Source organism: Phodopus roborovskii, unplaced genomic scaffold (genome assembly GCF_943737965.1).
Source record: "Phodopus roborovskii unplaced genomic scaffold, PHOROB, whole genome shotgun sequence".
NCBI lineage: Eukaryota > Metazoa > Chordata > Mammalia > Rodentia > Cricetidae > Phodopus > Phodopus roborovskii.
Genome location: NW_026126407.1, coordinates 12,875,430 through 13,019,237, shown reverse-complemented (window position 1 = coordinate 13,019,237; position 143,808 = coordinate 12,875,430). Strand labels below are relative to the sequence as shown.

The 143,808-nt window shown below is 46.9% G+C and overlaps 2 protein-coding genes and 1 long non-coding RNA gene across 5 annotated transcripts in view; 1 reads left to right on the top strand and 2 right to left on the bottom strand.

Moving 5' to 3' along the window:
* The window catches only part of Ntn1 (netrin 1), a 180,579-nt gene extending 138,261 nt beyond the window's left edge, over positions 1–42,318 (bottom strand). Inside the window, exons 1-2 of one of the 2 annotated variants that reach the window (XM_051180346.1) lie at positions 42,165–42,318; positions 26,675–27,756 (exon numbers count right to left, since the gene is read on the bottom strand). In XM_051180346.1, coding sequence (XP_051036303.1) covers positions 26,675–27,692 — 1,018 coding nt within the window. In that variant the 5' untranslated portion in view covers positions 27,693–27,756; positions 42,165–42,318. Of the gene's footprint in view, positions 1–26,674; positions 27,757–28,186; positions 28,715–42,164 lie in introns of those variants that run through there. The other variant, XM_051180345.1, reaches the window with a different exon arrangement.
* A 32,011-nt stretch (positions 42,319–74,329) lies between these two features.
* On the bottom strand, positions 74,330–76,477 carry LOC127219745 (uncharacterized). Its single transcript, XR_007834285.1, has 2 exons — positions 76,345–76,477; positions 74,330–75,347 (listed from the first exon to the last, which is right to left on the bottom strand). It is a non-coding gene; the product is annotated as an uncharacterized LOC127219745 (long non-coding RNA).
* Positions 76,478–76,652: 175 nt separating this feature from the next.
* Positions 76,653–136,264, top strand: Pik3r5 (phosphoinositide-3-kinase regulatory subunit 5). Of its 2 annotated transcripts, none has more exons than XM_051180343.1 (19): positions 76,653–76,721; positions 117,165–117,280; positions 119,704–119,804; positions 120,659–120,727; positions 121,475–121,613; positions 124,859–124,928; positions 128,505–128,679; positions 129,406–129,559; positions 130,553–130,636; positions 130,871–131,573; positions 131,700–131,862; positions 132,175–132,300; positions 132,786–132,914; positions 133,085–133,178; positions 133,418–133,494; positions 133,620–133,713; positions 133,803–133,885; positions 134,369–134,481; positions 134,598–136,264. In XM_051180343.1, exons 2-19 carry the CDS (start codon positions 117,178–117,180, stop codon positions 134,737–134,739), a joined length of 2,619 nt encoding a protein of 872 aa, XP_051036300.1. In that variant the 5' UTR covers positions 76,653–76,721; positions 117,165–117,177; the 3' UTR covers positions 134,740–136,264. The 2 variants fall into 2 exon arrangements, with proteins under 2 accessions (XP_051036300.1, XP_051036301.1); XM_051180344.1 differs by lacking the exon at positions 76,653–76,721 and adding an exon at positions 112,789–113,040.
* The last annotated feature ends 7,544 nt before the right edge of the window (positions 136,265–143,808 follow it).

The window sequence follows — 143,808 nt, the reverse complement described above, 5'->3', positions numbered from 1 at the left end:
CAAGCCACAGCAAACCTTCTGGGCTCCCAAAGAGGAGAGATGCTTCTGAGTCCCCCACCTCGGTGTTTCATTTCTCCTGGTCCCTGCCATATCTGGTTAAACCCAAGTCACAAACTGAGACTTCACCTGTTGCTCCTATTGCTTCCAAGCCATATAGGAGGTATCCTGTAGGGTAGGGTGATTCCTGATTTAGTGTGGACACACCCAGAGGAAAGGAAAGGTATAGGGCTAGAGCTAGCTGCCAGGGGTGTGAACACCCTTCCAATCACCTTCAGCAAAAGGCGTGTCTTCCCTATGGGCTCTGGGCCATCCGTCCTCAACACATCTCATAGCGTAGGGTAGGGCTTGGATAGGCTGAGCCAAATGCTCACATGTTGCATGCACTCCAGGGCCACAAACATGTACCCAGTGAGCTGCGGTAATGCCCGTGTTCATCCTGAACCACTAGAGGCCCACACCATAGCAGTGCCTGGGCTTGCTCTGAGCCATCCTCAGCTCAGCATCACACACTCCCTGGGGGTAGTGAATGTGAACAAAAGTTCCTGGAAGGCTGGTTAGTTGATTAGAACTGCAATGATTGTCGAGAGTAGGAATGCTGCAGGTCCAGAACCTGATCATCATTTATCTTGAGCTATCTTTAGCCCCCTTATTAACCAGCCATTCCTTGTTCCCCTCTATGCCTGACCTAACTTTAGACAAAACTTTTAGAGTGTCTGAACTTAATAGACCACTGGCTGCCACCAGCCAACAGGCTCAGAGAGTCATCAAACAGCATCTGTGACCTATAGCAAGATTTCTCTGCTTTACTATATAGCCTACCTACCTGATGTTCCCACCAGTGTATTTGAAAAAACTCTAAACAATCTCTTACCCTTTCGGGTGAGAGCTGTACTTTGGCTTTGGCACCAGCTTCCAGGTATAGCCAGTAGCACTGAGCCAGACCTGCAGGGCAGGACTGCAGATCATCCAACCCAGGGATCTTTCCCTGCTTTTCCTTGGTTCCCATTATCTTTCGGCCACCATATCATCTGAAAACATCCAACAATTCTCTGCAGTCCTCAGAATCAAATCTTAGCTCCTCCTGGTGCCCCCAGGAGCCTTCCTGTCTCCATCTCCCCCTTCCTCCCCACTCTACTGTTTATCAGTGGCAGGAAGCTACTTCCTACCTCTGGGCTACCACACTTGTTCTTCTGACCTGGAATGTTCTTGTCTGCAATATCTGTGGCTGTGGCCTCAAGGGCAAGACCATCTCTACCGTCCTCTGATTACTGACATGAGCTCCCTCCCTCCCTCCCTCCCTCCCTCCATCCTTCCCTCCCTCCTTTCACATCTGTTCTCTACATGGAGCATAAACTCCATGATAATGGAGACCCTGCTTGTCCTGATTGTGTTTGTACCTTCTGGAACCTCCAGGACATAGTAACTAAAGGTTGAGCAGATGAATGAATGAGTCAATGAATGAATGAGTTAATGAACGAATGAATGATGAACGAATGAATGCAGCAAAGGGAGCAGAGTGGCTCCTATCACAAGGACACCAGCAGGGGTCCTCAGGTCAACTGTCCACCCTTAACCCCATGGTTAAGGCCTGAACCCAAGCTGACTGATCCACCCTGGTAGCCATTTAACCCCACCAGGAAGCTGTCAAGGCAGCAAGTGCGCCCTTTATCACAACAGATAAAAACTACACTGTCCATTTAAATCACCATTGTCTGGCCTTCCCCTAAGGAAACTTCAGAACCAAAATTCCTTTCTGGCCCTCATTTCTCCCCTTTGTGGTAACAGAAGTGCTCCATTCAGCATCCCCAAAGATCCATTAGCATCCCAAAGCCCTGGTTGTGCTGCCCTGCTGGAGGCTTATGTTCCTGATGGACAGCTGGGCTCTGCAGAGACATGGGGAGCTGAACCCATCCCCTCCATGCCCCTGACACTTGGCATGGTGGCCTGCCTAGCTGGCCAAACGAGCTGCCCCCTCACTGCAGACACTTAGTATGTGTTCTCCTTCTTCAACTCTTGTTCTTGTAAAGCCCACCATCACCTCCTATGGGCACCTGTCAATAAACGTTGCATGGGAGGAAGCTTTTCATCCCAAAGAAAGGCTCCCACCCCTCAACAAGACTAGATGGGCATCCCCATTACTCAACAGAGAAGTTAATACTTCCCTCACATCCCTTTCCCTTCACCCTCTTTATCTCTGTTCAGCAAGCAATCAGAAGCCCTAATCCCAATGAAACAGGTTGGGCAAACCTGGGCAGGCAAGCTGGTCACATCTTTGGCTCTAATGCCTCAGGAAGACTTAAGTGACTATCCTGAAAGATAACACCTCAGCTCATCAGGAATCCACTCTGCATGAACCATGGGTCTTGACCAGTGCTTCTCAACCTGTGGGTCACGACCCCTTTGGGATCACTTATCACATATTTTCATTATGATTCATAACTGTAGTAAAACTTCAGTTATGATGTAGCAATGAAAATAATCTTGTGGTTGGGTCAACACAACTGTATTAAAAGGCCGCAGCATTAGGAAGGTTGAGAACCACTGATCTAAACGACCGTCTCGCAGCCATCATCAGCTATAGTGAGACAGAAAACTCCCTCTGGGAATACTGGCACTGTTGTTAAAGCTCTTTTTCTGGGAGAAGCAATTCCACTTACTGTCCACCCTTCATTCCCAACACACTGTGGTGTCCTCTTTTTTCATGGCAACCTAACATGCTGCATATAACCTAAAACAGCATGTGCCAGGATCCCACCAAGCTAACATGAGGCTACCCTGTCATTGGCTCTTCATACATCTGGTGATTTCCCTGGTTAATAGCCTTCCTTCGGGAAAAATAAAAGTTAACTATCTATGTTGCCTTATTTGAAAATGCTCAGTAACATACGGAGGCTAGCGATGGATCACATTGGCAAAGCACTTGCCTTGTGTGAGGCCTGACTTTGCAGAAATAGTAATGATGATATTTAGAATACTCGAAAACCACTATGAGCCAGGTATGGCTGTGCACACTTTTAATCCCAGCACTCAGGAGGCAGAGGCAGCGGATGTCTCTGAGTTCAAGGTCAGTCTGGTCTACATGGTGAGTTCCAGCACAGCCAGAGGTACATAGTAAGACCCTGTCAGAAAGGGGAAAAAAAAAATGAAAACTTCTATGACAGAAGACCTTAAATGTTCTTACCACATACAAAAACAACGATGTAAGGTCATTGATATGCTAATTACCTAGGCTGTGGTAATAATCACTGCACAATATATTTATCTTTCAAAATAACATTTTTATGTCTTAAATATATACAATTTTTATATTAGTTTTATCTCAGTGAAGCTTGGGAAAACAAATATAATGGATCCCCCAGTACTCCTGAGGCACTAGGTTTGTGATTCCCTTGGGTACCCCTCAGATGTACACATGCCTCGTGCAGAATGGTAAAACATGCGGGCGGGCGTGCGTGCGTGCGTGCGTGCGTGCGTGCGTGTGTGTGTGTGTGTGTGTGTGTGTGTGTGTACTTGAAATCATAAGTAACTAGATTACATAGACCTAACAATATAAAACCTGAGCATAGATGTTTCGTATACTGTGTGGTTTAGGGGACAATGGCAAAAGAAAACGCATCTCTGCGTGCCCATTCATCTTAAGTACAAAAGAAGGGAGAGGCTGTATCTAGGACAGGTGCAAGGACCACCACCCTGGGCCTACAGCCCAGGCTCTGTGGCCAGCAAAATCTGCACCCCAGGTGCTGGCTCCAATCTACCTCTGATGAAAGAGATCCAGGTCAGCCATGGAGCAGGTTTCTGGCAATCCTGAGTGGAGGCAGGAGAGCTCCCAGGATGGCCTGGGCTGTCTGTAAGCTCTGACAAGTTGGATTTCTGAACTCAAATGCCAAGCCAGGCCTGGCAGTGGCCAGGTTGAGCCTTCCTTTGTGTCTAAAAACTCTTTTTGTTTGGAAGCTGGTGTAACATTAAGCGTCCTGCCAAGCACAGCCTGTGAGAAAGCCTCTAGACCAGGCTGCTTTCCCGAGACCCCCATGGTTCCCTCTGCCCTTGCCAGGGCCACTGCACCATCTCAACCCCAGGCAAAATCCCACCTTTCCCAGGATGCACCTTTTGTCAGATACCAGGCCAGGATGTTGGGTGGGCTCCTTGCCAGGCTGAAATAGCACCAACAAGTGAATTTGCCCTCCCTCTCCATGGAGAAGGGTAACTGGGAACTGAGGCCATCAATCTCCCTGAGTTCCTGGATGGCTTGGAAATGCTGGAAGTTATTTTCCAAACAACTGTAATGCAGGTACTGAGCTGCATTCAAATCACACCCCCACACTTCTACCCCGCGATGCCCTGACACAGGCCTAATTTATTTTTATTTCTTTCTCGTGTGTGTGTGCGTGTGCGAGCACGCGCGCGTGTACACACAACTGTATGCCATGTTCAAGAGTACCTATGGAGTCCCAAAGAAAGTCTCATGAGATCTCCTGGAGCTGGCATCATGGGAAATTGTGCCAAGCCTAACATGGGTGCTGGGAACCAAACTCCAGTCCTCTGGCAGAGCAGCAAGTGCTCTTAATCATTGAGCCAGCTCAGCAGCCCTTTGTCTGTCCTTTTTACTTTAGTCAGGGTGTTTCCTCTTTGTATTTCTCTGATGGACTATGGTGTTGGACATCTTTTCATGTACCTATTTGGCATTTATATATCTTCTTTGGTGAACTATATAGGGTTTTTGTCTATTTATAAATTCGAGTATCTTTTTAAGGACAGATCTAAATTTCATTTACATAGTCCTTCATCTGAGTTGCAGCTACTTTAGCCCGTTCTGCAGGCTGTCTTGCATGTTCTTGACACTGTCCTTTAAAATACAAATATGGAATTTCAACAAAGTCTGTTATGGTGGCACATGGCTTTAATCCTAGCAATCCAGAGGCACAGGAAGGTTTCTATGAGCTCGGGGACAGGTTGGTTTACAAGCAAGTTCCAACAGCCAGGTCTGCATAAAGAGACCCTGTCATTAATATGTATATAATAGCATAAAGTAGCTCATGACATTATCTTACTTTTGAAGATGTTCTGGGACTAGAACCTAGGCCTTGTGTGTGCTAGGTGAGTATTCTACCAGCAGCTTAAGCCTGATTTTTTTTTTTTTAAATTCTGTGCCAGCTCTGTACTTAGGCCTTCTTTTCATTCCAAATGGTATTTATTTTTCTCTTCTTTTTTTTTTTTTCTTTGACTACTCTTCCCAGATATTTGTTTATTTTTATTACTCTTTCCAAACCACCCTCTTTTGGCTTTGGTTGGCCCTCTCTGTTGAATAGTTGTTTTCTAGTTCATTGACTTCTGCTCTTATTTGTATCTCTTCCTTTCCCCTCCCCCTTTTTTCTGCCTTATTCTGTTCGATTTTTTTTCTAATTTTGTAAATTAGACACTCAGCTCATTAATTTTCAGCCATTTTCTTGCTTGTGCTTGGTGAAGCACACCCCTCTCTTTCGCAGCCCATCTTTCCTCCCATGAATTAATCACCCCTTGGCAAGAGGATGAGGAGAAATAGAGGCAAGCATGGAATCTGCTCGTTCTGCAGGAAGCTGTCTATGGACAGACACACTTTTCCGTAGAGCTGAGAGCCCCAGGGACTAGCAAAACTATTGGGGGACATATTTCACTCCAGGAGGTGACATCCCAGGACAGTGAGTCCTGGTGGCTTAGCTATCCTGTCCTTTGCAGACCGACTTCTAGTTGCCAGGCCAAAAGACAACGGGGGCAGATACTCATGTAAAGTCAGAAGCAAGCCAAAGCAGTGAACTCAGCCAGCTGTCGGTTCAGATGGCCCCAGCTTCGGCTTCAGCCTGGGAATCATCTTATCTTTCTTCTTTGCTTCCAACCCTCACTCCCAGTTCACTGCAGCACTGGAAGCATGTAGCAGTCAATCTGAAAACCATAATGGTAGAATGAAAGAGCTAAAGGGGGCTGAGGAACCATCTGCCCAACTCCACCTCATTGATCAGGCTACATGGAAGCTCAAGACAAACCACATTTTCATGGTGTGGGCAGGAAACAACCAGCTTTGGGCTGGGGTGAAAGTCAGTGGTGGAGTACGTACACACACACACACACACACACACACACACACACACACACACACACACGAGTGTGAGTCCCAGGGTTCAATATCCAGCATCCTAGCCAGGTTTGCACGGGAGACGGGAGGCATTGTGCTTTGAATTCTCCCTTCTGGCACTACTCTGTGCTTTCCCTTTGTGGTAGGTAAATGTCTTTTACACAGCTCTGCATTTTTCAGAGGTCAAAGGATTCTGTCAAGTAATTTGTTAAATATTGTAAGTTAGTATATGTCACAGTCTTCCACTACAATTGTTTTGGCCCTTGGCCACAAAGAGAAAAGTTATAGAGTGTGTGAAGAATACATCACAGTGTGACTGATTTAATCTGAACTACTACCATACCAAATAAATCCAGTTTTTTGGTTCCCCTGGACAAAGTGATCATATATACTCATGAGATTATTCTGAGGGTGGGAACCTCCAAGAGGCAGGAGAGGTGGCTCAGTGATTAAGAGCACTCGCTGCCCTTACTGGGGCCCAGGATCAGTTCCCAGCACATGGTGACTTAGTTTTGGGGATCTTATACCTCTTCTAAGCTCCATGGGCACCAGCACAAACACGATCCACACACACATGCAGGCAAAATACCCGTGCACATAAAATATAAAAATTAAATCTAAGAGGAACCCTGTCCAAATAAAAGTAAACAAGGGGCTAAGATACAGCTCAACATATAACGCTTGTCTGGCATGTGTTTGGTCCTGTGTTCAAAACTCAGTTCCTCAAAAACAAAAATATCTCTACCAGCTTCAATAAAACAATTTGGAACTGGGCATAGTGATACACACTTATAATTCCAGCAGAAACAGGAGAATTGGGAAGTCAAGGCCAGACTAGAATACAGAGGCCCTATTTGAAAAAGAAATAAAAAATCATATATATATATATATATATATATATATATATATATATCCAGAAACAAAAAGAATATCAAGACCACAATGACATCATCTTTGAAAAAAAAAAGCATCAATAAGAATTACATGAACCAAAATGTATATATCTAAAGTGGTCACCACCATGGTAGAGAGAAACAGGCACTGCTTTAAATGGTTTACTGACAGACACAAGTAAGAAAATAATATTAACTGAGCTGAGAGTTAAACATAAATTAGGAGGACCACAAGTAGTCTAAGTAACAAATTAGCAAAGATCAAAGAGAATTAGAAAACAAAAAACTGCCTTCAAAAGTTAAGTGGCAGGGCTGACGAGATGGCTCAACAGGAAAAGGCACTTGCTGCCTGACGACCTGAGTTCCCACCCTATCGCGTACATGGTGAAAGGTCAGAACCTGCTCCCCTACACTGTTCTCTGACATTCACAAGCACACAGGGACCTGCGTGTGTGCACACCCACAAACAAAACACAATCAATCACTAACTGTAGCAATTTTTTGAAAAATAACAAGCAGCAGCCTAGAATAGTAAGCTTAAGGACATGGGCTCTGGAAACAAGACAGTCCTATTGGAATTCCAGACCTAGGCTTTGTAGTTGTGTGACTTCAGACAAATTCCATGTCTTGACTACCCAACCATCTGTAACATGGGAAACACCACTGATTGTCAAGAGTCGTAAAGAGTTGTTGAATGGTGCGTTCACAGTACTTAATTAGCACGGGCACCCAGTATGTATTCCTATACATACTCAAGAGTGTGACCTGATGCCACCATTACTACTCTCCCAAACTGTAAACCCAGGCAAAGAGTGAGAGTAAACGTTTCTATTTGACATTACACAGATGACAGAGCCACATATGGAAATTTTTAATATATTTTTGTGATTACTATATATAACTTCGCTTTTTTAAAAAATGAAAATCTGGGTAGGGATTATTTTCTTGGAAAATAAATGGCTAGATTTGACTCAAAGGGCTGTTGAAAATTCCTGAATCAACACTGAAGTATGGAATAAATTGAAATGGTTATCAAATAACTACTTCCAAAAATGGAAGGGCCCAGATGGGCTCACTCTACCAAACCGACCAGGACCAGCTGTTTCTGTGCCACTCACACCGTCAAAGGGCAGGGAACTCCCCACTTTGTTTCATAAAGTTAGACCAGCCTTGATAAAAAGGCTGACTAAAGGAAAGCTCAGCTATATCTCACTTTCAAACGTAAATCTAAAAATACAAAACAAAATATTAGCAAAGAATAACGCAACTTCAACTGGAATAACTCAAACTCGGGCAATCACAAAACCACAATGTCACTTCACGTCACCAGGATGGCTATGAAAAGATACATGCTGAGTAATGAGGAACCAGCATCCTCTATGATGCGGGTGGGGATCTGGACTCATGCAGCTGTGGAGAAATAGATTTGGCTGTTTTTCAAAAAGTTGTGTTTCTTTATGACCCAGAAATTCCACTCTTGGGTACATAAAGAAATAAATACACATGTGCTAGTTACCTGCTGCTGTGAATATCCTGGCAAAAGCACCTTTGGGAAGAAAGGGTTAAATCAAGCTTGCAGTTTCAGATGAGACACACTTGGCAAGAAAGCACGGATGCAGCCTGGTAATCACGGAGCAATTGATCACATTTCATCCATACACAGGAAGCTCAAAAACTCAAGATCCTCCCTCAAGTTTCCACCTCCTAAAGCATCTACAATGTCCCCCAAAAGTGTTCCCTACAGGACTTTGTATTTCTCTGGTGGACTATGGTGTTGAACATCTTTTCATGTACCTATTTGGCATTTATATATCTTCTTTGGTGAACTATATAGGGTTTTTTGTCTATTTATAAATTCGAGTATCTTTTTAAGGACAGATCTAAATTTTATTTACTCTCCCAAAACACAAATCCACCCAAAAAGCTTCATACCAGTGTTCCCAGCAGCCGGCAACATTCCTCATTACAACTCAAATCTGAAAAAAAATAACTCAATGAATAAATAAGATTCTGTATGTTATTTAGCCATAAAAAGCAGTGAAACACAGACATATGCTAAAACACAGGTGAACTGTGAAAATAATGCTAATTGAAAGGAGACACTTATAAGCCTACATATGAAATATGAATTATATCTCAGAAGTTAATTATTCCCATCCCAAGGGTACCTCTGGATGCTATCTCTCTCTACCAGGAAGCAAGAGAGCCTGGGCAGGAGGACGGGGAGTCCCCAGTCTCAGACCTAGTTCTCCCAGGTCACATCCTCACCTGTCCCCACCCCCAGTGGGCACGGTCAGCCAAACAGGTACAGCCAGGGTGAATATCTCACTACAATCAACAGCTTTCTATACATAATTACATCATTAATATCCTGTAAGTTGAATGAGAAAGAAAATTTTCTTTCTTAATCAAAAACAAATATATTACTAGAAGGGAGCAAGGTTTTTTTGGATTTTAGGGGAGGATTGTTTTCAAGACAGGGTTTTGCTGTGTAGCCCTGGATAGCCTTACTGGCTAGGATGCTGGTTGACCAGACTGGCCTTGAACTCATAGAGACCCACCTTCCTCTGCTTCCAAAGTACTGGGATTAAAGACTAATGCTACTGTTATATGCCTTCCCTGCCAGCCTGGTCTCATAGCCACGCCAGCCCCAAATAACACACAGAGATGCTATATTTGATATAATGCTGTTACTAGCATTTCTCACTGGCTTGCTGTCTTCAATATTAACCCATTTCTATTAATCTAAGTATTTCCACGTGGTCTCATCTTACCGGAGAGAGGGCCCAGACCTCTGTTCTCTTAACTGTCTCCATATTGACTCCTCCCTACTACTTCCTCGAATCCTCCTTGTCTCTTAGTCCCACCTATCTTGCTTTCCTATTGGCCAACAGTGCTTTATTCATTAACCAACACAAGAAACATATTTACAGAATGACATCTCCCATCACTTTTTTAAATGTATGATTCTAATATAAAGAAATTTACCAACACTACTGAGAGATATGTAAAAGACACAAATAAATGTCTTTGTTCCATGCTTCTGTTTTAAGACAAAACTGTAAAGCCATCTACTGCACAACTATAGGAATGACAACAATTAACAGAACTGGTCGTTACATATACTGTTAAAAAATGGGAGTGAAGGAATTAGAACTCTCACAGACTGCTGGTTTAGCATCTAGAAAGTAGTCTGGCAACTTCTTTGTAAAAAGTTGAACATACTGTTGCATCAGTTTGCCATCCCATCCTTGGGCATTTACCCCAAAGAGATGAAAGCGTACATCCACAGAACAATTTGTACGGGAATGTCCACAGCCACTTTATTCACAGAAATAGCCCCAAACTGCAAACACCTTAAATGCCTGTTGGGAGGTCAGCAGGCAGACTGTGGTATAACCATAGTCTGTATTATCAATGCACGGATGCCAGCAATGAAGAAGTAACCAAATAACCACATGAGGTGAAAGAACAGTCCAAAAATATAAAGTAGGGCTGGAGATGGCACAAGCACAAAGACCTGAGTACGAGCAGCCAACATCCACATCAAAAACCAGGTCTGGCTGACCACATGCTGGGAGTACAGGTGCAGAAGTAAGGGAGGGAGGAGGGGAAGATGGAAGAGAGTTATCAACACACACACACACACACACACACACACACACACACACACACTCCCCTGTGAAATATATCATTTCATTTATGTAAATCTTAAGAATTGGGCCAGCAAGATGGCTCTCTGGGTTAAAGGGCTCACCAGCAAACCTAGGGATCCAAGTTAAATCCCAGAACCCACGTAAAGAGAGAAGAGAACCAAATCCTTGGAGTCCGCCTCTGGCCCCCACACATGTGCCATGCCGTGAGCACCCCACCGCCACACACACAGTATGAACACAAACACTTCCTTTAACTTTTAAGAAAAGACAAATGCAACAAAACACAATCGTAGGGAAGGTAAGGGCACACCAGCAAATGTTTTGGGCTGACTGATTCCTTTGTCTCGATTATGGTGGTTGCAGTATACACACAGGCCAAACTTATCAAATTACACACTCTAAATATTGTGTGACTCACTGAACACCAGTTACATCTCAGTAAATCTGTTTTAAAAATTCACCTGGAATTTAAAAAGCGCGCGCTCGTGCGCGGAAGGAAGGGGGATATCCAAGCAGCAGCTTGTGATTTTCCTTAAAACCTAACTCTACCCCTTTTGAAACTCTAACAACCCCAATGGAGACATTCAAGTGATTGAATAATTGTATACAACTGTTCTTTGAATGCAGTGACAGCTTAAAAACTATAAAGTTATGGACTATAACCAAATTCACTTTAGCAACACCATCGTCAAATTAGCAGTGGTGCTTGCAATGAAACTTGACAGTCTCGTCAAGCCAGCAAAGTCAAATAAGAACAGCAGCTAAAAAATAAAAAACGACAAACTCATCTATGTAGCCCTGGCCTCAAACTCATAGAGACCCACCTGCCTCCGTTTCCTATGTGCTGATAGTAAAGGGATGCGCCACGATTCCTGGCTTTTTGGAAGGGGCCTTTTTTTTTTTTTTTTTTTTTTTTTTTTTAATTTTTTAAGACAAGGTTTCTCTGTGCAACTTTGGAGCCTGTCCTGGAACTCACTCTCTAGACCAGATTGTCCTCGAACTCACAGAGACCCACATGTCTCTGCCTCCTGAGTGCTGGGATTGAAGGTGTGTGCCACCACCACCAGGCTGATAATTTGTTTTTAATACATTGTTTTTTGTTTTTGTTTTAAGCCAAGCAAGAAGCAAGAGATTCAAGATGATTTAGTGGGAGTAAAAGCACTTGCTGATAAATCTGAGAACTCAAGTCTGGTCCCAGAGACCCACATGGTAGAAGGAAAGATCCAACTCTCTGTCATTCAGTGTCCTTCAACCACTGGAAAGGAGAACCAGGGATGCAACATCACTTCCATGGGATTTTTGCTAAAAACACATTATTTGAATCTGATCATGAAGAAACATCAGACAATCCAAGAGAGAGACGCTCTAGGAAGTAACTAGCCAGTATATTCTCTTTAAAGGATATGAAGGACTTTAAGGGCTGAAAGCTGCCCTAGCTGAAGAAGTCTGAGAATACAGGAGCCCTGTGTACAGCTGGTCTGGGTGGGCTCCACCATGGACCAAAAGAGGACATGAAAAGAAAGGTCACTGAGAGCCAGAGAAGGACTGCAGGTTAGATGCCAGTGTCAACACCAACGTTCTTGGTTTTGATCAGTGTGGAATGGAAACATAAGATAATTAACATTTGGGAAACTGAGTAAATTTGTCTGACTTCCACACACCCACTGAGACGTGCACTCATGCACATGCATGAACATACAAATAAATAAATAAATGAATGCAAAACAGTTTAATAGTAACAATGAGAACAACTGGAAAAGAACAAATGAACACCGAGCCAGATAGTGAAATGCATTGTCCAGATAGGAAGTGACAGGAAAATAGATAGAGCTGTCAAACAAAATGGAAAGTCCGGAAAACAGATCCAAGTTTATATAATACTTCAGCATTTAATAAATGCAGCATCTCCAGTCAGTGACAAAGAACGTTTTTCAAGAGCTGTCACGGAACAGCTGGCTAAATATCTGACGAAAACAATAGACATCCTTACCTCACACCGCATGTCATAAATAACTCCAGATGCAGAAGAGATGAAAATATATGATCTTAGACTCTGGCAACAAAGTAGACTGAGGTAATCCAGAACCCCAACCACTGCAAGCATCTAGAAATACTAAACGGAATGTAATTTCAAAATACATGTGATGCATGGCAGATCTCATAAGAATAAAATAAGAGGAAATCCTTAGAGGGTAGAGGCAAAGAGAATCTGAACGCCTAAATATTCAGAGAATCACTGACTCCCCAGAGGTCAGGAGGTGCGGATGAGGACAAAGGGAGACTTAGGAAAGAACAGGTTATCAGACAGGCCTTAATGCTTTGGGACTTGGGCTTTAGCATGCAAACAAGCCAGGAGAGGCAGCCTTGCAAATGAGAAAGGCCCTGCATATTTCTCTCTCTCTCTCTTTGTGTGTGTGTGTGTGTGTGTGTGTGTGAGACAGACAGACAGACAGACAGACAGACAGACAGACAGACAGACAGACTCTGAAACCCAGACTACCCTGAAACTCACTATGTTGCCCAGATTGGCCTCCAACTTGCAGCAATCCTCCTGCCTCACCTTCCCGAGTGCTAGAATCACCCGGTGAACACCGCCAGGCCCCTCATAAATTAAATGGTCAAGGATTTCTCATCTCACGTAAATTTACACTCAAGTGTTAGGATGGAGAGACTGGTGGTCTGGAGATCCAGCTTGGCAGTTAAGAGCACTCACTGTTCTTCCAGAGGACATGAGTTCAGTTCCCAGTACCTGTACAGGGGCTCACAAATGCCTATAACTCCAGTTCCAGGGACTCCAGTACCATTGGCCTCTACAGGTGCCTGCAATCACATGCACAAAACCACATAGAAACATACAAATACATACATTAGTTAAAAATAAAATAAATCTTCCCAAAGTGGTGGCACATTCCTTTAGTCCCAGCACTCAGGAGGCAGAGGCAGGATGATCTACTATGAGTTCAAGGCCAACCTGGCCTACACAAGTTCCAGGCTATCCTCGGCTTTATAGTGAGAATCTACCTCAAAAACAGGTAGGCAGAAGGCATAAGTAAGGGATGGGTGAGGGGGCTAAAGAGTGCTTACTGCACGATCATCACAACTTGAGTTCAATCCTAGCACCACATAGCAAGCCAGGCACCCAGAAAATGTTTATAGAATCCCTGGGGCTCACTGGCCCCCAAATCAGCCAAGAAAATGTGAGACCCAGATTCAGGGAGAGATTCTGCCTCAAGAGAACAGGCAGTATGGAGGATGCCTGATGCCTTCTGGCTTCTGTGTGCAAGCTGTCCCTGTGTGGTGTGTACATATGCCTACACATACACCTGTGCATACGCTCACACAGACACGTGCAGACATACATACATACATGCGTCTTTAAAGAAAGAGTAAATGGAAGGATGGGAATACAGCTAATGGTGAGTAAATTAACGTATATGTTAGAAGGCGATATAAGCATTGTAGGAAAAAGGAGAGGAGGATAAAAGTGATATGGGGGTCAGGGAAAAACAGACAGCAATGGATGGATGGCAATACTAAGATGGGGAATGTCACCAAAAGGTCCTGGTTGACTGAAGATACGATCTTGCGTACACCTAACAATACCCACTGAAGTGTGCCAGTGGCGGGAATGTAAGGGGCGCATCTGGCTAGCACAGTAGGAGTCTGGCTGGAAGAGAACAGAAGAATGGGCAAGAAACAAGGGGCAAAGCAGGTCGGACTCTACAGCCACTGCCAGCGCTCCTGATTCTCCTCAGAACGGGCAGGCAACTGACATGCAGGCAAAAGCTACCGTTGGCTGGGATTGGGACTAGGGTAGAGTGGTGGTGGATGGGCAACACTAGCAATAACCCAGGTGACAAACACCAGGACCTTCCAAATACACTCTGAGTATGTGATGCTTAAAGTCCTTACCCCTCAAAAGTGTCTGTGTTGCCAAAGCTCTTCTTTCAGAAAGGCAGAAATGAAACAGCAGGCCTAAGCAGGTTTAGAGATTACATGCATACTCTTCCCTGTTTGAAATAATAATTTCCATGGTGATTAATTAATGAATGAATGAAAAATTTGGTTCCAGTCTAGTTTTGGGCAGAATCAATGCAAAAAAAAAAAAAAAAAACCACTGGATCATTTTCATAACTGAGACCAGAGGGATTTCCACAAAATCTGAAATAAAAATAAGCTCACAGTCAGAAAGTACAAAACACATAAGGAAATCATTCACCATGAGCAAAGGTCAGCAGACAAAACGAGGAGGAGAATCCGTGCTCCTAAGAACCTGAGATCATCCATCAAACTAACCAGGACCATAGGAGAAGCCATGCTGGAGGCATTTGCAGGAAAAATGCTGAGCAAAAGGCATCACTATTAAAGAGAACACACAGTATGATTTCATTTATATTAAGTTCAAAAGCAGGCAAAACTCAAGAACGTGGGCATGGCAGTGCATGCCTGTAGTTCCAGCACTGGAAAAGCTAAGGCAAGAAGATCTGGAGTTTGAGGAGAGCCTGGGCTGCCTACCAAGTGAGACACTACGGTGTGAGAAGTCAAAGCTCTGGCCACCCTGAGGTATCCGTGGTCGGGAGGGAACTAAGGGCCTTTTGGAAATATCTTATTTCCTGATTTCGGCACAGATACTCAGGTGTGTTCACTTAGAGACAATTAAGTCAGCTGAACACACAGGATCTGGAGAGATGTCAAGCAGGCCAACACATGGGAGGGCAAAGAAGGAAACAGGCCCATGTCATCGCCAACGAGAAATGGGAGGCGCTTGGGGGTGAATCTCAGGGAAGGAAGCTACCTTGGAGGGAGGGCCAGAGGAGATCCTGCCCATGGGACTGCAACAGTCTTTTGAGGGAACCCCAGCGGGAGTGGACAGAAAATGCATTGCAATGCAGAGCTACTGCTGGTGGGATAGGCAAGGCAGGCTGCAAACGCTAGAGAGGCAGGTGGTGTGGCTCAGAGCGCTGTACCCACCACATATGCAGTGTCAGAGCTAAATAGGGTCTCAGCAGCCCAACAGCACAGTCCACAAGACAGGGAATCGAGGCCCAGCAATAGGAGAGCCCTAGCAAGTTTCCGACACTTCCCAAATGTGAATATTTTCTCCTACCAGGTTGGACCCAGAATAAAGATGAGGGGCCTTGACGCACAGTCAGGGAAAGTAAGACTCCAGGGCCATGAGGCCTGGTTTCTAAATCTCATAAGCTGTATAACCTTGGCCTCGGTGTCTTCTCCTGGGAAATGGCTGTAGAAACATAAAGCAGTCCAGCTGCTCTCCGCCAAATGCACCGCCACTGTCTACCAAAGCTGGCCAGGCACACACACTCTAGCGCCCAGCAGTCCCAAGTTTTCACAGATCCCAGGGAGAAGTTCATTCCTACATGTTTCAAAAGACACGGAGAAGTATGGTCACAGCTGTGCATTGTTTTTAAGGGGCCGAACTTGGAGAAACAAACACACACAGTTCTATGTAGAGTGGAGAGACACACCCTGATATCCTTACATCACAGAACTCTGGGAAGAAGCTCAAGAATCATTGCCACGCATGGATAACCACCTCAATGGCCATTATCAATTAAAAATCCAGGAAGCAATCCTATCTACACAAAGTTACAAACTAAAACCCAATCTTGGGGGACTTCGAGGGGCAAGGTGCCCTGCAGGGATTGTAGACCAGCTCCCAGTGTGTGTGTATGTTCCCGATGGGAGCACTGGTTATGCAAGTGCGAGCATGGGCGCGACAGGGTCACTGAGCTGAGCACTGAGGGGTCATGTGCTATACCGCCACAAAGGAGATTACTTATTAATTACAGAGCCAAACTCATAGGGTTGGTATAGCACTCACTGAGGTGATTATTTACAAAGTGCTTTAAACAGGTCATTGTGACCCTGCCCCAAGTCTACAATCAGCACCCACCTCGATTTTAACCCCTCCTCTGAGCCCCTCTAAAGGCTCAGCATGCAGTGGTCTCCAGCTGGAGTTCCAAGCTACCAGGCAATCCACTAGGGGAGCTGCAGGTCCTAGTGCTGGCTGGGATCTGGATCCAAATACCCAAAGCCAGAAAGGGGTTCCTTTATCACAATCCCCACATCTATCTCAGACCTCGTACATTATTAAACGGGACACTGTGTTCCCTGACCTTGGTTCAGAACAGGAAAGTTCTTTGGATCACCAAAGGACAGAGCTTTGCTTTTCCAGCACCTATCTTACATTTAAAACAAAAACAGCTCTCTACCCTTGATTCAGACAGTAAACTAAGCTAAGAAGCATAGGAGGAACACTCAGCCTTGCTCTTCCCTAGCATATCTGGGTACCATGACAGCCAATCTGCCTGAAACTGTGGTTTGCAAAGGGCTGATTTTTGCGGCTTGGAAAGAGGTGCAATTTCCTTCCTCGTGGCAGCTTGAGAGGCTGAGCTCTTTCTTACAGTGAGTTTTTCTCCAGGACTGAGCCATGGAGCTAGACAGGGTTGTGTCTGGGAAGAAGGAGCTGGCTATCAATTTGCCCACCTCTGAGGGCTGGCTTCCGGGAGAAAACGTTGGCCACAGAGCTGTGGGCAGGGGTCCTGTGTCCAACAGCCCTGCCCGGAGGCTGCCCAACCCCAAGGTACTTTCATGCTTCCGATGCCAAATTCTGTATCTGTAAACACAATGTGTTTCCTTTTTCATGCTGGGTTTGGAGCTTTATTGTTGAGTGCTTTCTGTGCCAGCCTGACTGTGAGCAAAAAGCGGAGACAGGAGCTCCTCGAGAGTCCTTGCATCATGCAGACTTGGTCCTGACTAGTGGGAACAACTTCCAGGAGATGCTCCTGAAGGCCCTAGCCACCTGGATATAACCAGGCTGAGCAGTCACTTGTCACCACAAGCTTTTGTCCTAAAACATCTTCCACAGCGTGGAGCACCTGCTTGGTATTGACATTCTTGGAAGACCACCCTTTCAGGGAACTGTGGTTTCTCAAATTCTTGGCATGATAAAAAATAAAAACACTCCAACAGAACAAATTCAGGAGGAAAACATTACTCGGACATACATCCGATCTTTTCCTGGTAGGGGAGCCAAACCTGAACTCCACTTCCTCTCAAGACCCTCAGCAGCTCCCCTGTGCCCTGGGCAGGGCAGAGCGCCTCACTCTGAGGGGGCCCATCCATGTGGACGAGTGTTTCCCTCTCCATGTACACAGTCTTGATAATGAAAGGAACGTCTTACTTTACATTCCCTTAGATGCCCAGACCCAACAGACCCACCTCAACAGTAAATGCTCCCCAAACACCAACTTATGAAATTTGTCTCAGTGGGTGAGGTGGGGGGTGGAAAAAAATATTCTATGATGGAAAATGACAAGTAGTTTTTGTCATCTCATGTAGTTCTGGTTCTATAAGATCATTTCTGGACTCAGAGGAGAGCATGCTGTAATTAATTAGTAATGCCTGCACTGGCTCCAGTTAGGTTGCAGGGGATGGGGGTGGGTGGTTGGGGGGGGCGGGTTTGCATTTGCTAGATACAGTTATGACCCATCACCCAGGATTCACTTCCTGGAGTTTCCAAATAAGCAACTGTTACATTTGCACCAGGTACTATGGTGAGAGGACAAGCTGTCCTGCCCCATACTGCTGAGAACGTACGTAAGCATGAACCAGACCTTTATTGGTGCACCCAGGCTGTACATTCCACCCCATGTTGGTCACTTGGCCATATCTCAGTTATCAGGTCCGCCGTCAATACCACAGTGTGCAGGTTCAAGTACTTGTTCTACTTCTTCTACAGGAAGTGGTAGTCACAACCCAGATAAGTCCAAATGTCTGCAAATACGTCCTTTACATTAAAAGAAGAGAAGTTTCTCGAATGTAGGAGGAAAAAAATGTACATGATGAGGATGCTGAGACCCACGGTATAATATTTTGATGGTGAGAGAGCCTATTTTAGTTGTGTTATATTGTTATAAATGCACGCTACTTCTCATGCCGAGTTTATACATGAACTTCAGAATAGGCGTGGTAGGTATATAAAAAGAAAACATTATACATGGGGTCCACTACTATCTACAATTGCAGACATCCAAAATGGGTACCTTTGGAACATATTCCCTGTGGATACAGGAGACAACCATTACTCACCGCAGGCTCTCCAAATGTGAAAAGGGAAACCAGAAGCCTGACGATGGCAATCTAGCATGCAGAAGTGTTCATCACTTGGGGACTTCAAATATGGAATACCTCACAACACATGGGGCCTCAGGAAATTATGAGATCTGTCTCATTTCCTTATTTAGAACTCAGTTATCCAAAGCCAGCCCCTTTCAAGATGCCTGTGGTCCTACAGATTGTCTAACTTAAGTGTGGAGCCTCTGGAATGTGTGAAAATCAAACGTGACAACTAATAATCTCTCTTATCTGTGGCAGGAAAAAAAAACTAAAAACTTCATCAGCATCTAGGAGGGGGCAGAAATGGACAACCCCCAACTAAAATTTGGCCTATATACACAAAGAGCTGAGAGCTCATACAGGCTGATTCTGTACCCTCTACAGACAGACTGGCAGAGCATCCTTCCCAGCCAGGCTCTGCCTATGTTAAAAAGTTTCTCACCCAACAAATCTACTTTGACCTCTGAAAAATCAACCCTCTGTGAAACCTAGATGCAGCCTCTATTTAGGAGTCTTCTCCCTCTTGGTTTTTCATTACAAGCCTATGTACACTGCAAGGTGAATTCACTTCAACCTACCTAACTAGTGTATACACACAAAAGGGAGATGACCCAGCGAATTCCAGGGAGGATTTCACACAGGTCATGGCAAAAGACCATTTTCCACTACTTGGTTGTATTCCTGTCCCCTTGCATGGCATTTCCTTTTATGCTTGAAGTGCCAGCAGCCACCTCAAAATGAATATCCATCATGAAGGCTGCTTAGGGTAGTAGTTTATATAGAGAGAAAAAGGCTCCAACAAGAGTCATCCTACATCTCATCAATCCATGGCCATGGGCCTTCCCTCCATCAGAAGACAGAACTGACGAAAGTAATGTGTGCAGGTTTGAACCGACACCCAGCCAGCACCTCCCAGGAGCTAAAAATGAGGAAGGATTGGTATTTCCTTGTGAGAGAGAGAGAGAGAGAGAGAGAGAGAGAGAGAGAGAGAGAGAGAGAGAAACAGAATCCAAAAAGAACAGAAAGAAATTAAAATCCACTTCTGATCCAGGTATGGCTTGTTCATGCCTATAATCCCAGCACTCAGAAGGGACATACACAGAAGTTTCAGGCTACCCAGACTACCTAGGGTGACCTTGTCTCAAAACACCAAAAGTAATAAATGAAACGAAAAAATAAAAACCTAGTTGTGAGTCTACACATGTTTGGAGTAAGAATAAGAACAATAAGAACATGGGAGTACTAAAGTCACTCCAACCCAGCAGTCCAATCTCATGACAGCTGACAACTTTGAGGGGAATGCCCCTGTCCAGCAGACTGGCCTGGGCAGCACACTTATTCCAAGCTCCATTCACAGCAACAGTCCCTGGGAGTCAGTTATAATAGGACACGGCTTTTATGCGATCAGCCTCAGAAACAAATGCCTCTGATACCCCCTGCTCTCTCCGATGTGCCCTGCAGCAGAGTCCCCACTTGGTCCCTGTGTATACAAACTGCCCTTTGGTGGCAGCAACATCTGTTTTTGAAAGGCTTCTGTTCCTTGTGGCAATCTGATTAATTGAACAAAGCACACAGAGAGTACCTCATACAATGCCTGGTTCTTGGTGGGGGTTTGTGGTCTGTCTTCGGGACTCAACCTGACAACCACCTGTGAATGGGTCTAAACTGTGGTTCCCGGGCCACCCAAACCAATGCTTGCCTTCCAAGTCTTCTAGATGACAGGCAGAATGCTGTGTGCTACTCTCTTAAGTATAAGGCTTAAGTCCTGAACATTTCAAAAGCCCCCCCCCCAAGACCTCGTCTCCCCATAATGAAAGGCACTACAGAAACCCAAGGCATGGTAGTCGCTTCTGAAAGGAAGGGGGAAAAAATACTGGCCCACTTTAAAATATCCATCCTTGTGCGTCCACAGATAAGGCCCTTTTATAATCCAGTTCCCCAGAGAGCCGTTTATTTTGGTGCAGCCAGTGTGCATAGCAGACGCTGTAGAAGCCATCAAGATAACACGAATAACAACCCAGTGGACTTTTGAAGTGTAAACATAAAAGTCTATTAAGAATACAATGTTGGTTTAATCCCAGGACAAAAAATTTACTTAATGAAAAGCACAACTCATCTCAAGAAGGAATTATCGATACCAGCTGTGGGCAGCAAACAAGGGGATTCCTTCCAGGGAACATCTGAATTGCAACCCACTGCCTTTCCAATATTTACTCTGGACATAAAGTCTCAAATACCTTTCCGAGGATCTCATTTTTCTCCAGGAGGAGGAGGAGGTCAGAGAGGAGTCTGGGCAGGGCTAAAAGGAGAGCTTGGCAGAGCCTGAAAATGCAGGCCTGCTGGCCCCAGAGGGTTGGTCCTGACTTCTTGCCTCCCTTCCCAGCACAGAGCTGGGAGCAGCCCCCTCTCTCTCAGGCGCTAATGAGGACCCCAGCTGAGACCTCACTCCAGTGCCTCAGGCCTAGAGAGATCAGTGACAGTGACAGCCTTGTGCTGCTGACCGTCCTAACAGTATCTAACTGACAACTGGAACACTGAATTCTCCAACAAACTCCATTTTTTTAGCAACACCTTCAGCCACTTCCTAGATTTTTTGGGTTTTTTTTTTGTTTGTTTGTTTGTTTTGTTTTGTTTTTGTTTTTGTTTTCTTCTGTTTTTACTGTGTTACAGAGAGGCAATAGGGTGATGAGCCCTGGGGTATGAAAAGAACAGCTTTTTAAAGAGAATTTTTAGACTTCCAGCTCAGCTTCACCTGAAATTTTGAGAACCACTATAGGCAGGAGGCCGAGACTTGACCATCTGCGGGCGGGCATGGTGACACACAAGTTGTGGCATCCCAGCTATCTGGGAGGCTGGGGCAGAGAAATGAAAAGTTCTGGGCCATGGCGTTGAGAAACAGCTCGGTGGTTAAGAGCACTTATTCCTGCAGAGGACAAGGGTTCGATTCCCAGCACCTAGGTGGTCCAAAAGCATCTGTAAACATGCAAGCAAGACACTCAAAGACATAAAAATAAAACATTTTTAAGATTTGTTTGTTTATTTGGTTGGTTTGGTTTGTTTTAAGTCTAAAGTCAACTTGAACAATTTTAGTAAGACTTTGTCTCCAAAAAAAAAATTATTTTTAAGTCCAGACATAGTGGCAGGCAGATGCCTTTCTCAGAGTTTGGGAGGCAGAGGCAGGCAGATCTCCAAGTTAAGAGGCCAGCCTGATCTGCAGAGCGAGTTCCAATATATCAATAGCTACAAAGAGGGACCTTGTCCAAAAAAAAAAAACAAAACAAAACAAAAAACAAAAACAAAAACAAAAAAACAAAAAACACAACACCAAAAAATTAGTGCCAGCCAGGACATGACTAAGAGAATAGAGGATACTGGCCACCTATCCTGACAATCTTGAAGGAAACCAACCAACCAACCAACCAACCAACCAGGAAACACATAATAGGAAGAAAAGAGTCAACTCAGCAAGTTGTTCCCTGACCTCCACACTAATTGACATAAGCTGATGAAGGTGTTTATCCAGCATGAACCAAAACACAAAAAAACCTCTTCAATTATAATTTTCCCTGTTCCCACCAGGCCTACTGGTGATGACAGAGAAGTCACCTGCAACTTCATGTTTAAGTATGCATTAGTATAACAACATACCTAAGGAAGCTATCTCCCGTTCTAGCGAGAAGTAACAGGCCGCTCCACCTTTCCGCCTGTGTATAAACAAAACGCGCACTTGCATTTATTCACTCTTTCAATCATCCGGCCACTCTGTGGGAGCAGCACGGCATGTGCAATAAAAAGAAGGGAGATCAGGGGCCTGGAGGCCCAGCTTTGCCACCTACCAGCTCCAGGCTTTGAGTAAACCACACAATGTCTCTAGGCCATGGTTTCCTCATCTCTGAAATAAGGACAATAATAGTGCCCATTATTCGCAGAGTCACAACGATTAAATAACTAAATTAATGTGAGCGCTTGGCAAAGAATAAGCCCTCAAGAGTTAATCATCATAATGACAGTAATTATAATAATTACTATGAGTATTAAAAACATACACTCATTCACACATAGGTGCCAGGCTCTGGACGAGCCAGCAAATATTTCTGGCCTTCTGATAGAGCAAGTATCTTCGGGGCGCTGGATTGTTTTTCATGGCAACTCCTCCAACGTATCTTCCCTTGCTTGACAAAAGATAAGGGTGCCCCAAGCACCAGGGATACTTGCAGCATTTGGACTGCACCCCCCCCAAAGCCACGTTTAAACAATTATGAGCATTATGTTGCAGGTACCCATGACCATAGGAGGCCAGCCCAGCACAGTGCTCATCTTGCAGAGGTGCCTTTTGTGTGGGTTTAGGGTTACAGTTGGGCAATGCAAACCCATAGAGTGAGTCGCAAAACGAGTTTTCATAATCTCAACCTGTCACAAACCAAGCAGGGGTTCACGCTGACATCCCCACAGTAAGATTAAACATCATGCTTCAGCAGGCACTAAATACTAACACAGCTCCCACGTCAGGGGGACACTGATTAAAACTGATGTCAATAACTTATGAAACACAATATGGTCTTCAGATGCTCTTTTGAAAAACAAAAAAAGAGGAAGAGGGGGAAGGAGGGCCCAGCAATCCAGGTGGTTTAAAACTGTTGGGGCATTTTCCCTCCAGTGTACATCCCTCCCACACACCATGCATGGGTGCTTCTTTACACAGTCAATGCAAACGCACATGTGTAGAAAAGCATGTGAACGCTGCTGATACATATGGTGGGAAGAAAGAATTTGGTTATTCCACTGAGAGATCTCCAAGATGGAAGGGTAGACACAGTCTTCTCTTTCATATTACTTCAAGAGATCTTTCTGTCCAGAAGAAACCAAAAGGTTCATTGAAAACATTGGCCTTCACGACAGTTCACATTTGCTCTGTAGAGAAACTTGCCTTGAAGCAATACTGAGATGAAAGCCCCACCTAAGAAAACATATGCGCTTGCTATCTTCACTGCCTAGGAATCTCTAAGTGCCTGGTCCTCCTTGCAAGGATATTCAGTAGTCTAAATTCTTAGGGATTTTGTTGAGGAGGGAGTGGAGGCTAATCTAGGGAACTGTCCCATTTAGGCCTATTATAAATCACATCTTATTACTTCTTAAAGAAATAACAAGAATGGCATGGTGAGGCTGCTTGATTTTTGTCAAAACATATATATATATATGTATATATATATATATATATATATATATATTTAATTTAAAAAATGTAATCCTTTACCTTAGTTGTAAATAGTCTAATAGTCAGGGCAGCTTCATTTCATCTGTCAACAGTGTGAAATTCACAAAATGGGATTATGTTGGGGGGGGGGTCTGAGTTGCTGAAGGTATAAAGTTAGTATCTGAAGGATTTATTAATGTTTCTCCCAGCACAGTGCCTCTCAGGGTCTCAGAGCACCTGTCAAATACTAATTCATCCACATATCTCCACTACAGGGCCTTTTCATAAAAAGCTGGACCTTTAATAGTAAATCACTCCTAAATTGTCCTTGTTGGCTTTCTTTCTAACAGAATGATGGAAAAATCGCTAAGACTTCAATTAAGATTTTATGGGAACTTCAATCTGATGTTCCCAGTCCTATCTACAAGGTATCAGAACATCTATTCAAAAAGGAAACTATAAATAACTTCAGCAGAGTTGAGTCGGCTTGACTTTTATGAAATGACTGAATAATTGGCAAGATTTAAAGATGCTTTAACTACGAAGAATTAAAATAACTTCAGTAAAACCCTGAAAAAAATATTGTTAGCCGATCATTTGTCATGTAGATTATGTACTTACTAGGCCTAATTAAACTTTTTGAACAAAAACCACTTGCTAATTACATTAGTTAATATGTTGATTGCTCAACTTGGCACAAAAAAAGGAGGGGGGGGTCAATCCAATTTGTGTGTAGTTAGTGCTTTGGTAGAAAGAGAAAAATCCCAAACTGGAGAGATTATTTTATGTCTAGGACCGCCATTACAACAAATACCACGTTGTGTCTTCACAGCCTAAGTGACAGAGAGAGGCGGTGAGTAAGGGCAGGAGGAACCGTCAAGCTAGTAATATTTCTGCCACAAATCTTTATTGTTCACTTCAATGTATCCTCTCAGGTTTGTACAATTAAACCCCCAATGGTGACCATACAAAGTCACCGTTCATATGCACACACAAACTTAAACTGATAGCAAAACCCTGGGAATCCCTTTAAATGCCAATAAAGGGCTTTTCCACACAAAAGGAAGAAAAGAAAAGAGGAGAGGCAAAGAGGAGAAGGATGGGGAAAACTAACATTTCCCAGGGACCTGAACAGATCAAAGGCACTTTATTCTCCAAGACGACTAAGTCTGGGTGCCGACTACTTTACAGAGGCCTGAAAAGTCTCACACTGGAAGCTAGTTCTTCTGTCTCTTGAAGGTTAGGGGATGCTCAATTAGGTCTGCCGAAGCTGGGACGCACTGCCTTTTTAAATGGGAGGCCCTGCAGAGCAACAGGAGGCGCAGGCGTCTGCAGACCAGGGCTCCTGCCTGGGCCTCTCTGTGCGCCGACCCTCCGAGACATGTTTTCCATTCGCTTGCTCAAAACTCTGCATCCACAGTCATGAGGCACAAACTATTCGACAACAACATGACACAATTAATCAGAACCAGACTTCAAAACGTGTGTTTGTGGGGACGGGCAAACTGCAATGCCTCCAAGGGCGAAGCTATTGAAGAGGCTTGCACTGGCTCTCTGGGGTTGGGAGGGAGAGAGGGGAGAAATCTGTATGTTCACAAAAGATGCACACCAAATGGCATATTATGGACTAAATGATTTTCATAAATGGTTTAGGCATTTACAGCTAAACCTGAAAAAACTAACTCTCTCTCTCTCTCTCTCTCTCTCTCTCTCTCTCTCTCTCTCTCTCTCTCAAAACTGATGCCTGGGAGTTTCTGCACCAACAAAGTTGTACAGTTCAGAAGTAGAACATACCCTTTCTTAGCTTCCTTTCTGACCCAAGCGTATTCACCAGCACCTGGTTTGTTAGATTCCTCTTTCAGGAATTGAAACTCCATTAAAAATCGAGACGAAGGGCCCTTAGTTAATTCAAAACTGTTCAATTTCATCAAACCCCGGAGCTAACAAAAAAATCTGGTAGACTTCTTTTTTTGGACCAGGATTGAATTAGTTTAAAATAGTTACTGAGGCCTCCTTTGTAATCTGTAGATAGTAATTAATTGAAATCACATCACCCCCCTTTTGCTAACATGAACACGCTGTTCAAAAGGGGGGGGGAGAAAAAGATCAAACCATAAAAGACAAATGCAGGGTGCAAAAGTGACATTTGCAGGGAACCCAACTGGTCCCAAGCTGCAAAGAGTTCATCTTTGCCATCTCCCAAGGGATTCGCAATTGCGGCTCTGGAACGTCCCGGATCCCCAACCGCGCGCCCAGCTGCAACCTTAGGAAGTGTGTGGGGGGTGGGGAGTGAACCCCAGGCACTGAGCAAACTGAGAGGAAGGGAGTGAATGTGTTTCTGTTTGGATCTGGGATTAGACCGACCTGTTGGCAAATTTTCTCCAAACCACTCCCTTCACCCCCGACCTCCGGTGGCACTTCACCAGCTGCTTCTTGGTTTAGAAGTGGGTACGAAGACACACACTAGGGCACCCACACCCAGTGCTGCCGGAGTAGACATACCACTCTGTTCTCAATCCTCCCAGGTCTTGTGCATCACACAGCAATTGTAACGACCCCTCAACCCACAATCCCACGATGCTCGAACGCTTGGCGCCCGCGCTCCGGAAAACCCGCGGCTACGAGGTCCAGCAGCCCCCGCCCGCGTCTCCACCCACCGCCCGCGGCGCCGCGGCGCCCCACTCACCCACGCACTCGTTGGCCTCGCGGGCCGTGGCGCGCTGCCAGGGCCGGTCGTAGTGGAAGGGCTTGCAACGGTCGCATTCGGGGCCGGCTGTGTTGTGCCTGCAGTCACACACCAGGCTGTCGTCTCGGTCGCGCACGCAACGTGCCGCGTGGCCGTTGCACTTGCAGCGGCCGCCAACCTGCAGGTCAGACACTGCATAGAAATAGGAGTCGCGCGCCAGCTCCGAGTCATCTTCGTTCTCGTCGCCAAACGTGTGCAGGCGGCTGAAGGCCACGCGGATGTCGGTGGCCGTAACCCAGTCCTGCAGCACTGGCGAGTTGTCGAAGTCGTGCGCCGAGGGCCGCCCGTCCAGCGTGCTGAAGGCGATCAGGCCGCCTGAGAGCGGGCGCATGTCGGTGTGCGAGTCGGTGCACACGGCCTCCTGCTCATTCTGCTTGGTGATGGGCGCGCGGTGCGGCCGGTTGTACATCTTTCGGCACTGCGTGGAGTAGAACTGGAAGGGCACCCACGTGCGCCCATAGTCCATGGACTTGTAGATGGCCATGGACTCCGGCCGCGGCGAGCAGAACTGCAGGCTCACGTAGGTCACCTCAAACTTCTTGCCGAGCGACAGCGTGAGCGTCACGTTGTGCGGGAACTGCAGGTAGTTCTCGGACTGCCAGCACGTCAGGTTGTGCGGGTTGTTGAGGTCGGTGAGGAAGGCAGGCGGGTGCGCTTTCTTAGGGTCGGATGAGTTGCAGAGGTGGCACGAGCGCAGCCGCTCCTCGCCACGCTCGCTCACCACGCAGTAGCGCGCCGGGGGCCGGCCACAGGTGCTGGACACGCGCACGTCCTTGCCGAAGGCCGCGTTGACAAAGTCTGGGATGCAGCGGCGAGGGTGCCCGTTCTCATCCGAGCAGGGATCGGGCTGCGCCGCCTGACCCGCGAACATGCTGAGCCCGGGCCCGCCGCGCACCGCGCCCACCAGGCACGCCAGCGCCGCCAGCGCCGCCAGCGCCTCCCACACAGCGCGCATCATGCCGTGGCCAGCTTGCCCCGGCCCCGCTGCACCGAGGAGTCGGTCTGCCCGCCGCACCAGGCGCCTGCGGAGAGAGGGAGCCGCGCTCAGCCAGCCAGCAACCAGCCTGCCCCGCGCCCTACAGCCCTCGGCCGAGTGGCGGGCGACTGCCCGGCTCCCCGGGGCACCAACCCCGGAGCTGCCTGCTTTACTCCTCCGAAGTCCCAGGAGCCCCCGAGCACCGGGGCCTCCAAGCTTGAACAGCCCGCTCCCCTTCCTCCCGGTTACCCCGGCCTCCCCACAGCCTCCCCGCCAAACGAGGGGCATGCCCCGCGCCCGTCTGCCCATCCGCAGCCTTACCCGCCTTGCACCCTAAATCTCTCGGGCGCAGCAGTGCTCCGGGTCCCCCAATACCGCAGAGCTAACGTCCCTTTCCTCCCGCCACCTGGGGTCCCTTCTCAAATGCCCCCTCCCGGTCGCGTCCCCAGTGAGGGACTCCGCTTAGGGGACTTTACCTCTAAGTGACGGCAAAAGAGAAAGAAAAGTTTGCCTGGCCCCAGCCGGGGAGCCCGCGCGCCGGACCGCAGAGAGCCTCTCGCTGGCGGCTAGCAGGAGCGTCCTGTCTCAGCGCGGGCTTGCCAGCTCCATGCCCAGCGCGGCCGCCGCTGCCCCAGCCCCAGCCCCGGCCCCGGCCCCCGGCCGCCGCCGCCTCTTCCTCCCGAGTGACTACGCGGCTGGCCGGCTCCCGCTGCGGTCGGAGTGCTGCCCTGCCCGCGCCCGGGGCGCACACACACACTCAGGCTTGCTGGCGCGCACTCACACACGCACGCACGCCCCCGAAGGCTCCTCCGCCACCGCCGCCGCCGCCGCCGCCACTCGCGCTGGGAGTGGGGGGCGGAGGGGAGCGCGGGGGCGGGGCCGCCGGGCGGGGCGCCGGCCAATAACGTCGGCAAGCAGCCGCCCGCTCGGGAGCAAAGTTTTAACCCCGGGAAAGAAGAAAGTTAAAGCCAACCGGCCCGGGATGCTCCAGAGGGCGAGAGCGAGCGGGTGGGAACCTGGGAGCCCGAGAAAGAACAGCAGAGACAAAGAGAAAGCGAGAGGAGCGCCCGGGGAAACCCCGGAGAGGGGGCAGGGCCCGCGCGCACCCTGTGGGGGTGGGGTGGGGGCGAGGACGGCTTTCTCCCTCCGAATCCCAGCCAAACACATCTGTGTTTGTTTTCTTTTCTGCGCGGAGGTCCGGCCTTCCTCCAACCCAGCCTGGTGGCCCCGGGTGGCACCGTGCACAGGGCCGTGCCCCTATGGGCACTCAGCCCCAGAGGCGTGAGGGAGGGGAACAGGAAGGGGACGTAAGCTCTACCTGCTCTTTACTCCTGCCCCGAGACCCTAGGGTTTGGCGACGTCGAGGGACAGCACCTAAACCTCCCAGAGTTGTCACTGCCTTAGGCCCGTCTGTAAAGAATGAAATTTCCTTTCAGGCCTGGAAGCTGTGGTGGACTGGAGGCTAGGGCGAAGAAGCTAGGATGCACCTGGATGGTGGCCTATTCAGGTCTGTCCAGAGCCTCAGAGGTGGGGCCAGGTCAGTCCTCCCAAGGTCCCCTGAAGCTGCCTTCTGGGCACTTCCTTGCTGCTGTTTTTTTTTTTTTTTTTTTTTTTTTTAAAGTGTCCCTGTGGAGATTCCCACAATAGATTTGCAGAGTAACAATTGACTCCATTTTTCAGCTGGAGGTGTTGAGGTCTCAGAGGTTAGGGATAATTTGCCCCAAGTCTCCAGGCTAGTAAAAATCAAACCTGGATACAGTAACCTGGGCTCATCTGCTTGGGACGGTGGTGTTCTTGTCATTCCAGCTACTCTGGAGGCTGAAGCTTCAGAAATGCTTAAGCCCAAGGGTTCAAGGCCAGCCTGGGCAACATACCCCATCTCAAACAATCTTGAGCTTTCTCTCCACATTTGTCAAGTGGATAATCTCACCCAATTATAGTCTTGTGAGGTGTCCTCAGGCCACCCAGCTTCTCGCCTAATTCTCTGACACCTTAACAAAGGGACTGTGGACAAGAATGGTAACCTTTGACTGCCTTACAGCCACAGCCAACAAGTTCAGGGGTGAGACTACAGGGCTGTGAATTTGAAACATGATTTCGGTTATGTTTATTTCTCATTAAAAAGTGTGTTCCAGTAACAGACCTGGATGAAAAACTCCAGCCCTGTTTCTAGCCCAAGGGCTTCCTTGCTCTATACATTTGCCCTATTGTCTGCTTCATTTTTGAACTGTCATTTTCATAAACTCTGAGAATCTAAGAAAAGGGCCTCAAGGCTGGCCTGGCCCCATTCATTCTCCTGGTCCTTCTGAGAGCTGGCCACCCAAGCCAGATCTTCCAGGGAGGGGAGCTAGCCACAGCCCAAGGAAATAAATCCATGTCATCGCAGGGACAGCCTGGACTCACCCGGAGTCTCTGGGGTTGTGTTTAGCTTTGTCTGCTTATGTCATTTACCACTTTGTGCTGTTTATTTATGCCTTGCCTTGTGGTAGAAAGGACCGCAGGTGACTTACAAGGGTACTTAAAACTTGGCAAAATAACATAAATTAGAAATGGAGTGAAAGGAAATAAAAGAAATGTTTAACCATAGTGGACTTTGAAACCTCAGTGGTTGCTGGAAGGCGACAGAGCACTTGGGAGAACAGAGTTTGGAGCCAGAGTGCCTGGATCCAACTCCACCTCTGCTGTATGGCTCTGGCAAGTCTTTGCATCTTTCTCAGCCTTGGGCTCCTCACCTACAAAAGAGGAATACAATACCAATGTCTCTATCTCAGGAGCACCAAGTAAGCTGACACACACATGCAGTTTGTAATACAAATGCATACATAGTGTAATTACATAACACACAAACTGTCACACATATGCCTATGTAAATATACATAAAAACCAGGGCTACACATGAAGCTTGCTAGGTAGAATGCTTGCCTAGCATGCAGAAGGTCCTTGATTCAGTCACTCATACTGCAACTAGGAGAATAAATAAGTACAGGTACAGAAAGCTAGCCATATAGCAGACAAAGGGATATGAGTTATCAGTATTAAATTGCTGAAGCTATACAGAAAATTTTAATTATTTCAAAAACATTTAATTATGTCAAGTTTCATGACATTGGAAAAAAGAAAATTGGAAAAACGTGCATAATGTAGTGTCATTTCTATTTTTCAAAAGTGTCCATTAGAAGACATTGTTAATAGTAATTATGCCCTGAAAGGGAAATGGCCAGTGATTTTGACTTATCCTTGCTGATACGTTCTCAATTTTCTATAATACAATAGGAAAGAAAGCTAAGAAAGAAAAAGCAAAGGGAAGACAAAGTAGATGTGGGAATAATGCCAACATGCACTCTGGGATGGCCTGTTCGCCTCCTGTGGGTGGGCTACCAATTTGTTCCTAAGCTTTCCCGCAGCCAAAGTGAAAAGGAGACCACGTCCCTTACACAATTCTCAGTGTCCATGAGATAAAAACAGACCTATTGCTCAAGAGAATTACAACTCTTCTTGGTACTAAAATCAGACAGGAATTTCTCCTGGGGGTGGGGGCCTCATAAAGGGAACACGGTGTGAGGTAATGAGCAAACATCCCATAATAGTCACAACAGTGAGCTCCATGGGGCAGGCACTATGACCAGCCCTCCACACAGGGGATGGCATCTCAGCAGAACAAGTCAGGAAAACACGTTTCTGTCAAAGGGGGGTCTAAAAGAGACAAATTGGGGTGCTCAGCTCCCTGACCTCGGGACATCTTGGAGTAGTTAAAAGACAGGACTGCACAGTGCTTGCCATGCTGCTTCTGCTGGGAGCTTTCAATGCATCTTATGTGACAAGTTTGAGAGACAGTGAGTTTGAAAGTGCTCTCCATGGCTTGTGGTTTTTCTGCACTGCTACCAATGGGCTTCAGCAGGGAATGGGAAGACAGCACTTTCTATTTTGATTACCATGGTTTAAGGTCTAACTTGATCTCCTTCAGCTCATCCTGTTAGGCAGGACAGTCTCACCTTGCACTCTAAGAAGTCTGAGTCTTCTGGAATATGCTAGAACTTCTCTGCCTCCACTCAAAATCCATCTTTTACATTTGGTTCATTTTGACCCTGCCCAGGTCTCTCACCTGTCTCTTTGGAGTTTGGAAATGAACCTCTCTCTCTCTCTCTCTCTCTCTCTCTCTCCCTCTCTTCTAGGCAAAATGGTACCATTTCTTCCTTTTGGTGGCCTTTATGGAACCTGGGTTTGTGACCAGCCTGCAGTCTCTCCCAGTGACACTTTTCAGTTGTCATTGCCCCTTCAGAAAGCCTGCTGCCTTCTGAGCAGACAAATGAACAAAACAGATGTCCGAGTGTTTCTTCTCAAAGTGGGGGTTATAAATACACCCCGTGAAGGCATGTTGGTCTCTGAGCAGTGGGATCCAGGGTACAAATGAGTTCAAAACAACAGTAGAGTTCTTGGGTGAGAAAGCAAATTCCCAGGTGTTTATGCAAGGAATGCATTGGGAGGGAGGAGCCATCATTCTGGGCTTACAGCCCTTCTTACCTGCAAAGCTCAAAAACATAACATGCTAGGGAGAGGAGAATGGGCAGTGTGAAGACTTGGGAGTGGCCCGAAGAGAAGAATCTGGGGCCCCGGGTGTCCTAGCAACTGATGAGCAAGACTGTTTCAAAGGCAATGATCATGGGCACATGCCTTAAAAGTCAAGATAAGATCTGAAGGGAGAAAGCCATTGGTGACCTTGACAGGCCATTGCTGTAGAGTGGTGGGGGACACAAGCCAGTCTGTCTGCCTTAGGTTGTGGAGTGAAAGCGAGGTGAGAAAGTAAAGATAGCAAGTGCAGACAGCTTCCAGTAAGTGCGATGACAAGCGGGAGGAAAGAGAGCAGGGCCTAAGCAGGAAGGTGATATGGGAGGGCCCCCGCTTTCCATTGTTTATAAGATAAGGCTATTTGAACATGCCTTATGCGATAGGAAGGAGCCTGCAAGACAGAGAGGTGGCAATGTGATCGGTCAGGTAGCCCGAAAGCGTCCCAGGTTTCAATGAAATAGGAAGTGACACGATCAGCTGAGAGTGGGGGAAGGGCTGTTACACTGGAGGTTTGAGGGCACCACAGCTGCAAATGTCCCTGAGATAAAGGCAATGTCTGCTGGGAAGAATAAAGGCGAAAGACAGTATATAATAGCCCCCTCAGTCATGGGACAACCACGTAAACACAGAACCTCTGCAGCCCCCAGAAGCTGTGCTGCACAATAATTTGACCAGGAACCATATGCAGTTGTTTTAATTGCAGCATCAAGAAATTCAAATCAATGACATCTAAAGCTCAGTTACCTCAGGTTTGGACGATGCTGGTAAGGTGCATTTCTATCCTCTCTGAAACTTCTTCCAGACAGACCTCATGAGAGAATCCAGGAGGACCAAAGAAGAAACAAAGAAGTTACTGAGGAGGCTGTGACCCAAAACTGGATGCCAGAGATCAGGGTTCCACAGGTGGAGCAGTGCCCCTTCCCCCCCTGGGGTGGGGGGGGGACAAAGCCCATGGGGACCAGTGGAGAGGGAGGAACAAAGGCTTAAAGGAGGCCAAGGTGCTGTTTATATTGTTGGCCAGCATCAGACTGAGGGAGAAGAATCTCAGATCAGACCCAAGCATCTGCAAAGCAGGGAAGGAGTGGGGCAGCCCTAGAACAGCTGGGGGTGGGGGGTTTAGGAGGCAGAGAAGCCTTGTGATGCTGGTCTTACAGAAGCAGAACTCTTTGGGGCTTGTCCCTGCTGTTGCTTTAATAAAGATGGAAGGGTTACAATAACATCTATTAAGTATACACCAAATCGCCTATGTTAATTCATTTTAAGATCTTTTCTTCTGGAACACTTTAATATTTTATTCAACTTTAATTTAGCATATATTGTCAACAAACTTTTATTTTAAAGAGCTATATAATAATTACTTCATACTTTTCAGGCCAGGTGGTTCACTGCAATGACTCATCAACGTATTGTCTTGCAATACAAAAGCAACCATAGGTAGTAATATAAACTAGCGGGTAGAGCTATGACTGGATAAAACTTTATGGACTCTGAAAAATAAATAAGTAAAAATCAAGATGGAGGGAATGTGGTTGGGCTGGAGAGGGTGGCGGGCCCTGCCTTGAGCATCAGACATATGTAGTATGGAGCAGAAAAAGCACTGTAGGAGGAGTGGGGTCCCCCAGGGAGGATGGGCTGTGTGGCAGCATGAGGTAGGCAGGAGCAGTCAATGGGGAGGATGAGGATTCAAAGTAGGGTGTGGCCAAGAGATGGGGCCTAGAGGGCCAGGGCTAAGAGCTTGGGGGGAAGAGGACAAGAAGACAGTAAGGACCTGAGGGAAATAAGGTGGGTGGCATCCATCTCATGGATAACCAAGAGCCCTCTCTACCTATGTATCCATTGGTTTTAGTTTTTATTTTTATACATTTTTTATTTATTTTTTTATAGTTTTTTTTTAGATTTGATTTAATTTTACTTTATATGCATTGGTGTTTTGTCTGCATTCCTGTCTGGAGCTGAATTTACAGACGTTTGTGAGCCACGTGGGTGTAGGGAATTGAACCTGGGTCCTCTGGAAGAACAGCCAGTGCTCTTAACCACTGAGCCATCTCTCCAGGCCCTGATTTTAGTTTTTATTTCAGTGTTTGGGATAGAACCCAGTGTCTTGTTCATGCTAAGTATGTGCCCTACCACTGAGCTATATGCCTCAGCACACAGGTCATACTGTTTTGGTTTGTGAGACAAGGTCTCACTGTTATAGCCCAGGCTGACCTTGAACTTGAAATCGTCCTCCTCCTCAGCTTTCCAAGTAATGGGATGGCAGTTATCTGTCACTACTGCCAGTATGGGTTTTACTTTTGAAACCAAGCATGTGTTGTGCCTACTGGGTGCATAGTCCTCTTGTGATCACTCTAACAGTCACGAGCTTGTTGTCTTCATAAGATTGAGTTAGGATTTTATTTCTATTTTACAGAAAGATCATTAACCCATTGCTGCTAAGAAGAACAGATGTTGGAACTGAAATAGTTTTATGGGGACTAGAGAAATGGCTCAGTGGTTAGGAGCACTTGATAGTCTCCCAGAGAACCCAGGTTCGAGTCCAAGCACCCACATGATAGCTTACAACCATCAGTAACTCCAACTCCAGGAGAGTCAACTCCCTCTCCTGGACTCCATTAGGCACCAGGCACACACAAGGTACATCGACAGACATGTAGGCAAACCCCTCATACACATAAAATGAAGTCAATCAATCTTAACTTTTAAAAAGAAGTCTGACCCATAAACGAGGTGGACGTGGTGAGGCTCAGTCCTCTAAGGAAACAGGAGTTTGAGGTCAGCCACAAATGTGAGCTGTGGCCTGAACCTGTTCCACTTCTCAGCATCTCTCTGCTGCAGTTAAAGAGACAGGCTGAAAGGACTTGGTTCCTAGGACTCTGACATGGACTAGCAACTGTAACCAGAGGTGATGTGCAGTCATCTGGCCTCCCTCAATTGATCATGTTCCCTTGAGAAATAGAAAGAAGTTTGCTTAGGCTAAGCCTTAATGCCTGTACTCTGCTTGCACTTGCTGTGGCTTTAAACACATTACTCTTCCCATTGGAGAATCACTTTAGTCGTTTTTGAAATGGTAGTAACCACACCCACTTTATAGGCCTGCTACCAAGATTTGAAAGGCATATATGATAGGGTTTTGTTTGGGGTGTGTGTGTGGGGGGGGGAGCTAGGGATCTAATGTAGGGAGTCACACATGCTAGGATAGTGCTGTGCCACTGAGCTGCATCCCAAGCCCCAGCCTGTTTTGTTTTTAATAATTACAGTCCTCAGATCTACTTGCCAGATCTCTCAGCCTAGAAGAATTGGGGGTGTCCTTTCATTTCAAGCCTTCTAGAGTCTGGCTCGCCAGACTGGCTACATGGGGCACTGCTCAAGGGACTTGCAGGTGCCTGGAGGGTTCTGGAAAGGAAATTAGAACATAAGGAGCAGGCCTGTCCTCTGTCCTGTGTTCAGGGTTTCTAGAGATTACTCCTTTACTCCAGACCGGGCCATTCATTTGGATCTTCAGGTCAGGCCTCTTCTGGTGCAGGCTTCTTGGTTGAGGATTCCTGAGTGGAATTGAGCATAGACATTGACACAAATCCCAAATCTACCCAGGCCTTTCATCTACCAGGGCTCTTTGAAGGAAGGAAAGTGCATGTGGATAAGAGAAGCCAGCAGATGTAATTTATTTTCATTTGCAAAAGCACTTTTGACAAGATCCCACCCTAAATACTCTTAAAATAAAGAAACTGGGTCGCAGTGGGGGAGGCTTTGTCATGGATGGAAGATCCTCCCCGAGGAAGGAAACAAAGGGTGCAAATGAAGAAAGGATGGATCTCCGGATAGAGAAACTTGGAGGGGGACCTGAGCACAGGGCTGGGATTCCACTCATTAACATTTACAACAGAAGGAGAGGATGCCCTGACTGAAACTGGTTAGCTTAGAGAGGACCCTGGAGTGATGCCACCTCACAGAGGATGCCTAGAAAAACATCTTGTGTGGGTGGACACAGAACACAGGCAGGTGTATCTGGGCAGAAAGAATTTGAAAAAGAACGGAAGGTTCTTAGCCAAGATTGGGAAATCATTCCTTTAAGACACAATACAACGTGCCCCTTGGCATCATCCCGCCCTGAGCAGCACAGCCCTGCCCTCTACAGAACGCCGAGTGTCTCTGACCCATGGCCTCCAAACACCAGGTGGTTCCCTCCACACATGCACACATACATAGTACATAGCTACTCACATTTATGAGTAGCCACTCCCATCCCTATTCTCATCCATTTGAAATTTAGATCAATGTGATGTAAGCACCACCCCTCAATTTAAAAAGAAAAGAAAGCAAGGTTTCTGGTGGAATGTAAGAAACAAAGAGAAACCAGTAACACTCAGGTCTTAACAAGTTACTCAAGTTCTCCTTAGGGTCCTCATTTTATAGGCAGTGACACACACACACACACACACACACACACACACACACTGTTCCTTACCTCTTCACAATGCCAAGTTCTGAGCTTTTGAAGTGTTGCTGTTTATGTTTAGGTATTGTAAACCCCTTGGCTAGAGTCCAGTTGGAAGCACCCTTCATGATCCAGAACCCAGTCCCAAGTGAATAATGAATTTGGCATGAGAAAGAACTACAGGTTCTCAACCTGTGGGTCACGACCCCTTTCGGGGAGTTACCACAACATGAGGTAGGTAGCAGCATTAGGAAGACTGAGAACCACTGCTATAAGGGAGCTCTGGTCAAGAGGGACCTTGAGAGTTCTTCCCTCACAGGTGTTTATAACCCAAGGTCAGAAATCTTCCAGATGAGGCTCCATGGTGGATTGGGGATACAGCGAGCAAGGGATGCAGGTCAGTAAATGTCCAGTGGCAGGCCTGAGTACCCCATCTAGTGTCCCCTCAGACTGCAAAGAAGGAAACTAAGGCAACAGAAAAAGAAAAACTGCTTCGACACTGAATGGCTTGGGGGTCATCCATCAACTCCACCTAGAGCATACCTGCTACATTCTACTCTGCTAATTTGGGGGGTGGTGGTCATGATTTTGATGGGGGAAAATAGTTTTTTTTATTGAAAAATGATGTATTAGAAAGTTTCTATGCTTAAAGACGTGAGCTCCTGTTAACCACAAAATTCAATTATATGGAACAGCTTAGTTTCCTCGAATGTCAGTAAAATAAGGTATTACAGGTTTATATGTCACATGGAGAAAATCTAGAGACTTGACTCCAAGAGGCAGTACAGGAGAACAGACACGGATCACTGATTCCAAACAGATTGGGTAAGTGCATGGACATTTCAACCATAATAAGGTGTCAAAGGAAACTAGGATTTGGGAGGCAGGAGGGAGCCCTTTCCTCACCACAGAAGCTGACATCAGTTAGTAGGGCCACCATGCCAGCCCCAGAATCATGCCAGAGACTACATACAGCTGATGTATATAGTTCAGCCTAGGGGGCCACTGCCATGCCTGAGGCTGAGCACCTGGCTTATGAGGTCTCACGGGGAACTCCTTGGGTGGTCAGCAGGCCCAAAATTGTACACCTGCATTAACATCCTATGATTCTAGGCAAAGCACTTCACCTCCTTGAGCACAGACTTCCTCTTGTGAAAAAATGGACAGAAATCTTCTCTTCCTTCCTCCCAACTCAGTAACTAAGTTCTGGCCTAGAATGACTAATCACAATTGTTAGCTTGATAAGAACTAAAATCACCCAGGGAAGGGATTCTGGGCATGGTATGTGAGGGATTGTCTTGATAAACGAAGGTGGAAAGACTTGCCCACTGTGAGTGGCACCATTCCCTAAGCTAAGATCCTGCCTGGCCTGTATTTTCAAAAGTGAGCTGAGCACAAGCATTTGTCTCTCTCTCTGTTTCTTGACTATGCGAGGTGACCAGCTTCTTCAAGCTCCTGCTGTTGTGACATCCCCCAAACTCTGATGGATTTTGAGCCAAAATAAAGCTTTTCTCCCTTAAATTGTTTTTGTTAGGGTATTTTGTCACAGCAACAGGGGATGAAACTAAGATGCCTAGCAAGCCAAAAGCCACTGGCCTCGATCCCGAACCTATAAAGCAAAATCATATTCAAAAGACCTTGAAGCACTTAACCAATTTTAATTCATGAAGAACCAGTTAGCCAGGCACTACTACTACTATCCACCAGGAAACCACTCTCCCAAGAGGGATTCATCCTGCCCTGGACAATTGGAGATCATGTGTGGGGAAGTGGTAGCAGACATCACAGACATATTGGACCACATTATTAATAAAATGTTATTAATTAATAAGACAGTGAGCCTACATTATAACAAGAATAAAAATGTCCCCTTCAGCTGGCAACTGGTGAAGTCATGCAGTCACGAACATCAACTACAATGGCAGCTAACACCTTCGGAACACTTTCCTGCTCACAGTCGAAGGACCTGGGTGCTTGGAAGGCCCTGGTGGTGGAGAACTCAGCTGTGAAATTGTCTTAGGGAAAAGACAGAGGTGGAGACCATAAATTGGACTTGGATGAGCAGCTCCAGGAATGGTTGCTGTATCCTCAACACCTAGCACAGAACTTTGCAGAGTGGCCACCAGAAACACTATTTGGTAAGTGAACCAAGAAGGGCCTGGCTAGAACGTCTAAGCATATTTAGCAATGTATGGAACAAGGACTTTTTGGTGTCCAGTACCATGTCTGGGGTCAAGATTATTGGGTCTAATTCAGTTCTTCCTCTAGGAGCCACTTTCCCATCAGCCCTTCACTCACAGGGTAAGTCTTGGGTCTGCCCTAGAACCTGGATGATCTTTGGCAATCTCATCATCTGTGATGGGCACAGATGTCCCCAGTGTCCTCTGGCTCCAGAGTAGGATCCAAGTCTTTTCACTAGGAGCCAAGGCCCCTTCTTGTACTGGGTAGCATCACCCAGCATACCAAGGGCTCAGGAGGCCACTGCCTCCTGCCTGGGCCCCCTCCCCTAAGATCTGATTTTCTCATCATCTGGTTAGTCTCAGCAACTCACAGCAAAGGGATGAACCAAGCTGACCTTTCTGGAGGTTTGTTTAAAGCAGAACAATGTTTGTCTTGTCCAAACACTATGAATTACTCCTGAGGATCCTGCCCGGTTTTACAATCCACAGCTACAAATGGCTTACATAAATAGGGACTTGTCCCTCCCCTGGCCCCTCTCCACTTCTAATGGGTCTCTCCCCCCACCCTCCCAGTCCACTGTCTCCCACTCCTTCAGTTCTTCCTTCTGTCACTTCACACTTTCTCCTAGTCTGTGTCTCTCTAGCCCAGTGGTAAAGGGTAAGGTACTCACACCTGGGTTATTGCTGGCACATGACCCACTATGGCTGGCTGCCCTGTCCTTGCTATGGACAGGTTTCCCTGGCTATGGGAGCCTCTGAATGCTATTCTACCATTTGTGCAGTGCTGGCAATGTGCATGGTTAGGTCCAACTATGGAAATGCCAGGGTGTGTCCCGGAGATGGAATTCCGGGTTTGGGGGACTCAGTGTCCAGTCAGCCTTCCGCCATCCTTTATCTGACTGGATGCTGAACTCACCTACACTGCTCTGATTGGCTGAAAATTCTTGGGACTTGATTGTAGTTCCTAGAAATAGGCTCCACTCATTATGTTACCAGTCTGCTTGTCTGCTTTTGCTGACCCAGTAAGCACTATGGAGAACACTCAGAGGTTGTGAGTCTGGGAGACAGGGGTCTTCTGGGAAATGTGGGCTGCATTTCTTTAATATGGTCCCTACAGCACTGGCATCAATGTTTGGGGAAGTTCATTTAAAATGTCTTGTCCTGGACCAGTGAGATGGTTCAGTGGATAAAAATACTTGCCACCACCAACCCCGATGACATAAATTTGATTCCCAGGACCCACATTGTGGAGAGAACTGACTACCACAAGTTGTCCTCTAAATCCACATGCACTGTGTCATGGGCGTTTGGAGTACACAGTAAAATAAACAAAAATTTTGTTAAAACATAAATGTGTGAAACTGAAATAATGTGGTGTTCTGACTGTGCTCACCCCCATATCTAGAGACACTTGGAAGCAATTTCTAGTCAAGTACCCAGTTGCAGCAAGGGGTGGGTGGAGCCACCCTGAGAGAAAATGCGGGGTTGCTAACACTTCAAGGAGGTGAAGATTTGGGAAGATGCCAGGGGTGTGTGCTCTCAGGGCTGGTGGCTGGAGGTGTGAGTAGTGTGTGGGATCCTTCTACCCAGAGCCTCCAGCACTTGGGGCCAAATGTGATCTCATTTTACCCTTGTTTTGCAAACGAGGAAACTGAGCCTCAGAAGGGAGGAGTGACTTCCAGTCAGAAGTTGGTGAGTGGCATGGAATTCCATCTCCGGGACACACCCTGGCATTTCCAGAACCGCCCCTTCCTTCCAGCGCTGTCTTTGCAGGTCCAACTTCTGAAGGAGCCAGGACCTCAGAGCCAAATCTGCCCAGCCAGGTGGACACACAACGAGCCCTGTCCTCGGGAAGTCGTCCCAGGAGCGTCCCTCTGGATAGTGCGAAGCCAGCTCTGCCCACTCGCCCTCTCCAGAGCCATGCTGTGGGCATTAGGGCTGCGGCTGGAGCGCAGGGGGCGCCACCAGGGAAGGGCTCCAACATTCAGACCAGTAGGCTTTGGGGGGTCAAAGTGGGGGCTGTTCTAAGTTAAGAAACCATTTAAGGAAAAAGCCCCCAGCCCCGAAAGGACTCTGTGGTTCGGGCAGAAGTGACGAGCAGTACAGAAGCCACGTGAATTCCTGAGTCCCCCCCCCCCGCGACGAAGGACAGGATATTGCAAAGACCCCAAAATAAAGTCTGACTCTGCTCGGGGTTGCACCAGCCTGGCACTCGCAATTTAGGACACCTAGGATCTCGCGGTGTGAGCTCGGGTACCCACCGATGCTTTTGCGAACGGGTTTTAGGCCGGTGATCCTAGAGCCCCGGCTTTAACATCTTTGTGTTAAACTAGCGGCTCCTCCTTCCTGCTCGACACTTGGATTTTTCTAATCTAGTTCTTTGTCCCCGGTGCCCTTAACCCCGGCTTCCTGTTTTCCGAGCCACCTCGGCCTGCGCCTGGGTCCAGCTCTCGCTCGACTTTCCCGTCGAAGGCCCTCGGCGAGTGATTCCCGGGCGCGCAGGCGGAGGCCTGCGGGTCCGAGGCGCGGGCCGGGGATGTATGGAAATGGGTAAAGGAGCCGGCGGGCGCGGCGGCGATTTATTCTGGGAGTGACAGCCCCTTTGAGCGCTCCGCGAATGGCATTTTCTGTCTGTGAAAGCCTTTCTTCCCACCTCTGTTCAGATTAGCTCGGGGTATGAATGCGCCCATTATCCAGCCCGCTGACCATTCTGAAACGCCAAATTAATTACTAAGCACTGAATCAGGCGCCCAGGCCGGGCCACTGGGAGGTGTGAAAATAGCGAGCGGCCAGAGATGGGGACTGCGAGGGGCGCAGCGCGGAGAGGGCCGGGCGGGGTGGCCCGAGGGGCGGGCGGGCGCGGCGGGACTCAGGCAGGCTTGGCCAGACGCCGAGCGCGACCTGCCGGCGTGACCGTGAGCGACCGCGGGGCGAGCGGGCGGGCGGACAGGCGTAGAGCCGGGGTCGCGGCCCGGAGCAGGCTGAGGCTGGTGGGCATCGCTGCTGCCAGGACGCACGAAGTGCACCGGGCCGTGGCCGTGGCGTGCTTCCTGCTGCGGGCGGGCGGCTGAATCCCTGCACCGCCCCGGGTGGCCGCCTCCAGACGGCCCCAGCCCGGGGCCACCCCCTCCAACCCCGCGCCAGCAGGCAGTGCGTACCGAAGCTGCCCTCCGAGGCCTTCCAAAACTTGGGCGCCACCCTCCGACCGCAGCCCCAGCCAGAGCTATCCAGCGCGGGGCAGTCGTTAAACTGCTCCCACTGCCGATCACTTACCTGCGGGGAGCAGAGGCAGTGGGGGACCGGCACACGCTGGGCAGTGGAGGGAAGCGAATTCTCGGTGGATCCTGCTGGATTGCGCCGGGAGCAGAGGAGCGCCCTCTTTTAAGACTCTTCCCCCAGGTTCCGCCAGGTGGTGTCACGCCTGCCCGGCCCTAGCGGCTCCTCACTCACGGGGTCACGCTGTTACCGGGTGAGTGCTGCCAGAATCTCAATGACTCGCTCGCGTCCTGCGGCCTGCCGCGTTGGCTTCGGAGACTCTGGGGGCTATGGAGGAAGTCGGACACTCAAGGAGGACAGGATGAATGCAATTAGAGATAACGCTAATTACCCAAGAGAAAGCCAGCCATTCACCTTAACATCGAGTAGGTCTGAGAATTGAACTGGAGAAATCTGGTGTCTGGCCAGAAGCTGGGGATGAGCATGGGCTGGCAGACAGGTTTGTCCAAGGACGTGCGATTTGCGTCCCCAGCCCTCGCTTCAAATCAAGCGAGCTGTACCTTTGATGCAAGGTGGCTAGCTGGTCTGCCTTCAGTAATTGCCATTTAAATGATTAAAGAGTTGGAGAATTGCCGCCATGGACTCTTGGAAATGGGTCATTTACACCTCTGAAAGAGAGGAATTTTAGATCACCTGAGGGGAGGAGGAAGGCGCTCCACCTTGCTCTGGGGAGCACTACACCTTTCTACTGATCATTCTAAAAGCCTTGTGTACTTTAGGTGGTTCACACCGGACACTAGCACATGAAAAACAGTGGCCGGAGCTCAACTAGAATTTGACTTTCAGGCCATTATTAAAATTTTACACTTTAGGCCTTCTATGTCAATAATTATTCCTGAGACTTCGAACTGCGTTATTAACTTTTCTTTTTGTCTTGGCTATTTACTGACATTCTTTCTGCATACCAGCTTTCCTCGTCCCGAGTTCTGTATTGTGGTTAGTTTCTTGTGGCTCCTGTGATAACCTTCACAGAGGGGAGTTAGCATAGTGAATTTTCTGTTGTTTGAGACAGGGGTGCACTATGTAACCTGCCTGGCTTGGATCTCCCTAAGTATGTAACTCAAGCTGGCCGCAGACTCATGGAGATCCACTTGCCTCTGCTTCCCGTAGTGCTGGGATTAAAGGTGTGCATCCCAGGGAACAAAAAATGGGTCTTGCCATGTAGCTCTGCTCTGACCTGTAGCCTCCTTCCCCAGAGTGCAGGAATTAGAGGTGTGCACCACTAAACTTCTGCCAACCTTTTGAGTCTTTGAACTTCTCTGTTAACAGGTCCCTAGTTAGATAAGAGGTAGAGAGAGTCTTGGCCTTTCACTCACTGTAAAACAGGGACAATGCTAGCAATGAATCAGAAAGAAATTGAAGCCCTTGCTTTCCGAAATTACTAAAACACAGCAGAGGACCAGGAAGCTTAACGAGGCATGATTGTATGTTACTAGTTGCTGAATTACGATCTTCGGCTTCTAGTTGTAAACATTTCTTTCAGGTGTCAGATTAGACTCTTAAATTTTGGGATAGAGTCTTGCTATGGAACCCTGGTTAGCCTTAAATTCACTATGTAGTCCAGGCTGGCCTCAAATTTGTGGCTTGTCTTGACACTGTCTCTCAAGGGCAGGTGCTGGAACCAGGCATTCACTACCATACTCATTGGGCCATGCTCCTTATCCTTTTTTCCCTGGGGAGTCACTGTGGCTCCGGGATGCTACACACGTGCTCCGCTGCTGAACTGAACCCCCAGACCCCTATAGCTTCCTCCCACCCCTTCCCTCCCCTTATTCTTTTATTTGAGACAGTCTCACTATATACTCAGGTAGTCCTAGAATCCCCTGCTTCAGGATCCTGAGTGCTGAGCTTATACTGTGTGCCACCATACCCAGCTTACTTACTTTCTTTCCTAATCTATCTATCATATGTCTATCTTTGTCTGGGCTATATAAGCCCAAGTTGCCCTCAAACTTATAGGAATCTTCCTGCCTCAGCCTCCTCAGTGCTATCTTCTTTCTTCCTCTTTAAAAATCACACACACACACACACACACACACACACAGAGAGAGAGAGAGAGAGAGAGAGAGAGAGAGAGAGAGAGAGAACACTACATACAACATGAATATTGAAGTTAGAAGACAATTTTGGAAGTTGGTTCTAACCTGTGTGGGTCTCAGGGACTATTAATGTATATCCCCGATTGTCCTGAAACTTGCTCTGCAGACCAGGCTGGCCTCAAGCTCCCAGAGATCCACCTGCCTCTGCCTCCCGAGTGCTGGAACTACAGACCATGACCAGCTATGTGTTTTTATTTCTGTGAGGGTGACTGCTTGTCCTCGGAGGTCAGTAGAAGGCATTGGATCCCCTTACGCTGGTGTCACAGCAGTTGTCATCCGCTCATTGTAGGTGCTGGCCAGTGAACCTGAGGCCTGTGCAAGAGTGCTACCCACTCTTTACCACCGAGCCACCTCTCCAACCCCTCACATTGTTTGCTTTTCCTTTTAAAAAATAATTGTTTTATTTTATGTGTATGGGTGTTTTGCCTGCGCCATATGTGTGCCTGGTGCCAATGGGAGCCAGAAGATGGCATCATATGCCCTGGAACTGGAGTTACAAATGATTGTGAGTCACCATGTGGGTGCTAGGAATTAAACCCAGGCCCTCTTCAAGAGCAACAAGTGCCCTCAATGACTGACCCATCTCTCCAGACCCAAAACGAACCATTTTTTTTTAAAAAAGCAGAGTATGTTGGTACATATACTCAGTACCCAGGAGGCAGAATTGGGTGGATCTCTGTGGGTTTAAGACCAGCCTGACTACGTAGTAAGTCCCTGGTCAACCAAGGTCTACATAGTACGATCTAGTCTCAAGACAAACAAACAAGAACACACAGGTTGTGTTGTTGCTGCCACCATCCCCAATGACTGCCTTGCTGAGTCCCTTGTCCTCCCTTCTCCTCCATCTTTCTCTGTGGTTGAGTGGTCCTGTTCTGCACCCACTGTCTAGGAATCTGTACGTTGTTATTAAGAAGCAATGACAGACCGTCAAAAGTGTGGGAAGGACGTGGAGAAATCAGAATCCTGTAATGAGTGCCGGAAGGACAAAACTGTCCGGCAGTTTCTCAGAAAACCCAGTAGTACCCTATGTCAAAAACTCCAGTCTTACACAATCATCTCTCTTACCCAAGAGAGATAAGAACACATCCACACAGAACACACACACAAATGTTTGTAGCAGCATTGTTCATGGGCTCTACACAACCCAAACATCCAGCAAGAAAATATTGGAGTGAAAGCAGGATATAAACCATATAATGGCATATTATTCCACCATGAAATGAAATGATTGATGTACGCTCCATGAAATGTTTATGCTAAGTGAAAGAAGCCGGTCACAGGAGAGCATACATACATTACACGGTTCCATTTATAACGGGACACTCAGAATAGACGAATTGACAGAGGCAGAAAGTAGATTAGTGGTTGCTCACTCAGGCAAGGAGCTGAGAGAAGGAAAAGGGAAGGATGGGTATGATGTTTGCCCTGAAGCAACAAAAGGCAGTTTTTTTTTTTTTTTATGACGGTTACACAATTCCATGAATTTACTGAACACCAATGAATTGTACAATTTCAGTGGATGAGTTGGGTGGTATATGAATTATATCTCAATATAAATGTTAAATAATACTTATTCCATTTAATCCATACCAGGTCCTAGGATAAGCACTGGCTACACAGGGTCTGTACTCATGAACCTTACAACATAATTGGTGTATTATGTTATCCCAGAGTCCCGTGATCTTCTAGAAGAATGCAATACCCTCCTTGCACCTTAGTCCACAGATTTCCAGGGCCAATGGAAGGCCATTCTACAGACTCAATGTGATCTTTGAATCAGAGTAGTGTTTCCTGTGACAGTAGCCACGTACATGCAAGGCCATAGTAGTGTTTGCTGTAAGCAACTTGCCACGAGGCTTCAAACCCAAGCCTTGCCTTTCACTAGCTCCCTTAAACCGCTCAAGCCACTTCTTTCTTGTACTTTAGTTTCCTCACATGCGATACGGGGATAAGAGGGTCTATGTCCTAAAGACGTTGTAGTGCACGAATTAATATTTATAAAATCATAGTGTGGGATAGTTGTCTGCAAAGACCTCAGGTTGCTTCTCCACAGTCCACTAGGTGGCGCAGGCGCACCACTTCGGGCAACAAAGATGCCCCGTTTCCCCCACCACCCACCCCGGACCTCCAGCACAGTAAACTCTGGGTTTTGGTAGATGACGAGTGTGGTTCACCAGTGCTGTACCTATGGTTCACCTGTGAATTATATGTGGCAACATCACTTCTAACGCAGTAACTTCTAACACCGGGAAAAGGTGTATTTAATGCAGAGAAAACCAATCTACAGCTCAAGGTCTTACAGCCTGAGCAGCACTCAGATCCACGGTTACTTTGTACTACCACGCAAGCACCATGAAGCCGCCCACACCGGAGATCTTTCGCAGTCACCATGCAGTTTATAGACACCGTGATCATCCTGAAATGAAATTTATACATGATATAGCCTTCTGACATTCATATTGATTGTCCCGTTCCAGGTCAACCAAAATGTCTTACTAGGGACAGAAGAAAAAGCCACACACAGTGACATCTTATGTAAGTGTCTGGGCACAAGGACGTAAGATGGCATAAGGGAGGGGGTAAATACTTGTGTCTGTGTGTGGGATGACCAGAGAGACCACAGTAACAAAGACAGACAGAGGTGTGATCCAAACCCCTTGCGTAGCATTGCCATAAGCAACATTATTTTTCAAAGTGGTCACAATGTTTGGTAAAATGTTAATGTGTATTAACATTGTGAGAATAAAACAAAATGTGCATTCCAAGACTAGTAAAGTTGAGCTTCGCCTACCAGTGATTTTTTTTTTTTTAATCTGCAAGATGTTTAGTGTAGTATTTTAAAAGATACAGGAAAAGGGACAGCTCTGTGGTGCATGACTGTCCCCTACATGCCGTACACTGTAGGCACCTGGCACTTCTTGTCCCTGGCTACTAAATAGAAGCAGTGACCCCCACCACCACCACCGTGGCAGCCAGAACCATGTCCCCACAAATTTCCAACTGAACAATAGACTCTCCATCGGGCACTAGTAGTTCAGGATCAAAATTGCTTGGGCATTCCTAGCAATGGAGTAATTTGCTCTTTTTGGAGCTGGACTTATAAAAGGCATTTAGTTTCTCTCTAGTCCTCACAAACCCAGTTGTCTGGGCCTAGAACTGGCATTCAAAGAGGAGTTCAGAAGAAGAGGGGCCTCTTAAGCTGAATTTCTTCCCTCATATTTGCCCTGTGTCCGGAAGGGAGACCCAAAGAAGACCAGGCTCCCTGTCAGTCTCGTGCACAATCTGGTGGGAAGTAAATCGGCATAGACATAATCCCGATTTTAGCAGCCAGGGCCAGGGCCCTGGCCTGGAGACTTTCCTGCACTCTATGTGCTTGGCATGTCAATCACACGCTGTTCTTACGGTGTCCTCTCAGGAGTAAGGCCAGTGAGCTCAGAGCTCCCTCGGACAAGGTTTCTGACATGCTGGCAGGTATAGGCTTGTTCACGGGGCTCAGTTCATTATTCTCATCTCCACCTGCACTGAGGCATTTTTCCGGTCTGTACATCTGGCCCTCCTTTTCTCATGCAGCTGTGGCACTGCCCCCACCTCAATCTGTGGCTTGTTTGTCTTGCAAGGCAGGTATGACACGGCCTGATTCCCTCCCTGGTATTTCTGGAATTTAACTGGGCTAGTAGACCTAGCCCTGAGTGTCTCTCATCCTCCTTACACATTCTATCACTTTAGCCAGTTGACATCTCTGGGCCATCTGGTCACCTACAGCAAGGAGTCAGACGTTCAAGAATTCTAAAAAAAAAAAAGGGGGCAGCTGAGAAAGCCCATCAGCAAGCAAAAGGATTGGAAAACTATGACCGTGACTCTCTGCTGCTGCTGCTGCTGCTGCTGCTGCTGCTATTCAAGCCTCAGTTCACAATGTTTCTCACCCATGCACTAACACTTCGTTAGCCTATATGGGCTACTTAATGTGTAGATGCTTATTGGCTCCTGCGGTGTGTTAGGCTCGATGGGCACAGGCAGAGCAAACACAGTTGTGTGCTCATCAGGCTACAAGCCTAGAGGAAAAGGCAGACATTAAAATAAACAGTAGCATAAACATCTCTGTGACTGCAACACAGAAAAGCAGCACAAAAAGTATATATAGAGCCAGGCGGTGGTGGCGCACACCTTTTTAATGCCAGTGCTTGGGAAGCAGAGGCAGGTGGGTCTCTCAGTTCGAGCCCAAACTGGTCTATAGAATGAGTTCCAGAACAGAAGAAACAGTGTCCAGAAAAACAGACAAACAAACAAAGGATGTAGAGAGAGATGGGGCTGGAGAGATGACTCTGCAGCTAAGATCACTTGATGCTCTCGCAAAGGAACCTGGGTTCTGCTCCCAGCTCTCACATGATATAGCTCACAACCAACTATAGCTCCAGTTCCAGGGGACTGAATGGCCTCTCCTGGCCTACATGGGCACTAGACACACAAGTGGTACACATATGTACACATAGGCACTCATACATACACAGAAGATAAAAGTAAATATAAACCTTAAAAAAAAAGGAAGAAAGAAAGAAAGAAAGAAAGGAAGGAAGGAAGGAAGGAATGAAGAAAAAGATGTATAGAGACCATAAGGACTGGGACTCTGGTCACAACTGAGGAAGTGACATTTAAGTTGAAGCTTGAGGCTTAAGGAAGTATTAGTTGGGTGAAGAGAATAGAAGGAACAATTTCCCCAGCGGCTGGGACAAAGCAGGTGAAGGCTATGATCCAGAAGCAGCCTGGTGTGGCCAAGAAGCCATAGGAGCAGTTAGCACTTGCTGATCACTTGCTATGTGTCCAGCCTGGTGATGAAGTGTCCCTGTGAAGTCACAGAGCTACAAAGTTTCAGAGCCAGTAATTGGACACAGGGAATCTGACTCAGGACTATACCCCTCAGCCCTATAGCGGAGCCCCCACAAAGATAAAAGTTATGGTGTCAATGGTAACATAGTATTGGGTGCATGTAAAAAGACAAAGTCACTCTCCCACCACACCTGTTGAGGAGCCTGGAAGGACAAGAGATGGTCAGGAAAAGGTGTTTTCTTTGTCAGCTGCTTTGGATGCTGCTGTTCTGCCTGTGATGAGACCAGGCTTGCTGCACCCTGCCTGTCATAGACTCTTCCACTGAGGTACATCCACAGCCAGACTACAGTCTTTAAAAAAAAAGGAAAAGAGGCTAACTTCTTAGATTAAAAACAGAGAGTCGTGAAAAAGGGAAGTGGGAGCTAGGAGGCAAGGATGGCGTAAGTCTTTTTTCGTTTCCCTCCCTTTGTGCGAACGGTTGGCAGCCGCAGACCCTCATTTGGTACTTCCTGTGAGCTGGGCAGTCCTCCGAGTCATGCCTTCATAACAACCTCCTAAAATCAGGGCTGCCCCTCTCTCCGTTCTACAGAAGCAAAGGGGTTCCGTGATTTGCTGACCTTGTGTTAAGGAGTTGGTTAGGCTGGGTTTCCTGCATAGCTTGTCAGGGCTCTGTTTTGGTGAGGAAGCATTGTGCACTCAGCCGTGGGGGTCGTGATTGTAGCCATGCCATCACACGGCCTCTCCAGTGCTTTCAGAGTTGCTCCTTTGCTAGTAGGAAGGGGAGTGGGGTGGGAGGGACTGGGGGCCTGGTGTGGTAGGGCTGGGGTGAATGGGAATGGCTGACCTGGGCTCACTCTGCCTGCTCAGTCCTCTGCTGTTCTGAGGGTGGAAGCAACTTGCCAACAATTGACTCCAGTGAGGAACATAGTGGAAAGAACCTTACAGAAGGCTGGCGGCCATCCTCCTGGGCTCAGAACTAGAGTCCTGGGCGCTCTTCTGTGATCTGGTTACCCCAACTGGCTGAGGAGGGACGTTAGTAATAGCAAAGTCTAACTTTCCCTCCTGACCGGAGTGTGGAAAGGCCCTGAATAGGTGGAAGGGAAGAGATGACCTGGAGCTGGGTCTGAGGTCAGCCAGCTACTCCTCTTTTTAAAATACTAGCACCCCCTAGTGGACACAGTCTCCATTTACACTGCAGAGTTCTTTCTGCATTTCACTCAGCTCCAAATTGGGAAAAAAAAAAAAAAAATTCTTTTTTCTTTTCTTTCTTTTTTTTTTTTCGAAGACAGGGTTTCTCTGTGTAGCCATGGCTGTCCTGGAATTCACTCTGTAGACAAGGGTGGCCTCAAACTCGGAGATCCTCCTTCCTATTCCTCCTGGGTGCTGGAACTAAAGTGTGTACCACTAGGTCTGGCCACCCCAACTGAAATTTAGCATGTCCCTGAATAATCAATTTATTATTCACTAGACAAAAAAACCACTACTTGTTATTTCTGCCCCCAATGTATTAGCATTTAAAAAATATTATAAACATTGCTGCAGAAAGCAGGCAATATCACTACTGGCTATTATATTAGATCTGCCGTTCAGTCGCGTGATTAAATACATTAACAGAGAAGTGTATTGTGTGTGAAGGTCCATGGCTATAATCCAAGTACTCGGTTCCCTGAGGCAGGAGGATGCCGAGTTTGAGCCAGCCTGTGGGATTCAGGCCAGTGACAGTCCAGGAGAGTAGGATGGAGGTGACACGACAGGTCCTTGCCGTAGTCTGACGACGCACTGTTGTCTCTGTGGTTTGATGTGAATATCGGAGCTCTCCAAACCCTGCTGGCCATGAGCAGGACAGCTCCCAATGCCAGCAAATGCTGATGACTTGTCATTAGGACAACCCAATCTCCCAACTGACCACCGAGTTAGCACCAGGGAAGCCGGCAGTGGCTAAGTTCACTCAGCAGGGGGAAGGTCCTTGTCTGCATCTACAGGGTGACCCAAGGTCTCTGCAAGTCCCCAGAAGCCAAGCCACTCTCTGCTTACCAAGTCCCTTCCCAACCACTGCCCTAAATTGGGGTTCACTAGAAGTCCTGGGCCATCATGCCTTTGTTGGCTTTTGCCCCCCCCCAAAACATTTAACTTCCTGATTTGTGAGGTTATCTTACATGTTCTAAATGTGAAGTGGCTATTGTACATATGTTCTCCAAGTTTGAAGTCTTCTCACAATAGCACCTTCTAAACTACATTTTTAAAAGATTTATTATATAGTCCTTGTTCTGCCTGCATATATGCAGGTACACCAGAAGAGGGCGCCAGATCTCACTATAGATAGTTGTGACCTACTCTGTGGTTGGTGGGAATTGAACTCAGGACTCTGGAGGAGCAACCAGTGCACTTAATCTCTGATCCATCTGTCCAGCCCCTTAAAAAGTATTGTAACTGGCCTGGGGACATGGTTCTGTGGTTAAGAAAGCTTGTACTTCTCTTGCAGAGGACTGTAGGTTCTACTCTAGGCACCTACACAAAGTGGCTCATAACTTTCTATAACTCCAGTTCCAGAGAGATCCAATTACTCCTGCCTTCATGGTCACCTGCATTCATTTTACATCACACACAAATAATTTAAAAAAGAAAACAACTTTGAGACAGAGCTCTCTACATCTCCCTGACTGTCCTGGAACACACTCTGTAGACCAGGCTGACCTCAAACTCACAGAGATCCTCCTGCCTCTGCCTTCCAAGTGTTGGGACTTAAGGTGTACACCACCATGCACCACCTAATATAATTTTAAAATATACATTTATTTATGTGTGGAACTACTGAGCCTTTCGACAGACCTATAGTGTTTTTAATTAGTAGAAATCATTAGGTTTCTTTGTTTATTTTGTTTTGGCTTTTGGTTTCGTTTGCTTGGGGTTTTTTTTGGGGGGGGATTGTTTTGTTTTGTTGTGTGTTTTGGGTTTTTTGAGACAGCGTTTCTCTGTCTAACAGTCCTGGCTGTCCTGGAACTCACTTTGTAGACCAGGCTGGCCTCGAACTCACAGAGATTGGCCTGCTCTATGACTGAGCTACTTGCCCTGTCCATTCCAGCAGCTTCTCACATCAGAGGTGTTCTGAGGTTACCCTGTCTACCTCATTCTTGAATGGACCGAGGTGATCAAACCCTCATGTTAAACATCTCTGAGGGAAGGTCAAACCCTCACTATGGGAAAACATCACTGACTTCCTTCCATAGCTCTTTCATGAACATTGCCTGGGATACAATTTAAAAAAAAATATGAGCAGGGTGGTTGATGGGAGATGTCATTTTGTAAATATGTTTCTCTTATTGGTTAGTGAATAAAGCACTTGGCAAATAAGAAAGCAAGGTAGGAGGGATTAGGAGACAAGGATTTTGGGAGATGTAGTAAGAGAGTCAAGACATAGAGACTTGAGGGAAGAGGTCAGGACCCTTTCTCTGTTAAGATAAGACCATGTGGAAACACTTAGATTAATAAAAATGGGTTAATATTTAAGACAGAGCTAGCCAGTAAGAAACACTAGTTACTGGCCAACAGCTCATATCTACTAATTCAGGGTCTCTGTGTTATTTGGGGCTGAAGCGGCTGTGGGACCAGGCTGGCCAGAAAACTGCTCCTAACTGGTGGTGATGACACACATCTTTAATCCCAGCACTTGGGAGGCAGAGGCAGGTGGATCTATGAGTTTGAGGCTGGCCTGGTCTGCAGAGCAAGTTCCAGGACAGTCAGGACAGAGAGAAATCTTGTCTTGAAAAAGGAAATGTGAAGAAGAAGGAGAGAAGAAGGGGGAGGAGGAGGAGAAGGAGGAGGAGAAGAAGAAAAGCACCACCAAATGGAAGAAAAAGAAACAGATAATGGTGGTGTTCTTGAAGAGATCAAAATTTAGAAAAAATAGATGAAGACTTTAAAACGGTTGTTGTAAATATGTTGAATGGAAACAAAGGAAAAGGCAAAAGTGAGTAAGATTTCAATGGAGAACTCGATGCTAAAAACAATCAAGTACCCAAGCGGTGGTGGCGCACACCTTTAATGCCAGCACTCAGGAAGCAGAGGCAGAGGCAGAGGCAGAGGCAGAGGCGGGCGGATCCTTGCGAGTCTGAGGCCAGCCTGGTTTATAGAGTGAGTTCTAGGATGGCCAGAACTACACAGAGAAGGTCTGTCTCAAAAACAAAACAAAACAAAATCAAGTGGGCATCTTAGAACAAAAATCATATTTGGAGTTAAGAACTCGTAGGGTTGACACTATAAGGCAGGACTAGTAAATCTAAGCAAGGTTTTTGTCCATAAAAACTAACACAGAGGCAAAAGGCACGGGAAGAAAGTGAAATAGTGTTTCCCCCTTTTCAGGCTACCTGATTGTCTTAGGTATTCCTAAAAACCTAAGAGAACCTATTACATCAATAACTGCTCACCATGCATGAGATTCTCAAAGAACTAATAAAAGTGTTATATTAAAAAAGTAAATGAGTTCAGTAGAGCTTTAGGATAGAAAGGCAATATGCGCAGGGGTGGTAAAGCACACCTTTAAATCCCAGCATGCCAGAGGCAGAGGAGGGTGGATCTCTGTATATGCAAAATCAGCTTGGTCTACAGAGTGAGTTCCAGGTCATCAAGGGCTGGCTGTGTAGTGGGTCCCTGTCTCAAAATAGCAACAGTATAAACAGCAAAGAAGGAGACAGAGGGTTTCTACAATGACACCTGAGGCTGACTTCTGGCCTCCACCTTCACTCCCATACATGTGCACACTCACCCCACAAATGCACCCGCATGAATGTCCGGGCACACACACGGGCTCACACACACACACACACACACACACACACACACACACACACACACGGACACACCGGGTGGAGGGGAGCGTGACTAAAGAAGAATATATGGGGGTTGGAGAGATGGCTCAGTGGGAGAGAGAGGTGGCTCAGTAGTTAAGAGCACTGGCTGCTCTTCCAGAGAGCAGGGCTCTTAGCTTGCACAGCAGGCTGCTCACACTCACCTATGACTCTAGCTCCAGAGGATCTGATTCTTTGAGTACCCGCACACACACACACCTTTTAAAAATTAAAAATGAGTACATCTCTTCCAAAAAAAAAAAAAAAAAAAAAAAAGGAAAAGAGCCCTTAATATTCAAGGTATGAATACAGTCACATATACTCCTGGATTAGAAAAATATTTGGACATTTAACCAAATACATACAGATGGCAAATAAGCATAGGAAAAGATGTCCAATACTACTAATCACTGGGGAAGTATGAATTAAACCCATAATTAGATAACATTAGAAACATAGTAAGGTAGATTTTAAAACTTTTTAAATTAAGTTTTATTTTTGTTTGTTTTGTTTTGTTTGAGACAGGGTCTCACCGTGTGGCTCTGGCTGTCCTGGAACTCACTCTGTAGATAGGCTGGCCTAGAACTCTCGAAGATCCGCCTGCCTCAGCCTCTGAAGTGCTGGATTAAAGGTGTGCGCCACTGCGCACGGTCTGTGTAGGGCAGAAGAGGGCGTTGGATCCTCTGGGACTGGAGTTATGGAGCAGGATTCATTTCCCAGCATCTCACGGTAGCTCATCACGTTTGTGCCTCCAGTTCCCCAGGGATCTGACCATCTTTTCTGGTCTCCAGTGGCACCAGGCATACAAGTGATGTGCAGACATACATGCAGGCAAAACAGCCATACACATAAAAATATAGTCTTTAAAAACACATTGGCAAACTAGTTCTGTACAAGTTTAGATCTGTTCTATCTGTTGGTGAATTGTGTCTTGAAATACCCAGAAACACCTTGGCATACTTCATTTACAATGAGGTTGGGCTCTTTCCTGTGGTTGCACTGCTGTTTTTTTATCTTAGTTTTGAGACAGGGCCTCACTGGAGATAGAGCCCAGAGCCTTGTTTATGACAGCCCAGCGCTCTATCATGGAGACAACAGCAGCTGATTTAAAAGTCGGCCTAGTAAGTGCAACATCTCAACTACTGGGTTTCCTCAGGCCACTTTTATTAACTGTTCCCATAGAAGGGGCCTACTACCCTGTTTCTTAGAGTGTCTCATAACAGGACTTCTGTTGTTGTTGTTTTGAGATAGGGTCTTTCTTATATAGCCCAGTCTGGCTTCTCACTCCCCATGTCGCCAAGGATGACCTTAAACTCCTAATCCTTCTGTCTTCACCTCCAAGGTGCTGGGATTACAGGTACATACCACCACACCCAATTTTAAGTGCTGCTGGGAACTGAGCCCAGGGCTTCCAGCATGCTAGATAAACCCTCTGTCAACTAAACCACATTTCCCAGCCCTCACAACAGGCCATTTAAAGCTGGAAACGAGAAGGTCTGAAGAAACAGCTCAGTGATTAAGAGCACTGGCTGCTCTTCCAGAGGACCTGGGTTCTATTCTAGCAAGGACATGGTGGCTCACAACTGCCTACAGCTCTAGTTCTGAAGGGGTTAAACTCTCACAACTGCATTTAGTTTTCTGTTCTCTGACAAGGGCAAACCAGGTGTCCCTCCCAGCAATCTATCCACAATGCCCTTGCATTTTGGGCCAAGGCCAGAACCAGCCTCACCATGTCTCAAGGTCAAATCCAGCAGCCCCTTCTGAGTCACATCCAAACATTCCCAAGTTTGTTCAAGAATGTCCAAAAATGATAAGACTTAACCTCAGCCAATTAAATGTATGCTAATGTAACTGTTGCTTACTTAACCAGTTATATATGAGATGACCTAAAACTCCCCTTAGCTGTGCTTAAAAGGGGCCTGCATTCTGTTCTCAGGGTCGTCGCCATTTTGTTCAGGTGAATCACCCCGAATATGCTGGCATAATAAATGTTCTTCGCTCTTACATACTATTTGAGTGTGGGGTGTTCCTTCAGTGTTTTCTAGGATCCCACAGTTCTAGGAGATTGGACACCCTCTTCTGACTTCTTTGGGCACAATGCACGAATGATAGCGCAGACATACAAGCAGGCAAAACAATCACATACAAAATAAACTTTAAAAAGGGTTATATAAAGAAATTCACCACACCTCTTTCAGCCTACATCACTTTTTGTTGTAGAAACAACAGAACTGCTTGTCTTGTCACTTTTTTCTATTATCTATGTACCTATCTATGATCTTTCTACTCATCTATCACCTACCTATCATCTATGTACCTATCTATCATCTATCACCTACCTATCATCTACCTACCATCTATGTACCTAGCTATGATTTTTCTACTCATTTACCATCTATCATCTATCTATGATCTTTCTACTCATCTATCACTTATCTATCATCTATCTATGTACCTATCTATCATCTATCACCTATCTGTCATCTATCTATCTATCTATCATCTATCTTGTGAGACAAGATCTATCTCATCATGTAACTCTGGCTGTTCTGGAACTTACAATGTCCAGGCCTTGAACACACTGAGATCAGACTACCTCTGCCTCCCCAAGTGCTAGGATTAAGGGTGTGTGCTGCCCTGCTAATTCTAGCCTGTATTTTCTCGCCTAGAACAAAGTTCTGGGTCCCCCAGGAAGTGCCTGCTCAGTTAGCATAGAGGTCATCTGGTGGCTAACTAAAGGACACTGTCCTTCTGTGCCTGGGGAGTCCCTCAAAGCTCTGATAGTTTACCTCCCGGCCTCACCTCTGTCTTCACATGTGAATAGAACTTTGGCAGGTGGGAGATTAGGACCATGTTGTGATGGTTAATCTTTGCTGCCAACTGTGGCTGGTTTAAAATCACTTAGGAGGCACAGCTGTATGTTTGTTCAAGTGTTAGCAGAAGGGAGACCTACCTGGACTGTGGCTGGCACTCTCCCATGGCTGGGGTCCCATTCCTCTCGCCCTGCCTCCTGCCTTGGATACAGAGTGGCCGTGGCCGGCTGCCTGACTACCCTACCATCATCATGCCTCCCTTGTCACGATGGACCTATTGACATCAGCCCAGACAGCCTTTCTCCCTCAAGTTGCTTCTGGTCAGTATGTGTTCACAGCGAGGAGAGAATAAGTCACATGTGGGGTCTTTTCCCGGCATGCACATGGCCTAGCACATGCATATGGCCTTCCAGGTGTCCCTTATGAGAGTGCATTCCCCAGATTTCCCAGGCCTTCCTCTGTTCTAGCTGCTTTTGCTGCCTGGGGCAGCTGCACTGTTAAACATTACCTCTGATGGCTTCCCACTGAAATCCTGAGAGTGGGGTTTAATTAAAATAAAACCTAAAAAGTACAGAAAAGAAGTAAAGGAAAACAAACAAACAAAAACCCCCAAGATCTATGAATGGGGCTTTTCCAGGGAACTGCCAGACAGGTCAAATGGTGCGGGTTTTTTAGGAAGGGGGTTTCCTGCTCTTCAAGTCTATGCCAGAGATGGGGACAGAGATATGGGGGAGCGAAAATCCCATAGAACTCGATGCTCTGAAAGTCAGCTATGACTCTCAGGTTCTCCAGTCATAACTAAATTCTGCAGGTTTGGGTTTTGTTATTATTGTTGGTTTTTGATTGTTGTTTTCCCTCTCTCTTTCTCTCTCTCTCTCTCCACTATTGTTCCCATTGCTTTCATGGAAGAATACATTTTGGATGTTCTGGCCATTTTAGAAGTGCTTGAATCTTACCTATCCTTTTGGACAGATCTAACATTTTCATATTACAGCTTGTCCATGAAGATGGAATGCCTTGCCAATTCAACTTTTAAATGTTTTCTGGTGACGTTTTGCATATTCAATTCTTTGTATTGCCTTGTACATATTTTACAATATACATTTATATTGGGTTGTTACAAATTTTTGGAATATTTTTTAGCTGCAGGTACATGGCAATGGACTCTTTGTTGTACAGAGATCCTTCCTGAAGCCAGCTATCCTGTTAATTTCTATTTTTATTTTATTGATTTATGTATTTATTTTTGTTTTTGAGACAGGGGTTCTCTGTGTAGCCTTGGGTGTTCTTGAACTGTCTCTGTAGATCAGGCTGGCTGGGGTTAAAGGCATATGCCACCACCACCCTGCTTCTATTGTGGTATACTTGTATACTATGTGAGGATGTGTCATTGTGATTGGTTTAATAAAAAGCTGAATGGCCATTAGCTAAGCAGGAGAGGATAGGTGGAGCTTCCAGGCAGATAGGGGAACTGAGCAGAATCTGGTGCAGCATGAGATGCTAGTGATATATGAAGCAAGTTGAACATACATAATGGAGGAAAGGTAAAAGTCCACATGGCAGAATGTAGATTAATAGAAACATGCTAATTTCAGTAATAAGCACTAATTAGAAACAAGCCTAAGCTAAAGGCCGAGCTTTCATGATTAATAAAAGTATCCATGTCATTATTTGGGGGCTAGTGGTCCAAAGAAGATCTGATTAAAAAAAAAAAAAAAAAAAAAAAAAAAAAAGACTTGCTACAGGCTTCAGTTTTTATTCGTAATACTTTACCTGCCTCTTTTTTTCCTCTTCAGGCAATCATATAATAACAAATAATAACTTTCTAATTCTTTCTTTCAGTGCCTTTAAAATGTACTGTTTTGCTGCCTTAGTGTTCCCACTGGGAACTCTAATGCAATGGTAAACAAAAGATAACTATTGAATGTTCTTGTCATGTGTCTGGTGGTGTGTGTGTGTGCACACTCATGTGCATGTGTGTGTGCACTGGTGTGCATGTGTATGTACATGTGTTTGTCCAGGTGTGTGTGCACTTGTGTGCATGTGTGTGTACATGTGTTTGTGCATGTGTGTGCACTTGTGTGCATGTGTGTGTGCACATGTGTGTGTGCACTCACACACATGTGGAAGGCAGAAGTGGATGTCAGTTGTCTTCATCATTCTTTACCTTATTCTCTCGAGACAGGGTCTCTTGCCGAACAATAAGCTCACTGTTCAGGGACGTTGGATGGCCAGGGGACTACCCTGATCCACCAGTTTGTCTCCCAACACTGGGGTTAGAGGTATGCATAGCCATGCACAGCTCTTTACGTGGTTCCTTGGAATTCAAACTCAAGTCCTCATGCGCCTGTCTTGAGTCTTTATGTTTGATTTCAGATTCACTGTTCTTGGCAACACACTATAGCTCTTTGCCTCTTTTTCAAGACTACCTTCATGGAAATAAAATTCCCACCTCAGGCAATTCACCCAACTATGTCATGATATTCTGTGGGTTTTGTTCTGTTTAGACTTGCACAGCCAAAATCAACATTTCAACAACTCAAATAGAAGTCCCATAGCCACCAGCAGCCAAATCACACCATTTCCTTCTAATTGACCCTCCCCCCAGCAAGCATCCCTGACTCTTTTTTTGAATTTGGACATCCTAAACATTTTATCCAAGTGGAATTCTATAATTCTATAATGCCTTTGGGTGGGGGCAGGTCTTTATTTCACTTAGAATAAATTGTAAGGTTCATTGATGTTGAATCTTGTCCCTGGTTTTACTTTTGCAAATCTGTTTTTAATTTTTTTTTTTATGTATATGAGTTTTATGTGCCCGGTGCCCACAGAAGCCAGAGAGCATCAGATCTCTGGAAGTGGGTTTACAGGTAGTAATAAGCTGACATGTGGGTGCTGGGAATTGAACCTGCATCCTCTGGAAGAGCAACCAGTGCTCCTTAACCACTAAGCCATCTCCCCAGACAATTGTTTTCTACTTGAAAGAGGATGCTTCTGATGCTTGGCTTGTAAGCGTCTCACATAGCCCAGACTGACCACAAACCCTCAGTGGAGCCTACCAATGAGAATGAACTTCTTCTGTTCCTCCTGCCTCTACCTCCCAAGTGCTGGTGTTACAGCTGTGTGCCACCGAGTTTATGGGCTGCTGGGGATTGAACCCAGTGCTTTGTAGGATCTGGGCAAGCATGATACCACTTGGGCTACTACGTTTCCATCTCAAAGTCTTCTTGTGAAGTCGTTTGTAACGGGTGGTTTTAGATACCTAATTTGAGGTTAATGGAGTTCCAGTGTTTGTTTTCTAAGAGGTTTTTGCTGCTTCACAAACTGATAATTTTATCAATGCCTCCTCAGCATTCAATTGAGTAATTACATGGTGTATTTCCTTTCACAGGGTATAATCAATGACACAGTGGACTTTTCTCCTGTCAAATAACCCCTGTATTCCTGGAATAAACCTGAGTGGTCATATTGTGTAATCATTTTGGTTTTCCTAGTGTCTTTGCATGTAGGCTGACAAATAGCTTGACCTGAAATTTTTCTCACTTGATTTTTTTTTTTTTTTCTTTTTCTTTTTCTAAGACAGGTCTTTCCAAGTAGCCCTGGCTTGCCTGGAACTCTGCGTGGTGATGTGACAGAAAGTAGCCCCCAAAGGGAGTAGCATTAGGAGGTGTGGCTTTGTCAAAGTTGGTGTGGCCTTGTCGGAGGAAATGTTGCTGTGGAAGCAGGAGAGGTCTCATATATGCTCAAGCCACACCCAGCGTCTCTGTTCACTTCCTGTAATCTGCAAGTCAAGATGTAGGACACTTGGCTACTTCTCCAGCACCACGTCTGCCTGCACACATGTTGCACCATGATGATAATGGACTAAACCTCTGAAACTGTCAGCCACCCCAGTTTAATGTTTTTCCTTTATAAGAGCTGCCGTGGTCACGGTGTCTCTTCCCAGCAATAGAAACCCCAACTAAGACACTCTGTGTAGGCCAGGCTGGCCTCAGCTCACAGAGACACACCTACCTCCTGAATGCTGGGTGCTATCACCTCTTCCATTACCTTCCTCTAGTTTAGCTATTAAGGTTATAATGAGCTGGGGATGACTTGGTGTGTTTGCACATGCCTTTGGCCCTAGAACTTGGAAGGCACGGGCAGACAGATATCCAAGTTCCAAGTTATCCAGGAACCTGTGTCAAAAACAAAACAAAACAACAAAAACAAAAAAGCTGGGGACTCAACTTCTCTTGAAGGGTGGTTCGAACATGACTAGAATGATCTATTCTTGGAAGTTTGGTAGAGTTCATCTGTAAAGTGATCTAAGTAAACCATTAAAAAAAAAAAGACTTAAAATTGCTATGAAAATTAGTTTTGAGTCAGTCTTTGGTCTCAGATGCCTAGTGTAGCAGAGGATGACCTTGAACTTCTGAAGATCTTTCTACCTCACAAGCGTTGCCATTGCAGCATGAGCCTGCACACCCTGTTTGAGCCGTGCTGGTATGGGCACCCAAGGCTTCCTGCTAGGCAAGATTCTAACCACGGAGACACAGCCTCAGTCCCATACATATTCCGACACTTAAAACAATGTGCACAGACACGTTCTGTTTCTTCACGGTCTTAGTTTGTCTTCTTCGTCTTCTTCTTTTTTTTTTTTTTTTTTTTAAATCCCCATTTCACTTAAGTTTTGAAATTTATTGCTGTGAAGTTAATTACGGCACTTCAGGGAGCTGTTGAAGCCCTGAGTGAATGTGTACTGTTGACATGAGTGTGGCCATGTCAAGAACGGAAATCCCTAACCCAAGGGAATTGGTAAAGCCTTCCACTGGTCCATGCGCGGATGTTGACAGTGTGTGCAAAAAGTAGCAACCACAGCTTCCTGCTCCCAGATGACTGCAATCTAAGACTGCTTTCCCCCACCCCATCCCCCACCCCCACCCACACCCACACAAAGACCTCCCACTGAGAGCGGCTGGCCTGCCTCCTGGTGGGTGCATAGCAGCCATCCTCCACCAGAGGGAGTACTGCCCACCCAATGCCAGCTTTTCCATAGGGGTCGGTCCTTCCCATCCATAGCCTCCACTTCATCTGTAGTCTTCTTCCTCAGCTGTAATGTAACTCACTTGTGCTTTCTCCTTCTTATCTGTCTTCCCAGATGTATGATTGTGTCTTCAAGAAACCATCTTCTGCCTTTATTTGGCTCTTAGATGGTAAGCCTAGGGTGGCAAGTACCCTTACCCACTGAGCCATGGCGAAGGCCCGTTTGTTTTTAGGAGAATTTGTTTGTTTGGGGGGGGGGAGGATTGTTAGTTTTGGGAACAGGTCTATGTAGCCCTAGCTGACCTAATACTTGATATGTAGACCAAGCTGCCCTTGAACTCACAGAGATCCTTCTGCCTCTGCCTCCCTAGTGCTGGGATTAAAGACCACCACCACGCAGCCCCTTTGTGTGTTTTTAAATGTAGTGTTAGGGACTGAACGTAGAGCCTTGGGCATGCTACACACAGGTTCTACCACTGAGCTGCACTCTGGCCCCTGTGGTGTCTTTTGTGTGAGGTGGGGACTTTCTCAACTTTTCCAGTGTCTTACAATTTTGATATATAATATTTTCATTATCATTTATTTGAAAGTACTTACATCTTTTTTCCCCCACTGTATCTTTGACAGGGCACTACTAAGGAGTGTCCAGTTTTGTGGTACTTCCAATTTTTTTTTTTTTTGGTTTTTGTTTTTGACACTTAATTTAACGGCACTGTGGTCAGAAGTGTAGTCTACATGATACCAGTTCTCTGAAAGGTTTTGAAATGTTCTTGTGGTTTGTACATGATTCATCTCAGTAAATGTTGTGCATGTGCTCGAGAGGAATATGACTTGTTAATTATTGAGTTCAGGGTCCTCTCCATTGGTCTCTTTATATGTATTCATCAAATCCAAATTAGTTTAAAAAAATCAAATCTATAGTGTTACTATTTTTCTTTCCTTCTCCCCTTTCTATTTTTAGAGACAGAATCCCACTATGTAGCCCTGGTAGATGTGGAACTTCCAATGTACCCTGTCTTGAGCAGGCTAGCCTCAAAGTCATAGAAATCTGCTTGCTTTCTCTCACTTCCAAGTGGTGGGACTAAAGGCATAAGCTATCACACCACCCAGGTGGAATTTTCTTATGGAGAACAAATAACTCAGTGATGTTTAATGAAAACACTTAATTTTGCCATTTAATTATTGCTTTAGATGAGGAAACTTTTTTAAAAATGTACATTTATTTTATTCATTGGTATACTATGAGTGCATTGCTGCATAATAGGTCTTTGTGTGTGTGTGTTAGAGAGACACAGACAGAGAGACAGGCAGAGATGTGGGAGGTGCTTGCTATGCTTCGCAGGAGGCTTTAAACTCCTGACCAGCGATCTTCTGCCCCAGCCTCTGGAGTATCTTGGACTGCAGGTATGCATGCCACTGTGCCAACCCTATCTCTGCCTCTCGTAATGCTTGCCGTACTCGTCACTTTCCCTTCACTGTGACCAAAACTCTGGGGAAAACAACTGGGAGGAACAACGGCCCTTGGGTTATGGTTTTGGAGTCCAGCCCACAGTCCTTGTTGCTCTGTTGATTAAGGCACTGTGTTGGCGAGGCAGCTGGAGGCGGAGGCTGCTCACCTCACAGCCGGCAGGGAGCAGAGAACACGGAAGGGACCCAGAACAGGGCAGAACCTTGAAAGCTGTGCCCCAGTGCTATAGTTCCTCCAGTAAGGCCTGCCTCCTAAGTTCCACATGTCCCAAAGTAGTGCCACTAACTGGGGACCCAGTGTTTAACACCTGAGTCTGTAGGGGCATTACATGCTCAAACCGCGGCACTTTTCTATCTGATCTGAAATTGACTTGAGTCATCATCACCTTCAGTGTAGTTAGAATCTGCAACGTGTTTCTTTTTTCCATCCTTTTACTTTCAGTCATCTGTCTGTTTGTGTTTTCGTGTCTAAGGTGCACCTCTCTGTCCTAGTTAGCCTTAACTGTCAGTTTGGCACAAACAGAGTCACCAGAGGAGGGAGTCTCAAATGAGAGATTGTCCAGACCAGATCAGCCTGTGGGCGTGTCTATGGAGGATTGTCCTGGTAATTGATGTGGGAGGGTTGAGCTCATGGTGGGCATCACCATTCCCTGAGCAGGTAGATAGATGGTCCTTGGCTAGCAAAGCATGGGGCTGTGAGCCAGCTAGCATGGAGCAACCCTCCATGTTTCTGCCATACTTTCTTGACTCAGTGTGGAATGGCAAACAGGCCTGCCTTCAAGTTCCTACTCTGACTTTCCTCAATGATAAGGTGAAATAAGACCTTTCCTCCCCAAGTTCCTATTGGTCATGGTTTTTGTCACAGCAACAGAGTGAAACTACACCACTTACAAAGTGCAACTAATACTTTTTCAGTTTGTTTTTTTCTCTTGCCTTTATGATGTTTTTTTTTCTTTTGTTTTCATTTATTTGCTTGTTTTGTTTTCAGTGTAACTTCCCTTGATAGTCATATTGAGCAGAATTGCCCTTTCTTAAATTTCAGTTTCTCTTTTCATTTAAACTATTTACTGTTGTATTTTACCTAGTATATTCCTTATTAAAATTGAAGGAAGGCCAGGTGTTTTGGTACACAGCTTTAATCCCATTTAATCCCAGCCCTCAGAAGGATCTCTGTCAGTTCAAGGCCAGCCTGATCTCCAGGACAGGCAGGGCTACATAGAGACCCTCTCTCTCTCTCAAAAAAAAAAAAAAAAAAAAAAAAAGATTGAAGGAATTGTTCCTTTTATCAGTAATGCCTGCCATTTAAACTACAAATCTGTAAACCTCTGTGTGTGTGTGTGTGTGTGTGTGTGTGTGTGTGTGCGCGCGTGCGTATTTTGTACATACACTGCTGTTAGATCTTTTTAAAACTGGTTCCTATTAACAGAATTTCTAGGTTAGGGCCTGGAGAGATGGTTCAGCAATTAAGAACAGTTGCTGCTCTTGCTGAGAACATAGGTTCAGTTCCCAGCACTCACATAGTGGTCCACAGCCATCTGTAACTACAGTTTAGGGAACCCAATACTCTCTTCTGGCCTCCACAGGAATCAGGCATGTATGTGGAGCATATACATACATTCAGGTAAAATACTCATACACATAAAAGAAACAAACAAATTACACTAAACAAAGAGCCTCATAAAATTTTTACAAAGAAAGACAGTTTCTAGGTTAGAAAGTTGTATGCTGTCTGTCTTTTTCTTCAGGAGAGGGAAGAAAATTGTGCTAGGAATGTTCTACAAGTCCTCTCCACTTAGCTGTTTTTTCTAGTCTATAGGCTGTCTTTATTAATTGCATTTTAATAATGTTCTACAATTCTATAGATTAACAATATTTTGAAATTCAACTTAAATATTTGTCTATGTTTATTTATTTTTTTAAAATAAAACAGAGAGAGTTTCTCTGTTATGTAGCTCTGACTATTCTGGAACTCTCTATGAAGATCAGGCTGATCTCAAACTTACAGAGATCCACCCACCCCTGTCTTTCAAATTCTGAGATTACAGATGTCTGTCTTATTCTCAGTTTTTTAAGCACTGGTGTTCTTCACAGTTTCCATAGCTTCTAATGATAATGAAACTGGTGATTAGGTTCTTGAAGCTGAATACCTACTGTGGTTCAGTAGATATTCTCTTTCCAAGTATCAGAGTTCAACTCCTGTCTCAGGTGGCTCCCGTCTACCTATAACTCCAGCTTCAGATATCACACTCTCATTTGCCCTCCAAAGATAACTGCTCTCATGTGGGAACACACACACACACACACACACACACACACACACACACACACCTAAAATAAATACTTAAAACAATGATATATTTTTTTTAAAGTTTGTGTGCATTTAAGAATACTTTTTCTCCTTCACAGAAGTTCCTAACAGCAGAGTGACTGGACACAGGGTTGTAGATACTGAGCTTACATATGCATCCCCCAAAGTTATGCTTCTTGTAACCACTGGGAAACTTCAGATCCCAAATGTTTGGAAAGCTGGTGTAACATAATTTCCTCATTTCATTACCTATCACCAGGTGGAAGTTTACATTCATTGTTCTGTTTTACACTATTCCTTTTAGCATTAAACATCTCTACGTTTTCCCATACTTACTATTTGAACACCTATGACAAACAGTCTACTATGTTTTCATTTTTATTTTTTATAAGTAAATTTAATATCAAATGCACTATGTGTTAAGGCTGGAAACTGTTGTTATGTGTTGTGAGGATTTGCTACACAATGTCATCTGCCTTCTAATATAATGTTTATGCCGGTTTCAACACATACATATGCAAATCAACCTTTTCCTTCACAACTTCACAAACTTCTGAGTTTGGTGTCAGCCACCATTCCAACATCATATACGTGTTTCCTTCTTTTTTCTCCGAGATTTTGCTCATTTCGGTTTAATTTTGATCATGGATTTTTAGTAGTATATGATGTGAGATACAGCCCACACTGGTTTTTCCTCCTAATGATTTGTTACTTGTCAACCAGGCTCATTCATTGAATAATGGATCTTATTCTCTTTAATGTATTTTGACTTCGTTCAGATACTCATCTTTGCTTCTGACAGGTAAGCTTAGTTTCATTGATCTATTGCATGGTTGACACTAGAGCTGTGATGCTTTGTTCATTCACTCGGTTATCCCATTATTCCGTGGGGTTTGTTTTAGGCTTATTTAAATGGTTTCATACAATATATTTTGATCATAATTTCCTCCTAGATCCTTCCTACCCAGCTAATTTCATGTTACCTCCACCTCCTAAAAGAAGACCAAAAAAAACCAAAAACAAAAACAAAAAAAACCAAAAAGTAAAGAAAGAAAATCAGACAAAAATAATGCCCGAGTGTTTTAAGACAGGAGCTTGCTCTGTAGCCATAGGCTGTCCACAAACCTGAGCCCCTCCTGCCTTGGCCTCCCTCTTGCTGCCTCCCTTTCTAAGACTCTGGGATCTTCTTGGCCATCCTTATATGATTTTCATGGTGACGTGTAAAATTGCCTTGCCACTTTGACCCCCTAATCTTTAGTTGGCTTTTGAGTGCACCATATTATATTTATACACTCATTTGAGAAAGATTAGCATACTTCATAACATCACTTTGCAATTCAGAATAAAACATCTTATTGCTGGGCATGGTGGCACAGGCCTTTAATCTCAGTGCTTAGGAGGCAGAGGCAGGTAGACCTCTATAGATTTGAGTTCAACCTGATCAAGATGAGTTCCAGGCCAACCAGGGTTATCTATCTGTCTGTCATAAATGAAAAGAAAAAAAATCTTACGTATCTTACATACCCAGGCTGGCCTCAGTCTCACTATGTAGCTGAGGATCATTGTGAAGTTTGGATCCTGCTGTATCCATCTCCTGAATGCTGAGAATTCAAATGTGCCTTATTTCATGCAGTCCTGAGGATTGAGCCCAGGATATACTAGGTACCTGCTAGGTAAGTACTCTACCCCCAAGCCCAAATTTTACAATTTTTATGAGTTTTATGGAGATATGTCTCACATATCATATAACTCACCCATTAAAAATTTCCAGTCTGGCCTGGTGGCACAAGACCTTCTTTGGTTACAGAGGGAGTTCAATGGCTGCTTGCAATTATCATAATATGTGTAAAGTTTATCTGTAGTGTAGTAAATATCACAACTCTATTTCTCCTTGGACCACGTAATAGCAATTGTATAAGTACCTTACATTTGCTGGGCAGTGGTGGTGTACATCTTTAATCCCAGCACCCAGGAGGCAGAGGCAGACAGATCTCTGTGAGTTTCAGGCCAGCTTGGTCTACAAAGCAAGTTCCAGAACAGCCAGAACTGTTACACAGAGAAACCCTGTCTTGAAACATCCTTCTCCCACTCCCCCAAAATAACCACACACATAGTACATTTACCTACATAACAGTGGATGTACATATGTATTATTTCTGTCTATGACAATCATGAACAATGCTGTTATGAACATTCATGTTCAAAGTTCTATGTGGACATGTGTTTTTATTTCTCTTGAGTTTATATCTAGGGTTAGAATTGCTAAGTCCTGTGGTAACTTTAATACTTTAAGGGATTACCAGACTATTTTCCAAGATGGCTGTGCCAACTAATACTCCCAGTAGCAGTAGAAGTCTGAGGGTTCTACATGTTTATGTCCTTGTCAACATCTGTTAGTTCACTGCAGTTTTGATTTTGAGCTTTCTAATGCTGTTGGACATTTTTTCAAATGCTTGACCTTCCATACGTTCTCTTTGTAGAAATGTTCATTTGGACCCTTTGCACATTTTAAAATTACTTATTATTGAGTTGTAGGAATTCTTTTGTTGTTGTTTTGAGACAGGGTTTCTTCGTGTAGCCCTGGCTGTCCTGGAACTTGCTTTGTAGACCAGGCTGGTCTCAAATTGACAGAGATATGCTTGCCTCTGCCTCCTGAGTGCGGGGGTGAAGGTGTATGCCACCACTGCCTGGCAGTTTTAACCATTCTTGATCTATTCCATATTCAAATTTTCTTCACCTACCATGACATAGAAAACTCTTTCATTCTGTGTTATCTTTTCCAATATCTTATGGAATTCTTTTACTCAAAAAAAAAAAAAAAAAGATTTTAAAAATTTAATTATCTCTGTATTGGGGGCAGTGTGTGTGTGTGTGTTTGTACGCAGGTGCCTGAGGGGGCTAGAAAAGGGGATCAGATCCCCTAAAATTGGATTACAGAACATTGTGAGCCAAGGAACCAATCCTGACCCTCTGCAAGAGAGCAGCAGCAAGTGCTCTTAACCACTGAGCCATCTCCCTAGCACCCCTCCCTCCCTCTCCCCCTCCCTCTCTCTCTCCCTCCCTTCCTCTCTCTCTCTCCCTTCCTCCCTCTCCCCCTCCCTTCCTCCTTCTCCCCCTCTCTCCTCCCCCTCCCCCTCCTCCCTCCCTCTCTCCCTCCCTCCCTCCCTTCTTTCTTTTTTGCTTGCTTTTCCTTTTGTTTGGTTGTTCTGTTTTTACAAGACAGGGTTTCTCTGTGAGCATTGGCTGTCCTGGAACTCACTCTGTGGCCTTTAACTCACAAAGATCCACCTGCCTCTGCCTCTCTAGTGCTGGGATTAAAGGCGTGAGTTACCACACTTTATGGTGTTCTTGAAGCTTGCTTTTGTTTTTGAAATTTTCTAACCCCATGTCGCCAAAATCTACAGCCACGTTTTCTTCTATGAGTTTTGTGGTCTTAGCTCTGATAGGTATTTTAACTGTTTTGAATTAAGTTTTCTGTGTGGTGTGTTTGCCGCTTTGCATATGGATATCCAGCGGTGTCAGCATTATTTGTGGCAAAGACAATTCATTTCCCTTTTGAATGGTTCTGGCACTTGTGTCAAGAAAGGATCTGACTGAAAAGCGAGGGTTTAAATAATGACTCTCCATCTTATGCCAGAACCTCAATGTCATGGCTGCTGTAGCTTTTCTGTCTGTCTTAGAACCAGGAAATGTGAGTCCTCTAACCTTTCACCTTTCCCAAGATTGTTTTGGCTACTCTGAGCCCCTGGCCTGTTTCATTCCCAGGTGCCTTTGTTGCTGGGGTGGATAAAATAAGATTTTTTTTTTTTATACTTTCTACTTGGTCCCTGCTGGCATATGGAGAATAACTGAATGCTATATGTTTGTTTTGTATGCATTTCCTTTACTCAATTCCCTTATTATTTCTAAACATTTTTCAGCCCATTAGTTGTGGTTTCTTAGATAGAAATCACACACACATACACACACACACACACATATGTAATCTATATATAATTTGTTCATATAATCATAAGCCTGATTTTTCCTTCCCAAATTTATGCCTGTTTTCTTCTCCCATTATTTTCTCTTATTCACAATTCCAAAAGGTCCTTGTTTTCATAGAGATGATTTTATTAGTAAAGACTAAATCTCTTCTTCACCCCTCCTCATCATCATTCATCATGTCACCAAAGTCACCGTGTATTTCTAATCACTGAGTTCCCATCAGGGGACATCTTATCAGGGTAATTATATTGCTGGGTCTCCTGAGTCCTATTCATGTGATGAACAACATTAATAAACTTTTATATTGATTCCCCCTTTTATAAACTAATTGTCTTCCATCCAGTGGGAACAAATGAGCTCACATTAACAGAAATAGCTCAGGTTTCACAGGCACATGGTCCCACCTGTATAATATAGAACAGATGTCACAGGCTGAATGCCAGTGGGTCATATCTAGTTAGCTTATAAGGAAGGAGTTTTAAAATACTGTTTTGAATTAGTCACTAGCATTTAAAGATTAGGGAATTTCAGATAAGAATTCCAATTTCCTTTTTGTCTCTAAGTCTCTCAAGATCTGGCCCTTCTGGTTCCTGAATTTCCACATGGTCACAGCAGGCTGAGGCTGGGCCCCAGGGGCCCTCTTGAGAGATCTCTTCATTTACCTCACTAGCATTCTATCTGCACCCCATTGTCTCCACATCCAATTGTTTCCCAGACAGCAGGGTCAAGGGTCAGTTACCAGTTTTTGTATTTGTGCAATTGCTTTTCTTATTATGGAATTAGGTGAAAGTGAAATATTCCTTGTAATGATGTCTCTGGAAAATGGAGAGGAAATAAAAGAGGCCAAGGGGACTGTCTGTGTGCATCCAGGGGAAATGGGGCAGCATACTTCTTAGTGGATTTGAAGACTATTCCTAGAAGGTTAACACACAGAGGGTGTCTGCTGAAAGAATTAGATGTAAACTGCCACCAGAAAATAAAACATTACAAGAAGAATATGTAAAAGCTGCATTGATGTGGGGGACACACACATATACAAGTGACACATGAGAGAGAGAGAGAGACAGAGAGAGAGATAGGGAGAGATGTTTCCACAAGGTCCATTTGATGAGGCTTTAAAGTATAAACCAGGCTGTTATGGAATGTCAAGATGTATTAAGGAGTCTCCATCACCCAAGTCTATCCCTGACTTTGACCTGCCTGGCTTGTAGAGATATTTATGTTTCTAATCTATGCTCGGGTCTTCTTGGTTATTTCTGAGGAGTTTCCCAGCGGTAAATGTGCTGGGGTCAGTCTCCCTGGGTAGACTAGGGTACAAAGCATTGAAATTTCAAAGCCACACTTCCCTCTCATCTCTCAGAGGCCAGAGCCAGGGCATGTTCCTCTCCAACTATCTTGGACCCTTGCTCTGTGGTACCCCTGCCCCTGCCCAGTGACCCCAAAGGAAATAACGTTTTTCCTTCTCCTGAAACTATTTCTCCATAAGGTTCAGATATCAACTTATGAGGCTGAGCTGGAGCGGGGTCACACCCTTATAGAAAGCAACACCAAGAGACTGATTTGGGAGGGAGATATAGTTTGACCCCCACTGTCAGTTCCTCGGTGTCCAACCTGAGTTTTAAAATGGAGACACAAATGTTGGTCCCTGAGCCTCTACTCACCTCATACCCCCAGGGCCACCCATAAGCTTTTCCTTTGCAAGTCCTTGCCTCAGACAAAGGTATATGATAGCGGCCTGTGTGTTCCTAATCCACTTGGTTTTGCTGATTGGTTTTTGACACAGAGTTTCACTGTGTAGCCCTAGCTGACCTAGAGTTCACAGGAACATGTCTGCCTCTGCATCCTGAGTGCTAGGGTGAAAGGTATGTGCTACCTAGCCATCTTGAGGCATCAGGCATGTTATAACTCTCCTAGGCTCATCAGGTAGGGCAGCATTCCCTAAACCTTACTTAATTTTTTAAGATTTACTTATTTTATGGATGTGAATGTTTGACTGCACGTATGCATACATACCTTGTGTATGGCCTGATGCCTGAAGAGGTCAGATGCCCAGAACTGGTTATAAGCCATTGTGTGGGGGCTGAGAACCTAACGTGGGTCCTCCGCAAGAGCAGTAAGTGCTCTTAACTGCTGAGCCCTCGCTCCTCCTACCCAATAGGCCCCTCTTTGTCATGGCACACTATGAGTTTCTTTTTAGTTGAGACAGGTGTCATGTAGCCCAGGCTGTCCTCAAACTTACTATGTACAGGAGGATAGCTTTGAATTTCTGACCTTCCTGTGTCTTACCTCTCAAGTGTTGGGACCACAGATGTGCACTCAGTTTGTGTGGTGATGGGGATCAAACCCAGGGCTTTGTGCATGCTGGGTAAGTTGAGGCTGAATACAAGTTCCACCCATTTTATTATTTGATATTCTGTACCTTTATCATAGAGAATTCATCTTCAGTTCACCATGTAGATTTTAGGATCAAGTTAAAATGAAATGAGAAATGTTTTAGTGGTTTTTAAAACTTGGACATTTAAATTTTTGTTTTTAAAAGTTGGCTTATATTTCAAAATAATTTGGACTGGTAAAAATAAGCTGTAAATACATAGTCTTTATGAAGTGCCACCTAGCTCTCTCAAATATCAGCTGAACATAATATCAAATGAACATAACATATGATCATTGAAATTATGTTTGGGGAGCTGGAGAGATGGCTCAGGGATTAAAAGCACTGGATGCTTTTCCGGAGGACTCCTGTTCAGTTCCCAGCTCCCACATACAACTAACAAACTCCAGTTCTAGGGGATCTGATGCCCCCTTATGGACTCTGAGGGTACTGCATGCATGGAGTGCACAGACATACATGCAGCTAAAACACACATACACATAAAATAAAAATAAACCTTTAAAAATTAGGATTAGTATAGATACAGTAATTGTTTTGTTGGTGGTTTTATTTATTTATTTATTTATTTATTTGTTCGTTCATTTATTTATTTATTTTTGATACTGGGTCTTGCTATGAGTTCAGTGTGGGCTTGAACCCAATTACCTTCCTGCCTTAGCCTCCCCAGTGTTGGGACTACTGGACTTTGCCACCATGCCCAGTTGGATATGCTATGGGTAGATTTTTATTCCAATTTTGCCAATGGTTCCCTTAAATGTCCTTCTTTTGGTCCAGGACCCAATCCTGAATTTCTCCTTATACCTAAGTATCGTGTGACAATGCCCTCCAACCCCAATCTTGGTGAGCCTCAACACTGACACCGGTATTTTGTAGAATGACTCTCAGTGTGGGTTAGTCTAATTTTTTTTTTTTTTTTTTTTCATGATTAGACTGAGGCAAAGTATTTTAGGCAAGAACATCTCAGAAAGGACTCGCCTTTCTCGGTCCCCCGAGTCATGTGACCCCTGATGATGATGTCACTTTTGTTCAGTTGGCATAGGGTGTGTCTGCCTGGTTTCTCCACTGCAAGTTTCTGTTTTCTCTCTGTTACGGTTACACATATGATGGGGAACTATTCCCCAAAGCAAATAGCCTGTTTTTCTTAGTCCCTTCAGACTGCAATATCAAAAACACCACATACCAAGTGGCTGAAAATCAACAAACATTTCTCACCATTCTGGAAAGCCTGAAAAGCCTAAGCTGGAATGTGCTGGCAGAGTTGGCACCTGGTATGCGCCTTTTCCTCGAAGATGGGGTCCTCTGTGTGTCCTCACGTGGGACAAATTGCCAAGTTTTCCTGAGTGCCCTTTATAAGAGCACTGGTTCATTCTGAAGGCGGAACAAGCCAGGCTGAATCATAACTGCAAAGGTTTCATCTTCTTAACCATCACGTCAGAGGTTAGATTTTGTAAAGGAACCTGAATACACAACCATGAATCATTATATGTTGGCCTACCACATTTACTTTTCTTTTTTAATTTTTAGGGGTTTTTGTTTTGTTTTGTTTGTTTTTGTTTTTTTCATGACAGGGTTTCTCTTGTAAACGCCCTGGCTGTCCTGGAACTCACTCTGTAAACCAGGCTGACCTCTGCCTCCTGAGTGCTGGGATTAAAGGCATGTGCCACCATACCTAGCACTTAAAACTTTTTAGTTTTTATTTTATATGTGTGGGTGTTCTACCTCTCATGTGTACCCTCATCTATGCCTGGTAGCCAAGGAAGCCAGAAGAAGGTATCAGATCCCCCAGGAACGGAGTTACAGATGGTTGTGAGCCGCTGTGTGGGTTCTGGGAATTGAACCAGGGTCCTCTAGAACAGAGCAACAAGTGATCTTTACTGCAGAGCCATCTCTCCAGCCCCCTGGCACACTGCGTCTACCAATCACTGATGATATTTGCCTGCTGGTAATTTCTTTGTAAATTTTGTGTGTGTGTGATGTGTATATATGAGTGCATGTGTGTGCATATGATGTATATACATGAATGCAGGTTCATATGTGCCACAGCATATGCCTACAGAAGCTAGAGGACAACTTTCAAGCATCTGTTCTTCTCTTCTGTTGTGGGTTCCAGAGATGGTGCTCAGGTTTGTGAGGTGAGCCCTTTTCCCCACTGAGCCCTCTTGCCAGCTCCCACTCCTAATTGCTTTTCTTTCTTTTATTTTGCTTTATTCTTTCAGACAGGGTGTCTCTATGTAGCACTGGCTGTCCTGGAACTCACTCTATAGACCAGGCTGACCTCAAACTCAGAGATCTGCCTGCCTCTGTCTCTCTCCAGTGTTGGGATTAAAGGCGTGTGCCATCACACCCAGCCTAGGCAATTTCTTAATACTTCGGTCTATGACCCTTACATATTCTTCCAAACACTGAAAACACAAATGCAGAATGTTTATTTTCCCCTCCATTTCTTTGCAGGGGGTGGCGGGGAGGGGGTGTCATTTAGTGGATGCTGTTGGTTCTCATTGTGTCAGGTTTTCTCAAACATCTGTTTCCCAGCTCAGTCTTTACTGGAGAATAAATGGCGGTTGAAGTGTTTGTAAAGAGTGAACAGCTGATGAGGGAAGTAAGTGAAGGCACGCAATCAGAAATCAGAGTGTGGAAGGAAGGGCTCGGAGGGATGAAAAACCTCAGTGACGACTCCCTTCCCGATGTTCCGTGTGCTGGGCTGGTTTGCCATGAGCAGAACATTAGCTTTAAAGAACACATGCTAGAGTTGGGATGTGAGCTGGCTGTCTAGGCTTCCTGTGTTGCAAGCTTTGTCCTCGGCACAGATGTTAATGGCTGGTGCTTGTTGAGAGGAAGGCACCTTGACACCGGTGACTGAGGTGCCGACCTGCAGTGGCATCAGACCCACAGTTTCAGCTCAATAGAGAAGTCCAGGCTGCCATTTCAAGTGGGATGGACAGATGAACAAAACTGCTCTGGGAGAAGAGATGCAGCCTCATGCAAGAATGCAATGATTCCAACGTTAAAGGGAGGATGAAGAATAAGAAGCCAGAAACCATGGTCTGAGGTGATGGGTTCAGGGATGGGGGTGGGGGTGGGGTTTGTTGGAAAGGTGGCAACCATAGGTCTGAAAGCCAGCACACTGGATTTGGCATTTGAGGTTTTCCTGGTGACCTTCTTTTAGAACATTGTGGAATAAATGTAAGATGAGGAAGTAGAAACAGGGCAGGCAGTGGAGGGGAGGAGAGTGGTCACAAATAGCCGTGTTTGTAAACCAAACAAAGAAAGGGGTACTGGTTGGAATACGGCCAGGTGCCACAAAGTGACAGAGGCACTCTTAGGTCTTTCCAGCTGCCTTGGGGAGTGTTTCTGGTAGCTGTCATCCTAATTTCTCTCCAGAAGATGCCAGGTGCTCTTGAGGTCTGGCTAGTGGTCAGCCCTGCAGGGACAACATTTCAAACTCAACATCTGGGCCACAGCTGCCAGTAAGAAATAGAGTGCCATTTGAGGGCTCTACACTGCTGTTTCTGGGGTTCCAAGCTCCCTGGGGTTTCAGCTTTATTCTGCCTTCAGTTTTAGGAACACCACAGTTACAGAAGAAGTCAAACTGCTCATAACTTCTCTGGCGCTTATTTTGCTGTTAAAAAGCTCTCTTCTCCATCTTTTCCTCTGGCACACATGATAAATCTTGTCTACTTGGTTACTCGGCAGTAGAGCCTGCTTCCTCATCACCCGCCCCCAAATGTCAGCATGTTTGTGCTGAACAAAGTAGAGTCTGGGAAGACAGTTGTGTGGACCACATTGACCAGGGCTGGGCTCCCCATCTATAAAAGAGTGGTTAGAGGTGAGACCACCATGGACAGGCTCATGATGGACATTGAGCCCCTTCCCATCTACGTCCAACGTCTGCGCCTGCCCAAAGGGTACTTTCTGTTTCTGTCCATTTGGGGAAGTCGCTTTTTCTTGGTATTTAGGGAGTCAGGAAAAGAAAAGTCATTGGGTTTTCACATTAGCCTTCAGGTAGGGCTGTGGCTTTTGACCAACAATAACGTATGACCTTGTGGTGGGTTTTGGACCTACTCCAGGGAAGGTGGGACCCAGCTGAAGGGACAGGAGATTCTGGTACTGTGAAAAGGTGATGGCACATGGGAACAGAGGCTGGGAAAACAGCGCTGGAAGTTTGGATTGGCTGAGAGTTTCTAGGAAGGTCCCTGTAGTGGGAGCACTCATCAGCACAGGAGGGTGCAGGCCTTTTAAGGGTTAAGAGCACCCGAAAAAATAGAAGTAGGAGGAGGAAGTGGGGCGCTGGGTAGCAATGCGAGAAGGAAGCAGCTCATCTGAGCTTCCTCTTTCTCCTCCTTCCCTGAAGCCCCCACCCACCCCTCCTGTACAGACAGAAACGCTCTTCCGCCCCCCTCCCTGGCCCCGAACCTCACCTTACTCTTGGGGGGGGAGGGTGTAATACGCGGTCCTGATGCCAGTCGTGGCTTGTAGTTCCCAGGCAGGTGAGGTCCCAGCTCAGGTCAACTTCTCAGTTGCTTTGAATCCTAGGACGCAAGGGCTGATGGTACCGGCCTGAACCGACCCGGCCACCAGAGGGCGGGAGAGGCAGGCCGGGCGGCTAGCTCGCCCAGACCACGCCCCTGGCTAGCCCCGCCCCGAAGGCGGGTTGTAGGGGTAGGGCAGATGCTGGGACTCTGCTGCCCTGGCTCCAGTCTCCTCAGCGCAGTGCGGTCGGTTGGTGCTGGGCCTTAACCCAAGATTAGGGAGTCGCCGCTGGAAAGGGGCTCTCGGCGCCCGGCGGGGACTGCAGGTGTGTGGCTGGGCAACCAGGGGGATGCTGAGGGTAGGTGTGAGAGCTGGAGCCAGAGTGGGTTGCGACCACCCTGGAGCAATGTGCCCCGACTGCAGCCGATGAGCTGGACAGTTTTGCGGTCTTCCAGTCCCGCAGTTAAAGTCCACCTCGGGGACACGGAGAAAACCCATGGGTGGGTTGTCCCAGAAGCAGAAGGGGCGTCCTGGGACTGCTCATCAAAATTTAAGTAGCTACGAGGCCAAGGGTGTGTGCTGGATCACAAGCCACCCTGTGCTCTGGAGTAAAGCTCTGAACTCTGGGGAGCGTGGACAACAGGAGTCCTTTGGCATCAGGATCTGGGCGTTGTTCTCTGTTGAGCCTCAGGCTGTTGAGCCATATTAGTGAGCGTGGGCCCTCAGACGCAGCTGCTTTTCTAGGGAAACTGTCAGAGAATCAATGTTTACACTCCGGAGACACGCGTATTGAGGATGTACGCGCGCATACACGTGTGTGTGCTCTAGTGCTGACATGATGGGCAATCCGAGGGTGGTGGCGGTAAATATTCAAGAAGTTCAGGACAGTAGGAGGAAGGAGGCATTCAGAGGGAAAAGGAAGGCGAGATGAAAGCCTCAGGATGTGGTATGAAGTGAGTTAATCCTCCTGCCCAGAGGAGGGGTGGCTTTTGACAATTGGAGAGCTAAAAGCAGGCCAACTCACCTGGAGGCTCTTTCTGAATGGTTGTCCTCTGCTTTAAGATTTGCTCACTACCTGCTGTGGGATCACTTGGTAAGGTCGGGTTCCCAGGGCAGTGTTGCACTCCTGCAATGCCTGTCAAAACATAATCTCGGGGCCCAGCCGTGCAGCACAGCTTTCCAAGGTGAACCAAGTTTTAAATAAGATCCTTAAGCCATGGTGTTGGAGCTGTTGCTTGGGAACCTTGTGTCAGATGGAATAGAGACCTGAGTTCCAGCCAGGCCCTGGCACATGACATCCCTCTGCCTGCCTCAGTCTTATTTGTAAAATGGACTATATACTTCTGATCTACAGGGCCATGCGGGAAATGAGACAGGTGCAACGGGAGCTACACCGAGATGTCCACTTACATTTCTTACAAGCAAACAGAGCAGCTTTATTTAGAGGCTTATCCCAACCAAGGGGCTGAACTATGAGCTATGTATATGTGTATATGTAGCCTGGTATGAGTTCTCACCTTTGGCATGGACAGAATGGAACAGCAATGCATATTACATATGAGGATACATCCTCAATTTGGAGATGTATATGTGTTCACATTTTATTTCTTTATATCAGTTATTATTTATTTTGTGGATGTGAGTGCACAGGTGCCTGCTTGCCATGGTGCATGTGGTAGTCAGAGGGCAACTTGAGGGAGCCAGTTCTCTCCTACTCTGTGAGTTCCAGGGAACAAACTCAGGTTGTCAAGCTTGGAGGGAAGCCATCTCCTCTGCTCTGTTTATTTGCTGTTTTGTTTTTTGAGACAGTCTCAGGCTGTACCCCCTGCTCACCTCCAACTCAGAATGTAGCTGAGAATGGCCTTGAACTCTAAGTGCTGAGATTACAGGCAGTTCTACTCTGCTCCACTTTACATCCATATTTTAGCAGTGTTAAAGTTAACATTTACAACCATGATAAGCCCCAATGTTGCTTCCTTGTCAACACACAAAACGATGGTGCGTCTTTACAATCAATGGCATCTTACAGTCTGTTGAATACAGGGTATAGTTTACAGATTTAGGGAAAGCTTTTGGAGATACATGGGTACACACAGAATTATGTCATTCTCCTATTAAGCATACATTTAAAAACTTATACTTCATAAGCAGCAACCTTTTAGTGGTGTCTAGTTTTTTTGTTTTTGTTTTTTTGTTGTTGTTGTTGTTTTGTTTGCTTTTAAGTCAATTTTACTGTGTTGCCCTTAGCTGACCTGAAACTCACTGTGTAGACCAGGATGACCTTGAACTGACAGAGATCTGCCTACCTCTTACTCCAAAGTGCTTTTTGAATTGTTTTTCAGCTGGAAGTAAAGGCATGCACCATTACACCTGGCCTTACAGTATCTCACCCTAAAGGCAGCGTTAAGTTTGTTAAGTAGAGCACTGTCCGGTTGGATTTAGCAACTTCTCCAGAGTGTGATCAGCTGGTTCTAACCAGCCCTTCTCTTTTGCACCCGGGGCCTGCTTTTGATACATTTCCCACCATTTCTCTTTCATCCTTCTACTTGACTTTCCCCCTTTGGCTACAATTTTGTGGGGTATCGGACAGCATGCCAAGTGCTTTGTGCCCTTTCGTCTTGATAATCCACATTAAGATAGCTGTAACTATCACCCCCACTTTGCAGGTAAGGAAATGGGGCGCTGAAGCCACTCAGAAAGTGCCAGGCATGGGCTTACTCTGGCATCTGCTCTTGATCAGAGAGGAGCAAGCTCCAGCAGTGATCTGTGGTTGTCAAGTACGTGCCTTACCTTGTACTTCTGAGGTAGCCCCCCCCCTTCATTGGATAACTGGGCTTGTATGTTAGGTGGCCTCTGTGTGTTCAAGGCTGATACATGAGAAAGTGAATAACTTTCCTAGCTCAGAGCTAGAGGCTCCTAACTATCTTTTGGGTCCCAGATTCTGGCCAATGGAGCTTGGCCTTAGGGCCAAGTGTTGCTATGGTGATGGGAGATCCCAAATCCACCCCCAGCCTAGGTTCACCCTCCTGCTTCCTCTTGTGAAGCTCAGCTATGAAGATACTGTTTCATCTCCCCAGCTTGCTCCTCCCTTTCTCTACCCACCTGGTGAACTGAAAATTCCTCCCTCAGTGGACAGTTGGAGCTCCATCTTCCAGAGACTTCCCCAACTCCTGCTCTCACCCTGCAACACTAGGCCACTGTCCTCCATGGCCTCCCAGTGTAGCACTCACTGCCTTGGCCCACAGGGACTTACCAGGGACCTACATGGCTATGGCCTATTCATGATCAGTGTGGCTTCAAGCTGTCACCCCTTCAAGCTGAGTCTCCCTGGGATCTCAGGCAAGAAGCCTCCATGCACATCCCCAGTAGAAGCTGCTCAGATGCAGGGTAGTGTTGGGGTCAGCAGGGTGGGGTCCCTAGAGACTGTTGTGCTTTTCATTTTCATGTTCTCTGGAGTCTTGTTATTGTGTTGACCTAGGCAAATGAGCTTGTGTGGTTTCTTCACGGTGGGGTGAGGGGCAGGGCTGGGATGTGAGGGCTGAAGGTGCATTCCAGCCTAGGGGTCCCGTTTCTACCACACTCCTCCACTGTGGTCACAAAGCCTTGATTACAATCAGATGCCTCTCTGAGTGTCATTTCCCCTGTCTACATGGCAGCACAGTGGCATTCGATCCTGCCTAATCCCCCCCCCCCATAGTCAGCACTTTCCTGTGGACCGTGTTCAGTGTACAGCTATGGACCAGGCCCAAAACTTACGGGAAGGCAGGCATTGTTCCCGCCTTCAAGGAGATGTGGTTCAGGACACATGCAATACAGGGATCATCTTGTTCTAAGTGTAAGAAATACATGGTGCTGTGGGGTTACAGAAAGGGAGTTTGGGGTTTAGAATTATATCATGTATTACTTGAGACCCGAGAGATATGCAATAAAAGAGAAGAATACTCATAATAATGATATGATATTTTCCAGATACCTGCTCATGGCTCTGTGGTTTATCTTCCTCATGAGTTTGTCCCCCAGCAATTCAGGGGGTGTGTGTGTGATCATGAGGGGATTCCTCCTTCTGAAATTAGATGTCACAACCAAATGTCATGACTTTGTTCCATATCTGACATGAACCCAGGATTCTTTTCATGCTCCTTCCCATTCCCTTATCCCAAAGTGCAGTTTGTGATCATCGAGGTCTTAAATACTATTGCAGTGGGGGAAGGCTCCCTCTTCCTTTTCTCTGTTCATTGCTGGAGAGCATGTCTCACTCTGGACCCTTTGCAGTCATACCTTTCCTTAGTAGCTCAGGGAGTCTCTCTATCCATGGGGAAGTCTGCCCATTGTAGTCATACCTTTATCCAGTCCTTGGGAACCGTGTTCTTACCAACTTCAGAGACCCAGGCCTTCGTTCTCTGTATCGTGTAATAAGGCTCCTGGCTTCTCCATCTTCCAGCTCCCACTTCTCCATTTAAATCTGTCTTCCCAGAACCCTGACATCCACTCGGATCTGGCTATGTGTTTGGTTGAGTGTTTGTTCCTGTGTGGCTCCGTGGTGTAGTGTGGGCTCTTGTCAGGCAAATCTTCACACAACCACTTCCACCCAGCCTGGTTGACGTAGCCAGCCTCCACGTGGGGTTTTCTGCATTAGTTAGATCACTTCATCTACACCTACGGTTCTTCTAGAAGAGTTTCAAACACTTTCTAGCTCAGTGGTTCTCCCTCAACCTTTCTAACGCTGCGACCCTTTAATACAGTTCCTCACCATAAAATTATTTTCATTGCTACTTTATAACTGTAATTTTGCTACTGTTATGAACCATGATATAAATACCTGTATTTTCTGATGGTCTTAGATGACTCCTGTGAGAGGGTCATTCGTGGGCCCCCAAAGGGTCAAAACCTACAGGTTGAGAACCACTGCTCTAGGTGGTGAGCCTGTTGGAAATGCTGATGAAAGGGTGCGCGTGTGCATGCACACACACACACACAGAGTCTCTTTTACATACAACTCAAAGGTCTTCTTAGACTTCTATAGTCTAGTGCCTGACTTAGTAAGCTATGTTCCAGAAAACACAATAGTCTATGCACAGGGAAGCCTCCACAGGGAAGACAGCTGTTAGGAGAGGCAAGCTGCAGGTGGTGATGGGTAATGAGTCCTTTGCAGGGCGCCTGGGAACCACCTTAGTGACTCTCTAGTGAGACCTGGAGACATATGGCAGGGGACCACTGAACTTCGTGATCAACACTAAGGACATCTTCTGGATTTTATTCTTTAATGTGGGATCTCACTATGTCGCTCTGACTGGCCTCTCACTCGCACTCCTCTGCCTGCATCGCCTGAGAGCTGGAATTATGTGTGTGTGTGTGCGCGGCCATGACCAGCTACCACCTTCTGGATTACTTGTGAAGATTTGACTTCAACTTATTTCCAAGATGGTGGATGAGCATTGCCTTTGCTAGTGGAGTGCTGTCAAAGAGCTATGGATTTATGGCTAGGACTGGGGACAGAGAAGACATGGCCACTGTCAGTCCTTTGCAACTTATATCTACAAAGCTGCTGCATTCCTGGTGACTGGCTTGTCTTTAAGACTTCCTTTCTTTGTGACTGTGAGACATTAGCAGTAAAGTAAGGTGTTTGAAAGATGTTTTCTTCAATTGCTCATTTGTAAGGAACATTAAAAGCATGACCGAATATTAAGGCTGTCAAAAATATTTTAAACATCCCAGAAAACTGTGTTCTTGTACCTTAACATGGGTTTATATGACACATTATATTCTTAACTTCCTCACATTGAGCCTTCCTTGCATCTCTGGACTGAATTCAATTATTATTTTAAATACAGTACTAGGTTGGCTCGGTGTGAGCCTCTTTAGGAGTTTTGCATCTGTACTTACATGTTAGCTTCCCAGCATTGTCACACACCTGAGATAACTGAGTCTTAAAGAGAAAGGGGTGATTTAGGAGCTTTCCATATATGATAGGTTGGCTTCGTTGTTATGAGCCTGTGGTGAGGGAATAGGTCATGGCTGAAATGAAATAGAATAAAGCTGATTATATCATGAATGGGAAGCCAGAGAGAGACAGAGATAGGGAGAGACAGAGAGACTCAGAGACAAATACAAGAGAGAGACAGAGAGACAAGAAGACACAAAGAGAGATGGAGGTAGATAAAAGAGAGACACTCTGGAGTCTTTCTGTCTCCTACACAGGTGCAATCCAGTGACCTAAAGACCTCTCATTAACCCCCACTTCTTAAATGTGCTATCACCCCCTAAAAGCATTAAACTAAAGACCAAGCCTTTAGCATATACATAACTTTGGGGACCATTTAAGGTTCAAATTACCCCAACCCATGGTAAGTTTGCCCTCACTGCTGTCATTCATTTCTAGTCTGCTGCTTTGCAAGGTGAGCTTGGAGGCTCTTCATCTCTTACACCCTGGGGCAACTTGCCAAGCAGGACAGGGGTCTGTCCCTTGACAGCTGTGGGAACTGCTTTGCTGCTGTGGTCCTCTGCTGCTGGATCCCCAGCTTCCCACTCTGCATGCTCTTCTCTCCTCTACTTTTTAGTTCCCTTAGGTGCACACCTATAATCCCCAGCCGCCCAGAACTGACACCTCAGAGTGAGGTTCTTGACAATAAGCCACCAAATCTTTGCCTTACACGACCTTCCATTTATACAAAGGCCATTTCCACAGGAAGCCAGGCAGATTCCTCCGAGTGAAGCTCTCCCTGTCACCTTCATGGGAACGCTGGTCAATGGCCCATGCTATGCCCAGAGAAGGGTAACCAAACATGGGTGGTGACATGATATAAAATTATTTTAAAACCCCAAATGTTTCTCTAAGCAGAGATGGGTAGCATCCTTTGGTAAAGGTGAGTGATGGGAATGGGCTCAGTGAGGAAATGAAAGGGAATTGAGTCCAGCTCACCTCAAGGAAGGTCTTGGAGATGGTCAGAACAGGTCACATGTTGACAGTGACCACCCCATTGGTAGAAGTGTTCAGGGAAAATGCCTGTTGGTCCTACAGCCATGGTAGCTATGAGAGTGGGGTGTGAGACACCTCTCCTCCTCTCCCTCCTAGAGATGGTGTTTGACCAATAGTGTACAAGATTGTTCTGTCTGGAAGTGGTGGTGCTCACCTGTAAGAGGGTTGCCATGAATTTGGGGCCAGCCTAAGCTATGTCATAGAAAGAACATCTCAAACTTTTTAAAAGTTGATTATTCTAGAAAACATTATTCAAATATAAGAAGTTTAGTGGCCTTGAGGGAACAATTCCTAAAGCCGGGCAGTTCCCTCAGAAGTCCCACATCTCTCTTCAGAGTGTGTCCCTCCTGGCTGTCAGAAAACATCCCTGACCATGGTGACCGACACTGGAGACTAGATCTTGCTCATAGCCTAAGCTTGGGGTGTGGACTCTGCTTGGGGTCTTCTGTTCTTTGCTTCCTCTGATAGATATACTAAGTCTTCCTAAAAATCATCTGGGCAGAATCCACCAAACTGTCCCAGCCAGCCGCACAACCTCCGCAGTGAGCCAGCTGTGAATGGCCTCTTGAATGTGGGATTTTCAAACCAATGTTTCATAAGCCTTTGAATTTTGCATTTATTTCTTTACTGACATCTCGGGAGATTCATTTTGAGAAAACTAGAAGCTTAGAGCAGTGGCCCATGACTGCTGGGTATGAGACACTCAGGTTGCTATAGGGAGCAGGAGGTGTGACGGTTTGGTTGTACAAAGTGTCCTCATCATCTCTCCCAGTCTCTTGCCTCCTGAATCACTTGACTCCAGGATTCTCACCTGGAAGTTTTTGTGTTGCTGTCTGGATGCAGCCTTGTGGGAACTGCTCTGATGGCACAGCAGAAAGGACCTGCTCATCCCCTCCTGGTGTCCATTGTGACAATATTCCCTGTGACTCTAAGTCCCTTCTCAAGCCACAACTGTGGCAGCCCTTATTGTCAATCAAGTCTTGATTGGATGGTTTCATCTGTAGTCATGTTGACTTTATGTTGGCAAGTTCCAATAGCCTCTTTCTTGCCAGCATCCTTCTTGGGCCTCCCTCCCTCCCTCCCTCTCTTCCTTCTCTCTTTCCTTCCAGTGTTACTACCTCTTCCAGGCTACATATCAAGATTGTCTAAAAACAAAACAAAACAAAAACAAACAAAAATACCACAGTGATTGTTATGAATCCTAACTTAAAACTAGAGGGAACAATTCTAAAACTGAGCAGTTCCCTCAGAGTGACTCTTACTTGTGACCCTTCTGGAATTACAAGCATGTGCCACTGAGCCTCACTTCTTGGAAGTTTCTATGGGAATTTGATGCCGTTGGAGTTTTCTGGGTCCCATTCATGCCTCTAGTCAGCCAGTCCTCTTCTGGTCTTGGCCCCGTCTCTTCCTGGATATTCTTCTCGTTCTGAGCCCAACCTTTGTCTCCACTGCATATTTATTATCTGTTTTCCCTTGGATATACTGTTTCACTGTGAGCACACATCTGGACCTAACACACTTCCTCTAAGGACTTCCCCCTTTCTGTTTCTTCTGCAGCTCAACTCCAGTTCTGAAATCTTGGCATCATCTCCGATGCTGCCCAGCATCTGACTCCCTCCTCTCGGTCCCATTGTGATTGTGCTCCCTGACTCCATGACTCTTTTATCTCTTATCTACCCATCTTTTCCTCCGATGTCCACTTGGGTTTTCTCCACTGTGCACCTGTGGCAGGCTTTCATCATAGGCTTTTCCTTCCTCTATTAGGAGTCACAAAATCTTCATTACTGCAGCCAGACCCCTTCAATGGCATCCCACTTTGGGGAAAGCCTAATGTCCTTGGTCTTCCTTAGGATTCAGTAGAGTCTGACTGTGTTCTTTATGAAGTTTCGTCCTCTCAAGCTCCATGCCTCCCCCGCCCCCACCCCAGACCTAGAATGCTATTGCCCTACTCCTACCCCTGACGCCAGCCTTTCCTGGTAAAGAATGTTTTCAAACACTTTCCCCACTCCTGAGTCCCCTGTGTGTTGGGAGAGCAGGCAGTTGGCTGTGTTCAGTCAGTGGTGGCTGAGGCTCTGACTGCCCCACGAAGCAGCCAGCCCAGGAAGACATGAGCCTCAGCCATGGGGACTGACTGATAGGCTAAATTGCCCATATTTGAACTCTCTGGGGGTATTTTCCACTGTAACTCCCCCAGGGGCTGTACCTTCCAAGCATCTCACTGGCTTCATGAGAGTAGCTGACAGGTATAGACACCTGTATCAGTGCCTTTCTGGGACAGGACAAGGCAGGTGTCCTCTGGGACTGTTTCAGATCCCAGGAGCTCTGGCCACCTGCATATTCTGAGCCTTCTGGGGATTCTCTTGCAGTCTTGAGTCCATTCAGCATCAGCAGAGAGTGGGGGAAGTCCTGAGGAGCCTCTCCCCAACCCCTGACCAGCCCCAGTCTATGACAACTTGTGTACAGAAGGCTGGGGAAGTGTCTGTTTGCAACACAGTATTCACATGGCCTAGGGGCTTCCTGTCCCGCCTACCCAGTAGGCTGTGGGGCAACTGGGAGCTATGCTTTCAGGAGTGAAACAAGAAATGGTTGGGGCATTTCTGGGGGATTCTTCAGACATCTCTAGAGGTGCCTGACCTAGAATAAATAGGTCAAGGGAGATGCAGAATACATGTGTTTACATTGGGAAAAAAACTATAAATTATGATTGTTTTATATAGTGCCCTTCATTACTTGCAAAACCACAAAGTACTTTTCACAGATGCAGCCCTGTTCCCACTGGCTAGGAATCCTTTAGAACAACAACAGAAACAAGCTATCTTCTCAGACTCCAAGAGGACCATGGGCCAACATGAGGGAGGAAGGACGAGAGTCTTATTTTCCTTTGCTTTCTTATTCCTTCCCTCTTCCTTCCCTCCTTCTCTCTTTTCGTTCCTTCCCCCTCTTTCCTTCTTTTTTATTTTCTGCCTTCCTTTTTTTATAACGTGGATAAATAAGAATCTGGGAAAACGATAGGATAATGGATGTTTATCACTTACACCAGAAACAGATGACCACCAGTAGGTTCGTGTCCCAAGGATGCCTCCGGATGCTCTCTGTCTCTGGCCAGGAACCAAGAGAGAGAGCTGGGGTTCAGGACCCCAGACCTAGCCCCCCCAAGTCACACCTGCACCTGTCCCCACACCCCAATGGACGTGGTCAGTGCAATAGGTGTGAGCAGGGTAGATACCTCGCTACGCTTTTCTCCTTCCTTCATTCTTTCTGTGTGTAGTGTGTGCATGAGTACATGTTTATATGTATGTACACAGGTGTCTGGGGTACATGTGTGTCCACATGCTTGTGGAGTCCAGTGGTCAATGTCCAATGTCTTCCTCTATTGTTTCCCACATTGTTTCTGTTCAAGGCAGGGCCTCATACTGAACCTAGACCTCACCAATCCAGCAAGATGAGCTGGCCAGTGAGCTCCAGGCATCCTCCCTGTCCCTGCTGCCCCCCCCCCACTGCCCACACTGGGATTGCAGGCTGTTATGCCCAGCCTTTTTACACGGGTTCTGAGGATCCAAACTGAGGTCATCACTCATGAATGACCAAGACTTCATGGACTAAGCAATCTGCCTTGTCCCCCCTTCGTTTTTCTGAGGGAGACCCGTGCTTTGGAGAGGAAGGGAGGCTTCTCTCTGGGAAGGAGTGGTCCATGGAAAAACCTCTCCAAGCACACAGAACTCCCATTTCTGATTTGGGGTTCACCTAGATGGACGGTGCTGCCTCCTCTGTGCATGAATACTTACATGGGCTGAGGAGGTTGGTGTGGTCTTCCTGTCTTCTCATGGAGTATGGCAATTCTGGAGCATCTAACCATTTGCCTAGATCCATCACTGTGTCACCTACAAGAACTTGAGCTTGTGTCCAGAGCCTCTTATTGTCCACAGACCCTGATGCAAGTATCTGGAAAGATCTTGGAAAGTTCTTTAGGTCTTCTTGGCTAAGGGGATAGAAATGCCCTCCACATTTCTCTGTAGTGACAGGCCCATCCCACAGCTCAATTTTAAAGAGGCAAGGATTGTCTTGGGTGCATTATTTCTCTGAACTCATCAGAGAAAGGATGGAATGTATGAGCCACCCAGCTGCAGGGCTGAGGTGTGAAAGCCTATATGACAGTGACATGGCGGACTGTGGGTTATGATGTGAGAATATTGGTTTGTGTAAGAACATTTGCTATGAGCTTTAGGTAAAGGAAAACAAACAGCGATAAGGGTGTGGCCCTTTAAAGGATTCGCTAATAAAAATGTCCAGTTGCTGGGTGTGATGACACATACTTGTGAACCAAGCACTTGGGAATCTGAGGCCGGAGGATTACCATGAGTTTTAGATGTATCGATAAAATAGCCTCCTGCTTGAGAAAGGCAGAAGTTGCTCTGAGGGCGTGGAGGAAGATAAAAAGTGGAGTTGCACCAGCCTGCAGGTGTCAAGAAAACACAGTTCTGAAATTGTGAGGCTGAGCCCAGGCCCAAAATTATGTGACCTGTTCAGAGCTGTGTGAAAAGATTGTTCCTGAAGATGCCTGAGCCAGGTGCACAAGACAGAGGAGCTGACAGACACAAGCCCTCAACGGACCGTGCAATGATGCACCAGCTGCCATTCCTTCATGTCCCACTTTGACCCTCTGAGATGGATGTAGCTGCCTGAGAATGCCTTTTGAGGGCCAAGGCTAAATTCCACAGTCTGCAGGCTCCTCTGAGGGGATGCTGAAGGACTTGGTTGGGGCTAGGGTCACCATGCAATGGTGGCCACACTTTGGGTCTAAAGCTCGGCCTCTTCAGAGAATGGCATCCATTCCTTTCTCTCCCAACTATGTTTTCATGGGTAGGGATTGTTTCTCCTGGGCTGTAGGACTCCTAAAATTAGCTCAGAAGACAACAGTGGGAGCATCCTTTTCACTGAAGTGTTTGCTGTGTCGGAGGGAGGAAAAGTAGTCTTGAAATATTATTTATTCTCACAGTAATCGTAATGGTCAGTGGCAGATGGCCCCTAATCTGTTACTGAAACAGGATATGGAATGGCAAGTAGACATCACAGCCATATTTGAAATCTACTCATTTGGGTGAATTCCCACTGACACATAAACCTCATTGCTTCTGCCATGGTATAGTCATGTCTTGAAAGCCCTGTGGAAAACTGCATAAACAATGACATGTGTGTCAGGAAGATGGCTCAGCAGGTAAGGCACTTGCTGCATAAGCATGAGAAATTGAGTTTGAGTCCCCAGAATCTGTGAAAAGCCAGGCATATCTGTAATCCCAGCATCCCTACTGGGAGGTAAATCCCAGAAGGTCATGGGCATGCCTGGTGTATTCAGCAGTTACAGTGAAGAGACCCTGTCTCAAATAAGATGGAAGGTGAGGACCACGCCTGAGGTTACCCTAACACCTCCACACGTGCTGTGGTTTGTACATGTGTGCACTTACACACAAGCATGCTCACTTAAATCCACAGTACATCATACACACATCACAAATAACCATCTCAAGTGCCCATTGGTAGACAAACGTATACATTACATATGTACAGTGGAATATTCTTCAACCGTAAAGAGGAATGCAGTTCTAACACCTATTATAACATGGATGAGTCTTGAATTCATAATGCTAAGTGACTTTTTTTTCAAGACAGGGTTTCTCTGTGGCTTTGGAAGCTATACTGGAACTAGCTCTTGTAGATCAGGCTGGCCTGGAACTCACAGAGATCTGCCTGCCTCTGCCTCTTGAGTGCTGGGGTTAGAGGCATACACCACCACCGCCTGGCTTTGATAAGTGAAATAAGCCAAACATAAAAGAACAAATACTGTTTGCCTCCATTTGAGTGAATGACCCACTGCTGTCAAAGCCAGAGAGATGGAAAGGAGAGTAGAGATGTTCAGAAGCTGAGAGGAAGGGGGAACAGAGTTAGTGTACAGCATGTATAGTATTACAGTGCAGGAAGATAAAAACGTGGAAGGGATGGAGAAGAGGGATGACTGCACATGATATGAAAGCACTTTCTGCCACTGAGCTGTATATTGTATGATGTTGAATATTGTATCATGCAATGCTATTTCATATTTTGTATATTTTAGCACATTTTAAAAAGATGGCACTCCACACAGGTTCCAAGAGCAGAAATCTCTGGTGTTTTATAATTGATGTCTCAATAGATAAAGATACTCAATCGTCTGGGTGAGTTTCCTAAGTCAGCAAAGGAGCCACTGCACAGAGTTAAGATCAGTTCATGTTTGTTTATGGTATCATCAGATTGTTACAAAACTTGTTACAATTCAGGAACATTGTTTTTGTAGCAGTTTGCTTTGTTTTGTTACAAATCAACAGATCCATTCTAGCTGTGAGAGTTTCAGAATCCCCACCTAAGTGTTAATGAACTGCCTCTTCCTACATAGAGACTATCAGAGAATATCGCCTGGGGATGGTGGATTCCCCTCTATTCTCTTATCTCTCTCTTACACATCCGTCTTTTTCTCCAGTTTTATGGATGCTCAGTAGTGCTATCCTTTTCTTTATTTGTCTGAGATGAATTTCTCCACACCTACAACCCAAAGTGTAATGTAAGCAGCAGGTCCCCGGGGTAGGCTCAGCTGGTATAGTGTTTGCTGAGCATGTGAACGGTTCTGGATTTCATCCCCACCACGTCAGATCCTTTTTTTTTTTTTTTTTTTTTTTTTTTTTTTTAACCAGACTCTCTTCCTCAGTCTTATATAAGCCTTTCTGTTCTGGCTCTGTCATCAAAGACCATTCACAGCCCACCACTCCAGCCCAGACGACTTCATTCAGTGTGTCCAGGCCATGCTTGACCCTTTCAAGCAGTGAATCTCAACCCTTTGATATGGCTTCTCATGTTATGATAACCCCAACCATAAAAGTATTTTCATTGCTACTTCACAACTGTAATTTTGCCACTGTCATGAATCATAATGTAAATATTTTTTTGGAGCTAGAGGTTTGTCAAAGGGATTGTGACACGCAGGTTGAGAACCATTGCTTTAAAGGGACCAAATGACTAACGGCTCCCCATAGGAAGAATTATATGGTCTCCCAGCCCTCGCTTGCCTTTCCACTCTCCACTTCTACCACCTCGGACAGCTCCTCCTTCCTGACTATGTTCTGGCAGCTACTCCTCTGTAGAATCTTGGCCAGTGTCCACTCTCCTGCTTCCGAGTCCCTGCTGAGTCTCCCCTGTAGTGAACTCCACTGGGACACGGAACCTTTGAGGTTGTTTCTAGTTCAAAGTCCATTTTGGATGCTTTTTTTCCTGTGCTCTCTGGCTGTGTCCTAAGCCCGGGCCAGTGTGATCTGTAGTGGAGCCACTGAGGGGGTTTCTGCGTGAAAGTGGTCCTAGCAGGTTATATACTGTCCCCTCCGCCACTGTGAGTGTTCATGTTGCTATAAGTCCTCACATACACTGCCATCTTCATCGCAGCCATTCTTCTGGGTCTGTAGTGGCATCAAATTGTGGTTTTAATGTGTATTTCCTTTGTGATCAATCAAACTGAGTGCCTCGTCATGTATTTGGAGGCCAACTGGCTTTCTCAAAGTATAGACTAGAGTATTTTGCCTACTTTTTTTTTTTATAGGGTTGCTTGACTACTTTGGAATTTTTGTTGCTGCTCCTGTGACATTATGTGATAACCACTCAGGACCCACCCTTTCCCCCATCCATGAGATTTGTGAAATTTTGAGCTCTCAATGCCTTGGGAGGCCCATCATGTAATAGACCAGCAGTTCTCAAACCTCTATCTGCAAAAAAAATTTATATTACAATTCATAACAGTAGCAAACTTACAGTTATGAAGTAACAATGAAAATAATCTTATAGTTGGGAGTCACCACAACATGAGGAACTGTAGTCAAGGGTCTCAGCACTAGGAAGGTTGAGAGCTACTGTCATAGATCTTTAGTACACATTTCCTAAGGAGTTAATAAAGCACACTTGACCCACACTGTGTGCTAGGGCAGCCAATCTCCTTGAGAAAACAGATGGCAATGGAGATCTGACTTCACACAAGCACCTTCACCTGCCAGGGGTAGACATCTGCTTTGGACTTTGAAAACAACTTGGTAGGCCTCTAAGGTAGGCCTCCACACTGTTCTCAAGCCTTGCTTTTGTAACATGCTCACAAGGTAACACATGCATTCTTACTTGGGGTCCTCCCTTCTGTCTGAAACTCACGCTCTGGCCTCCTCCCCCAACAACACCACATGCCTGCATGACATGGCTTTGGTTTTCAGTTTTCTTTCCTCTCAAGTGTCAGCCTCTTGGAAATCTGCTTCCTGAAAATCTGTGACTCATTTTCTGCACCTCGTGCTCTCGTCAGTGAGCACACAGACTCTAGGGTGATGTGCTCATGCCCTCCAGGTTTGCCTTTCACTTCTGTTTTGCAATGCACTGTAGTCAGAATCAAAGACAGCAGTTTCCACAGTTGTTTGTGATCTTCCAAGTTAGAGAAACAGAAAGCATGAAAGTTTAAGTCTAAGATGTAATTTCAGCCTGATGGGCCTTCTAATTCCAGTTGAAGTCCTTGCTTTCTCTAGGTGGTGGCTCTGGCTTTATGACCCAGGTAAGAAAAGCAGTGTCTGAACCTCAGTTCTAATGTTTCCATCTTCTTTTGTCTTCCTTTGGACTTCTTTGTCATTGTATCCATCCATCCATCCATCCCTCTATCCATCTATCCCTCGATCCATCTAGCAAATATGCCAGGCACAATTCAAAGAGCACCTGGTACTGACGTTCTTTCTTTCTTTCTTCTTTTTATTTGTTGTTTTTAGACAGGGTTTCTCTGTGTAGCCCAAGCTGTCCTGGTACTCGCCTGTCACCTGTTGTTACCTCCCGAGTGCTGGGATTAAAGGCATGCACCACCACCCAGTGACATTTTTTTTTTTTTTTTAGAATTTGTTATTTTCGTTGTATGTATATGAGTGTTTACTTGCATGGATGTATGTGTACTGTGTGCATGAAATGACCAAAGAGGCCAGGAAGAGGGCATCAGATCCCCTGGAGTTATAGATGATTATGAGCTTCCATGTAAGTGTTGGAACTGATCCTGGGTCCTTGGCAAAGCAGCCAGTGCTCTTAACTATTGGGCCATCCCTCCAGTCCCTCATGCTTACATTTAAAAAAAAAAAAAAAAACTTGTTTTTTTTTAAGATTTATTTATTTCATATGTATGAGCATTTTGTCTGAATAAATGTCTGTGTGTTACAAGTGTGCATGGTGTCCAAGGAGGTTAGAAGAGGACATTTGATATCTAGAACAGGAGCTGCCACGTGGGTGCTGGGAACTGAATCCGGGTCCTCTGCATGAGCAGTAAGTGCTCTTAATGGTGAAGCCATCACTCTTCTAAGTGGGGCTGCAAGGAGTGAGAGATGGAAAGCTCAGTGAAAACCTAAAATGTGCCAGGCATGGTGGTGGCGCACGCCTTTAATCCCAGCACTCTGAAGGCAGAGGTAGGTGGATGTGGAATGAAGTACTGAAGATAGGACCTGCAGGAGTCCTCATGGACAGCATAATATGGAGACTAGAAAGAGGAGCAGGCGTGAGCCCTTAGGATCCAGGAGAAGGACCTTTAGGCAGCGAGAACAGCGAGGGCAGAGCTCCGGAGGCAGGAGTATGCCTAGTGTGCTGCTGTGATTGTTCAGGCCCTCAGACAGCAGTGGCATCATGCCGGCATCTTTGGAGCTCGGTGTTTGCAATGGACAGAGAATGTGTTAGTCATCTTCAGGTTTGCCACAGCACCGAGTAGAGTTTCTTGTGGTTATATCTGCTAGATAAGCAAGGGTTTTGCTTTAGTACATGAGCACAGGTTGGACAATTTCTAAGGACTCTTCTATCTCTGAATTGCTGCCATCATCTTAGTTGCCTAGTGCATGGCACCGTTTCTTTCTGAGTTTCCTAACAGGCTTTACTGAACATGTGGCGCAGTGGCTTCCAGTCACGTGGCCTGGCCTCTGTCAGTTGTTTCTGTCACAATGCCTAGTGTGTATGTTCTTCACACTATGGCTGTGACAGAAACTGCCCTAAAATGCAGTGCTGTGTGGTGTTAGCCACTTCCTTAATTATGGAGGGGAAGTCAGGGCTATAATCTGGTGTAGTGGGATGGTGTCTCTGTGTCATTGAGGTGTTCAACATTTGGTGCAGCCTTTGGTGTTTGGAAAGACAAAAATATCTGGAGAGCAGAATTCTGGACTGAGTGTCTTTGGATTCTTCTCAATGCATCTCGGACTTCCTCCCATCAAGGCGAACTCTAGGTAGAAGAGGAGAGAGGCACTGCCTTGGCATTCGTGACCTGGTTTTGGAGGCTGCACCAGGCCACCTCCACCATATCACTGTGGCTGGCAGTCGCTGGCATGCCTCAGTTTAAGGACAGGGGAGTTAAAATTCACCACTTAAGGAACTAGAGTCTACCTGACTGTAGACATGCCACTATGACCATCTTTGGGTACCACAGTCTTGCCATAGCCCTTCTGTTTTCTTGTTCTTTCCCTTTTTATTTTGTTTTGCTTTTGTTTGAGACCAGATCTCACTACATAGACAAGACCAGGCTGGCCTCAGACTCACCATCGTCCCACCTCAGCTTCCAAAGTGCTGGTCTTACAGCCAGGCACCACCATGCCTATCTGTACATTTTGCTTTCCTGTGGTGAGTTTTCAGGGACTTTTCTTTCGCCTGCCAACAGGGAGTGCCTTTAGCTCACTCCGATTCAGTTATGGAGCCTACTGGTCGAAGGACCATTAGGAGCCAGGTGGAGGAGTAGAGCTCTGGGGTTGGTGTTCTGTCCCCTAGGAGGAGCATGTGGAACAGGGGTAAGGTAGACCTGTTGGTTTGTCAGGGTGGATTCCCATGGAGCTGGCTATCTGAGTAGATGCTGTACCAAGTGGCTGGTTCCCAACAAATCTAATGAATCCTGGCTGTGCCATCTGAGTGGGAAAGGGCCAGAGCCTGCCTCGGTGGGTAGTGTGTGTTCCTACCCTCCCTTCAAAGTGAGAGAAGGGAGCCAGGACAGGTCTTTGCAGTGAGAAAGGCTTGCTGGGCTCCCTGGACTGCTCCACAGCATGGCTGCCTGCACTGCGGCCTCACACTCCTGGGAGGAAGGGACTCTTCTGAACCCCTCCTGTTGCAAACGAATTCATTTACTGGGAACTCAATAGACATGTGTTTGTTGACCTCCTAGTAGGAAACTGTGGATTGAATGAATGAAGGAATTGCTGTACATTTTTTCCCTCCAGTTTGAGGCTCCAGTGTCTATGTGAGGTCCCGTGGATGTAATTATCTGAGCACTGGTGTGACAGGTTCCTGTGCCTCCGGGATTGTATTTGAGCAGGCTGATGGTGTTTTGGTACTTCTATTGGATACCCACATTCCTATTGTGGTCAGGTGCCTCTGAGGCCTGCAGACAGGTATGGGGGTGGGGTTGGCCTCAGGAGTTTCTTGTTTCTATATTATGAGTGATTAGCTTCCCATAGCCAACTTTCTAGGGAAGGCAAACCTCCCCCACATAATTCCTTAACAAAGTCTTGGAATATTAGTACCAGGAGGGACTGTATTTGTGAATTAATTCTGAGTGTCACCTTTCCAGAGAAGGTCCCTGAAGAATGAGGCAGGTGTGGAGCCAGACACAAGGGTGGTACCCAACAAGATTGTTTTCTCCGGGCACAGCTGAAGAATCTTGTTGTTAATTCGTGGGTATGACAACCATACCCTCAATGGAGAGAATGTCCTTTGTCATAAGAGATGCACACTTGAACATGTAGTGACACTTGCCTTAAATCCTAGTACCTAGGAGGCAGAGGCAGGATGATTTCATGATCTTGAGGCCAGCTTGGCTACATGATGAGCTCCAGGGCTACATAGAGAGACTCTGTCTCAAACAAAGCAAAACAACAACAACAAATAGGTGCATACTTGCTAATATCTCATTATGTTTCATAAGGTTCAGTGGAATACGGGCATGCATTGAATATGACATTTCCGTCAATAATGAAATGGATATACTATGACATTCCTGTAACATAATGGAGCTGAAAAATTACTGTTGTCTAGTGACATGGCTGTCAAAAAGTTGGAGCGCACCACACTACTCATGCATTTGTGATGATGCTGGTGTGCTACTAAACAGTCAAAGGACAGAGTGTGTGATTATGTAGAGTAATAATACCTCCTTAATGACAGTAAGTGACTTGTGCCACTGCTACTGGTTTATATATTTACTATACTCTACTTTCATGTATTAGTTTGGAGTGTCTTCCTTCTACCTGTAAAAAATGTTCACTGCCAGGTGCATAGCCTGTTGTGCCAGCAGCAACCTCCTGCATCTTGTGCTCATGTTAGCGCATTGCAATGTCTGCATGGCCACCAAATCACCTAATGATGCATTTCCCACACCATATCCTAAGGATGCATTTCCTACAGCAAATCTTTTGTCTGTCTGTCTGTAGAAACAGGGTTTCTCTCTGTAACATCCCTGGCTGTCCTGGGAACTTGTTTTGTAGACCAGGTTGGCCTCCAGCTCAGAGGTTTGCCTGCCTCTGCCTCCTGAGTACTATGATTAAAGGCGTGTTACCATGCCCAGCTCCTATAGCATATCGTAAGGCTGCATTTCCCCTGTTGATAAGTAACACATGATTGCATTCAAGACACAATAGGCATAGCCTACAGCTTAGTTGTATATGATTCAGCAAGGTGTATGTGTCTATGTGTGTGACATGAACATTAGATCCACCCAGCTAAGGTACCTGTCAAACAGGAGTAAGATGGAAAGAATAGACTTCAAAATCTCCTTTTCTCCTTCCATGGCTCCCTGCTTACTGCCTGTCTCTGCCCTACCTCTGTAGGGTGCAGGAGGACTGAACTGGGCAGCAGTATGAGCTTGCTTAGATATAAGTGCCTGCAGCCTGAGTGAGCAAAGTAGAGAGTGCCCCCTAACCCCCCACCCCCACCCCCCCAGCTTAGCAGGACCCACAGGGAAGGTGGCATTTTTCCAGGGCCTTGAGCATCCAAATGTGGGTGCAGAGGTACTGTGGGGGTTTTGGTTGTGGAGGAGAAATAAAATATGAGACAGGTGTGAAAGGGCTCTTGTGGGGACAATGGCAGCTTCCTGGATAGGTATAGGCAGAAGGCAGCGGACATGCTTTCTGGGAGAGGCCAAGAGATAAGGAGAAGGCTGGAGGTTGATCTTCAGTCCCAGATGAGGCCTGGCTGTCCCGCCAAGAACTTTTGACTAGGAACCTGGAAAACCTCTATAACAGAAAAGGAGGAGGCCAGGGACTAGGAGGGATGGGAGCCCTTGTGGGAAGCTTCCTGAGTGACCTTGCTCCTACTTTTATCAGCTTTATGTTCCCAAGGAAACACAGGCCCACCTGGTCTTACATTCCAAGGGAATGTAGATTAGCCTGGCCTGGGGGAAGCCCCTATGTAACCCTCCCCAGAGGGTTCTCTAAGAATACAGGGTCTTCCTGTTTCTTTATCTTATGAACGACACTTCTGACACATTGATGCATTAGTGTGATAGGTGGCATTTGAAGCATCCTTGGGGTGAAATGGCAGGTGGTAAAGGGTGCCTACCTCCTGGGCTGGCTCTGCAGGTGGTTCCCTGGTCCTGCTCTTCTCAGAATCCTCAAGCTGCAGAATCTTGAGGTGTTTGGCACATCCTGTGCCCCAGCCCACCACTGGGCTGCTCTCGAAGCACAGGCCAGATGTGCAAATTCTGCGGCTGTGCCTGGGGCGAGAGCAGTACAGCTTGCTTTTCTTGGAAATCATCATTGATTTGTTAGAAAAACAGGAAACATTGGGGCTGCTGGTGTGCATCTTGACTTTTCTGTTTTTGTTTTTTGAGTTCCTTTCATCTATGCCAGGCCCAGGTTGTTTGGAGGGTGTTGCCAAGCAACCCAACCCTGCAAGCTTCCTCCGGTCACTCTTTGCTTATCCACCTTCCTCCCTTTGCTTTCCTTTTGGCTCCTGTAGCCTTCTTCCTCAGCCCCAGTGACTGCTATGGAGATGGGTCCAATGAGGTAACCATGGAAACGTGATGAAGGATATCAAGTTAAGCTGTCCTTCTATGGAGTGCCTGAGCCTGCCTCCCTCTGCCCCAGCCACACCCTTTTATAGAGGTTGGACTAGAAATAAAGCTGCCTCTGCCTGTGGGACCTGCTGAGGCCAGGGCAGCTGGAGTGGTACCACTGACCTACTGCTGTTCCTCTTGTGTGACATCACCATTATGGGAAGCCTTCATCTCTGACTGGTCAGACAGGAGCTGGAGGGGCTCTCAGACATCACTTTTCTGTTCATGGGGACACCTGCAATGGAAAGAGGAGAGGATGTCTCCAAGTGCCGGGAATAAAGAGGAAAGACAAGGAGGGGAAGGATTGTGTACTGGATCTGTAAGAAAGCTCTAGAAAGTGCTGCTGTTTCCTAGAGTCACCTATGGGGTTTTCCCCGAGTCTCTTCAGGTCAGGGGTAAGCCCTGAGGATGTCTGGTGGTTGATTTAACCAGGTTGCTTTGCTGTAGCTATCCACCCCCATAATATGGCATTGTGGAAAGCCCATATCATTCTGAAGATCTGTAGCCCAGAAGTTATATGGCTTGCCCCATTGCCCTCCACTCTTCAAGCAGGGCCCTGGGACAGAAGATGGGCTGTGCTTCCCATTATGAGAGGTCCTGGCCTGTCTTGCCTTCTCTACAGATAGATATGCTCCTGGGTTTTGTTTATTGCTGTAGTCTTGACCCCATGCCTCATCCCAGATAAGCTGAGCTCAGGGACTGCCCTTTTGAACTCATATAAGAAGTCTGATATGAGAGGTCAGAAACTCCTACACCACCCTGGGGATGTTGCTTGGCAGAGGCATTGGACTATCCCTAGACACAGGGTGTGGGAGACAAGCTTAGGTGGAAGCCAGTGACAGACTGTGTAGGGAGCAGCCAGAAAGCAACTAAATTGTGGGAACTCTGGGCTGGACAGGGCAAGTGGCAGCAAGGCCACACCAGGACTCCAGGATGCGAGCATCAACAACTGACAGCAGGCCCCAGGCCCCAGGCTCATGTGCCCAGGCTCAGGGTCTCATAGCTACAGAGGGTAGGGGTGGGGTAGGAAGTCTCACCTAGAGGCCCATGAATGTGGCTGGAGGACCGGTGACATCATTTCTGTCACTCATCTCTAACTGAAGGTTAGTGTTCCCTTTCAGTATGAACACAATCAATAAGCCACAGTCATATCAGTAGCACCTGTGTCTGTCACCAACAGAAATCCAGATGTGTGAGCATCACTCTACCGTACTTGCAGATGGCTCTTGTTGCTTATGCTTTTTAATGTTTCAGAGTGGTGGTAGGAACTAGACTTACTGCTGGGTTTTGTTATTTACTGTGTTAGGAGAATGTTTATGTTATTACTTTGGAAATCTGGTTGTTCTAAAATAATTAGCAATTGTATTTCCATGGTGTGTTAGTTCCTTGTCCTGTTGCTGTAGTTTCTCAGCTCCCCTTCTCTCTCTCAATTTTATTATTTTATGAGTGTTTGGGTTGCATGTACGACTTTGCACTCCTGGCATAGCTGGTGTCCAGGGAAGCCAAAAGAAAACGCTGGATACCACGGGGCTAGAGTTGTGAGCAGCTTTGTGGGTGCTAGGTCCTCGGGAAGAGCAAGAAGTGCTCTTAACCCTGAGCCATCTCCCCAACCCTCCCACACACCCTGCTTCTTTTTAAAAATAATTTATTTTTATTTTTACGTGCATTGGTGTATTGCCTGCATATATGCCTGTTTGAGGATGCCAGATCTCCTGGAACTGGAGTTACAGACAGTTGTGAGATGCCATATGGGTGCTGGGAATTGACCTCTGGAAGAGCAGTCAATGCTCTAAACCACTGAGCCATCTCTCCAGCCCCTTATCCCCCCCCCCCTCTTAAAACATAACAGTTCAGAACCCTAGTTCATGGGATGATGGGCATTCTAAACTCAATTAACCTAATCTAGAATCTCCCTCAAGATTTGCCTAGAGGTTTGTTACCATGGTGATTCTATACTTGTCAGATCAACAGTCAACATAACCATCACACATGGGATGCATTTCCTTTGCAATCGTGTAGATTTAATCTCATGTGTTTAAAACATTATTCTGAAGTAGGTTCTGTAGACTTCTCCAGACTGTCAGGTATGCTCACAGCAAACAAACAAACAAACTAAAAACCATAGGAGTGCTTATTATTGGAGTAGTTAAGTCAAGAATTCTAGGTGTTCCCTGACAGCTAAGGAGAGTTTAGGCATTGGGTTCCTTGAATTCTCATCTTGGCTCTCACTGGCTACAGATATTGAGAAAGTGGCTTCATTTCTCAGATCTATGGTTTCTTCACACATCAAATGGGGATGCATAATATCAGCCCATAAGGATTGTTCCATGTACAAATGGCTTCCTACTTTGGCACCTGCCAGAAGAGGGTTTCTATCAAAGCAGGTGGCATGCAGTTTGTTTAAGCCTAGGAGATGCAAGCATGATTCTTTTCTATGGGAATTCCCAGGCTAAGTTCATTTCTGTTCCTGTAGACAGGTACACTTGGATCACACCTGGATAATACTTTTCATCTTTTTCTTTGCTCTGGTGGAGTCTAGGTATTCCCAGGTGACCTGCACGTATACTTATTGAAGATATACTTAGGGAACACCCACATGATGGGATATGTGACCCTAGAAAATATGTTAAGTGGGAAAACCCAAATGCTAAAGTCGATATATGACATGATTCTGTTTGTACAAAATGCGCATAAAGATGGAAGTAGACTCACTATTGCCAGGTTGTAGGAAAGTAGGCACAGGGTTTCTTGGTAAACAAAGACAATGGTGATGGTTGTATAATATACTAAGTATTCTGAAAACCAGAGTGGACACTTTATAGTGATGAGTTTTTTATATTACATGAACTAAATCTCAATTTTTTTTAAAGAGCAAAATTCTGTGCCAACCTCATTGACTGTGGAAGGATAATAAAGAGGGATTATGGACACTTCTAACCTGCAAATATGACAGTTGGAGCAAAATGGAAAAGTTCCTTATTTGTACTAAGATAAATCATCTGAATAGCCTTTTGTCTATTAAACAAAGCAAATCAATATTAGCCATCTGGAATGGAGAGATAGCTCAACTCTTAAAGACTAGACTCACAACCAAAAATATAAGAGTTCAGTTCCAAGCACCCATAGCTGTCTCTCCAGCCACAAAAGAAAAAAAAAGTAAAAATAAAAAAAATTAGTCATCTTCCAAAATGAATCCATGAGACCTGTAGGATTTCACTGATGAATTCTAATGAAGTAGTGTTCCTCAACTCCCTCTTTAAAAAGGGGTCTCACTATGTAGCCATGGCTAGCCCGGAGTTCACTGTGTAGCCCAAGATGACCCGGAGCTTATTCACAGGGATCCAGCTCCCAAGTGCTGGGATCAAAACTGTGTACCACCATGCCCAGGCTCAGCTCAGTTTCTACAGTCAGCATTACACCAATGCCCAAATCAGAAAGAAGTACCTAAGTCAATGTATCTTAACTTCAAGTTCTGACTAGTCATGGATGATAAACAGGAAAGCAGTCATGGCCTGGGGAGTGGCTCCATGGACAGAGTGCCTTCCTAGTGAACAAGAAGGCCTGGGTTGAATCCCTAGAACCACATAACATAGACATGGTGGCATAAGTGCGTAGTCCCTGCACTCAGGAGGTGGAGGCAGGAGAATTGGGAGTTCAGGTCAGCCTTGGCTACCTAGCTGTGATAAGTAGAGACACCTAGGAGGACAGATATAAATCAGTATTCCCATGCCTGTGGCTACCAGAGTCTGCAACAGCTGGAGAGCAATTTTAATCCAACAATGCACAAAAGAGCTCTGCATCATGAGGGATATACTCCAGGTACATGACCTTTATTCAGCATTTTAAAGTCAACTAGTGCAGCCCATGGCTTCAACAGCCTAAAGAAGAAAGGTCATGATCATATCAATAGATGCAGAAAAATTTTCTTTAGCAAAGTCTCACACCCAAGCACAGCAAAAATTCACAAGAAGCCAGGACTAGAGAGACACAAACTTCCTAGTGTTTCTAAACAGAGAAAGCATGCTTACAAAGAACCTAATACAAAGAACATAATACTCAATGTCAAGAAACTAGACACGTCCTTACTAAGACACGGCGTTCCACTCCTACTCAAGTTCATGATTTTCTGTCCTAGCTAATGCAAAAACCAAGAAAAGGAAATACAGCCTTTACAGAAAGGGAAGGAAGTCATAAACCTGGTCTCGTTTGTGGCTGAGAGTGTTGTCTGTATAGAATCCTAAAGAATCAATAGCAATATCAAAATTTCTTGAACTAACAGACAGTTATAGCAAAGTTGGAGGATAGAGTATGAGTATATATAGTCATTTGTGTTTCTATATAGATCAGCAATGAATTGTTAGAATTTGAAATTTTAAAAAAGTCCCATTGGGCTGAGAGTTGGCTCATTGGTTAAGGGTACTTGTTGTGAAAGACCCATTTGATTCCCAGCACCCATATGGAGGTTTACAACCTCCCCAGGTACCAAGTACACACGTAACACACATACATCATTGCAGGCAAAACACTCACACACATAAAATAATAAAAATATATCTTAAAAATGAAAAGACCACTAGCATCTACATAGCCATCAAAAATGAAGTATTTATGTAGACTCTAATCTATATTGAAATAGTGTATCAAGATCTTTATGTTTACACCCCCAAACCAGGGAAATAAAAATATATAAATAAATAAATAGGAAACCTCACTCTGACTAGGGTACCAGTTTTTCCATTAATTGATTTATGGCATTGGTGAAATCCAAACAAAAATCTAAAGTTACTTTGCCAATATGGACCAATTTATTCTAAAGTTTATATGGAAAGGGAAAGACCTAAAATAGAGAACAAAGTATCAAGGGAGAACAAAGTCAGAGTTGTGCTCTGTTCCCAACAGACTTTCCCTAGGGCAATTGTCTGCTTAGTGTGGGGAGAAGGCAAAGGGGGAGGGCCAGAGACAGGTCCTGTTGTCATGCTCTGGTCTTAAGGGTGCTGCTGCTCAGGATGTTTGGGTTCTGACCTGTATCTCCTTCTTTGGCCCCTAGCTGAGGAAATCAAGGAGGAAGCTGGTCTTCCAGGCAATGTACCCTCACTGTGGGTGTCCAAAACCGACTTAGTCAACATCTATGCAGACTGACTCATTGGGGTGTTGTAGTTGGTGTGATTTCCCCTCAGGCCTGAGGAATATCCCCTATTGCTCATATGGGCACAACACCATGGGTACATATTAGGGTGGGGCTTTGGTTTGTATACTCATGTCATTGTACAAGGAGAAGCAGCCCAGACCCCATGTCAGGTCATGGTGACAGAATAGTTAACGTGGTAAACAGGGTACTGTGGTCAGGGTTGAAAGGCCAGGAATGGGAACAGATAGTTGTAATGTAGTCATTGAGGAGGCAGAGAGGCTGTGGATGATGGGGGGGGGGGGTAAGGTGGGCACCCACCCCACCTGCAGTTCAAAAGATTCCCCCCCAAAAAAAGAGCTGTGGGTCAACAAGAGGCCAAGTGGGTAATGAGTGGGTAATGTCACCAAACCTGAGAACCTGAGTTCAGGCCTGGGACTCACATGGTTGGAGGGGAGAACTGATTCTTACCAGTTGTCTTCTAACTTCCACAGGCACACTGTGGCATATGCACACCCATAAACACACACAAATATTTTTAAAAGGTATGAATGGAGCTGGAGAGATGGTTCAGCAGATAAGAGCACTGCCTGTCCTCCCAGCGAACCTTGGTTTGATCCCTTGGAGCCACGTGACAGCTCAAAACCATCTGCAATTCTAGTCCCAAGAGATTTGATGCTCTCTTCTGCCTTCCTCTGGCACCAGACACACAAGTGGTACACAGGCATACAGGCAGAAAAAAACAAACAAACAAACAAAAAAACCACGCATATACAAAAAATAAAAATGAAAACAAATAAATAAGGATACGAATCGTAAACAAGATAGAGGCTTGTATGGTGGGATTAGGTTGAGAATGAGGGATGGGAGAGCTACATCTCGGGCAGAAAGAGCTAAGGCAAAATGTTGGCCCTGGTCTGGAATGAAGGGCCTAGTTCTCTTGGGGGTCTTGTGAACCGTGTCCCAAGGAAATAAAAAACCACAGGGAAAATTTTATTTTAATTAGGAAATTTCTTTTTTTGATAATTTTTAAATTTAAATTTGAAACAAGCTTGTTTCACATGTCAATCCCAGTTCCCTCTCCCTCCCCTCCTCCCCTGTCCCCTTACCACCCCTCTCTCATCCCCTTTCTGCTCCCCAGGCAGGGTGAGGCCTTTCATGGGGAGTCTTCAGTCTGTCATATCACTTGGAGCAGGGCCTAGGCTCTCCCCCGTGTGTCTAGGCTGAGGGAGTATCCCTCTATGTGAAATGGGCTCCTGAAGTCCATTTGTATACTAGGGATAAATACTGATTCACTACCAGAAGCCCCATAGACTGCCCAGTCCTTCTAACTAACACCCTATGCTGGTTTCAACCACAGAAAATTTTTAAGAGGACTGAGAGCAATCTTCTGATACCCGTACAGTTCTGGGGCTTCTGGGACTCCCTGCAGGTACCCAGACCCCTAGGTTTTGAAGGCCCAAAACCACTACCTCATGCCCATTCCTGAACATTCTTCTATGTTATCTACCAGGCACGTGACAGTTGATTAATTTCTCCACTAATTTTGTCTGTTTTGAAATATCTTTTAAGTGGAGTTGAAAAGCACCTGTGGGTTTTTTTTTTTTTTTTTTTTTTTTTTTTGTTTTTTTTTGTGCACCAACATTCCACACCATATTTTGGGGTTTCATTCATGTCATTACATGTATTCATGATTCTTTCATCCTTCAGTGTATGACTCAATAACAAAGCATTGTTTTATTATAATACATTGTATAGTAGCAAATCATCCCTCTGTTGATGGATCAGGTTGGTGCCCGGGGGAAGTTATTCTGAATAAAACTTTCTATGAACAGTATTGCCCAAGCAAGTCTTTCGCCAACGTAAGTTTTTCACTTCTTTTGTGGAAAGGAGTGGACTAATTAGGCGAAAGGCTAGGTGATTGTTTAATTTTGAGAAATCGCCAAACTGTTTTTCAACCCTGTACCGTTTCACAATTCCATTAACAATGTGTGATTGTTCCATATCCTCATCAACTTGGTATTGTTGTTTTTTATTTTAGATATTCTAGTGTTGGGCTGTTTCATTGTGGCTTTGAATCTTCATTTTGCCGATGACTAACCGTTCTGGCAATATTTTAATGAGTTTATTGCTCACTTGTGTATCTTTTGTTAAGTGTGTGTTCACTTCTGGGATAGGAATTATATGCTACATGTGTTTGTGTATGGGGGAGGTAATCTTTTATTCTAGTTTCTGGCTTCTTTTTCATTTACTTTATAATCTCAAAAGAACAGAAGTTTTTAAAGTTCATAAACTTTAGCTTGTTAATGTTTAAAAAGATTTATTCATTTTCGTTTCATGTATGTGAGTGCTTACCTGCATGTAACATAAGTACACTGTATGCATGTCTGGTGTCTTTGGAGGTCAGAAGAAGGCATCAGATCCCTGGGACTGGGGTTGAGTTGTGAACCACCTGAGTGGATGCTGGGAACAAAACCCAGGTCCTCTGTGAGAGCAGCAAGTGCCCTTCACATATGAGCGGTTTCTCCAGCCCTCCCCCCTTTAGTACTTTCCTACTCCTCTTCCTCTTTTTCTCCCAGGACTCCATTGATGTAAATATTAGCTCTTTTGTTAAGTCATTCAGATTCGATTCCTCATCTGTTATCATCAGTGGGTGGTGTTGTTATCAGTGTTCAAGTTTGTGTGTTTTTCCTGCTCTGTCCTCTATTCTGTTGTTGAGGCCATACACTGAGGAGGTTTTTGTTTCTTTGTTTGTTTTTGAGGCAGGGTCTGTCTGTGTAGCCTTGGCTGTCCTGGAACTCACAGAGATCTGCCTACTTCTGTCTCCTGAGTGCTGAAATTAAAGTCATGTGCCACCAAGCCTGGCTGAATTTTTTATTTAGTTGTTTTATTTCTCCTTTGTAACATTTCATTTAGTAATATTTTCATGTCCTATTTCTTTTCCCTCCCTCCTTTCCTTCTTTTATGCTTAGGGAGTTTATAATTGCCCAGTGAAGCATTTCCCAATAGCTATTTAAAAAATTTTAACATCTATCATCCTAGTAGTGCCATCTAGTAACGCTTTCAAAGATTTATTTTAAATTTTATTTGTGTGTATGTGTGTGGTTTCTGCATGTGGATACAGGTGCCTGTGAGGGCCAAAGGGCATCACCAGGTTCCCTGGAGCTGGAGTGAGAGGCAGTTTGTGAACCACCTGATGTAAGTACTGGGCTCAGCAAGCACCCTTAACTGCAGAGCTGGGCCTTCTCTCCAGTACCCTGCCTATGATGTTTAAAATTAGGTTTGAGATCTTCCTTGTTCCTAATGTGACATTTCTTTAGATGCATGTGGTGCATGCATGTGGGCATGTGTGTGTGTGTGTGTGTGTGTGTGTGTGTGTGTGTGTGTGCATGTGTGTTGTGTCATGTATGTACTCGGTATGTTTGCATGCATGTGGAGGCCAAGGTCAACATTAGGTGGTTTTTCAATGCCTTTCCACTTTGATTTTTGTTTTTTTGATACTCTTTCTCTGAATTTGAAGCTAATTGATTCACTTCTTGTGGCTTTCCAGTGAGCTACATGGATTCTCCTGTCCATGCTCCATGCTCCGGGTATACATACATATGCACCGCTGTACCCAGCTTTCTGCATGGGTGCTGGGCTCTAAACTCAACAAGCCCTTGGGCTTACACACAAACTCAGCCATCTCCCTGGCCCCATGACAAGTTCTCCTTAATTAAAACATGGTCGTCGTCGTGGGTGTGGTGAGAGTTAGGAGGATCTGAATCTTATTTCAGTCTTATGTTTATTGTCTTCTCTGACACAGCTCCAGCAGGGAAGTGGCGAACCCTGCCACATTACTGCGCAATGGGGGCGGAAGTCCTGGTTCCATACTCCATCCCACTGAGGGTCTTTGTTACTGATGGGTAGAGAAGGAATCCAGCTTTCTATTAGGCCTCTACCTATTCCTCTCTGGCTGGAAGGGACAGGAATACATCGTTACTGCTCCAGTGTTACCATGGTGATGGGAGAAAGGATAACCTCACTACTGCAGGCACCAGTAAGAGTCCAGACTCTGCACTAGGCTTCCTTAACACCACCTGTTAGGGACTGGAGATGCTTATTGTCTGGGGTGGAGCTCAGATTCCACTGTCTATTGACACCATGGGGAGGGGAGGGTAGCGGGGGACAGGAATCTTGACCACCATGAGGATGAAGAATCTGGCTTTCTACTTGGATTCCTCAGTCCTCTGGCAGAGAGCTGGGGAGCCTCTCTGTAGGTGGCAGAGGAGAAGTGTAAGCTTTGCCCTCTCCATCGCTGGTGGCAACGACACCACACTTTCTCCGTGGAGCTCAGATAGAACAGATACCCTGCAGCTTGAAGGCTGCCTGTCTTGTTCAGCTGGGAAAGGTCAGCTTTTCATGTCTGTATGCACTAACTTTCTAGTTTGCCAACTCATGGCTTTTGAGACTGTGTGAGCAAGAAAACCCCGGGAACTTGATGCTGTGTCAGTCTGTCATTCTGTGTTCCCAATGCCCTTGGCTGCTCTGCCTTCCTCTGCGCTTTCTGCCCGGTGTGTGCAGGTGCACTGCACAGGGAGAACCTTTTTCTCATTTTAGCAGATGCAACATCATCCTTCGTGTGATTAAAAATGAGATGTAGGGATGGGGATGCAGCTCAGCTGGAAGGGGCCTTGCCTGGCATGCACAGAGCCCTCCCTGACTTAATCCCCAGCACCACACAAACCAAGTGTGATGGTTTATGACTGGACTCCCAGCACTTTTGAAGAGACAGGAAGATCAAAAGTTCATGGAGGGTGGTGGTTTATGAAGCCAGTCTGGGCTACATGAAGCACTGTCCAAAACAAAACAGGGGCATAGAGTATCAATTATTATAAAATGTTTATAGATGAGTATATCTAATTTTTCCTCTTGGAGACAATTGTCATTTTTAATACTTTGACATATGATTTTGTTTAGATAGAAATACACATACATATATAAATTATGAGACAGGTTCTCACCATGCCACCTTGGCTGTTCTAGACTCGATGGCCTCAAGCTCTGCCTCCCTCTGCCTCCCGAGTGCTGGGATCAAAAGCGTACACCACTGTGCCTGGCAAAATACAAATGTTTTGACAAGAGAGCAACTAGGAGAACCTTAAGGTTCTTTTGGCCACAATTTCTAGAAACTGCTCAGAAAATCAGGACAGATGAAACTCTGCCGCTTGCTTATGAGATGTCCCAAACCCTCAAAGCAAAACTTCCCGAACCAGATGACTGTTACCTCTCTCTGTCCCCTCCACCTATCCTGTGGAGCCTTCTTGCCCTATGGTCATAGAACCCCTCCATGTCACCATGAGCTCCCGAGTCCTTTATGTCTGTCTTCACAGGAGCCCTCGCTTCACTGACCACCAGCCTGTGAACCTCAAATGTAGATGTGTGCTTTCCCCTGGGGTCAGCAGCTTGTGCAGCTTTCACCCCCAAACATCTTCCTGCTAAGCTTTTCCATTTCAGCAAACGTACCCCACCTGTCTTCATTAAGAAGGAACACAAAGGGTGATCAAACACCCCATATATGTGCAGACTCACGTGGGGACCTAACCTCAATCAGCCAAAGCTCCAATCTCTACCCAGCTTCTATGGAGACTTTTTTTTTTTAAGATTTACTTTTTTTTAATCATTTTAAACTTTGTGTGTGTGTGTGTGTGTGTGTGTGTGTGTGTGTGTGTGTGTGTAGTGGGGTATGTGGCATTCAGTTTGGAGTGTATGCATAGGTAGGTGTACCACTTTCCTCTATTTATAGAAATGTGTATTTCCCCTCCTCTGTATATCTGGAAAGATAGCATCAGATTCTGAGTTTGTAATAGCATAGTATATGGTTCCTCAGAGTTCTAGACTGGAATAAACAGGACTCTTAAATCAGTGTGTGTTTCATAAAAAGTTCTACAAGCTGGGCCAGAGAGATGGCTCTGTGGGTAAGGGAGCTTGTGGCCAAGCCTGATCACACATGGTAGAAGGGGAGAACTGATGCTTGCAGGCCGCCGTCTCAGCCCTCCACTCATGCACACAGCCTAGGTATGCATGTCTATAAAAGGGTGGGGATGAGTTCCTGTGGGTGCACGGAGAGAGACCAAGTTTGAAGATGCTTCCAGCTCAGGCCATAAGAACTGTGATGACAGACACATGAGTAAATAAATGGCTTAACCTGCTTGAGCTGCAGGAATTGTGGGCAACCATGATTATGTCTTCAGGAGATTGTGGCCATCAAATGGAATCAGCAAGTGGAACTGCATAACAGTGTGAGAGAAAAAAGCCACTCAGTAGCAGCCAGCCAGCCTCCCTCCTGACCCCCCTTCCTTCCCGCTCCGTCATCTTCCTCGTTATTCCTTCCTACTCTCTAGAACAATGGTTCTCAGCCTGTGGGTCGCATTGATATCTGATAGTCTGTGTATCAGGTATTTACATTATAATTCACAACAGTAGCAAAACTGCAGTTATGAAGTAGCAACAAAAATAATTTTGTGGTTGGGGGTCATCACAACATGAGGAACTGTATTAAAGGGTTGCAGCATTAGGACAGTTGAGACCCACTGTTCTAGACTGAAATTCATGATGAATTGATATTTTTCTGGAGTATCACACTAATTAATACTTTTCTTTACTTGTGGTAAAATGCACATACCACATAACATACCGTCTTAACCAGGTTTGAGTCAACTATTCAATAGCCTTTAAGGACTTTATTTTTTTCCTTTTTAAGACAGGGTCTCATGAATCCATCCCCAGAGCCCCCAGACTAGCCTCAAGCATGGCGTGTAGCCGAGGGTGACTCTGAACGTGTGGTCCTCCTGCCTATACTTCCTGAGTTCTGGGTTACAGTTGTGCACCGTCACGTCTCGTTTATATTTATGTGGGTGTCACAGGCACTTTACCAGCAGAGCCACCCCCACCCCTGTTCAGTAGTGCCGTTGAGTAGCGTCTCTGGTCTCCAGAAGTCTTTTCATCTTATGTCTGTACTCATTAAACCACTTCCTACCTCAGCCTTTGGCAGCCATCGTCAACTTTCTATTTCTACGACTGACTGCTCCAGCTCACACAAGGACACTCATGTGTTCCAGCTGACTTCACCCAGCATAATTTGCTCAAAGTTCATCTGCTTTGCAGTGTGTGTCAGAAATTTCCTTCCTTTGAGAGAGACTGAATACTAACACACACACACACTCACACACACACACTCACTCATACAATACATACACACTCACACACATGCACCACACACATACACACTCACACACTTACACAAACACCTTGTTTGCACTCTCTCACACACACTCAAACACATTTCATTTGCACTCACACATACATACATGCACTCACACACACATACACACTCACACATGCACCCTCTCCCCACAAGCACTCACACACATACACACTTACACAAACACCTCGTTTGCACTCATACACACACTCACACACACACTTTGTTTGCACTCATACACACACTCACACACATACCTCATTTGCACTCATACACACTCACACACACCTTGTTTGCACTCTCACACACACCTCATTTGCACTCATACGTACATACATGCACTCACACACACACTCACACGGACTCTCACACACTCACAAATACACACTTACACACACACCTCATTTTCACTCTCATACACACACTCACACACCTCGTTTGCACACACACACACACACACACACACACCTTGTCTGTCCATTCATTTGCCTATGGATTCTTGGGCTGCTTCCAGTCTCCGGCCACTGTAACTAATGCCTCTACGAACACGCCATCCATGAACTTGCTCTCAGTTATCCTGAGCATGTACCCAGAAGTAAAGCTGCAGGATTGTATGTCAGTTCTCCTGGTCATCTTTTGAGGAATCATGTTGTTCTTACGTGGCTGCTACACTGTTTCACATTCCCACAGCAGTGTCTCATATGTCCAGACTTCTTTACACCCTAACATTTACTTTGTTGTTGTTTTTCTTTAACAATAGCCATACCACTAGGAGTAGCCTAGTTTTGATTTGCATGTCCATGTTAACTAATAAAGAAAAGCCTCTATTACTATCAGTGTTATTGTGGCTGTGTGTAGGGTACACCTGCCATGACCCGTGTGTGGAGGTCAGAGGACATTTTTGTGAAGTCTGTTTTCCCCTTTTACTTTTATGTAGGTTTCTAGGGATTGAAGTGAGGTCACACACATGTGTGTCAATCATTTTTACCTATTGAGCCATCTCATTGGCACTGAAAAGCTCCTTTCGGCTGTCCATTGGCCACCTGCATATTTATCTGGAGAAACATTTATTCAAGTCCTTTGTCTGTTGGAAATGAAGGATGGTGATGGGGATGAGTCTTAGGAGTTCTTTGCCTAGTCTAGACATTAGTCCTTTATCACTCAAATGACAAGCCGGCCTTCTGTTCTGTGGGCATTTTACCCCTGACTACAGCCATTCATGCAAAGTGTTGGTTCTTAGATCTAATTTAGTTTTGGCTCTGAGGTCCATGTTTTTCTTTTGTGGCCTGGTATTTCTCCGTGTGTAGTTGCAGGGTTTGAACAAGCCGTGGCCCCGTAGTCTCAGGCATCTGCACCCTTGGTCCCCAGTTAGTGGAGTTGTTTGGGGAGGCTTAGTTTGTGCAGCCTTGAGGGGGGACTTACCACCGGGGGTGATCTCTGAGATAAAGAGGCCTTGCCTCCTTCTAGTTTGTTCTGTCTCTTTGATGCTTGTGGTTGAGAATATGAACTCTCAGCTTCCTGTCCCAGCTGTCATGCCTGCCACTCGCTGCCATGCTGTTCCCACATTTACAGGCTCTAACCCTCTGGAATCGTGTGCCCAAATAAACTCTTTCTTCCGTGTTGGTCACAGTGTTTTATCATTGCAACGGGTGTAACTAACAGAGGTGTTATTTCCGGGGAGCCATCTACAAATCCAGTGTGATGAAGCATTTTCTGTTGTGTCCAAAAATTTTGAAGCTTTAATTGTTTATGTTTAGGCTTTTGGTCCTTTTTGTGTTGCTATTCATGATTCGGGGTCTTCCCACCTAATGAGAGGATGCGTATGTTTCCACTTAGTCTTGTCTTCTTTTCTGCCTCTCAAAAGTTTTATTCCTAAAAATCGCTTATCTTGAAAGTTTGTTTCTCTTGATGCTATTATAAGTGGGCCCTTTCCCTAGAGCATATCTTCATTCTACAGTGAGATAACATTAATCTCTATGTTAATTTTTATCCAATCACATTATCTAATTCTTTTCATTGTCACGGCCATTTTTGTTGTCGTTGCTAACTGCGGTTTCTATAGGCGTGGGGAAGGGGTGGGGTGGATGACGAATTCCTCCAGCTCTATCACTGGCTAGGCTGTAGTTCTTGAATGACATATGACTTATAAGATCTCACACCTTAGCCACACACTCAGCCTGTCATTATTCAGAACACCAAGCTGAGCAAGAAGTGAACAGAAACAAAGAACTTCGGGGTACAAAGACATGCAATAGTGAGCAATTAGACAAGTCCGACCTCCAGCCGCTGTCCACAAATGCTGTTACCATGGTTACCATGCCTAATGTAAATGTCAAACATGATTATTTCAGCAACTGTAACCTGCCATAAAGTGTCTGACACAGATCTGAATCTATGCGTAGACAACAGAGCGACACAACACAGAGGGACTGCAGGTTCTGAAACCACCGTAAAATGATGTGGGAATCCCTGTCCTTGCCAATACTTTTTGAAATTTTGACAAAAATGGTGTCAGAAAGCCATAACTCATAAAATAGACATTTGAAAACATGTTCACATGTTCCAGTAACTTAGGAGAACTTAGAAAAGTGATTCCAAAATAACTTAGAGGAAAGAGCTCAGATGACTCCCTGCTGGGGGAGGCTGTAACTGACCTTCCGAGCAAAGGCTGCCAAAACTGCCCTGGGCTCAGACCCTGGCTTCAGGCTTCCACTGTCTCTCAGGGTAAGCCTCCCCACTCTCTTCAGGGGCCTCTGTAAGGTCACCAGCCCTCTGCACTGGCTCAAAAGAGGAACTTGGACGTGAAAGTGGCCACTGTTTCATGTTTCAACACTGCCCATTAGGGCAGCAACTGGAATTTTTCAATGGGGACTCCTCTTAACGAGGGGATCCCGCGTTTGGGCATCGGATATGAACAAGCCAGGTCTTGCTTTCCAGGCTCTTGAAAAAGGTGTCATCCTACTGTCTTCTGTCACCCCTTCCCCAGAGCCAATGGGGCTCTGCCTACAAGTCATAAAGAATGGCTGATGTCACTGAGTCATCAGGCCAAACTGAGCGTGCATGGCCAGGCGTTGAGCACAAGGGCTGAGCTGACCCGCTAGGCTCTGAGTGAATCTGCTCCTGCTCCATCTCTGTAGTTCACTGAGGAACTTCTCCACTGGACTTTTATCGTCTTCTTCAGGCTCCTCAAGCCCAGCATGCAGTAGGTCCTACCTAACTTTTAAAACATTTATTTATTTATTTATTTATTTATTATATGTATGGGTGTTTTGTCTGCATGTCTGTCTGTCTGTTTGTATACCACGTGCATTTCTGGTGTACAGCGAGACCAGAAGAGTTTGTTGGAGTCCATGGAACTGGAGATACAGGTGAGTGTTGGGAATTGACACCCGGTCAGTTCTGGTAACCGCTGAGCCCTGAGTCCAGTCTCATAAGAGCTTGGACCAACAATGTGTCAGGGAGCTCAGCATACCAGAAACCCTGCCCTGGACTCCTGGGACATCTGGCTCTTCTAAAGAAAAGACCTTGGCTGTCTCCTTAGAACCAGGGATCACTGAGGTCACAGGAAGAAGGGTCAAGAAGCCACGCCCGGGTCAGCAGGCACTGGAGCGGTACTAGGGGTGCTGTTGACATGGGGGGCTGCTGTGCTGTTGACATGGGGGGCTGCTGTGCTGTTGACATGGGGGGCTGCGGTGCTGTTGACATGGGGGGCTAGGGGTGCTGTTGACATGGGGGGCTAGGGGTGCTGTTGACTTGTGGGGCAGGGGACTGCTAGCAGCAGACCAGGATACTGGGCTCTGATACCTATCAGGAAAAGGACATGGCAGAAAAAGTGTCAGTTGAGAGAGCTCATTTGTGTCTCACATTTGCATCAGGACAGTATAAAACAAAGGGGACTCAATGTTGGTCACCCCTAGCAAGACCAGAGGGGACACTTAAGACCCAGTTCACATAGTTTTATCCAACCTCCGGGCTAGAGAGGCAGGACCCAGTATGCCACTATGCTTTAGGGTGTCCTCTCTCTGGCTAATAAGAGCCTGGAAGAGGCAGGCTGGGCTGGGCAACTGATGTAGACAGACATGGCAAGGTTCAAGATCTTCAGCATCTGGAAATGTAAACCTCACTAAGCGAAATTCTGGTAACCAAGTTTTCCTTTGGAGTAGAGACATGCATTGGTTTATTCTCTCTCTCTCTCTCTCTCTCTCTCTCTCTCTCTCTCTCTCTCTCTCTCTCTCTCTCTCACAACTGCACCTTATTAGTGTGTTCAGGGTTAAGAACCTAGAATCCATGGTTTTGCATTCTGGCTTTGCCACCTCTTAGCTGTGTAAATGCAGGCAAGTTATTCTATCCTTCTGAGATTCTGAGATGCTAATTGCCCATCCTTTTCTCCTGCCCCTTCCAGCCTTTACTGCTGGGATTTCCCACCCCAAAGATGGGCTCCTGCTTAAGTCCAACTGACTTCCTGATATCCAGACCCCTCCCCCCACAGTGGACTTGCAAGCTGTTGCTTCTACCTCTGCCCTGCTACCTGCCAATGCTCCTGATGTATTGGGAGTGACTTGGTGGTATCTCACCTGGTAGGAGGCTCAGGCATTCTGTGCAGATCCCTCAAGCCCTTGGTTTTGGGGAGGGTGTGCCTTCCTGAATGGTCAACGACCCTTTCCCTCTTTGCAGTCTTAGGGTGTGGAGTACACACACTGCTGTTCCAGATCCATGCAAACAGCATCAAGGTCCTTGCAGCCCCTGTCCAATTGGCTAATGATACTTTAAAGACTCATTTAATTTTGCATTATGTGCATGTGAGTGCAAGTGCCTGAAGAGACCAGAGGTGTTGGATTCCCCTGGAGCAGGTGGCTGTGATCTGCTGGTATGGGTGCTGGGAACTGAACTTGGATCCTCTGCAGGAGCAGCAAGTGCTCTTAACTGCTGAGCTGCCTCTCCGTGGAACTGTAGAATGTAGGACATTCAGCACTTTGTGCCTGGGGTTAGGGTTCGGCCACAGCTATGAAAAAGGGAAGTCTTACCTGACCCCTGAGGTGTTGAGAGCAATATGACTTCCCTCTAGCTCTATCTGCTCCTGGTAGCCTAGAGCAAGCTCCTTATCCACACCGGCTTCCAGACACCCCTTGTGGAAAATGACTTCCTGTCTCTCTCAAGAACTTGGCCTGGGGTTATGGTGAAGCAGCTACGAGCACAAAAGTTGGGTCATGGCATGGGTCTCCAAGGTCGTCTTATGAAGGTTCCTATGAAGGTTCTTGGGCTGCAGCTCCTTCAGCAGGTGCTATCAGGTTGATAGCGGTGAGTTGGATAGCTGCGAGTGTTTGAACTGTTACTGAGGGCAGGAATTCATCACAGGTGTTAACACCATGGTCATTCAGCACAGCCCAAAATGAAAAAGGATCAGGGCACAGGAAATTGCCCTACCTGTCTGGGGGCAGTGACTTCTACCTGCTTCAAAGGCAAATATGACAACCTTTAGGAAAGGGCTTACAGGTACTTTGAGTCATCCCAGCATCCCCGAGGCTAACATCCAGGGGCTTGGTCATGAATAGTAAGTGAAAATTCTTCTGAGCTCAGTTCACCATCCCAGCCTCCAGGGCCATGGGACCTGGGACAGGCTGTATTCCAGTGTCTCCTGTTAGGGGGCTCCAGGGTCTAGGTCCTTGGCAAGCTCATCTCTACACCCAGACACTGCCAGTACTATTTCATCTTTCTGAAATATCCTTCCTCTTACTTAACCCTAGGTGTCCCTATCTGGCTTTAAATCCCCAGTGTGGGCTGGCCAGCTGTCCCTCTCCAAGTACCATGCTCTCTTTATAACATTTGTCATCTTCCAGGTGCCCCTCTCTTTGTGTAGTTGATGGAGGTCAATGTCCTCCACCCAGGAACAAATGCTTGCTCTGCCCTGGGGCACATAGTAGGTGATCAGGAAATGAAAGATGGCATGGATGCATCATGGATACATGGGTGCTACTGTGCCATCCCAGTTTCATGATGTGTCACTCTCTAGGGTCAGTGGCTCAGGCAGCTCACAAAGTGCTTGCTTCAGGGAATGCTGTATTCCCCCAGGCTGGGGAGGCAGGAGGATTTGCCTAGGTTGGGACTATGGGATCTAAATGACCATCTGGATCTGAGTAGGGGAGTTCATCCCTCTTTGCATGTCATTTGCATGGCTCAGTTCCGAGACTCTGCTTCCTCTTCTGGTTTCCTGGTTGGTCCTCAGATCCCCAAAACTGTTCCAACCCCTCAGTTTCCCAGATGGCCAGGCCTGACAGGCTAGGGACAGTGTCTGAAGTGGAATAGACCCCTGAGGGCAGGCAAGTGTGGCAGTGATGGTGGCATGATACAGATCTCACAATGGATGCTTAGTCAGAGTGCTGCACCCTTCCCACGCCTCTTGACATCCGTACCATCATTGTCTCCACTTTACAGATGAGCAAACTGAGGTTTGGGGGAAAGCTCAGGCATTTGCCCCAGATCTCATGCAGAAATCAGAGTCCGGTTTGGGTCTCACTCTGTTGGATGTCACAATCTGACTTAGTTACTGTACCAAGCTGCCTTCCATGGCTTCTGAAGGACCCCAGGAGCCCTCCCCAAAACCAAGGCATGGGATTGGCCCTACTGAGAGGCTTTCAGTTTCCCTCCTGGTGTTAAACCCCTTTCTGAAGTCCCCTCCTTGTGGCCTTCTAGCTGAGCCTGCTGTGACTTTGGAAAATGCAGAAGGGGGCTGGGCAAAGTAAGAGGTTAAGGAGGGAAGGACCTGGGCCTCTGAGGGGAGGTTGAATGGCATGGGGGTGGGGCAATGACTGAGGATGGAACTCCACCCTTGTTCTAGCCCCAACACTGGTATTGGCATGTTCAGCAGGTGGAGGGGGGGGTACCCTGCAGGATGAGGGAGCACAGGTCTGGAAACACACAAGAAAACCCCCACATGGTTTTGATTCCCACCCGGAGGTCCCCTGCTCAGATGTCTGAGGTCTGTCCATTCTCTGGACATCTCTGGGCACTTGGCAACACTCCCTACTGCCTGGTGAGTAGGCATGTCCCATGGCCCCATTGGTTCCCATCCTGGAACCCTCTTCTCCTCCACACCCATGCTTTTCTGTCTCGGGGTGATCTCTCCTGCTGCACAGATGAACCTGCTAGGAGCTGCCCCCTCCCTGTAGGCAGCTGGAGTCTTCCTTGCACAGTGCCCACAGCATTCAAGTGGATTGTGAGCGCCTGTCACTTTTACCACTGCCTGCTGGGTGAGAGCTCTCCTAGGCTGATGTTCTCCTGGAAGGGAGTCCAGCAAGCTGACGGGTGTTTGCCCCCCCCCCCATTCAGGCAATGACTCAGGATGCAGCCAGCAGCCACAACGTGCACAGAGGACCGCATCCAGCATGCCCTGGAGCGATGCTTGCATGGACTGAGCCTCGGACGCCGTTCTGCACCCTGGTCAGGTAGGTCTGGGAACTGGGAGACATTCCAGAACTGGATAAAGCCTCCGAGACCAGGTATGACAGCCATCACATTCCGCTGCCATCCCTGTGTGCCAGGGGAGCAAGTGCCCAGCCCTCATCTGGGCAGGAGGCAGGTGCAGCCCTGGTTTAAAGTCCTCCATAAGAGGCTCTCTTGCTTTCTCTTATAGAGTTTCCCTCCCCTTCCTCCTCCCCTTCCTCCTCCCCTTCCTCCTCCCCGCACTGTCTTGTTTCCTTAGCATCCATAGACACACAGAACAGAACCTGTTAGAAACAGCCACTATCTCCAAAAGAGCAGCTGGGACGTCAGACAGCTCTCCCCGGACACTGTTTGCTTGTTTCTAGCTCTTTCCACAGTCACACTCTGCTCTTCCTTAAACAGTATAAAGAGAGAATCTCAGCCAGGCGTAGAGTGTCTGCAGGCTGAGGTGGTGTGTCCCTGGAGGCTGGAGCCTAGATGTGAGGATGCCCTGTAGTGCTGAAGGTCCTTGCACACTACACCATTTAGCTCCCTACTCCGAGGTTGAGAGCCGCTGCTTCTTGAACATGCCTGCTTCCTTCCTGCCTCAGGACCTTTGTGCTTGCTGCCTGGATCTCTTCCCTGGAAAACAACCCCTTCTTAAGCTGGTCTCAGCTCAGACGTCACCTCTGTGGACAGCTTTCTCTATCCTTTGGAATTAGATAAATTTGGATTAACTCTCACTGGCTGTACAACCATGTACATTCCACTCGTCCTTGTGGGGCTCCAATTCCTTGTCTGGATAATGGGCATACTAATGACTAGACAAGGGGAAACTGGGCAGGGAGAATGTGTGCAAAGGTCTAGCACCACACTAGCACATAGTAGGTGATCAGTAAACAATGTGTTTCCTTCTTCCTTCCTTCCCTGCTTTTGATGGAGCCAGAGTTTACACAGAGTTGGGGGGTAGGCATCATTAAATTAAGAAGTATGGAAATGGGGCTGGAGAGGTGGCTCAGTGGTTAGGAGCCCTTGACTGCTTTTCCAGAGGTCCTGAGTTCAATTCCCAGCAACCACATCAGATTCCTTCTTCTGGTGTGCATGGAGACAGAACACTCATACACATAAAATACATGAATAAATAAATCTTTTTTTAAAAAAAAAGCCTTGACTTCTGCAAGGCTGTTTTTTTTTTTTTTTTCTGTTGCTGGTTCTCCCCCCCCCCCACTTTTTTCCTGCAGTACTGGGTGGTGAACCTAATGTCTCACACATGCTAGACAAGCGCTCTACCACTGAGCTACAACCCTGGTCCTTTTTCAAGTTTTAAAAAGGAAACGAAATTTGTAGGTACATGGATACACTTCCAGAGGCTTCCAGGGGTTTGAAAGGCACTCACATGGCGTGTCCGCCTGCAGGCAGGGACCCCCAGCAGCAAGAAGGTCACATCTCTTTCCACCCTTGCTGTACTCACCCCACCCCACTGATGCATCCCCAGCCCTGTGGTCACCTCTTTAGTTTTTAGGGGTTTGCCCTTGCTGACTTCAGGGAAACAGAGACCAACACATTAGGAAAGTCTGGGGAAGTCACAGTGACAAGTGCTTGGAGCTTTTCAGCGTAGTGAATCGAGCTTCCCCTTCCTGAGCTCTGAGGCCAAGCAGTCTTGGGAAGCCCCATGACTGTTGCAGAGACTCCTCACTCTTGGGTCTGGGGTGGAGCTCCTCGTGACTCCTGTCTTTATTCTTCTAGCAATTTCTACCTGTGGTCCAACTTCCTTGCCTCTGGTAGGAATTGGCACCCACCATAAGAAAGCTGGGCGAGGGCCGTGGTGGAACCACTGTAGCACCTGAGGTGTCAGAGCGGAGAATCAGCAGGTTTTTTGGCCTCTAAGGGATCCTAGGTCAGATCAGCAGGCCCCATGGCTCAGGGAGCTCCTTGCAAGCATGGGAGAGAGAAATGGGTCATTAAGTCTTGTAGGCTTTTTCTTTGGTTGTCATCGCTACTCAATATGGATATATATGTGTGTGTATCAGTATGGATATATGGATATATATATATAATATATATGCATGTATGTATATAAGTGTGTGTATGTGTGTGTATATATATATATATATATATATATATATATATATATATATATCCATACATAGTTCAGGCTAGCCTTGAACTATGTAGCCTATGCTGCCCCTGAACTCATGATCCAACTGCTTCAGCAACCCTAATGCTGGGGCTACAGGCCTGTGCCACCAGGTCTGGCGTTGTTATGTCCTGATGGAGCTTGGGGACTTTTAATGATGGCAGTTCTCCAAGCCTCTCTTTAGAAAGAAATATTCAGGTATATCCTCCCACAGCAGGATTCCAGAATAAGACCCCTTCTTTACAGCCCTGCCTGTGGCTAGCCAGAGAGAGCAAAACTAACCAGTAGCCTAACTTGTCTCCTGTCTAGCTGGGCTGTGTCTGAACTGCTGGAGCCTACAGGAGCTGGTCAGCAGGGACCCAGGCCACTTCCTCATCCTCCTGGAACAGATCCTACAGAAGACCCGAGAGGTGAGGGTGACTGAGATGTTGAAGATCACAGCTAGGGTTGACTTTGTCAAGTCAAGATGTAGGTCAGCTCTGAGGCTCCTGGACCACTGGGGTGGCTTGCTCAACCCTGGTAGGCCAGCGGCCACACGTGTGCACTGACTCTTCCTAGGAAGGGTGTTTTCTGTGCAGTGTAAACACGTAGCAAGCATTGTGGAGACCCAAGTTCAAGCTACTTAGGATAGATGTTGCTTGTGAGTCAAGGTATGGACTGGAAGGAAGGAAGGGGGCAGGGAGCTTCACTGAACTCCTTTCTCAGAAAGATCCACAGCAATAGTGACAAGGAAGAGAAATGATTGGGAAGGGAAACTCAGGCCTCCTCTGACAGTTCAGCATGCAGACTTACATGATGGAAGAGTGTGCAGTTTTTAATGCTGATCCGGGCTGAGGTTCCAGAATGGGACCAAGTCCCCAAAATAGACTCTAGCTGTTTAACGAAGGATTCTCTTTTAAGTTGCTTGTCTTTTTTTTTTAATGCATGCCTGAACTATAAAAATGTTTTTCTCTCTTAGCCAGTTATCCCTAGAAGAAAGTCCATCACTTAAGTCCGTTATTTATTGCAGCATCCAATCATCATCCTGGTATCACATTTACTTGGTGCCTTTGCTTGCTGATCACAAACAAACCAACTCAATAGCCACCACCACCACCCTCCCCCCCACCCCCAGAGAGCTCAGCCTCCCAAAGTCCTGTGTAAAGGACCCACTGCCGTGGAGCAGCAAGGGAGGACTTTGTGGAAGGGTTCAAGCAATAGTTGTGAGAGAGAAGGAAGGCTGCACAGTGGCAGAGAGACCTTGACCTCCCTGTCATCTCCGCAGGTCCAAGAGAAAGGCACCTACGACCTCCTCGTCCCACTGGCTCTGTTGTTCTATTCCACTGTCCTTTGTGTAAGTCCAGGTGGGCTAGGAGCTGAGAGGGAGGAGAGGGGGGAGAGGGGAGAGAGGGAGGAGTGGCCTTCATCTGGGCCACAGGCCTCACAGCTCTAAGGATAAACAGAGAAACTTGGGAGCGATGACACTTGAGATGGGTTTCGACCTTCAGGTCTCTTCATGCCACCACCTGAGGAAGCCTCTAGTCCCTATAGATGGTTGCATGGTGCCTGGCATCTCCAGGCTTCCATGAGGAACTGTGTCATAGCATGGTCATGAGAAATGGCATTGGGACCAGCTTTCCCTGTTATCAGCCTTGGGGTTCACCAGACTGGCGAACCAAATGACTGCTTGTACATTGAACTCAGTCCACCAGTCCACCAGAAGACTATGACTATTTTGCATCTCATGAGGATATTTGCATGCGAGTAGCATATGTGCTGAAGATGGTTCCTCAAAATGAGTAGAAGCAGTGGCACTGTTTATAATGACCTTCCCCCCTTCCCCCCCCCCCCCCGAGCTGACAGCTCTTCAGAGAAGCTGCCTCAAGTGCTGGATGAAAACAAAGCCCATTGCTATAGAGACACCCTGGGCACCATCTTGTCCATGCGTTGTTCAGTTTTCCCTGATCTTGCCCTGGGCCATATGCTCCCAGGAGATGTGTGTCCTTTGTGGGGTATTCCAGAAGGGGGCAGAAGCTATTCTGGAATATAAATGAGCTCTTCTTTGCCCAACTCACTTCTTACTGGCCCATTTCCATCCCAGACCCCACACTTCCCACCGGATTCAGACCTCCTTCTGCAGGCAGCCAGCACCTACCACTGCTTCCTGACCTGGCCAGTCCCCTACTGCAGCATCTGCCAAGAGCTGCTCACCTTCATCGATGCTGAGCTCAAGGCCCCAGGTGAGGACCGAGGGACTAGGGATCACATGACTAGGATAACTATCTTTTCTGGGACAATTCTTCCCACGTGGTCCACCTCATCCTTACCCTGCTAAAGGGCTGGCAGTGCCTTCTTCGTGGCGTTCTTAACTATTGTCAGGTGGTTTGAGTTTGCACAAGTTAAAGCAGTCAACGTGGGAAGTGATTTAAGAAGGAATTGTTCAGGGAGGTTCTCCAGGGCTGTGCAGGTCACTCAGAGAAGTCTCCAGGATAATGACAAGAGGCCTGTAGTTGTTCTCTTTGGCCTGGGGGCAGCTGGGCAGTTGCAGGAATGACTTTCTCAGGGACAGTGCCCGCTGCTGGGAACGGAGGGGTTGATGGCAGTCCTGACACGTGTAAACAGGGACTTAGTGCTTCTAGGTACATTCATGTTTAGGATTTGAAAAGTAAGAGTTCTTGAGAAGTTGTGAATTCTGCTTTAAGCCACATTTATTTATTTTGTGTAGGGGTGGTGGTGGGCATGTGTGCCTTGGTGCACACACGTCGAGGGTCACAGGACAGCTGGGAGTCAGATCTCTACTTCCAGCATGTGTGTCGTGGGGGTGGAATTTTGGTCATCAGGCTTGGTGGAAAGTGCCCTTTCCCACTGAGCTGCATTGACCACTGCAAATGCTGTTCTAAGGTGAGAATCACAGGAAAGCCATGGCAGATTAAGAGGAAGTACAGCCAAGTCTGATTTCCTGGGAGACTGTCCCATACCAGAGTCATTCACCAAGTTTCCATTCCAGGGAAGTCGTCTCAATAGATGCCTCTGAAACATTTGCTTAGCTTCAGCACTCCCTCTGGATATTCAAAATCCCCTCGGTATATGGAAACTAGCGCCACAGAAGAATTTATGGCCAACAGCCCAGGTGAACTGCTACGAGCATTTCTATTAAACTTGAGCACCTTTATGGTTTCCCTTATATGCATTTTGCCTATGCAAAAAAAAAAAAAAAAAAAAAAAAAAAGGCCAAAAATAGGTCTTCACCTGGAAGAGGCAACGTTTTAATTTTATAGCACCCAATTGCTTATCCAAGTCGGAGACAATCACCTGGATGAGTAACCCACATCAAGAGAATAAGCAGATTAAGCTCCACCATTTACCAGCCCCACCCAGCAGGAGAACATTCTGGACTCTGGAGGCTGCTCAGTTTTCTAAGATGGAGGCTGGAGAGGTGGCTCTGCAATAAAGAGCAAGAGGATGTGCACTCAGTTCCCAGAACTCACACTGGGGCCCTCACAGCCACTTTAACTCACATTCCAGGGGATCTGTCACCCTCTTCCGGCCTCCCAGAGCACCTACCCACCCACATATGCACCTGCCCACACACAGACACAATAGAAAAGTAGGATATAATCTTTTTTAAATGATATTTAAAAGCAGCAACTTATGTCAAACGATGTTGATTGACTAGTTAACATTGTACATTATAGTTCCTTTGTCTTTCCATCGCAGTGTTTACCCACTCTGTGTTGTGTTTGGTGTCGGCAGAGTTTTGCTGCAGTTATATGCAGTAAGTACAAGCTACAGGAGCGTTACATTCTGTCCCCCAGCTCAGGGACTTTATGGCTTGCAGTGTGACTGACTGTCCATCCTAGGTCAACAGAGTCAGAACTGGGAGTGAAGATGAGGAGCTCCTAGGGAGTGGAATGCTCACTTAAAAGGCTTTGAAGGGGCTGTTCTGTGTGAGAAGCACTTGGCATACAAGCATGAATACCTGAGTTCTGCCTTCCAGCACCATGTGACCTCTGGGAGGGACTGACAGACTACCTATAATCCCAGTGCGTGGGAGGCAAAGGCAGGGAATCTCTAAGGCAAGCTGGGTTCAAGTAAGAGACCCTGCCTCTATTTATAAGGTGGAGGGCAATTGAGAAAGACACCCTATGCCAACCTCTGGTCCCCACAAGTGCACATATATACTGTACATTGTGTGCACATGCATATGTATGACTGGGCCCCATAAACATGCAGAAATGCAGACACACACACACACACACGGAAATAAAGTCGACAGAAGACTTGTTTGTTTGCCTGTCTGTGTGTACAGCCGTCAAGAACAACATTGGTCTATGCTGTGTCACACTGGCGAAGGTGTGGCAGTTTAATTTATCTTTGCAATGTATAGGAATGGCCACTAGATGGCAGCCCAAATCCTTAGACTCTAAGGATGGAATAGAAGCCAGTTTGAAGGATGCGAAATAGACCTAACCTTGGCATCCGTGACAATTACAGAAACCAAATATCACACAAAAGGCCTACAATTAAAGCAATTAGGTCCCAAGTTAGAGGAGCATGGATTGGTAATTTCCTGTCATTTACTAAACAAAACCCATGGCCTTTTGTGTTTGTTTATAGCTCTCTTGGCTTTCCTGCATCCAAGGGGAATTCCCTTCCACTCCTCAGCTCAGTCCCAGCCAGGAGTGCCCTGGGCCCCACAAGGGACTTCCTTCTGACTATTTCTGGATATTGTTTCCTTTTAGGGTGAAGTCACAGGGGAGGAAGGGAGGCAGGCTGTGATGGGGACTGTGCTTCAGAAAAAGCAGACACTGGGCAAGACCTAGGTCCCCAAGGTGGCATGGGAAGCCAGGTAGAGGGGGGGGCGCTGACAGACTAATCTGAGGCTGAGTGTGGAGGCAGATGGATGGAGGCCCACACATCCTCCGTGCTTCAGGAAGACACCTGGCATGAGAGACGCTGTGCAAGGGTCTAGGGACTACTTGGCAGCCTCCTGGACCTGAGTTCTCCCTCCCTTGAAGCTCTGCATCCCAGAAAGGCTAAGCTGGTGCATCTCAAGTGGGCCTGGGACTCAGCTATGAGCAGTTACAGAGGTGTCACTTTTGCTGTCTCTTCAGAGAGACTGAGGACCAGGGTTCAGGGACTATCTGCCCAAGGTCATGGGGAGGAGCCACAATAACGAGGGCTCTAACTTACATCCTTTTCTTTCCTGCTGTCTGTTCCCTAGCTGGAGCTGGGGCCCAGACAAAGTGGAGAGACTTGAATGGCTTTGATGGGGAGGCTGAGGCCCCAGGGTATGTTATATCTGGAGTCACTAGTCCACAGAAGCACAGCACTTGCATAAGGACAAACAACAGCTGTCTGCTAAAGCTCCTCTGGAGTCTCCTGGGCTACTCCTAGCCCGACTGTCCAGCACCAGGCTTGTAGGGAGCCCAAGAGGACTGTCTGGGACCTAAGCCACCTACCCTCTCCTCTGTGTTGTTCACAGGGATCTCCTACCAGCGGCTAGTGAGAGCCGAGCAGGGCCTGCCCATCAGGAGCCACCGAAGTTCTACCGTGTGAGTGTTCTTGGGGGAGGGAGAACCAGGGCAAGGGCCGTCCACCTTTGCCATCCCCCTGCATCCAGAACGCACCCATTGCTACACATTTCCAGTCACCAACCAATAAGGGACCACCATATCCATGCTGGTATTTTGTACCTCAATTCCTTTATCCAGGCTTAGGGTCTTCCTTCAGATTGATTTTTTTTAATATTTATTTTTATGAGTGTTTTGTCTCCATGGATATCTGTGCCCATACTGGCCAGAAAAAGGTATCCGATCTCCTGGGACCAGAGTTATGGATGGTTGTGCATGGCTGGGTGGGGGGAATTGAACCCGGGTCCTCGTAGGAGCAGCAAGCTGCTCTTAACTGCTGAGCCATCTCTCCAGTCCTCTTCCTTCAGAGTCTAAAAGTGAGCCAGCACACATCACATTCTTCATCTCTAGTTTTAGAGGCCAGGGAGGCCAAGTTAGTGTCTGAGTCAGGATGTGACTTGGCCATACTCAAGGACCTTTCCCATGGTGTCTTGTCACTAAAACAGTGCTCTCCACATTCTTCTTGATCTGCATTTTTTTTTTTAAATACACTTTACACCAGGCATGGTGTCATACACCTGCAATTCCCACATGTAAGACAGAAGATTGCAAGTCTGTGAGATTTATTATGCCTGCATGCATGACTACAGGCCAGAAGAGGGCACTAGATCTCATTGCAGATAGTTATGAGTCACCATGTGGTTGCTGGGAATTGAACTCAACCTCTGGAAGAGCAGCCAGTGCTCTTAACCAATGAGCCATGATACCTCAATTATGATGTGTCAGAAACCCAGGGATCCAGGATTGACCTCTCTCTCCCTCCCTCCCTCTATTTCTCCGTCCCTGTCTCCCTCCCCTGTCCTGCCTCTCTCTGCATCTCTCTGTCCCTCTCTCTCTCTCTCTCTCTCTCTTTCTCTCTCTCTCTCTCTCTCTCTCTCTTCTCTCTCTCTCTCTCTCTCTCTCTCTCTCTCTCTCTCTCTCTCTCTCACACACACACACACACACACACCGCTGAGCACACACAGCTCTAGGCACTTGAAACACTTCTAAGTTTAAAATGAGGCAACAAAAAGCCTGTGGCAGATACTAAGAAACAGAAAGGACAGGAAGTTTGGGCAATTAGTCCCTTACCTGCAGTAGATCTCGTCCTATCCATACATGGATACCTGTAGCCATGGATAATATCAAACCCTCTACATGCCAAGAACTTTCACTTACAAGAATTTTGGTGTTTCTTTGGCATGTCCCAAATGCCAGCATGTGCTTCGGTTAAATTATTAAGAAGCATAAGGATCACTTGAACACAACCCCTGCAGTGCCTTAAGTGGCTCTCTGGTCATTGAGACTACTTAATGACTAATGGGCAGGCCATGTATAGGGTGGATATGCCAGGCAGAAGGAAGATTCGGGTCTCCAGTGAATGGAACTGGGCTGCCTGAGGTTTAAACTTATAAATTGTTTATTTCTGGAATTTTCATTGTATGTTTGCAGCATGGTTGACTGCGGGCAACTAAGACCTTGGGTAAGAAGGACTGTGTGCAATAAATAGTTCAATAAGTAAATAAGGTATTTTCAGAGACCTGAAGACCACCCATACCTTGTCATTATGTACTGGAACTCTGAGCATTATTCTCTTGTTAAATTAAGACTTTTGCTTTTATTTTATGTGTATGGGTGCTTTGCCTGCATGTATATCTGTGTCCCATGTGCATGTCTGGTGCCTGCAGAGGTCAGAGGAAGATGTCAGATCCCCTAGGACTGGATTGCAGATGGTTATTAGCCATTGTGTGACTACTGGGAATCAAACCTGGGTCTCTGGAAGCACAACCAGGGCTCTTAACCACTGAGCCATCTCTCCAGCCCCTCAGCACTACCATGAGCCAACCATGCTCCAAATATATGAAACGGAAATTTCCAGAAATAAACAGTTCATAAGTATCCATATATATTCTCCAATAGGGAAACTGAAGCACCGACATTACTGGGAAAAGCTTTGGGTTGGAAAATGTCCTCATTCTCATTGTCTGAGAACAAACTGAGAACAACCAGGCTGGACAGGGAAGGGGCTCCATTATCCTTGTCCTGCAAACAGTGGGGTTCAGCACATATCTGTGAAAGGAATGACCCCAAGTTCAGCAGGGCCTCAGCTTACCTCGTTTTAATTCTGAGTAGAGAAAAACAAACAAACAGACAAAAATCAAAACCAAACCAGTCTCTCTGATGAATAGGGCCTGTCTGTCTCTGTGCTCTGACCTGCTCCCTCCCTCCAGGGCAGACAGACACCTATAGCCTGGCAGGAACCCTGCCTCCCTGGTGCCTCTTTGCCCTGGAGTTTGATGCATTGTGGGGTCCTGAGAGTGAGAGCAGGTCCAGACCACTTCTGCTACAGCCCTTGTGGGTTAACACTATGAGGTTCTGAAACCCACAGAGAAATGAGAAAGGTTCCATGACTCTCTTAATATTTGAATGTGTTTGAAAGTTTCCATAGCAAAGACATTTGAACACTGACACCACAAGGACCCCAGATGTCCTGCTGGGAGGGAGAGGTGGCCCAGCCTTTATACTTCAGATCCAAGCTAGGCCTGATGCCTCTGGGCTGGTTTGGTAAGATGCCCCCGGAAGTGGAGGATTCGGATGGAGGCCTCTGGGCAGATGTTACCCAAGGTAACATGATGATGATCCGTGGCAGGCCTGGTCTTTCTCCCCTGAAAACACAGTCACCAAACTTCAAATCACCTGGCTTCAAACCATTCCTTTTGTGAATAACTTGTATTCATTCAAGTTTCCCATAGGAATAAATGGCTGTAGAAATCAAGGCAGAGAGTCATGGACCAGACTGGAATACATAGCACAATCCTGTCTTAAATAAAACTTAAGGTGAAACATAGGTTTAAAAGTAAAGTTCAGGGTTTCATTGTTGTTTGTTTTTGAGGAAGAATCTCTTGTATTCCTAGCTAGCCTAGAAACTGGTATGCAGACAAGGTTGACCTTGAATTTCTAATCCTCTTGACCCTCCCTCACAAGCGCTGGGGTTACAGGCATGTACCACATGTTTATGTGGGGATCAAACCCAGGGCTTTGTGCATGTTAGATAATTACTCTATTAACTGAGCTCTTTGAGTTCAGTTTTTTAAAACTTTTTTTTAATATTTATTTTTAATTGTTTGTGGTTCTGTATGTGTGTGTAAGGGGTTATAGGTACATTTGTGCAGGTGCCTGCAGAGGTCAGAAATGTCCAATCTGCTGGACACGGGTTAATGATGGCCGTGAACTGCCATGTGGGTGCTGGGAATGCAGGTTCTCTGCAGGAGCGCTATACACGACTAACTGCCAAGCTTTCTCTCCAGCCCCTCAAGTTCAGTTCTGAAAGAGTCTTTGAAAGCTCCACCTGCAAAACACTCCAGCATAATCATAAGCATTCCCCCATGGAAACGGACATGCAGTGCCCCCAGCCCCTTCCAGGCAGCTGCTGTCACTGCCTAGTTTTGCTGTCCTGTGAGGAGCCCTGGAATGGAGCTGAGCCCCACAGGCACCATAGTCTGCTCTCTGTGTCCCCAGCACTGTGCTGTTGCTGAACCCGGTTGAGGTACAGGCTGAATTGCTCGCTGTGGCAGACAAGCTGAGTGCACCTGGACAGTCACCACGTGGCACCTACATCACCCTGCTCCTGCATGCTTTCCAGGCCACGTTTGGGGCCCACTGTGACCTTCCTAGCCTGCACCACAAACTGCAGGTACGGACCATGGACCCCCCCCCCTCAGGCAGTGATGGAGCACGCCTTCACCCCAGCACTCAGGAGGCAGAGGCAGGCAGAACTCTGTGAGTTCAAGGTCAGCCTGATCTACAGAGTGAGTTCTAGGACAGCCAAGGCTACACAAAGAAACCCTGTCTACAAACAAAACAAAGCAAAACAAACAAAAGAAGATATGCTACCTCCCTAACCCCGAGTGGCACTGCTAGGTGCGGCTGCAGGTCTGGCCCTGATACACTGCTGGGTCCTGGCCAGAATCTCAGAATGTAGCCCTGTCCTGGGCACTGGACTGGGCGGTGGTGCCCAGCATCTGTGGGAATGGGGATGAGTTTGGACAAAGGCTGTGTGTGTGTGTGTGTGTGTGTGTGTGTGTGTGTGTGTGTGTGTATGTGTGTGTGTGTGTGTTTCCTGGCTCTATGATCAGTTAGCTGTGTTGTATGAATAACCCTTCACCACTCTGTGTACATAAGTGGTGTGAATCCCTCTCACTCTGCAGTGTTCTCTCTGCCCCCCCCCACCTTTGAAAATGAACATAGAAAGGCAGTAGAATAAGGGTGGCTTGGCTCCTTAGGCACCCAAGCCCCAGGAAGGTGAGGAGGCTGGGAGCAGCTTGCCCACTACTGCCCTTGGTCAGGTTCTGAGAACTGGGAGAGTCAGGTAGCCGGGCCATAGGCTAGGAACACACCTTATCTCCTCCTGTACTTTTAGTCCAAGATGCTAGAAGAGCTTGAAGACATCTTCACTGAAACTACGGAAGCCCAGGAGCTGGCATCAGGCATTAGGGATGCAGCAGAGGCCCGACAGTGGCTCCGGACCAAGCTGAAGGCAGTGGGAGAAAAAGCTGGCTTCCCTGGCATCTTAGGTGAGGGCTGGGGGACAACTCTGTCCACTTCCCCATCATCTTCTCTGGTACCCAGAGTATGCCACCAGCAGGCCTGGCAGCTCTGCCCCACGGAGCCTTCCCGTGGCCAGGCTCCTCAGCATCTGGGTGCTCCTCAGGTCCCCAGGCAGAGCTCCTATGGGCAAATACAAGGCTGGGGTGCCATCGTGTTAACAAGAGGAACAGAACTCACTGAGGGCATCAGGATGCTCTCTTTATTTCTGCACATGTCTCTGGGCCCACCTACATCACAGTCACATCTTACTCTAAAGGAGGTTAGTTTAGAGGTGTCCCTGCCACTCATATCGAAGTCAGGTGGCATAGATTCTGAGCATTGGTTGGCAGCTTCAGGTACCATGTTCCCCAATCAACCTTTTAAGGAGCCTGGATGGGGCACACACCTGTAACCTCAGTACACAGGACAGCAAGGCAAGAAGTTTATAGGTTTGAGGCCAGTCATATAGTGAGACCTAGTCTCAAAACAAAAGTGCAAGCCAGACGGTGGGGTAGATCTTTAATCCCAGCACTTGGGAAGCAGAGGTGAGTGGATCTCCAAATTTGGGGCCAGCCTGGTCTACAGAGCGAGTTCCAGGACAGCCAGGGCTACACAGAGAAACCCTGTCTTGTGGGGGGACACAAAAACAAAAACAAAAAACAAACAAAAACATGCAAGCATACCTTTTAAATGTTTCTGTTTTTTCTCCACCCCTGGGCTGACAGTAAAATGAGGTTCAGAGCTTGTGACTTGTCCGTGCTCACATAGTTAGGAAAGGTCTGCCATTTCCATAGTTCTTTAAAGAAGGGCCCTGTAGCTGACAGGTACCTCAGCTTTCATTCTGTCTCAGCCTATTCGGCTCTGTGGCTTCCTAACTGTACTGTTCCCACTCTGGCCTCTTCTGTAAGGCCAGGGGCCTGGGCTGGCCGTTCTACAAGGCCCCTTCCCAGTCCCTCTTCCTGTCTTCCCTGCTCTTACAGACACTGCAAACCCTGGAAAACTCCACACGATCCCCATCCCTGTGGCCAGATGCTACACCTACAGCTGGAACCAGGACAGCTTTGGTAAGGGACAACGGGGAAAGGGCTCTGGTCCCAGACTGCCACCTGTCTGTCTGATCCTGCACCTGTGAATGTTTCCCAGTCCTCTGGGCCCTCTCTCAGCACAGACCGTAAGCCTAGAGGGTGGGGGGGGGGCACGATACCCCTGCACCAAACATCTCGGGCTCTTTCAGAGCTCATCACCCTCCTCAAGGGTTCAAAGACACCAACCCAAACACTGTCTTTGTCTCCCTGTAGACATCCTACAGGAAGTCCTTCTCAAGGAACAGGAACTGCTGCAGCCAGGGGTCCTGGGAGATGAGGAAGAGGAGGAAGAGGAGGACTTGGAGATGGACAGGGATTGTGCTGAAAGGGACTCGCTACTGTCCACCAGCTCTCTGGTGTCTCATGACTCCACTCTGTTGCTCACCTCCTCTCAGGCCTCAGGGCCAGTGCTGTCCCGCCAGGTCCTGACCACCTTTGTCTCAGGCCTCTCGGATGGCGTGGACAGTGGCTATGTGGAGGACACTGAGGAAAGTTCCTCAGAGTGCCCCAAGAAGACTGGTAACCAGCATCGCCAGGGTCCCCGCAGGCCTGGCCGTAAGTTCAACAGGATCTATAAACTCCTGAAGAGCACCAGCCAGCTGGTCCTGCGGAGGGACTCTCGGAGCCTGGAGGGCAGCTCAGATGCAACCCTGCCCCTGCGGCGGGCAGGAAGCCTCTGCAACCCCTTGGACTGTCCAACCCAGTTCCCCTCCAGGGCTCAGCGCTCCCGCTCTCTACCCCAGCCCAAGCTCAGCACCCAACTACCCAGCTGGCTTCTGGCCCCACCCTCACGCCACCAGCGCCGCCGCCCCTTCCTCAGTGGGGATGAGGACCCCAAGGCTTCCACACTACGGGTTGTAGTCTTTGGCTCTGATCGAATTTCAGGGAAGGTGGCTCGGGCATACAGCAAGCTCAGGTAAGGACCGGAACAGGGCGCCGTCGTTCTTTAAGCAGCATGACTGTGGTGCTGATAGAATATGGAGCCTACCCAGAGTCCTGGAGTCACCATGGGTTCACTTCCCACTATCTGTCCCCTCTCTAGGAGGCTGGAGAACAGTCACCCGCTCCTCACACGGTTCTTCAAGCTTCAGTTCTTCTATGTACCTGTGAAGCGAAGCCACGGAACCAGCTCTGGTACCTGCCCATCCTCTCTGAGCCAGACATCTCCACTCCCTGCAGACTCCTTGAGGCACCCCAGCCCTGCAGTATGTCCCCAACCTTGGGCCAAATGGGATGGGAAGTGGAATAATAGACAAGCGCAGGTTCCAGGTACTGATTGAAAAATCATCCAGAATGATCCCCGGTGACTGTGAGCACGCCCTGTGCCTGGCCCTTGCTTCCAGGTCTCTGTCCTGCACATGGATATGACGTTCTGTTGAATGACAAAGGTGGAATGTCATAATTCTCTAGAGACAGAGAGACGCTCAGCTTGGGGTTACAGATAGAATCCTGTGCTCCGTAACTATGATGGCCTGGCCTTCTATGTGGCTGGGGATAACTCTTGTCCCTTTCCCCAGGAGCTTGGCATGGCCCCGTGGGAGGACAGTACTAATGACATCTCTCACTACCTCGGTGTGCTTGACCCCTGGTATGAACGCAATGTCTTGGGCCTCATGTACCTCCCGCCTGAAGTCCTTTGTCAGGTGAGTAGACTCTGTGGTAGGGGCCGGAGCCCACCGGCTGCTGTCAATCAACTCACTTTGAAGATTCCGGCTTTGGAGAAATCCATGGAGGGAGGATCAGGGCTGGCTTGAGAAGTGAGAGGAAGGGTATGTAAGAAGCAGAATGGAGACTGAACCCAGGGTGCTAGGCACAAGAGCTGGGACCACTGTGGCAAATGGGGCAGATCCTCAGAGAGGCACAAAGGAATTTAGGTGTCAGCTCCCTTTCTATCCATTGGCTATTTCCCGGGAGGTCTGTGTGCCCGGTAAGGTGGAGCTGGGCTACCCTGGGCTCCCTGCCCAATACTTCCTCCAGATTCCCTCTCATTCCCCTCTCTCTCTCTCTCTCTCTCTCTCTCTCTCTCTCTCTCTCTCTGACTCCAAATTGTTCTCTCTGCCTCTGTGTGCGTCCTTGCCTCCCGTCCTCTGGCGGCTTCCTTCACTTGGCGACGTCCCTTCTACCACAGCAATCCCTGAAGACAGAATCTCAGCCCCTGGAGGGCTCTGCCACTCAGCTGCCCATCCTGGCCGACATGTTGCTCTACTACTGCCGATTTGCAGCCCGCCCAGTGTTACTGCAAGTCTATCAGACAGAGGTGAGACGCCCTCCCGTTTCTCCCAGACTTCCTGGTAGCCATGGTCATCGTGGCTCAGGTCCCAGCCTGTGGCCAGCTGGGCCTGCAGCACTCCACCCTCAACCCCAGAAGCCCCTGTGCTGGTCCAAGTGGTCCATGTTGATATATGTGCTCCGCTCCTGCCCTTCCAGCTGACATTCGTCACTGGACAGAAAACTACAGAGATCTTCATTCAGTCTCTGGAGCTGGGTCACTCTGCGGCCACCCGTGCTATCAAGGCTTCAGGTGGGCACTGCGGGGGCCCTTATGGAGATGGTTAGGAGGGGGTCAGACAAAAGAGGGAGTGGTAAGAGATGAGGTCCTGTGAAGGGGAGGGGGCAGGGGAAGGACTACAGAAAGGGTTCAGAAGAAATCCTGTCCCTGGGGAGTTGGGGCCCTAAAGAGTCTAGGCCAGAGGAAGGGGTTACCCAAGGAAGTAGGGACACTGGAAGGGAGAAAGAGTAAACTGTATGTGTGTGGCACAGGTCCGGGCAGCAAGCGTCTGGGCATTGATGATGACCGGGAAGCCGTTCCTCTAACACTACAGATTATCTACAGCAAGGTAAGTGAAGCCTGTGCTAGGCCCAGAGTCTTGGTACTGAGAGGTAACCCTTTAATATCCACATCCTCCCAAGGCATCAGGCTCTGGGAATGTGGGCTGAAGGGTCTGGCTGTGCTGCCTTCCAGGGGGCCATCAGCGGTCGCAGCCGCTGGAGCAACCTAGAGAAGGTCTGCACCTCTGTTAACCTCAACAAGGCCTGCAGGAAGTCGGAGGAGCTAGGTGAGCGGGTTGGAGAGGATGACTGGGGACGGGGGAGGGGAGCTGGCTGGGAAGTTCTGAGCCTGGCCTGAGCCCCCCTTGACCCTCAGACTCCAGCATGGAGGCGCTGACACTGACCCTGACCGAAGTGTTGAAAAGGCAGAACCCCAAATCCAAAAAGGGCTTTAACCAGGTAAGGGCTTCCCTCACCGCCCACGCACAGCCCCAGCAGGAGTGGGGTGGGACTTGCATGTGAAAGTGACCAAGTATTGTGAGTGTGAGAGGCAGAGAAGAGATCTCTGGGAAAGGAAAGGCGCTTGTGGGGTGTGGTTGCGGGGGCGGAGGGGGCGGGGTATTCACAGGTGTGGATTGCGGAGGATGCATATATATGAAAAGGTTGCGTGGTTGTATGATGGTCATTCAGGATCACCAAGTCTGAGCCAGGATGGGCGCAAGTCAGAGAACTTCGGGGTCTCTGGATTGGAGGGGGCGGTGCATTGATTCCTCCCCACTCAGAGGCAGAGACTGCGTATTGATGATGACAGGGAAGCCAGCCCTTTCTGCCAGCCAGTCCTGCCCCACCCCCTCCCCAGTCAGCTCCTAGGGCACTTCTAGGGGAAGGAAGTGGCCAAAGTGTGGCCAGGGCTCCTGGGCCTGACTAGAGCCTCCCTTCCAGATCAGTACATCCCACATCAAAGTGGACAAGGTGCAGATCATCGGCTCCAGCAGCTGCCCCTTTGCGGTATGTCTGGACCAGGATGAGAGGAAGGTCCTACAAAGTGTGGTCAGGTGAGAATGGGGGGCAGCTCTAACTCTGCTAAGCAAAGGTGGCCCCAGGGAAGGGTGTTTCTTCTCTCCCATCCAAAGCCTTCAGAGCCCTGTTCTGACACTACCCTACCCCATAGGTGTGAAGTGTCACCCTGCTACAAGCCAGAGAAGAGCAGCCTGCCACCCCAGAGTCCCTTCAACCAGCCAACACAGGCTGATCCTGACCTGTGCTCCCTTCTCTGCCTCCCCATCATGACTTTCAGTGGAGCTCTGCCCTAGTGCAATTAGGAACCAGGCTGCTCTGGAAAGTGCAGTTTCTCTTGGACCCCTCTCAGGACAGCTGCTCTCCGTGGAGAACCAAATTGTCCTGAGCTGCCTTGGGACTGCTCTGTAGGCCCTGCATGGGCCAGGGGCATGTGGCCAGTGATATCTGGCGCCTCGGAGATCTGATGAGGAAACCACCAGCATTAGAGAAAGAAAAGCCTGGCTGCCTAGCCTTACAGATTCCTCTGAGCAGAGGGAGAGGGATGGGTGAGTAGCCCTGAAGAAAGGTCTGAGCCTTGGAGTGGCTTAGGCTGCCTTTCCAAGCCCTAGGCTGGGCCCATCTGTGGTTTGTCCACAACTCAGGGACTCTGTCTAGAGGCCAGTCTCTCTAAGGCATAGACTGGAGAAAGACAGGTGAGACCCTTTTTTCTGGCCTCAGGTACCATCTCTTTATCCTACCACAACTATTCCGAGCACACACACACTCTCATACTTTCTCTCTCAAGCTCCCTGGATCCCTTGAAAAGCAGCACTAATATGTAGTCCATTGCTAGGACCTGGTACGGCTTGTCTTCCAAGCCCCTTTCTGGTTCTCAGATGCTGGGAGGCAGGACATGCTTGGTTCCTTTCTAGCTAAATGACCAGCGGAAGTTAGTGCATCTCTTTGAGCCTCCGGTTCCTCAGTACTAAAAGAAAAGGGAAGTAAGTCCTCAAAGGGAGTGTCCCTGAAGAACCTTGCCCAGGGTCTGGCTCCCAGCAGCTGCCCAGGAAAGACTGATGCCTGGCCCTCTGCTGCAGGGTGCCCTGCCTTTGCCCTTGAGGACTCTCGTGGCTTCAAGATCGTCCTCACCCATGCACAAGGCAGAAGCCATGTAGGCTAAGCAGCAGTCAGGAAGGGCCTCCTAGGTATGAATCCTCCCCCACTTCCCTAGCAGACTGGTCTTGGTGCCCTGACTTCCTCTCAGTGAGAGGGCTGGTGCACACTGTGCAGCAGCTTCCATCTTCACACCTTCTCTGGGCAACAGAGGGGTAGAGGACAGAGAGGTGAGTATCTAATGGTAGAGACAGGGTGCTCATGCACGGCAAAGGACTGGCACAAAATAGGCCAAGAATCTGAAAATTAAGCCTACCAGACTGAGGGGGCTCAAAAAGTTGACAAAATATGGCTAGGGCGATAAAGTGGCAGGCTGGACCAGGACTTGGGCTAGCACAGGCAGGTAAGGAACCTTGGAAGCTTAACAAGTTGCACAGAGTCCTCCTTCCTGCCTGTTTTGCACTAAAGACTCTGGGTTCACAGGAGCCCATGAAACTCCAGAGTGCTCGTGACTTGAGAGACTGTGGACAGAACCCCCCACCATGTTGTCGCCCCGTCGTTCTAGCCACCTGTGTGTCCGCCAGGTTCTGGAACAGTGTCCAGTCGTGTATTTCAGTGTACTTTAACTTGGCTGTGTGAGCGTGTTGCTGCTCTTCCATGTGGCCAACATGACATGAATCAATGAATGGAATTTAATATTATTATGAAATAAAATTGATTTATTGTGTATTCAGTGACCTACAGTTATGGAACATGTCGCTGAACTGTTTGGGGTTTACGTTTATCAATCCAGGACTTGGGGTTCGGCTCAGCAGCGTTTGCATCTCTTCCAGAGGACCAGATTCTCAGCACCTGCATAGGGTGACTCACAACTGTGTGCATTCCAGCTCCAAGCTGATGCCCCTTCCTGGCCTCCGAAGGCATTCACACATGGGGCATTCACTTACACAGAAACACACATATAAATAAAAAGTAAATTTTAAAAATTATTTCAGTTGCAGCAGAAATAAGACTCCTGGGGATTGTTTTGTTTACTTGTAATTTTCCACTCTAAAGAAAATACATTTGCGCCAAACTTTCATTGACACCCCTCCATTTCAGCCTTATCGCACATGCTCACCCACAGAGCAAAATCTCCTGTACATCTCTACAGTTGGAGTTCTGTGTATCGCTCACTTGAGAAGCATAAGCCCGTGTATCCTGATGTCCCTTTCCTGCCATCCCTGGGATGGGCCCGAGGCTCTTGTCTCCGATGAGAGATGGAGGACCTGGATCCATGATACTAGGGAAAGAGAGTAAGGGAGAGAAGTCCATGATGACCCTGAACACCCGAGGACTGCCTGTATGTACACTTGGGTCACAAGGAGGTAAAAGAAAGTGGAAGATTCCAGTCCCAGCATCCCTGAATAGTTGCTTTGGCTCTGAGGAGGTTGCAATGGCATCAGCAGGATGCCATGCATGTTGAGAACTCATTAGGCTAAAAGAGCATTCGTTCTTTCCTGCTTGGCCACGAACACTCCGGGATCATCTGGTCTAAGCCAAGCTTAGAGTGGCGTGGTTGCAACCTATGGGGTGAATCCAGGTCCTCACCGTGGGTCTCTCAAGCACTTTGGACCTGCATGATAAAACAAGATATGCTCTGTGCACAACCCTAGCTACTTCACCGCATCTGCAAGCTACTCCTTACCCCTAAAAGGGGTGGCAGGTCTATTCTCAGGGGTGTTGTGGGTTGTCTGAGAGGAAGTATGTAAAAGGGGATTGTGCTACTGGGTCTGTAGTTCAGGAAATCTGTCTGTCCCCAGGGGTACTGTCAGCTGAAAGCCAGAGCTGTGGTCAGCTCTGCTGAGTTAAGTGGGGGCCTGGAAACCTTCCTGAAAAGAAGGTACCTCAGAAATGATGGCTGGGCCTCCTTTGTTCTTCCCAGGTAGCTGGGGCCAGAAACAGAGTGGCCCATTACTTCTCCAGCTGTCCCTCTCCACCTCCAGGGCCAAGAGCTCCAGGGCAGGGATGGCCCCAGCTTCTCTGCTTGCTCAAAGTAGAGAAGGCAGGGTGAGGGGGGTGACCCATCCAGGCACCTTTACACACAGGAAATGCCATGTACTGCATAGGGGGTTTGCTGTTGTTGGTTTGTTTGCTTGTTTTGGTCAATTTAATGCAAACTAGAGTCATTTGGGAGGAGGGAAGCGCAGCTGGGGAATTGTCCCCTGCAGATTATCCTGTAGGCTTGTTCGGTGCAGTACTGTTTTGATTAATGATTGATGTGGGAGGGCTGAGCCCACTGTGGGGTGCCACCCCTGGGAAGTATTCCTGTGTTGTATAAAAAGGGAAGCTGAGTGAGTCGTGGAGAGTAAGCCGGTGAGCAGCTTTCTTCCATGGTTCCTGCCTTGAGTTGCTCCTGTGACTTACCTCAGTGATGGACTGACCTAGGAGTCCTACGGTGAAATACACCCTTCCTCCCCCTAAGCTAGTTTTGGTCAGCGTTTTACCACAGCAACAGAGAAACCTACCTGTGACTGCCAGACACTCAGAACCCTGGGGAGAGGACTTCCTGTTTCCGAGCTTGTGATGGGGTGGGGGTGGGGGTCCAGCTCCCTCCTTCCCCCACGTTGCTGAATCTCTCTCTTTGCCTAACCCTTTCAATAAAGTCTGAGCACAGAAAGCTGGCTCTCTGGGGACAAAGTGTCCTCTGCCCCCAGCGGAGGTACAGCAAGCAGGTGGCTCTGTCCATTGGTAGAGCTTCTTCCTCTGGGTTCTGCTTGCAGACACACTGAGGCTCTGACTGCTCCCTGTGGCCACAGCTACCCCATGTGCGCCTCTGAGAGATCTAGGAAGGCAGAAGTGGAAGGCTCAGTCTCTTAGACATGGCCACTTGAGTAGGACCTCAAGCGAATGCCAGCTAGGTTAAATCCACCTCAACAACACTTATCAGTACTTTAACCTGGTCACATGTTCTGGACACCCCATGCTCATTCATGTGTGCCTCTGCTACCCTGTGAGGCTGGTACTGTTATACCCATTCTACAGGTAGGGAAACTGAGACACAGGTCTCACAGACAGGAAGCTGCCATTCAAGCCCAGATGGTAGCCTCCAGAGTGCCTGTACTTAACCCCGGAGCTATGTGTCCCTCTCAGTACCTCCCAAGAGTGGTGGATTAACCGAGGCTCCAAAGCAAAGTTTGTGCGTGTCTCTGAGGCTGGCTGGATTGTGGTGGAATTCAAGAAGACAGCTCTGGTCTCATGATGGAAGGGACATTCTGTCCACCATCAGCAGTGGTGGGGGCATTCTGGGGGAGGGTAGGAGAGGGGAAGCTTCCATTTATCTTACCCCAGTCAAGTCTGTGCTACCTGAGCTGAGGGGATGGCAGCCAGGAAGGAAGCCTTAGTGTAGCTTCAGGCTCAGCTGGCTTGACCCAGTCCCCCCGAAGCCTTCTGAAGGGTAGAGGACAGGGTGGGGTGGCTCAGGGCAGCCCTGCTCCTCTGAGGAAAAGGGGCCTATATGGCCTGGGATCAGAGGTCATCTCTGGGAAAAATGAGCCAGAACCAGGATCATCTGGAGAGCTGAGATGTTGAAGAACCACTTCAAACATGTTCTCCAATACCTCAGGTTATAGATGAAGAACCTGAACCCCAAAGGGAAGGGTTTCCTCAGCCAGAGGCAGGCTAGGAGGAATGGTGTGTGTGTGTGTGTGTGTGTGTGTGTGTGTGTGTGTGTGTGTGTTCACACTTGCACAGTCCCCTAAAGTGCCTTTGCTGTCATGAACTGCACTGGGACCCTTGGTGCTGTGACTGGGGAATCACTGTTCCCATTGGCAGGGGAGAGAGATAATAGATGATAGATCCCAAACAGCATGGGTTAGACAACTCAGATAAAACAAGCCCTAAGGGGGAGTAAGAAGCCCCATAGTTGGGTCAAACTCCTTGTCTCCCCAGTGGAGAGGGGTGGGGCTGTGCACAGGACGGGTGGGGGCAGATCCTTCTCATTATTACCTCCTTCCCACTCCCCTTTTTTTCTGGCTGGCTAACAGGTGTGCATCTTCAAAAAAAAAGGAAAATGTTTCCAGTCCTCCGTGTAAGGGATGGCTCTGGGGCTGTCTGCAGTCACCCAGCTGTCCCCTATGTGGCTACCACACCCACAGCAGCTGCAGAAATGCAGCTGATAAGAGCCGTGCAGCCACAAGAGAAGAGGCCGGCTTGTGATTTCCGATTCAGTTAGGCCGAGGCTGATAAGGCCAGTGTCTGCCGGGGATGACTGCACTGGTCCACGAAGCTGCCCTGACTCAAGCTTCCATCACACACTGGGCCCTCATTCTCCTGGTCTTTCATACATTCCTTTTTCCATTTGCTTGGCTGAATGAGCCAAGCAATTCTCTTCTCATGGCCACTACTACCCCAGAACTTACGGGGGAGAGGGGCCAGGCAGGCAAAAGACTCAATGCTAATGAAGAGACGCTAGATAGAATTAATCTTGGTCACATACAAGAGTCAGGAAAGAAAGTAATGGGGGAGGGGGTACAGAGCCAGAGAGAAAAATGATACACATCCCCAGCATGTGTTTTTCTAAGGGCTTCCTCTACAAAATGAGGGTGAGAACAGAACCTAGCAAAGGCTCCACAGAAATACAAACAAAAACCTGTTACTTCATACCCCCAAGGCTGCAAGTGGTAGAAGCCCATCTCCAACAGGGTTAGTCTTTAAAAAGCAGGGAACGTACTGGATCACATAGGTGGGCAGAGTAAAAATAGAGTAGGTAATGGGATTTCAGGCACGGCTGGATCTAGGTGCTTAAATTACAGCACTGGCAATCTGCCTCTCTCAAGAGCCATTTAGCAACAGGAGGAGACCATGGGAGCTGTTACTTTTTGTTTTGTTTTGTTTTTCTTTTATGAGGCAGGGTTTCCCAGCCGCTATGAAGCCAGTCCTGGAACTCATTCTGTAGACCAGGCTGGCCTGGAATTCTCTGTGACTTTTTTTTCTAAAGATCTAAAACCGTGTTGGAGATTTTCCTGTATGTTTGATTTCAACTTTAAGAGAGAGAGGAAGAGGAGGGAGGCAGAATGAGAGAAGGGCGATGCCCCCCCCCCAGTACCTTGTCTGTCTGTCTTTCCCTTGTATTGACCTCTGGTCTCTTCTTGACATTCCTGCCCCAGTTTTCCCTCCTGCCTCGCTGACCTTCTCCCTTATTGGATGAGTGGTGACTCAGGAAAGAGACTGGGAAGAGAATCCCAGGGTCTGAGTTGGTTTTGTTTTTGTTGTTGTCGTGCTTTGTTTTCCAGCAGACTAGCAATTTGTAGCCAAGGCTGGCCTGTACTTGTATGTGTTCAGTGGGCTGGCCTTGAACTCACAGAGATCTGCCTGCGTCTGCCACCCAAGCAGTGGGATCAAAGGTGTGCCCCACCACGCCTAGCAGCCTGGGTGGTTAAGAAACTTCACTGGGTTGTGGAGGGGCTACAGTGAGGAGATAAACACTAGGGTGAGATTAAGGGACACAGATCATGAGCATCACTGCCTTGTCTCAGGACAAAGCCCACAGGGTCAGCTGTTGGGATTTGGTGCTGAGTGGACTCGGTGTGGTTTAGATGCAAATGTGGGGGACAGGTGCTTCAATGACATGGAGTTTCTGTTCTGAGCTGAGAGACAGAGATGCAACTTTGGAGTGAAATAGTTTGGCTCCTACATGTTGGGTGGGAGGAGCTTAAAGGAAATTTGGCCCATGATGTCCAGTGTCGGGTAGGACACAGTTGGGTTCCCTGGATCTTTGGAAAACCTAGGCTCCTGCATTACAACCTCATAAGCATGAGAGTGGATCCTTGTGGAAACACCCACCCCTCCAGACAGGGTCAGTAGTGTTAGGTCAGAATGAGGAACCCCCAGGGACAGTGGGTGACCACGCCCACTTCTTAAAAAAAAACCAGCAGGATATGCCTGGGAGGGGCTTTGAGGGCCATGAGGAAGGGGAAGAGGAAGGAAGGGGAGGGACAGGGCTGGCTATGTGAGACAGAGCTTTCTCTGCAGAACTGAAGCCCAGACTCAGAACTACAGGCTCTCGGCTTCTTGGAGACATCTGGTCTCTTGGGGCTGTTGGCCTCCTAGACTGGACCTCAGGAGCTCATTGGCTGGAGGACCTGGGACGGTGGACAACTGTAGTCCAGCAGAGGTAGGTGCTGGCTGGGGTGGAGTCTGGGGAAGGAGTTGGGAGAGACAATACTAAACCCAGATGATAGCCAGGGATCAGAATCCTGGAAGGAGAAACCTCAGGAGCCCATGTCTCAGAAGGCATATCCTGATGTGACAACTACTAAGAGCCCCAGCTATTTCTGTCCAACCTATTTTCCCCTCTTTTGTTTTGTCCCTTGAACTCTGTACCTGCCGGCGATAGCAGGGCTAATGCCAATGTTGTGTGGATGCAATTCTCCCAGCAACTCGAGGTTGTTTGGGTAACTGCTTGGCTAACCATCTTAGGTTAGGGATAGATGGAGGCCACGGGAGGCACACTGCAGCAGGTTGTGGAATGGGTGAGTGTGCAGGGAGAGCCTCTAGGAGATCCCTGAATCCCTACTATGCTGATTCCAGGACATCATCTGTCCATCTTGCTTCTGGGTACTTCGCAACTATCATGCCAGGCTGGCTGGTGGTACAGAGAAAGGGGTGGGGAATCTATGCTCTTGAGATGCTGGCCCCTGGCTTGGAGTCTGACACAGGTAGTAAAACGAACTAGGTGGCTAGTGAGACAAGTATGGGGGCAGATACGGAGAAGGTAAGGGGAGACCAGGGTGAGGCTTCAGAGATAGAGGCGAGGCCCAGGAGTACCGCCAGGGGAGAGAACCCAGGCACAAACCCCAGCGGCAGCATAGTGGGTGCATGGCCTGGGATGAGAGGGCAGAGAGCTGGGTACATTGTGTGGCAAAAGGTGTGCAGAGCTGTGGAGGACTCCCGTGTGCCTGTCCTCCCTCACTGATTTCGCTCCAAGCTGGTCTCATCTCTTACCTGGCATAGTCCTCCTGCCCATGCTGTGCGATAGGTGTCTCATCTAAAAGTGTGGAGGACTGAGGGTACAGCTCGGTGGCAGAGCACTGCGCCAGGCCCATGGGTTCCATCCCGGGCAATGTAAATAAATAGAATAAAAACAGAGGTGCAGAGGTGTAAGTCGTTCAGACCAATACCCCCAGTGATAGACTAGGTTAGACCCCAGGCAGTGTGGGTCAGGATGCAGGGCCTCCCCTCCCCTCCCGTGCCTGCTATAACACCCTCACACTGTTTCCAAGACATCTGGCCACACTGTGTGAACGATGCACAAAGGTCAGGCTACAGTTCCTGTGGCCCCTTCAGCAGCCAGGACCCTCAGCTTCTCCCAGGCTCCCCAGGAACAATGTTGCTGCCCTCACTGCTCTGTCCCATCCAGGTGTTTCCTTCCAGCCCAGGACAGACACCCCAAGGAAGTAGGCCTGCAGGGCCATCCCAGAGCCATCCAGGGAGGCCAGGTCCTTGGGAATCTTTAAAGTCCTGGTTGGCCCTGGGGGGTTTGTGGGCTGAGGGTGTTGTTCTTTCGTTACAGTTATAAGAATAAAAGCTGGAGAAGGGGGGTGAGTGGTGTCCCGAGTGAGGGTCCCAGGTCAGTGGGGTCTCAAGGTAAGGGACCACGTGGGAGAGCATAGCAGGTTGTGTAGCAGGTGAGGGTGACCCAGGCGGGAGGGAATAACAGGCAGATAGAGCTTAAATGAGGAGTTTATTTAGAAAGGGGAGTGAGGGAGAAGGGAAGAGACACAGAGGCACCGGGAACAGAAGAGGAGAGAGAGGGAGAGAGAGAGGGTGGGGAGAGAAGAAGGGGTATCTGGTGGCCAACTGAAAGCGGGAGAGCGCAAAAGAAGAGCGTAAGTGGGCAGGGGTCTGGCTTTTAAAGGGGTCCTTTGCGCCTGCCTGCAGACTGTACTCATGGAACCCTGGGCTGACCAGAGTACTGCCTGAGAGCATTCTGCCAGGCGATGGGGCAGGCCAGCCTAATGCCTGAGTCCTTACAGAGGCGGTCTCAAAAACCCAGGGCTCTGCCTCTCACTTCTGCTTGCCCAATAGTCAAATGCTATTGTTTAATTTAAAGAAGGGAAAAAAAAGAGTTCTGTTGTCTGTTAACTGTGATCTTCCCCTGAACTCTATGAGGACTCTCTGGAGGGAAGGGGGGCTGGGGACGCTCAACGGAGAGGTGAGAGGTGTTCCAAGTGGGTGACGCGGCCCGCACCTGCTCTTTCTCACTGTCTCTGGGTGGGAGGGGCCAACTG

What these genes read in the sequence shown, in the direction of transcription:
- Pik3r5 (XM_051180343.1), top strand. Translation starts at nt 117,178, where the DNA reads ATGCAGCCAGCAGCCACAACGTGCACAGAGGACCGCATCCAGCATGCC. An exon ending in GCCTGCACCACAAACTGCAG is followed by an intron (nt 128,680 to 129,405) that starts GTACGGACCATG and finishes CTGTACTTTTAG; the next exon opens with TCCAAGATGCTAGAAGAGCT. An exon ending in CTGGAACCAGGACAGCTTTG is followed by an intron (nt 130,637 to 130,870) that starts GTAAGGGACAAC and finishes GTCTCCCTGTAG; the next exon opens with ACATCCTACAGGAAGTCCTT.